Source organism: Barbus barbus, assembly GCF_936440315.1.
Source record: "Barbus barbus genome assembly, chromosome: 2".
NCBI classification, from domain to species: Eukaryota; Metazoa; Chordata; class Actinopteri; order Cypriniformes; family Cyprinidae; genus Barbus; species Barbus barbus.
The window spans coordinates 5552552-5660460 of record NC_136730.1 but is presented as its reverse complement, the minus strand read 5'-3'; the positions used below and the strand labels follow the sequence as shown (position 1 = coordinate 5660460).

General features: G+C 39.4%; 5 protein-coding genes across 10 annotated transcripts; 3 read left to right on the top strand and 2 right to left on the bottom strand.

Moving 5' to 3' along the window:
- Nucleotides 1–14793: 14793 nt before the first annotated feature.
- On the top strand, nt 14794–15474 carry LOC306843029 (histone H1-like; the record flags this gene model as incomplete). Its single annotated transcript, XM_079374269.1, has 1 exon — nt 14794–15474. The coding sequence occupies exon 1, from the start codon at nt 14842–14844 to the stop codon at nt 15472–15474; it is 633 nt and encodes a 210-aa protein (XP_079230395.1). The 5' UTR covers nt 14794–14841.
- A 1476-nt stretch (nt 15475–16950) lies between these two features.
- On the top strand, nt 16951–18241 carry LOC306843040 (histone H2A-like; the record flags this gene model as incomplete). Its single annotated transcript, XM_079374276.1, has 1 exon — nt 16951–18241. One exon carries the CDS (start codon nt 16951–16953, stop codon nt 17335–17337), a length of 387 nt encoding a protein of 128 aa, XP_079230402.1. The 3' UTR covers nt 17338–18241.
- A 1718-nt stretch (nt 18242–19959) lies between these two features.
- LOC306843051 (histone H2B) lies at nt 19960–20334 on the top strand (the record flags this gene model as incomplete). Its single annotated transcript, XM_079374286.1, has 1 exon — nt 19960–20334. The coding sequence occupies one exon, from the start codon at nt 19960–19962 to the stop codon at nt 20332–20334; it is 375 nt and encodes a 124-aa protein (XP_079230412.1).
- A 6376-nt stretch (nt 20335–26710) lies between these two features.
- Nucleotides 26711–78428, bottom strand: LOC306842985 (Fc receptor-like protein 5). 6 transcript variants are annotated; one of them, XM_079374237.1, is made up of 16 exons: nt 78382–78426; nt 71865–71900; nt 71418–71507; nt 71086–71331; nt 39208–39489; nt 38502–38780; nt 37516–37794; nt 36533–36796; nt 35396–35668; nt 35025–35288; nt 34678–34950; nt 30451–30714; nt 28410–28655; nt 27680–27784; nt 26920–26998; nt 26711–26742 (listed from the first exon to the last, which is right to left on the bottom strand). In XM_079374237.1, exons 1-15 carry the CDS (start codon nt 78410–78412, stop codon nt 26943–26945), a joined length of 2988 nt encoding a protein of 995 aa, XP_079230363.1. In that variant the 5' UTR covers nt 78413–78426; the 3' UTR covers nt 26711–26742; nt 26920–26942. The 6 variants fall into 6 exon arrangements, with proteins under 6 accessions (XP_079230363.1, XP_079230362.1, XP_079230364.1 ...); XM_079374236.1 differs by lacking the exon at nt 26711–26742 and having other exon boundaries at nt 26829–26998; XM_079374238.1 differs by lacking the exons at nt 26711–26742; nt 71418–71507 and having other exon boundaries at nt 26829–26998.
- Nucleotides 78429–83669: 5241 nt separating this feature from the next.
- LOC306876957 (histone H2B-like) lies at nt 83670–84182 on the bottom strand (the record flags this gene model as incomplete). The annotated part of the gene is made up of 2 exons (XM_079428428.1): nt 83670–83675; nt 83820–84182. The coding sequence occupies 2 exons, from the start codon at nt 84180–84182 to the stop codon at nt 83670–83672; spliced, it is 369 nt and encodes a 122-aa protein (XP_079284554.1).
- Nucleotides 84183–107909: the final 23727 nt, after the last annotated feature.

Below are 107909 nucleotides of genomic sequence, written 5' to 3'. Positions count from 1 at the left end.
GTTTCCATTGGAAAAAAAATGCAATTGATTGCGCTGGTGCCTCCATGTCCTGCGCTTTAGCTTCCACTCTCCACACAAACTACTGGATGCAGCACACATTTATCTAGGTTTAAAATTTAAACACTGATATATGCTTGAACTGTTTTAGTATATCTATAGATTTTATTTTAGGCTAAATTGATCAAACATAAGCTATGATCGGCCCGCCGGTCTGCCGCTGGCCGCTTGGTCGTTACTTTAAGAAAGAAAAAACGTACCAGGTTACGTATGTAACCCAGGTTCCCTGAAGGGAACGAGAGCTACGTCCGAAGACGCTATGGGAACGCTATCAGCGTAACCGGCGCTCTGAATATTTTATACAACAGTCTAATGGATGGGCGAGGCGTCACGGGCGGGGTGACGTCACGACCAGGAAGTTATATAAGCACGTGCGGCGGAGCCGGCATCAGCTTCAAGTCATGAAGCAAGCGCTGGCAGGGATGCCGGAAGTGTGGCTCGGGACGTAGCTCTCGTTCCCTTCAGGGAACCTGGGTTACATACGTAACCTGGTACGTTCCCTTCCAGGAACTTCGAGCTACGTCCGAAGACGCTATGGGAACGCAATACCAACGCCGCCAGACTGACAAGTCCCTGCCTAGTGTCAGGCTGAAAGGACGGAGGAGCCTGGAGTGGCTCTGATGTCGAGGTTGTAAAACCTGGCGAATGTCAGGGGCGTGGACCACCCAGCAGCGTTGCAGATGTCTTGCATGGAGACACCTGCCCAGAAGGCCTTGGAGGCCGCCACACCTCGGGTCGAGTGCGCTCTGACTCCCAGCGGCGGGGGAAGGTCAGCGGTCTCGTACGCCAGATTGATGGCATCCACTATCCACCTGCTAAGAGTGGGCTTCGAAGCTGGAAGACCCCTCTTAGGCGGACCAAAGCACACGAGCAATTGGTCCGTCTTTCTCCACAGGGCAGCTCTGTGGATGTATGCGTCCAGTGCTCGCACTGGACACACACAGTTGTGCCTTTCCTGGTCGGGCTCCCTGAAGGGAGGAGGACAGAAGGCCTGGAGTACGACCGGCTGTGGTACGACCGTCAGAACCTTCGGTATGTACCCCGCACGGGGGTAGAGGAAGACTTTCGCCGAACCGGGCGCAAAGTCGATATGCGAAGGGGCCACAGATAGGGCCTGGAGGTCACTCACCCTCCTCAGAGAGGTGATAGCCAGCAGGAAGACGGTCTTGATCGTGAGGAGTCTATCAGTTATCTCCCCGAGAGGCTCAAAGGGTGCTCTGCCCATAGCCTCTAGTACCACCGCCAGGTCCCACGTGGGGACACGGGGCCGTACAGGCGGCCTCAGCCTCAGCGCACCGCGGAGGAAACGTGTAACCAGGGGGTGTCTGCCCACTGACTGGCCACTGATAAGGGCGTGGTACGACGAGATAGCTGCCACGTAGACCTTAATAGTGGAGTGGGTTAACCCTGCGGAGAAGCGGGCCTGCAGGAACTCCAGAACTGCGCGGATCGGGCAGTTGACTGGGTCGAGCTGGCGGTCTCCGCACCATGAAGTGAAGAGTTTCCACTTCAAGGCGTACAGTTTCCTCGTAGAGGGAGCTCTGGATTGGAGGATGGTCTCGACAACCTCGGTTGACAGACCGGAAGCTATGAGTTGTGCCCCCTCAGGGGCCACACCCACAGCCTCCAGCACTCCGGGCGGGGGTGCACAAGGGTGCCCCCGGCCTGTGAGAGGAGATCGCTCCTGATCGGTACCGGCCACGGGGTGCCGTCGAGGAGGGAAATCAGATCCGAGAACCATACTCGGCCCGGCCAGAACGGCGCTACTAACAGTAGGCTTACCGCGTCCCGGCGCACTCTCGCCAAAACTCCCGGGAGCAGAGCGATCGGGGGGAAGGCGTACAGACGAAGCCTCGGCCAGGTCTGTACCATAGCATCCAGTCCCAGAGGCGCTGGAGGAGCTAGAGAGAACCAAAGGGGACATTGCGCAGACTCTCGAGTCGCAAAGAGGTCCACCTGTGCTTGGCCAAAGACCTTCCAAATCTGCTTCACCACCTGGGGGTGAAGCATCCATTCCCCGGGCCTCGGCCCCTGTCTCGACAGGACGTCTGCTCCGACGTTGAGATACCCAGGAATGTGCAGAGCTCTCAATGATAGGAGCTTGCCCTGGGACCACACAAGGATCTGGTGTGCCAGCTTGTACAAGGGGCGCGACCGCAGACCTCCTTGGTGGTTGATGTAAGAGACCACTGCCGTGCTGTCGGTGCGGACCAGCACGTGGCGATCTCTCAAGTCTGGGAGGAAGTGCTTGAGAGCACGGAACACAGCTAGGATCTCTAGCCAGTTGATATGCCACGTCAGGTGGCGACCACTCCACAGACCGCGGGCAGGGTGGCCACTCATGACCGCACCCCAACCGGTGAGGGAGGCGTCCGTCGCTAGCGAGACGAGGCGACAAGGAGCTCCCAGCGCCGGGCCCTGGGACAAGAACCAGGGTTTCCTCCACATGTCTAAGGCACGGATACAGCGCCGTGATACCTTGACAGCGCGGAGCGAGTTTCCCCTCAGGGAGACCCCCCTGGTCTTGAGCCACCACTGTAGGGGCCTCATGTACAGCAGGCCAGAAGGAATCACGCTGGACGCAGCTGCCATGAGCCCAAGCAGCCTCTGAAACTGCTTGACAGTGAATGGCTGGCCTTCTCGCACTCTCCTGACTGCCGTGAGGATCGACTCGATCCGAGCAGGGGTCAAACGAGCCTGCATCGTGGTCGAATCCCACACCACGCCTAGATAAGTGGTTCTCTGAGCTGGAGAAAGCACACTCTTCTTGGCGTTTAGTCTTAACCCCAAATCTTTCATGTGGGCAAGAACGACATCTCGATGCCGAACTGCCAACTGCTCTGATTGAGCAAGAATCAACCAATCGTCGATATAATTTAGTATGCGGATGCCTTGCAGTCGCAACGGGACCAGTGCCGCATCCACACACTTGGTGAAAGTGCGGGGTGAGAGTGCTAGGCCGAAGGGAAGAACCCGATACTGGTACGCTTTGCCCCCGAAAGCGAACCTCAGGAACTTCCTGTGAGAGGGAATGATGGACACATGGAAATAGGCGTCTTTGAGGTCTATCGTGACAAACCAGTCCTCGGACCTGATTTGGGACACGATCTGCTTGACCGTCAACATCTTGAACTTCAGCGGTCTGACTGAGAGGTTCAAGAGACGCAAGTCCAGTATGGGCCTGAGCCCTCCATCCCTCTTCGGAACAATGAAGTACCGGCTGTAGAAGCCGGTGTGCACTTCGTGACGTGGAACCAACTCTATGGCTTCCTTTTTCAGCAAAGTGTTGACTTCCTGTTCCAGGACCAGAGCCTGCTCGGGGCGGACCGTAGTCACGCAGACCCCGTTGAACCGCGGGGGCGGCCCATCGAACTGGATGGAATAGCCCGCCTCTACCGTGCGCAGGACCCAGAGAGACACGTTCGGCAGCCGTTGCCAGGCCGCCAAACGATCTACTAAGGGAATCAGTCTCTCGAGACTGACCTCTGGTGTTAGAGAAGCGGCCAGACCGCTGTCTTGCTGGAGCGTACCGGCAGGGGACGCGTAGTCTGGCGGCTGGGGCGAGTCTCTCAGGCCCGCTGAGATCACAGGCGGTAGAACCTGAGGATAGTACTCGCTGGGACCTGCTGTGCCCTGGAACTGCAGGGTTGGCAGACAGATCCCCGGAGGGCACCGAGGGGAGACGGTCACCGTGAGCTGCGGTGTGAGTCGCTCCACCCCAGTAGGGGTCACCCTCCGAAGTCCTGGGGCTTGCCCATCAGGACTTCCTTGCCGCGGACCTCTTGGCCGCCAAGACATCCCTCAGGTCTGTCTTGGGTTTTGAGGCCCCCGGCGCGGAGCGCCGCTGCCCTCGGCTCCGCCTCGGGGGAGCACGAGAGGCGACGCTCTCCTTCTGCGCAGCCCTGTGCGAGGAACTAGTATGCGGAGGAGGCTGCTCCCGCCCAGCAGCCTCCAGAGTTAGAGAGCGGCGGGGGAGGAACCGCCGAAACGCCTCCGCTTGCCTACGGGCCTCCTGAAACCTGTCGACGACGGTACCCACGGCGTCGCCGAACAGGCCAGAAGGCTGAAGCGGGGCGTCCAGGAGGCAGACCCTGTCCTTCTCCTTAATGTCGGACAGGGTCAGCCACAAATGCCTCTCCGTTGCCACCATAGCTGCCATGGAGCGGCCGATAGCACGGGCCGACTCCTTGGTGGCGCGGAGAGCCAAATCGGCGATTCTCCTGAGCTCTGAGATATCCTCAGCTCTGACATCCCCCAGCTCATCTAAATCCTTCAGCAGTTCGGCCTGGTACGCCTGCAACACCGCCATCGTGTGCAGACACGCACCAGCCTGTCCTGCTGCCGCATACCCCTTGCCCACCAGGGATGATGTGGTGCGCAGAGGCCTGGTGGGCAGGGTAGGAGCCTTCAAGGACGATGCTGTGGAAGGAGACAGATAGCCCGCCAGCGTCTGCTCAATCCGGGGCATCGCCCTATATCCACGCCCGTCCAATTCCCGTACATTACCGTAGTAATCTGACGCGGGAATGAAAGGGCGGGATGTATATGGTTTCACCCACGATCTCGACACCTCGGTGTGGAGATCGGGGAAAAACGGAAGGCTCCTGCGAGGAGGTGGCGGCCGCGAGCGCAGGAAACGCTCGTCCAGCAGGCTGGACCGCGGCACAGTTGTTCTCTCGGGGGGCCAACTGATGTCAAGCTTGGCCACTGCCCGAGTTGCCACCTCCAAAAGCTCCTCGTATTGGGGCGAGAGAGGCGGCGTAACCTCTTCAACGCTCGTCACATCAATCTCCTCGGAGGAAGATAGACGAAGCGCTGAGTCCTCATCTTGGGGGGAAGTAACCGCTTCCCCGAGAGACGGGACACCAGATCTGGCGGATACGGGAGGAGATAGAGACATGCCCGTCTCACTCCCGCCAGCCAGATCAGCCTGCGAGCCCAACGAGTGTAGCAGCCGCTCTGCCTCGGCAGCAGCGGGGCCAGCACCGCGTGGGAGGCTCGCGAAGGCTCCCTTCTCGAAGAGAGCCTTCCGGGTGCGGAGTGTGCGCAGCGGGAGCCGCTCACAGTGCAGGCAACCAGCTCCCTCGAGAGCTGATGCCGCGTGCTCCGCACCCAAACAGACCACGCACAGGCTGTGTGTGTCTCCACTCGTGATGTAACGAGGGCAGGGACTGACACACAACCTGAAACGCGATCTGGGATCGCCCCTAGTCTTTGCCTTAGCTTTAGGCATTTTTCCCTGGCTTTCCAAGACAGACAACACCAAATAAGACTCACAAGACAAAGAATCAGACTGACAATACACAGAGCGCTTGCTGAATGACAGAAAGCTGATGCCGGCTCCGCCGCACGTGCTTATATAACTTCCTGGTCGTGACGTCACCCCGCCCGTGACGCCTCGCCCATCCATTAGACTGTTGTATAAAATATTCAGAGCGCCGGTTACGCTGATAGCGTTCCCATAGCGTCTTCGGACGTAGCTCGAAGTTCCTGGAAGGGAACGAATAATAAAAAAACAAAACTAAATATAATCCCTTTGCCATTACATACTGAACTATTTTAATAGCTGAAACATGAGCCGTTTTGGGAGAAGGGAAAAAAAAGATGGGCTGGGGTCGGACTCGGGCCGGTATTTCTGACAAGCTGTCGGACACGGGCCTGAGCGTCTCGGGCCAGGGCCGGGCTAGGGCCTAAATTTGTGGCCCGTGCAGGGCTCTACAAAAGACACCTCAGCAGGGTTGTTGTCATACCTCTATTTTGTTTCCTTTTCTTCATCATTTCCTTCATTGATTTCAGGTCAGTTTTAACATAGGTCACACACGAAGGCCCAATTACAGTGTCTGCATTTAAAAAATAATGAACGAGTAAGATATTTTCTTCTCTTTTTCCGGTTTTAGTCTTTCAGTTGTTTGTAGTTACCGAGTTTATGTTTTGTTCAAAACTGATGATGGCTACTATTTTGTTGTCTATGATAAAATTTAATCAATTAAAGCAAACTACATGATTATCCATCTATGCATGCACGGCACTGTAGCCTATCTAGACACATAATAATATTTTATAATTTAATTTGAAAAAAAGATCATTGCAATTCATGTAAAGATATTGTGAGTGGGACTGCCTGGAGCATGATGGTGTTTGTCCATTCCTCCTCTGATGATCTGATGTCTGACTGATGTTTTGCAGCTGATGGTCAGTAGAGGGAGATGGAGATCCTCCACCTACTCAAACACAGAGAAACTTCAGGAATGATTCACAAAAGGCTTTCCTGCCTCAGTTTATGACAGATATTTATATAAAATCATCTGTAACCATAAAATACTTCCACAAATCATTATAGTTAAGACTGTCTGTATAAATAGTCTATGTTGATTTGAGGAGATGAGATGAACCTTTGTTGCGTTTGCAGCAGAACTGCAGGACTAGTAAGAAGATGAGCAGAAATACGTCCAGAAATCACTCCAATGATCAGAGCATTAAACGCAGCTTTTGGAAATTCTGGAACTGAAGATCCCGATGTTTTAAAATAAAAAGTCAGCAGGTCAAATTAATCAAGTCAGTTAAGGGTATAGCTAATCATCTGCAATTTGATTATTACATGTTTTAACCTAAATTAAACCCATTTATTTATTAAAATATATTTTGTTGAAGTAATTTATCTGCAGAGTTATTACATATTAAATACAGCAAATAAGTAGCAGAGGTTTACAGACATTTTACTCATGCAGTCAGAGTGATAAACAGATATATAAAGACTCTCACCTGATACGGTCAGTGTAACTTCATCACTGGTGTGTGAGTATTATGGTCATCGGGTCTCGCTTCCAGAACAGCTGTAATGACCCGTGTGAGATTCATTAACAGAACTGATTCGGTAATACTGTGATTGACTGACATGAATCACTGAATCTTTATTCCAGCTGTAGATCCAGCTGCTGACGTCTGTCTCCTGAATGTGACATGAGTGACCGTCTGTCCTCTGAACACACGTCCATCAGGCTGAACACGCACTACAGGCTTGGGTCTCTCTGTGGGAAATGAATTTAAGACAGCACATGATACTGTTGATGGATGATGTTCATTTGAATAAGTGTACAGTAAACTCAAAATCAGATTGTCCTGTAAATCAGCTCTTACTTCTTGCTGTCAGCACGACTGTTTGGCTTTGTATGGTCTCTCTTCCTACAGCACATGCATATTTTCCTCCATCAGACTTTCACAGCTCTCAGTGTTTTTGTTTCATCACCTATTTTTATTCTCCTGGAGTCTTTGTACCAGTCTTTGTCTTTGTGCTCTGTCTAGTTAATCGTCCCACATCACAGCTCAGAGTGACTGGTCTTTGTCCAGGAATGGTGCAATACAATGAAAACAGTTAGTAACACTTTACTTGAAGGGTTGTGCATAAGACTGACATGACACCTTCATAATCATGACATGACACAGGTTTTATGCATGTTTATGACAACTGTCATTAAGTGTCATTTGCTCAGTTATGTCATTTTTATTGCAAAGATGACATTATTTTACCTAACCCTAACTTAACCCCACCCTAAGCCTAGCCCATAAGAAAGACATCTCAAACAATTGCATCTTTGCATTAAAAATTACATAACATATAAATGTGCGAAGATTTTAATAAATATAACTCACCTTGAGTTTGTCCAGGGTGGATGTTTGAAATCAGCACTAAAAACCAAAGAAAAAAAGAAAAAAGAAAAGAGAGACAATTACATAGATTTAGTTGCTTCTAAATAGAATTATATGAATATCTTTTAAAACTTTAAAAAGGAATTCCACAAGAGAAGCATTGTTTAAATCACCATTGATTAGTGTGTGAGAGAAATACGCTGTTTTTATAGAAAAATTCAAAATAATAGACTGCATGCGGTTACAATGCTATTTTGTAATTGATTACATTGCAATTGATTTTAGGTCAATTTTATACTGTTATTGAACCGAATTGCTCAACTCATTCTATCATCTATATTCTATAAAATCAACATGTATCTCTATTCTTTCAGATCTATCAACAATGGAGAGAGTCGATAATGAGTGACAGAGGGAGAAAGAGGAAGTGACGTGAAGACAAAATCTATGTGGATTGCTAAGAATATCTTTGTGATGCTGTCATGAAGCAGTGTGAAGGGAAGCTCACGACAATGGATCTTATTTTGTATGCCAACATCACCACATCACACCACAAACAAAGACTATATATGCACTGACCGCTAGTCGAGATTTACTGAAAAAAACAAACTTCTAAAAAGTACAGAACATGATAAATGATAAATATACACTGATCTCACTCAGCTACATGCAGCGCACGTGAGTATAGCTTTCACGCAAAGATATCCAATGGAGTATCTGCAGATGGATTTGATATTAACATTATTAGCAGCATGAATGAAAGCATAAATACATAAGAGCCTGGTTTCACAGACAGGCTTAGACTGAGCCAGGATTAGGCCATAGTTCAATTAGGACATTTAAGTAATTTTTATAAACATGCTTAGAAAAAACATAACTGGTGTGCATCTTGAGATAAAACAAAGGCACTGTGACTGATATATTTTAAGATCAGTCAGTGCAAGTTTATTTAAGTTGAAACAGGTAAGACTTACATTTTAGTCTAGGACTAGGCTTAAGCATTGTCTGTGAAACTGGGGGAAGATGATGAAAGATGAACACTGATTCACTATCATTATAAGAAATGAATGCATAAATGAGAAAATGATATACTCACAAAGCATCCTCCTAGGGCTTAGTGGCCACATACGTGGACAGCACATTTTAGCTCTTATGTCCACAATTGTGTTCACTCTTGAATTGGTGGTGTTATGGACACGTATGGGGGTACTTACACTGCCATCTGGTGGTGTCAGAAGTTTATAACACACTACGGTCAAATTTCAAAATGGCGGCGAACACAAGGGAAGATTCAAGTGGTAGCTCCATACACAAACGTCGACCAGGTAAGAAGTTCTGTCATATTTCATGGCTTATTCTGATTTAGATATTTATAAAAGCCTTGTATATTTGTCATGACATGCAAATTTGAAAAAAAAAGTGTAAAACTAGCATCTTTGTAGGTCGCTAAACATGAAGTACACGTTTATCTAATTGGAATAAATAACAAATAAATAATGCAAACCTACATACATAAATGAAATTAATTTGTATTTGATTTTATCATGTTTTTATTTCCAGAGCGTTTTTCTTTGCAAAGAGCATTGGAGCTACTTGAGTTAATTGATGGAGACAACTCCGATTTGGACGTGTCTGACAACGATGATCCCATCCTGGATGGCAATTACCAACCATCACCACAGGAGGAAAGCAGCAGTGAGGACAGTAGTGATGATGAGGACCCCATTCCTGAGCCTACTGACCACAGCAGAGGACGCAAACATGCAGATAGTGCAGATAATGGTTAGCCAAGACCCAGCAGATATTTGTTTATTTTATGCAGTTAGGGCCTTAGGGCTATGTGAAGGATTGGAAGCAAAATGCTTATTTACAAAACTTGTTGACAGGTTCATGGACAGGGACAGAGACAGGTACAGGTACAGGCACAGGCACAGGTTCAGGTTCATCCTGCACTCTCAGACGTTGCCGTCAAAGTCAAGAGATTGAGGCTGATAGCTCAGAAGATGACTTGGAAGAGTCATCACCAAGACCAAGACAAACAAAAAAAAAGAAAAAGGGAGACTCTGAACAAGGTACTTGTTATTATTTTTGGCCTTCACACCTTGAGGGTAAATCTTCAAATTTCATATAAACTTCCACACAGATTCAAGTATTTTATGCACCAATACACCTCAATTGCTTAAAATGTAACTTCCTACAATAAATACTATTTTTATTCTGATTCTGGTTGTGCAGGACGTGGACTACGCTGGAAGGCTACTCCATTGACGCCAAACCTGGCAGAGTATCAGCATCAGGACGAAACTGATCTAGACAGACATGGCTGGACCCCACTAGACTATTTTGAACAGTACATAGATAGAGATTTGATGATGACGATTGCAGAATGCTCTAATATTATGTCACTGTCTAAGAGTGGGGAGCCACTTAACATGACGACAGATGAGATTTACCACTTTTTTGGTGCCTGTATTTTGATGTCCTGCATCCGATACCCAACCATTAGGATGTACTGGTCCAAAGCTTTGAAAATCACTGCCATCACTAACAAATTCACACGTGCCAGATTCTTCAAACTGAGGGGAGCAATAAAAGTGGTTATTGATCATGATGTGCCAGAAGACCTGAGAATGTCGGACAAATTCTGGAAGGTGAGGCCTTTTCTGGATCGGATTCTGCAAGGCTGCTTGTCTCTGAATCGACCTGATTGCGCATCTATTGATGAGCAGATGATTCCTTTCACGGGAGCCTGTCCGTACAGACAATATCTGCCAATGAAGCCAAACCCAGTTGACATAAAGAACTTTGTTTGTGCTACAGCAGATGGCATTGTGCTTGACTTTGAGCTGTATCAAGGCACAGGTTCACTGATTGGGAAGGTCGAAGAACCAGAGGGCCTGGGTTTGGGAAGCTTAGTCATCGAGCGTCTGTGCCAAACTCTGCATCGTGGCACAAAGGTGTATTGTGACCGGTTCTTCACCACCATCAAAGGTGCGCAACGAATGATGGAGAAAGAGCTGTACATGACTGGTACAATAATGAAGAACCGACTCGCTGAAGCGAAGCATAAGTTACCCAGTGACAAAGCCATGAAAAACGCAGGAAGAGGTACCTCATCAGAAGTTTCCGCTGAAGATGGAAAGTTGTGTGTAGTGAAGTGGTACGACAACAAACCAGTATTGCTGATGTCTGTTGTTCATGGTACACAGCCAGAAGACACCTGCCAGCGCTGGGACAAGAAAATGAAACAATATGTCACTGTCTCGCGACCAAGCATTATCCGTGAGTACAACATCAAGATGGGTGGAGTTGATTTGATGGATAGAATGATAAGTTACTATCGCATGAGCACCCGTACTAAGAAGTGGACAATGCGGATGGTAATGCACTTCACGGATCTGGCTTTAGCCAACAGCTGGCTACTCTACCGGAAAAGACCATGCAATATGTGGACCAAAGACAAGACCCATCCAGTTCCTTCAGTTCCGCATGGAAGTGGCTACGATCCTCTTGGCCCAGCATCACGGTGCAGATGCAGACCTTTCGACACAGTCAGAGGAAGAAGAAGATTCAAACCAGGGAGTGAAACGTCACGTGACAGAGTTGCCCCATGTCTCGGTCCGCAGGAGGGCTAATGCCCACCTCCCAGAGATGATCGGCCTGAAAAATGCAATGCGCTGCAGACAATTAGGCTGCACTGGAAGAACCCGAGTGCGTTGTATGACCTGCAAAGTGTTCTTGTGCTTGCAAACCGAGCGCAACTGTTACTCAGCCTTTCACACATAAGTGGTGGCAGTGATTCTCAAGTTGTGTATATGTTCCTTGGTTCCTCCATGTTCTCCGACTCCGTGAAGGTCAATCAATCAGGTGACCTCTGGGCCTCTGTAAGCAGGCCTGGTCCTTCAGTGCTCAGTTATCGCAGCCTTTAACATGTTCCCTTTTTTACATTACCAATGCAAAATGTCACATGAGCTACTGGTATTTCTTTTTTTCACTATGATGTTCAAAACACATTAGTAGCCTAATGCAAGAGTGGCTATTTAAAATGCTTTGAATGTTTTATATTTTGTTACAGACATACAATGTCATCCTGCAACTGTTTTGCAGCATATCAAATGTTCCAAACACTATTTTTAACTGTCCAAAATGGGCAAAAATGTAGTTTTTAATCTCTGATAGTCAAAACATGTTCAAAAAATATGTGTGTATGTGTTATTAATGCATTAAAAAACAGTCAGGACAAAAACTGCTGTGTTCAATGCAGAAATAAAGAGTTTTTCATTCTATTACACAAAGGTGACTTTATTGGGTTTTATGGAAATTCGGACCATGAATCCACATATGTGGACATCATTTTTCTCTAAAAGTACATCATATCAAAAGATGATACTTAGTTTTTATTCTAATTAGGTTCCAATAAGCCCAAATAGCAAAGAGAAATAAAAAATGCATGTAAAAAAACAGCTTGGGCCTTAAGAGGTTAGAGGAAGTAGACTGGGGTCCATACTGATCTATTAATGACACGCTGTCAAACACACAGGCTGTTTTATAGACTCAACACTTCCTGTACAAACACAAGGAAGAAAATTACTCCCACGTAAATTGTGGCATCCTGTCTTTTGTGATTTTTTTTGATAATATGGAAGATTATTAATTAATTTAGTTTCATTTCTTACAGAATTTAATAATCTTACACACAAAAGTATAATTTACCAAAAGCATGAATGTGGTTATGACTTTTTTATACTTACTGACAGTCTGTATTTTGTTGGTATATTAAATTTTGTACATGATTAATAAGCACATCAATGATCATTGTTTCTGTATAAATTATAAGAGCATACAAATCTCTCTTGTTAATACATGTACTTGATGATTTGTTAGGGAGGGACACGACATTCAGATTGAATGAGAAGGGATTAATTTCAGTGCTGCATCTAAGTTTTAATGAGTGCAAAACGAGAATGTGAGATCTGCAAGTGTGAGTGATTTATAATCTGCTGTTGTCATCTCATGCTCTCAGTGTGTGCATGAGGGCCTTTGTCTATGAACGTTTTATGTATGACAGGGTGCCCAAACTCAGTCCTGGAGGGCCGGTGTCCTGCAGAGTTCAGCTCCAACCCCAGTTAAACACACCTGAACCAGCTAATCAAGCTTGTATAGTGGGTGGTAATGGCGCAGTGGATAAGACACATGCCTTTGGTGTGAGAGACCCGGGTTCGAATCCACTGTGAGACACCAATGTGTCCCTGAGCAAGTAACTTAACCCCTAGTTGCTCCAGAGGCGTGCGACCTCTGACATATATAGCAATTGTAAGTCGCTTTGGATAAAAGCGTCAGCTAAATGAATAAATGTAAATGTATAGGCATACCAGAAACTTACCGGCAGGTGTGTTGAGGTAACACCTGAGCAGGACCCTGGCCCTCCAGATCTGAGTTTGGGCATCTCTGATGTATGATGATATTAGATTAGATCTTCCTGCTATGAAACATTTATATGATATTATTCAGTTTTTAATCAATACTGGGTCAGTCCAAGGGTGGTTTCACTATACAGTGGTTCAGGCTGTAGGATTGCTGAATGACTAAAGCAATGTTATCAGCATGATGGTATAAAACCTGAATATATACCCACCCACTGCTACTAATACCAACAATGGATACAGGTATAAGTGCGATTAGAATAGCAAAATATGTGGGAGAGCATTGCTGACTATATTGTACTGCAACAGGAATTCCAAATGGAAGATGGGTTTGGGACCGGAAAGCAAATGTCTTTCTTGGTATTCAGCTCTAAAACAAGTATTTTGATGGTCAAAACCATGGCATTAATCTTATTTTGCCACTTGATTAAAGTGTGAATTGTCACACCCACAGAGCAGTGGAAAACATGTCAAAGTACAACTGTCAGACATTCTTTCCCTCTCTGACGTGGGTTGACGAGAAATGAGAAATGACATTATGACCTCCATAAATAGAATTAGGATGAAACTAGTTAAGACACGCATTTCTTCTTAATTTGGTCACATCAGTTAATATCAACATGTTTAAAGTACTTGTTAAAAAAGGCAGATAATATACTTCTTAACCATAATTGGATAAATTTCATGTTTGCTGCCTTCTTGTTGTCAGATTTGTGATGCCGTTTGAATTTGTGAAATAATGATGTAATATTTGAAGTCTTGTATGGAAAAAAAAATATTAATCATGCACAAAACCTCCAAAAGTCATTTGTGAATATGTCTGTGAGTTATTATTTCCTAACTGAAAACGTCCTGAAGCAACTTGAATATTTCCAAACTATTTTTGCTGCTGTTGTTTCATATGCCTATTGAATCATGCCATGACAATAAAGCATTAGTATATATGTGAAAAAATAAATAAAAAATAAAACGATTTGCTTCCATTTATGTTATTGTAACAAACGCTTGCAGGCAGTACCCAAAAAATGATTAGCTTTATTCATCTGTTCAAAAAAAAAAAAAAAAAAAAATCTGTGTAAAAAACCCCTATGTAATGACATATGTGATCAGGTGCTGAGTTTGAGCTTTAATCGGGGGTTTTGTATCAATAATGCAGCGAAACGTGGGAAGCAACAGTGACCGGAGATGAAGGACAGACTGGTGTGTCGTGTGCTTCAAGCTGACCGAAACAACGTCTGAATAAAACACTCCACAAATCCCTCCGCGATGTTTCTTTCATTAAAGACATTGTCAAAGTGTTTGTTAAAAACAAGGATGACACATTCAAATATTCACCACCGTTAATACACAAAATAACATGAAAAGTACACGCAACCTTGTCCATTACCGTGCACACGCCGTGGATTTGATCGGACGGTATTAAAATAAATGTTCACTTCAAGCAATCTTTGGTCTCTAAATAAAGTTCAGTACCTCTACTCGATGTATACGTTGGTTTTACTCGACTAAATTACTTAACAACTTCAATTTTATTCAAAATATGAAAGGAGAAAACACAAGCACCGGTCGCTCGTGGAGAAGCACAGACACTGAACAGAGCTGGTTGAGTCTACACGGTTCTCATGCTGTGGTTAAATCCGCAGCGCCGCCCAGCAGCGGCTCATTCGAAGTTGTTTACAGTCAGAGTCTGAGTCCAGATTAGTTCAGAGATATCATGGCAGAAACCGCTCCAGCAGCTACCGCGACCAAAGCGGCCAAGAAGAAATCAGCAGCTAAACGCAAGAGAACGGGTCCGAGCGTCGGCGAGCTCATCGTCAAGGCTGTGTCCGCGTCTAAGGAGAGGAGCGGTGTGTCTCTCGCCGCCCTGAAGAAAGCGCTCGCTGCCGGTGGCTACGATGTGGAGAAGAACAACTCCCGCGTCAAGATCGCCGTCAAGAGTCTGGTGACTAAAGGCACTCTGGTCCAGACCAAAGGAACCGGCGCCTCCGGCTCGTTCAAGCTCAACAAGAAACAAGTCGAGACCAAGACAAAACCCGCCAAGAAAGTCGCTTCCAAAGCCAAGAAGCCCGCAGCCAAGAAACCCGCAGCAAAGAAGCCCGCAGCTAAGAAACCAGCCGCCGCTAAGAAGCCCAAAGCCGCAGCCGCAAAGAAGCCCGCCGCTAAGAAATCTCCGAAGAAGGCCAAGAAACCCGCTGCTAAAAAGGCAACGAAGAGCCCCAAAAAAGCAAAGAAACCAGCAACTCCTAAGAAAGCAGCCAAGAGCCCTAAAAAGGCCAAAGCAGCCAAACCCAAAACGGCGAAACCTAAAGCTGCCAAGCCTAAAAAGACAGCAGCCAAAAAGAAATAAACTGTCTTTTGAATGTTTTAACAAAACGGCTCTTTTAAGAGCCACCCACTAATTCAAAGTAGAGAGCATTATTTCCTCGTTTATCTGCCCAATGATGTGTCCTTGTGTAATTTGGACAAAAATAAGTTACATACAGTTTAAAGTCAAACTATTATTATTCTTGACAATTAAGTAAATAATAGGTAAGGCAGGGTTATTCGTGTAGAAAATTTAATAAGAAAAAATGCTATATCCTCCTGAGACCCAGCTCTGGAGTTGTTGTCTCTGTAGTGGACATTCTATTTTAGTGAATTTCTCTGAGACTCATGTCACGGTTTTAAGTCTGGATGTCCTGAACAGAGCACATTCAGGGCTTTATAGAGATACTAAATGATTGGTAGTTTCACCATCACCACACCCTCTCCTAGCTCTTTAAAGATGGGTACATTTCATTTAGTTAAACATTTTACATCCTTACAGAAATATGATTATATTTTGTAATTGTCATTTAAATCTGAATAATTTTCTAATTGTTTGTCATAAAGCAACATCTCAGGAAAATGTTATGGGTTTCAAATTCAAATATGACTTCCTGTTGATTTCATACATGTCCACTGTAGAGGACACCAGGACTAAAAGCATGCTATTACGCATTTTGGGAGACATAACAATTGAATAGGAAAAATAAATTATATATCTATTTTGTTATGAAATATTAGATATTATTATGAAAATCTGGTCAATTATTACTCCCATTATGACAATTGTTTTTCAACATGCTGTCCCAACAGAAACACATTAATATGCAAATTTGATACAGTATAGATACATTGTGTTTAAATGGAAAACCAGTTTATGGAAATTTGTACACACATATTGCATAAAACAAAATGGTATATCAAATCATTTTGTTATATATTTTATAACATAGTTGAGAATCATCCTTAAACAAAGTTTAGAAGAAAAAAATCCTGAACCTAAAAATGTATTGGTGATTTAAAAAAAATCCCATTGTTTTAGCCTTTTTGATGTCTATTCATGCCATTTTAATTTTAGAAAAACTTAGTCCTAGTGTCCTCAACAGAGAACATAGAAAAAAATATTAATAAAATAAAATTTTTCAAAAATGTTAATTTGAATTTTTTTTCTAATGCTCTAAACAATGTAATGACATGAAAAAAATACTAAATTCACAAAGCTTTTTTTTTGGGGGGGGGGGGGGGGGGGGGGGGTCTCAGGAGGATATACATGTCATAAATATCCTGAAATAAAAAGAAAGCGAAATAAAGGTACACAAAAGATGCTAATACACGTTTAAACTAACTATAGAGAGTTGTAAACAGCTGAAGGAGGTTGGGTTTGGAGGGAGGTTCACTGATTGGCTTAGAATCTGTTCAGACTCCAGCCAATAAGAGAGTAGTACACTTTCTTTTTAAACTCACATCGCAGCCTTGAGCCTTGTGTATTATTCTTCGTTTGAAATAGTCTTAATCTACAATGAGTGGAAGAGGTAAAACCGGTGGAAAGGCCCGCGTTAAGGCCAAGACTCGCTCCTCCAGGGCGGGACTGCAGTTCCCCGTCGGTCGTGTTCACAGGCTCCTCCGCAAAGGCAACTATGCCGAGCGCGTCGGTGCTGGGGCTCCGGTTTATCTGGCCGCTGTGCTCGAGTATCTGACGGCTGAGATCCTGGAGTTGGCTGGAAACGCCGCTCGGGACAACAAGAAGACCCGTATCATCCCCCGTCACTTGCAGCTGGCGGTGCGCAACGACGAGGAGCTGAACAAACTCCTGGGCCGAGTGACCATCGCTCAGGGCGGCGTGCTGCCCAACATCCAGGCCGTGCTGCTGCCCAAGAAGACCGAGAAACCCGCCAAGACCAAATAAACTGAGTAAAGTCTTCAAACCAAAGGCTCTTTTAAGAGCCACCTAATTTTTTCTGTTAAGAGTGGTTTTCTTCTATCCAGTCTATGAGTTTGTAAAAACACAGATTGAAATCTATCTATTTTAAAAGTATTTGAAACCGTTTATTTCTTCTCTAAAGTTAAATGTAACGTTACATGTGTTTCCTAAACGAGTAATATGTCATGTTGCTCTAATCTTCAATACTACAGAGAATTTAGTGTATCCTGAAAATACGCTCTTGACCTGGCCAAAGGGACATAAGCGGGTAAACTGATAAATTATTGAATAGTTTGTATGTAGTTCTACTTGTCCAACTCCACGCATTCAGGAAAGTAAAAAACAATCCGGATATTTTTTAGGCGGGAACCACAAACTGTCGTCTCTTGTTTGAAAGCATGAGACGCACATTCATTGGTCAACTGTCTTTTGGAAACGCCAGACAGTAACCAATCAAATACCTTTAAATGTCACTGTTTGAAGTGTTGCTGTGAAGTAATGGCGAGGACCAATCAAACCGCTCGTTTAAATCCAGCTACAAACCACAAAGGCTCTTTTAAGAGCCGCCTTAATGTATCTTTGAGATGTGATTTCCATTGACTTACGTGAACTACTTTCTTGTGTAAAGTCTATTTAATTTAGGTGTTGAGTTTAGACGACTTAAAACTTAATTTGGCTTTAATTTCATGTCAGCTATATACCAAAACACAATTATGCAATATAATGAGAGCAAACGTCACTTCAACGTTTGAAAAACAGGCAGTGTATTCGATCTACTTTCAAAACCATACCATTCTCTGCTTTATGGAGAAAGATGGCTACTATGTTGGAAACGACCTTCTTAATTCAAATTTTTTTTTATTAGCAAGTTTATGATATTCTCAACTACTAATGCAAAAAAAAAAAAAAAAAAAAACCCGAAGAAACTTGATCATAGACTGTCACTTATGTCTGCTTCATTTCCCCCACGCGGCCGTTTATTCCTGAGGGAGGGGCAACAGAGTATCGGGGCGAGAAGTCTGAACCTTTCTAGCCTATTCGGCAAATCTCAAAATGTTTGTTCGGTGCTGCTAACGGAAGTCAATGTGCTCGAATTCGTGTTGAGAAGATTTTGTATGGTCTTATTTATTTCCGCATTCAAACATGAGAAGGTAGACGTAGATTTGAATAAGGCCTAGAGGATGACGTTTAGTACCGGCCATGATTGTGGTTTCAACTAGGTCCTCTAGTCAAGCATAAAACGTTCACCTCTTGGTCTTTTTCATACGCTTTCTTTGGTTTTGAACGGAACGGTCATATCAGACATGTCTGAAAGAGTAAAAGGCGGTAAAGGGCTCGATAATTGCCCGTTCACACCGTCGCTGGCAAGAGTATCAAAGTGTCCGGAAGTCATTAATTTTCAATGTGAGCCGGCGGCGAGTAATGGTAATGAAAGGGTTTATGGTATTGAGCTATGATGCGGTTGGGCGGCACCCAATCGGAATGTAGGAAGTCCTCCGCTTGAGAGGGTTCCAGAGAACACAGTCCTGTAATCTTTGGTTCCGACCACATTAGTTCCCAAGCATTTTAGCGCTAGAACGCGTTTTTAATCGGAAATGCAATTAATTTGCTCAAAACAACACCGATTTGACCAGTTGCATTTAGGCTACACTTCAACCAGGACAGTTTGGATTGTAGGTTGCTCACAAATTAATGTTAATGTTAAAGACCTAGGCTAGTAAACGTCTGCTATAAACTACATATTGAAATTAGACTAATTTAGCACTTGATCTTGAACACAAAAACACAACACACAAATGGCTTTTATTGGTTTATTTCGTTAGCAAACATGTAACTATAATTAAGTTCTTTCCATCGATCAATATCTTACTTTCACAATAACAATATATCATGAGGTTAACTTATACCCTACTTGTGGTCAGTCTGCAGATCAGTGTGTAACTCTGTCGGCGAGTCTAGCGTGTTCTGGGTCCGTGCAGCAGTTTGCTAGCGAGTTTGTAAATGGTCTGTGTTCGTATTTGTGAAATGTAACTTCTGACGTGCCAAGATGGGTTTTGCCTGATACTTTTAATGGTAACATCCCAACAACACATTATTATTCTAATTGCATTGAATACATTTAAGTGTGGTTAAAAAATGGTATTTGCAAAATTACACAATGTACGTGTAGTGTGTTGTGAAGCCAATGGCCGCTTTTTAGTCCGACTCCCCTGTTAAAATGCTACAGAATCTGCAGCATCTGTAGTTATTGTGCGTTACTTCTTGTGTTTGTCATGCAATTACATCGAACCATGAAACTGTTAGCAATATTTCATTTATTATTACATCTCCGCAAAAAGCGGGAAAATTAAACAAAGACACAGAATCGGATGGTAGATGAGAAACATAAGGCGATGGGCGGGACTAACACTTTAAAGAAACTGATTGGCTTCAAAGAATCAAAGAAATTGTAATGTGGCCAATCAACACATTATGTGGGTTGGTCCAATCGAGTTACCCAATCACAGACCGGCATTTTCCCTTCTGAAATTAGCATACAGCAGTGAATAAAAGTAGGTGTGTTCCAGCAGTCGATTATTCAAGTTTAGTTTTTCTGAACTGAGTACCATGCCTGAACCCGCGAAGTCCGCGCCCAAGAAGGGCTCAAAGAAGGCCGTCACCAAGACCGCCGGCAAAGGAGGAAAGAAGCGCAGAAAGTCCAGGAAGGAGAGCTATGCTATCTACGTGTACAAAGTGCTGAAGCAGGTTCATCCTGACACCGGGATCTCCTCCAAGGCGATGGGCATCATGAACTCTTTCGTCAACGACATCTTCGAGCGCATCGCCGGTGAATCGTCTCGTCTCGCTCACTACAACAAGCGCTCCACCATCACATCGAGAGAGATCCAGACCGCCGTGCGTCTGCTGCTGCCCGGGGAACTGGCCAAACACGCCGTGTCTGAGGGCACCAAGGCTGTGACCAAATACACCAGCTCCAAGTAAAGATCAGCTCATCTGATCAGACACACAAAGGCTCTTTTAAGAGCCACCCATACTGTCTTTAAAAGAGCTTCCTACTTTTTTCTTTTCATGAACGCTTAGAATTCGGGGTTTGACGCCCAATAATAGACTTGGTAGGAACTTGTCTTTTGATTAAAACGTCCTGGTGTTGTAAATATAAAGGATTATTATATTTTATCCACAGTAATTTCACACTTGACTTGTACAAATGTCACTTTGTGTCATTACAGTGTATACGTTTTTCTCTATTCTCCAAAATCGGAGGTGAAATGTGACAACATGCCCCGCTGGTGGGGTACATTGTAACACCTGAGAGGCAAGTTGTAACATGACTGTATGGCAGCTTAAAACGTTATCTGATCTCATGAAAAAAGATATACAAGGCTAACTAAAATATTTTGTCACCATAAATCAAATAAAATAATGGCATTTTTTTTAAGTATTAAAACTGATCTGATTTTGGAGTTTGACCATTTACATGTCTTAAAATTTCTTAACATTAAACATTGACTGTTAGTCTTTATTCACCTGTTTCTCAAAATTTATTAGTGTAAATTACATAACCAATGTCATAGAATAGCATAGTTTAATAAAGGCAGGGCCCCATCTTCAGAACTGGAATTTAAGACTGGTTAGTGTCTTCTGCTAGTTATCAAAGCATTGAAAAATATCTAAATGATAAATAACAGATTGGAGATTAAAATAATAGCAGATTTGTCTAATTTTAATGAATAATAAAAACTGAGATGAGAAATTTACTTAAGCCAGATATTTAATTTTATTATGGTAAAATTAACAGATTAATTAACAGAAATTAACAAAATACAACACAATTGTCTGGCTTTAATGATAATTACAATTTACATATGATTTCTATAATTATAATATTATTTATATGATTATTACTCCATTACACACAAGCACTTTTAGATGAAAAGCATTTATTTTAAATTAATATATACAGATATATGTAATATATAAATAAGTGGTAGAATCAACAGATAACACTTGAAAATGGCTACATGTGACCTTGCATGTTTGAGGCTCTATCAGTATATATTATCAACTGTATAAACTAACTTCATAAGGTTCACTTGTGACTGCACTGATAGAGCAAAGTAATTTCCTTTATTTGTCCTCTTTCATGGACAGGTACTTCAGTGGAAATGCGTTTAAATTCCTCATATTCTTCAATCTCTTAACTTTTAACAAAAGAGTTTCGAATCTCACTGGCTCTCTGGCGAGAAGTGAATCACACTTGCTCTGTGTTGTGATTGGCTGTTCGCCGCTGATGTCACACATTCATGTGCACGCGCTCCATTACCACAGGATCAAGCCTGAGTTGACAGAGAAAGTTGATGATTAGTTTCATGGTACCAACAAAGCCAGATTGGAGTGGATTGGTTTTGTCAACTCAAAACTCATCCTATAACTCTGAATTTGTTCATCTACCATCATGATACAGGCCCCTGGCCATAGGTAAACAAAACTAAACCGAAAAATACAAAACAGGCGTTCACTTTTAAAGAACAGTAAAACATCACAAAGGCATGATAACAGCACTAACTTTTTAGGATAACGAAAATATATAAAAGCAGAACAACAAAAGTAAAATATCAAGTTTAATGACATAAATGATATAAAGTATAAATCAAACATGCTGCCAAAAAAAAAAAACAACAAAAAAAACAATGTACAGTCTTTTTGGTAACACTTTAGAATAGGGAACACTTATTCACTGTTAACTACGATTTTTCCCACAATTAATTCCTAATTTGTTGCTTATTAATAGTAAGATAGTTGTTAATTTAGGTATTGGGTGGGATTAGGGATATAGAATAAAGTCATGTAGATTAAGGCATTAATATGTGCTTAAATACAACTAATAAATAGCTAATATGCTTGTATAATGCTTGCTAATAAGCAACTACTTAAGTGACCCTAAAATAAAGTGTTACAGTCTTTTTAAACGTTAATATCAGATTGAAGTTTCTTCCTCTGTTACAGCATACTGGCTTTGGTCTTCAGCAGATGGAACTGTGAAATACACACACACACACACACACAAATATAACTGAACATATGTTTTGTTTCCACTGCAGTTATTCTTTTCATGAATGACTGTCAACTGTTGAAAACATTGATCCATAACATGTAAAAAAACAGTAAGGTTTGTCTGTCAGTGAATGTGAATGGTTTGGGAAAAGACACTCAGATGGAGAGAGACGGATCAGCTCTGTAGCTTTTGAACAGCAGCACGACTGCCGACAGCAGATACGGACAAGCTGCCAGAAGAAAACTGAGGATCCTGAAGACAGAAATCTGACCTGAGCGTGACCCTGAAAAACACAGAAAACCAAACAAACACAAGCACATCATTGAGCAACATGTCAAACATCGGCATCTCTACATTAAAGGGATAGTTCACCCAAAAATGAAAATTCTGTCATTAATTACTCACCCTCATGTCTTTCCAAACCCGCAAGACCTTCGTTCATATTCAGGACATAAATTAAGATATTTCTGATGCATCTTGTGAGCTCTCTGACCCTCCCATAGACAGCAAGGATCCTAACACGATCAAGGCTCAGAAAAATGACAGCATTGCATGACGGTGGGGGTAAGAGCTACAGGTCTGTAGTCACTGAGGCTACTGACAGGTGATTTTTCAGGAATAGGCACAATGATGGAGAGAGAGAGGTTGAAGATGGAGGTAGGGGACCAGATGCCAGCTGTGGTGCAAAGATGTTCGGCTGTTTTCAACAAGTCTTTTACACTACTAACTTTTGATTCAAAGTCGCAATCAATTCTTCTGCGCAGTGTTCTCATTGACATCACAGATGAGTGTGGGCTAAGTCCCCGAATCAATTCAATAAATTCCTTCTGCTCAACTGTTGAGAGTGGATGTATCCCTTGAACAACATATAGGAAACAATCAGCTCATCTAATCTTCTTTGCCAGGTAAACAATGCAACATAGATGGGAGACTGTTTATTATTATCATGCATGAAATTAAGTGAAACATTCACAGTTTTAAATATAGCAGTTCATAGAAATGTTATGGAACAAGAACAAAACAGTAAGATTGTTATATATAATTGGTTAAGCTAATTATAAATAGGCACAGTGAATGAAGAAACTACATAGACCTACTGACTTTTAATTCCTTGCCTCATCTCTGCTCTCTCTGTCATTCTGTCACCACAATCTCTTTCTTTCTTGAGTGCTTGCTTCCTTGCTGGCAATTACAAATATATTTATGTAGTGCAAAATAGCAGCCTATTTCTGATCAGGTTACAATGCAGTCTATTACGGTGGTGAGCACTATTATATGTAAAACTGTGGTAACCTTTTCTGCTTTCTGGCAAAGAATAGGGATGGGCAATATGACCAAAATCTTATTTTTACTTCACAGTAACAATATATATCGGTTTCACAATTCTTAATACAAGTTTTGATAGCACAACAAAAACTAATTGAATTTCAAATTTATTAATTTTTTTCTTTGCAGGTGGTACAATGCTTTTAAGTATAGTAACTTTTATATTTATTTAAGGTAAAGTTTTCTTCTATATAAAGTTTATTAAAAATATTTTTGTTTTATTCATTTAGGCAAGTTTATTTATATAGCGCATTTCATACACAGTGGTAATTCAAAGTGCTTTACATAAAAGAAAGTGAAATAGTCATTAAAAATAATAATCACAGCAATAAAAACAAGGAATTAAATAAAAAACAAAGCAAGGAATTTAAAACAAACATTAAAACTCTTCCGCAAAAAAACGTCCAAAACACCGAACTATTCCACTACTTCACTTTGACCTTCATAAACCTAACAAATAGAACTCAGAGGTCCTGCTTTCAACTGATTAACCAACACACTTGTCTTTCTTTGCCCACATTCTCTTTACCACCACAGCACTTACTTTAACCTTCTGTTTAAACTTTTAAAATGATAAAAAATTGATTTAAAATGAATTTAAAACAGTTAAGGATAGAGAATGATTATACATAAAATACAGTGCAGTCAGTTCGGACGTAGCACAGAGCTCATTCAACAAATGCACAGCTAAACAGATGAGTTTTGAGTCTAGATTTAAATGTGACTAATGTTTAGCACATCTGATCTCTTCTGGAAGCTGGTTCCAGCGGTATAATAGCTAAAAGCAGACTCCCCTTGTTTTGTGTGAACCCTTGCTATTTCTACTGACTCCTAATGATCTGAGTGGTCTGTTCGGTTTATGTGATCATATCTGCAGTGTATTTGGGTCCTATGCCCTTGAGTGATTTATAAATGAGTAATAGTACTTTAAAATCAATCCTAAATCTAATTGGAAGCCAGTATCTAATGGTCTTCTTGGGAAGGCCGGTGAGGAGACCATTACAGTAATCCACCCAGCTGGTGATAAAGGCATGAACAAGTTTCTCCAAGTCTTGACTGGAAACAAAACATCTAATTCTTGCAATGTTTTTGAGATGATAGTATGCTGATTTAGTTACTGCTTTGATATGACTACTAAAACTAAGGTCTGTCTCCAGAATCACCCCAAGATTTCTGACTTGATTTTTAATTTAGATTAATTTAACACTATTTACCCAACGTTTTTTTTTTTTATAAACTATATTATCTATATTATCTCTATATTATCGCAGACGATAGGGTACAACGGGGCTAAAGGCCCACCTTAAGAAAAAAATGTGATTCACTGCGCGTAAAATGTATAATTGCCGAAAAAATATATAGGCCTACATTGTATTGAACATTAATGGAGCAACAGATTTTGTGTGAAAATAAATCATTCAAGTTATTTTGTTTAAAAATCTTATAAATGTATGAGGTGGCGGGCCTTTTACCCCACACATGGGGTAAAAGGCCCACGGTAGTGATACAAATACCTCAGCTAAAATAATGTTTTGTTTAATAATGTCTATGTTAATACTTGTTCAAAACAATCACTTTAGCAAAGTTTGAACTGTTTTCTGCTTAATTTGAAAAATAATAATAATAATAATAATTTTTTTGTTCAATAAATACTCTGTCATTAAAATATGTTAATATGAAAAATATATTTTAAAATACAGAAACAAAATCATTTTAATAAGTAAAGATTCTGAAAGTATTGAAGTATTGTCTTAAGCCCCGTTGTACCCTATATATGGCACACCCCTAGTGCTCCTATTTACTTATTTACCCACTTAGTGTAAATAGCATCTATCGCTAAAAAATATGCTATTTGCACTTAGTTACAGTTTTTGAAATATAATCAGTTATTTCATTCATACAGAGTGAAAAATTGGTCTCTATTGTTAACTAAATAAGTGATCTAAAACAGGCAACTGGTGACCAAAACCAACAACAAAAACATTTGCCAAGGGTACGTTCAAGCTCAGACTCCAAAGTTTTGCTACGGTTTCCGGGTTGAACGACATGTTTCCTGGAAACGGTGTGTAACGGTGTTTGAGATACGTTCTTGTTTGGTGGGTGTGTCAAAAATGTCAGCCCAATCAGCAGCAACATGTATATAAACCACACGATATTAAAGAGACAGATCGCACAATGGTCCAAGTAAAGTCTGTGTCCGCTGCAGCTCGGTTTACACAACAATTAAAGATATTAGAAGACATGTTTGTCTAACAGTTTTATAGTAACAATATAGCATATCAATATGATGAATTTGTAAGTAAGTGTAATTAACATCAAAATAAATTTCTAAGAGCAAGTATAGCCTATTGTTTGCAATATAACTGACATAATAAGAGCACAAGTATAGATCTAACTTCTTTAAGTCTGTCTAAATATCATGTAGCAATTGCAATGTATTCTGGTCCATATCCTGTCCTTAGCAAGGTGTGCTGATTAATGTAACATAAAAATACTATACATATTTAGTTATTTTGCTATTGTATTGTGGAGTGACACTTTCATAAACATTAATATTACAATATCATAGCACAACAACAGTGATCAGCAATAATGATAAGCCTAATACTCACAATAAAAATATCAAGGTCATATAATCATAACACAGCCTTGGAGGTAAGAAGTGGATTATCCTTCACCTGAAATGTTAGTCTTTTCATCCTGAAATGCGAGGCAAATGTTGATCACAATAATTAGGAACCACAGTTTCCACAAATCCCTTCACTCGATTAGGATGTCCTCTTTTATTCTGGACGGCAAGGGCAGTGACTGTAAAATCGAGTGTATTTTGCATAATTTTCCATCAGGCTCCGAAAATTCTTCAAAAAGAATACAAAGAATGGCCTTCTCAGCTGCTATAGGTGCAACTCTTGCGTCATCAGAGCAGGGTGTTCAACGCATCGCCGTTTCTGTTTAATAAACGTTCTGCATCGTTTTGTCGAGGCTGAACACAGCCCAAGTGTTCACTACTGGAAAAACAGACAAACACCACGTGATTATATCAAGAACTGCCGTGAGACTGGGTTGTAGCATCACTTAATTTTTTTTTTTTTTTGACAAAAGGAGCATAGCATAAAAAAGCAGAATAACACACTAAAATTGTTGTTTAATGAAAGAATAAATGATATGAGGTAAATCAAATATACAATTTTTTAAAAACATGTTAATATCAGGTTGAAGTTTCTTCTGTCACTGCGTACTGGATTTGGTCTTCAGTGGATGGAACTGTGAAATACACACAAAACACACATATATGAATATATATGCAGACCTTAAGCCAAAAACTCATCACCAAACACCAATGACTTGTATAGACACTATATGGACAAAAGTATTGGGACACCCCTTTCTTTAGAACAGAAGAAGGCACTAACAAAATATGTGGCAACAAAGATGGACACATAATTAACATATTTAAAAACTGTATTTCCATCTCTGTTGCAACAGTTTTGAAAGCGTCTAAAATGACTGTACCCATATACAAACCATTGGTGTTTGGGGATGAGGTTTTGGCTCAAGGTCTGCATATAAAGTCACACCAGAGGAGTTCAGCTGGGATCAGGACTTGGCTTTCTGCAGACCAGTCAAGTTCTTCCACACTGACTCAATCAATCATGTCTTTTTGAACCGTGTCTTAAACACAGAGACACTGTCATGTTAGAATAGAAAAGGGTCCTGTCCAAACTGTTGCTATAAAATTAGAAACACACAATTCCCTAGAATATCATTATATGCTTAAACATTAAGATTTGTACTCATAGAAATTACTAAAGTAGTCAAACATGTCCATTAGAAGGGGGCGACCCAATACTTTTGAAAATATAGTGTGTGTATATATATATATATATATATATATATCATTTCTTAATAAACGAAGGAGGGGGAGAGATCAGACAGATGTTTTACCTCTCGCTCTGTAGCATTTGAACAGCAGCACGACTGTCGACAGCAGATACGGACAAGTTGCCAGAAGAAAACCGAGGATGCTGAAGAAAATCTGACCTTCTGGCACTGAAAAACAGATGGAGAAGCAAATGGAAAAAACAGCTGTATACTGAAGGCCTAGTGTACATAAGTATAACTTTTTCACAAACTAAATTAGCTTAACATTGTCTACATATGCAAACTGTTTATTTGCTTTAATCAAAAACTATGTTCCTTAATGATAACAGACAATGCTGAAGAATGAAATGTAGGCCAAATTTAGCCTTGTATGCATTTATGGTAATTTAATTCAATTTTCTTAAGGAGAAATATCAATCTACTCCTCACACCAAAATGCTGTACTTGACACTAACCACATATGAGCGCATTTCGATTAATTCCTAGTTGATTTTAAAAGAAAAAATAATTAATTGTGACGGGAACGCCACTAAAATGCTTGATCTGATTTTAATGCTGTCGAGTGAGTACAGTAATTACAGCACTCGTAATATTACTGAATGATATGATGTTGGTTATGACGTGATGATTTCACTTGTAGTTAGCAACTATAACAGCACAATATGCAGTATTTTCGACGTGATTTGACACTTTTGTTCATGTTATGTGAAATAATAAACACAGCTGTCAGTAACTGATCACACATGAATAAAATCTCCTCAGCTGACAGAGACTGAACTCCACTGACTCTCACCTCTGACTGAGATCCAGCTCTTGGGTGACTGTCCTCTCTCTGTTTTACAGGAGTAGAAACCCTCATGTGACTTTGAGACAGTCGTGATGTTCATCTCTCCTGTCGTCTGATTCTGGACGAGTGATCCGTCTTTATAGAAATCAGCTCTGAGGATCGGGGAGTTTGTAGATCGATGTAAACAGTGTAGAGTCAGAGTATGTCCCTCAATCACAGGATCAACAGAACTCTCCAGAATCACATCACCATCTACACAAAAAATGCAAAAAGTAAGAACATATCAAAAGGATTCATAGGTGAAAATGCAAAAAAAAAAAAAAAGCTTTTTTGAGAAATCAAATTTCCCTTGATGTAAGAGTTCATTGTAAAACATCCTGTGAGTTTCAGTGGTCAGAACGTCCTTGTCTAGTTCAAAAACAGCTTTTATTGAAACCAAGCTCAGAAAATGACTTGCTTCATATTTTGTCACATTATGACGTAATAGTGCAACAAAAGATCGCCTCTGCAGAATCAGATCAACGCCTACTTCTACATCATCACGTCTTTGGCACCAACTTTTGCCGTCTGGTCGACGCTACAGAGGTCTGAGAACCAGAACGACCAGACACAGGAACAGTTTCTTCCCTCAGGCAATCCATCTCATGAACACTTGACAATAAACGTGGAACACACAACTAGATATTATACATTATTTATTCACCACACATTCATATTTGTGCCCACAGCCATATCACCCTGTAGCCCAAGACTGGTTGCCCACTGAAGCTAAGCAGGGTTGAGCTGGTCAGTACCTGGATGGGAGACCTCCTGGGAAAACTAGGTTGCTGTTGGAAGAGGTGTTAGTGAGGCCAGCAGGGGGGCTCACCCTGCGGTCTGTGTGGGTCCTAACGCCCCAGTATAGTTGATGGGGACACTATACTGTCAAAAAGCACCATCTTTCGGATGAGACGTTAAACCGAGGTCCTGACTCTCTGTGGTCATTAAAAATCCCAAAAGAGTAGAGGTGTGACCTCGGCATCCTGGCCAAATTTCCCCATTGGTCTCTGACCATCATGGCCTCCTAATCATCCCCTTACATTGATTGGCTTCATCACTCTGTCTCCTCTCCACCAGTAAGCTGGTGTGTGGTGGGCGTTCTGGCGCACTATGGCTGCCGTCGCATCATCCAGGTGGATGCTGCACACTGGTGGTGGACGAGGAGACACCACCCCTCACAATGTAGAGCGCTTTGAGTGCTTAGAAAAGCAGAAAAGCGCTATTTAAATGTAATGAATTATTATTATTATATATATTTTTTTCATTTCAAATTTGCACATATCAGAAATGTACACACATAATTGTCTATATTATATATAGTGTTTTTGCTATTTTGTACATTGCCTTTTTGGATATTTGTATATTATTATTTTATTACCTGTGTCCTGTCCTGTTGCTGTCTTTCTGTTGCACTGTGGAGCTTCTGTCACTACAACAAATCCCTCGTATGTGTAAACATACCTGGCCAATAAAGCTCATTCTGATTCTGATATTCCCAAGGATCCTAATGCTAGGAAAGTGCTTTTATACCTACAACTAGCTGTCTCAGTAGCACATTATTTGTTTGTTCAGTTCTCTGTGGACTCGTTGGTAAATCAGTTGCAGTTTAGGTGAAGGTTTTGCAAACAGACTTTTACTGTAAGATATGGACCTGACAGTAATACCATAACATGTAAGTAACCATGTTCATTCTAATGCCTGATCTTAAATTATATTCAGAAAGCGATCAAAGAATGCTCCTTTTATAATCAGTGGAGTTCACTATCAATGACGCAGTCTACACTGCAAAATGAATCTCTTATTTACATTGTTTTTACACTGTTAGTTATGATGAAAGCATTTGTGAAAGTTCAAAACTAGTTGCAATGACGAGATCACTGCATTTATGTGCTCAACAGTCTGTCATCAGCTACATTGCTCATCGCTGTAACCTTTCATGCAACAGGAGTATAACAGATAAGAATGGAGAAACTCAATTAGTCATGTAGTGCTCAGAAACAGGACTCACCATGTACAGTGATGTTGAGAGGATGACGTTTCTCTCCAGATTCAGACTGACACCAGTAAACTCCAGAGTCAGATGTGCTGAGAGAGACGATTCGACATGTAGATCCTGTTTGTTTTGAACAATCTTCTGTGTTTCTGTCTGTGTATCTCCTCACTGTCCATCCAGCAGAGTTACTCTGATCCTCACAGCTCAGAGAGAGAGAGTCAGACGAGAAGTGTTGACTTCTGCTGGGACGGACCTCCAGAGACACTGAAGGAGAAACACCTGAGACAGAGATGAAACTCAGTTAAACATGCTGCTTGAATAATTTAAGATGCACTTATAAAGACGTTTCAGATTTTCAGTATTACAACAATTGTAAATTGAATGTGAACGTGTATTATTATACTCTGAGTATGTTAGGTTACAGAAAAAATATTTAGGACAAATTGCATGTAGGGGAAGTCGTGGCCTAATGGTTAGAGAGTTGGACTCGTAATCCAAAGGTTGCGGATTCGAGTCTCTGGCCGGCAGGGATTGTAGGTGGGGGGAGTGAATGTCCAGTGCTCTCTCCACACTCAATACCACGACTGAGGTGCCCTTGAACAAGGCACCGAACCCCCAACTGCTCTGAATGACTAATTTGCTGTTAAATTCCTCATATGAATGTCTGCATGACGTATAATTTAGTTTAGACAGTTTGCATGAATTTTAGCGCCCGTTGTATGAAAATGATCATTGCGAGATATTGACGAAGTAAACGAGTTTCTTAGAGTTGTGAGTTGAGGACGCGAGGGCTCATCCTCCATGTTGCCAGTTCCAGCTATTAATAGCGTTTTTAGATTGGTCTTTTCCACATAATTTGACACTTTAGAAAGTTAATAAAGTAGGAAGTTGTAGTTTAGGGTCAGCGATATCTTTATCTTATTTGCAAACGATTTGAAATAATTTTTGGTTTATTTTCATTTATTTTTAGTTTTTAATAGCAATTTCTGGAAACACTGCGATCGCCGGCACTCAAACTGACAGTAATCAAAAAAGCCTGTGGACAGGTTATGACAGGATACGACATTCGGTATGGGAAACGCAAAAATATCATGATATTATCTGTCAGAAACGTTATCAACGCAGTCAAAAACAGCATTTAACACTAGTACACAGATCTATAGAACAAGTAGGTTACATACTGAGATGAAATACGCAAACACTAGCCACGAAGAAGTCTATGCTACATGTCATTCAGTATAGTAGCTAAATTTTCACAAATCATGTTATAAACATTGATAAGAGCACTAGACAAAGTTATCAGCTATAAAGCAATGGTTATTAATAAAAACTATAACCGTAAAATATTGTTGCATGCATAATAAACAACTGATAAAATTATCCACCCCTAACTACAGTATTAACAAATTTTGATGCAATAAATAGGGTATGATTTAAAAATCATCATCCCTCCAAAACAGAGAAAACATCTTTCACACACATCTACATGTCTGTCTCTTTTAAAGTGTTTACAGTGTAGGCTATATAATGAGTTTTTATTAATAATGAGTTATTTATTATAGCACAATTCTTTAACCCCCAATGTCAGTTTTAATGAACAATAATAGCCATTGTAAAAGTATAAGTACAAAGTATAAGAAAGTATAAGAGGAAATAAAGACAAAAGCACACAATTCAGTCAAACGTATGCTGCAGAGTCAGTGCTGTAAGTTAGGTTACTATGTAAAGTTCAAAATAAATATAAAGTTAAACTTTGTGCTCAGTCAAAATGATATTACCAGGAATAAATAATAGATTCATGTGACCACGAATGCCAGTTAAATATACACAAAACAAACTGTATCTCATGTTTAATCTCTACAGAGACATCAGAGCCAGCGGTAAATGTCGGAAGGACTAGCCGAGCGTAAGGCTGCTCGAGGCGGATACATGAGCACTGAGCGCCCGGTGATCGCCTGCAGCTTCGAAATCGGCATAGCAAATTTTCAAATGGGTGCTATATATTTATAAATAAATGTGACGGTTCCCGTTACTGACTTTTCGGGCACTGATTGGCGGTTCAATCTCTGACTCATGTTAATCGCCAGTTTATTGAGTGCACCTGCCGGTGTGGTTTAGACGCCCTTTAAAAGAGAGTACCATCAGAGATATGGAGGCTCGGTTTTGGACTTGGATTTTGGGTTGTGTTTGGTTTAATTTGATTTATGTTGTTTGAACATCTTGACATCGCTACAACAGCACATTACATTAACATTCAGACACCCTGCTTTTGTAAGAGAACTGTTGTGTGTGTGTCATGTGTTCCTGCCTCTTGTGCCCATATTTGGTTTGTTTCCTGTTCTCGTTTCATGTAATTAGTAGTTTATTCGTGTCCAGCCGTGTTCGTTAAGTTACCTGTGTATTTATAGTCCTGTCTGTGTTGTGCCATTTTGTCTGGTCTACTCGTTACTTCCCGGTGTTTGATGTCTGCCATGCCTTGTCCTGTCCTACCCTGATGTCCTAGTAAAGTATTATTTGAGTTTACATCCTCGTATGCGTGTTCCTTGTTCCTCCCTGCTGTGTGCACCGTGACAGAAGACCAGACCAGTACAGTAAGCGTCGTCCCTTCACCGCGTTTTGTTTTGTCCAGTTTTCTAGTGTTTTTTTTGTTCCTGTGTTTGGTGTTTTTGCCCGCCGTTTGCGGGAGTCAAGCCCGCCGGATCGCCGCTGACTCAATGCCCGCCGGATCGCCGCTGACTCCAGCTCGCCGTGCGCGGGGTATCATGCCGCCGTCCGCGGCTCAAGGACCCCGCCGTTCGCGGGAGATCACGCCGCCGTTCGCGGCTCACCGACCCCGCCGTTCGCGGGAGATCACGCCGCCGTTCGCGGCTCACCTTGGCCACTATTTCGCGGGGAAAGCCAACCCGCCGTCCGAGGTCACTCGGCCCGACACCGGTTGGGGCTGCCTCCAGCCCACCGGTCCCATGCCGTTGGGATGGTCAGCCGGCCGGCTGCCACCGTTGTGGTAGTGGCAGCCGGCTGCCGCCGTATTGACCAGTGACCGAGGTCTTTTTAACTTGTGTCTAGCCCCGGAGGGCTCCTGATACCCCCAACATCCCCAGGGAAATTTTTGGGGGGGGGTAGTAGGGTTCCGGCTGTAGGGGCCGGGCCGAGAGGGGTCCGAGGCCAAGGCTCCGTAGACCATCTGCCTTGGCCTTCTGTGCTCCCTGCACCGCCATGGTCACCTGAGCCCCTGGCTCCACCATGGCCTCCTGGGCTCTCCTGGGTCTCCGCTGGTCTCGTCCAGCTCTCCTGGGTCTCCGCTGGTCTCGTCCAGCTCTCATGTGTCTCTGCTGGTCTCGTCCAGCTCCGCTGTGTCTCCGCTGGTCTCGTCCAGCTCTCCTGTGTCTCCACTGGTCTCGTCCAGCTCTCCGTCTGTCTGTTCCGCTCTGGAGGTCCCTGTCCTGTGTTCCGGTCCGTGTCTGTCCTGAGAGGCCTCCAGAGCGCCCACCCCCCCCTCCCCGATGGAACTGTTAAGGCTCGGGACGAGCCTTTCGGGAGGGGGGGAGTAATGTAAGAGAACTGTTGTGTGTGTGTCATGTGTTCCTGCCTCTTGTGCCCATATTTGGTTTGTTTCCTGTTCTCGTTTCATGTAATTAGTAGTTTATTCGTGTCCAGCCGTGTTCGTTAAGTTACCTGTGTATTTATAGTCCTGTCTGTGTTGTGCCATTTTTGTCTGGTCTACTCGTTACTTCCCGGTGTTTGATGTCTGCCTTGCCTTGTCCTGTCCTACCCTGATGTCCTAGTAAAGTATTATTTGAGTTTACATCCTCGTATGCGTGTTCCTTGTTCCTCCCTGCTGTGTGCACCGTGACAGCTTTACATGCTGATGTTTTCAGAAATATTGTTATTTTTGTTGTTTTGTTTATTATAATGTTTTATTTTGGGTTTAATAAAGCCTTTCTTTATGGAGCTTTATGTTTGCGTGCGTCCCTCCTTTTGTTGCTTCCACTCAGTGGAAACGAGCCATTAGTGAAGATCAAATGCATCATAAATTAGCCAGCTGGTGGAGCTAGAGAATTAGTTTACCAACATTTATTAAGGGCTACACAGACTTACATGGAAGTAATTAGAGGGGCACAGACACTCCAGGAATCTATGCATATTAGGTGTATGGTCACCAAAGAAAACATGTTCTGATGATCGTTTTATTACATATGAAATAAACTTAAAATTGAGGTGTTGAAAGATAATTTGACTCACCAGTGATCCACAGTATCTGTGTGTAGTTTGTGTAATAGGCCGGTCGTCCTCTCTCTGCTCTGCACGTATAAACTCCTGTGTGCTGTAGAGCAGCAGGACTGAGAGTGTAAGAGCCTCCAGCTCCTCTGCTGCTGTCTGACAGACGATCATCATCTCTGAACCAGCTGAACGTCCAGCCTGTAGAGGAGCCTGTAACCTCACAGATCAGAGTCACTGAGTCTCCTTCAGTCAGCCACGGCTGTGGAGACACTCGCACTGCTGCCTGAGCTTCAGCTGAACAAAACATGACCAGTTATAGAGAGAGAAGCTGTTCACACTGATGATAATCAACAAACACACAAACTCACCTGATACAGTCAGAGTAACAGCATCACTGCGCTGAGAGCTTTGTGTTCCCATCTGTCCTGTACAGCTGTAATTACCGCTGTGAACGTGATCAACACTGCTGATGTTCAACTCTTGTGTTTTATATTGGTAGTTTGTTCCCTCTATTTCCCATCTGTACGTCCACTCAGTGCCTCCTCCCCACTTTATATCACATCTGAGAGCGACTGTTTCTCCTCTGAACACTCGTTCATCAGGCCGCACCGTCACCACAGCTTTAGGACTAACTGCACAAACACAGATGATTGCATTTATTTTTGATTCAAAGTTTCATAAGTTCTGCAGATATTGTCTCTGATCTGTGTGTTTCATCCCATACTCTGTTCTCTCTCACCTGTAACATTTACCCACAGTGCATCACTGTATTGTGTGTAGTAGACTGGGTTTCCTCTTCCAGCTCTACACCAGTACTGGCCTCCATCAGACACTGAATCAATCTTCACTCTGGAGGAGTTTGTTTCTGTCTTTGTCTCAGAGTTCAGTGTGTGTTTGTTCCAGTAAAAGTCCCATCCAGTGGCCGGATTCATGCGACAGGTCAAAGTCACTGTGTTTCCTGTCAGTGCAGCTCCTGCAGGATATGATGTGAGTTCAGGCTTTGGCTTCAGATCTGCAGGAGAACAAGAACACATTCAGATCCTGAAGAGTCCAGGGGGCTCATTTATAAAGAGTGCATATGCTCAGATTTGATCTTAGAGTGTGCGCACGCTTAAATCCATGCCAATGCTCATATTTATAAAAACTGTCTTTCACGTGGAAAAGTGCTTAGCGTCACGTCAGGGTCTGAGCAGATGTACGCACTTATTCTTGTTCGAGTACTGCAGGTTTTTGAAAATGTAAGCTGTTCTTGCAGCTCGCTGTCCTAAATTAAAGAATTTGGAAGATGAGTGGTGATCTTTTACATGTTAATGACATGAATTAGGAGTCGTTTACAAGGCAGAGAGCTGAAACCATTAATTTGCACGCAAGTTCAAGATCATTTCATAGATTTCACATATGAAAGAAACGTGCACGTTCGTTTTCTGTATGTATATTCATTTTATGAATCATATTTATGCATATTTGAGAAATGATCGTAAGATCCATTTTAGGATGATTTCTGTGCAACATTTTATAAATGAGGCCCCAGATGTATTAGATAAATCATTGATTATTTGTCTGCATCAGAAAAATAATTCTGACATTATGCATCCTGCACATTTAACAATACGCTTGATTTGTATAAAAACAGGTATGTTTGCTTAGAAAATAAATGAATAAATAAATGAACATAGTAACATTTATTTGTTTGTGTATAAAATACTGAATAGTGAACTTGCTACTGATGCTTCATATGCAGTTTTGCATCATCTAAAAGTGCTTCAGCCCTTTAATAAGAACAGATATGGCTGATACAGAAGAGTATAAGAAAAGTTTCGAGTCACAAATATTGATGTTAAATGAGTATTAATCAGATGTGAATATGATCACTCACCTGATACAGTCAGTGTAACAGCAGCACTGATGTCTGATCTCTGTGAGTCTGATCTCTCTCCTCTACAGCTGTATTCAGCTCTATCAGACACAGATGTGATGCTGTAGACTCTCTCAGTGACGTCTCTGATGACTGAACCATCTTTAAACCAGCTGTATCTCCACTGAGTGTTTCCTGCTCTCTGTATGTAACATGTGAGAGTGACTGTCTCTCCTCTGAACACACGCTGATCTGGAGTCACCTTCACTACAGGCTTTAGATACACTGCATTAAAGCACATATGAGTAGATATTGATGAAACAGCATCCCAGTATCAGGATCACTGTTCTGAACCTCTTAATGAGAAAAACACTGCATTAAATAAATCTAGTTTGTTTTGATCGTATCAAAAATCTTTCCAATTATTGGTTAAAAATCAAATGAATCATTGATATTTTGCATGTCTACACATTCTTTGTGTATTCTTCAAGATGAATATCAGAAAATTCACATATCAAACAACTGAACATTTGTAATATTAACAATATATTACATAGTTACATATTTACAAATGTAAATATTTACATCATTTAAGACTGCAATAAACCTTCAGCATAACTAGCCAAGCAGTCTTATGGTAAGTGTGCAAATTTATCCACAGACTTAAATCAGACTCTTAAATTGGATCTTTTTATTTAATTGATACTTATTTTGAGCTGATCACTGGACATTAATCACTGAATTAACATGCAACAACAATGTCAAATACTACTACTGAATATGAATCATTTATCACTGCATACTGTATTCCAAACACTCAAATAATATACAATATGAAGATAAAGAGTATGTAAAATACTGTTCTGAATTTAAAATACAGAATAAAAAACAAAAAATGCATTTAGTAAGCAGTAAGCATTTAATTCTGAACAAAGGCACAGTGTCTTGACTAGTCATGTGGACATAGTAGAGTGAGTTTAGAAGAACAATGGTATTCAACTCACCCGACACAATGAGAGAAACAGCAGAGCTTGATCGTGATGAGACTGATCTTATCTCTCCTCTACACCAGTACTGACCCTGATCAGACTCAGTAGCTCCTCTGATAGTGAGAGTGTCTCTGTTTACAGTGTAACGATCAGACGACTGTAACATTACACTGTCTTTATACCACCCATATCTCCACTCACTGTGATTAGTCTCAATCACACACTTCAGATTGACTGTCTCTCCAGTGAATACAGGACTGTCTGGAGTCACAGTCAGAGTAGATCTGGGTAAATCTGTGAAGAGAGAGAAAAAAAAAAAACAGTGATTCAAACAGTAAAAATAACTATTTTTGAAATTGTGTTACAGAAGTCTAATATAGTTCATGCATTATTTTGTCATCTTTCACAACATTTGTTCTGTTTTGTTTTTGTCGTGTGATTGTTTCTGATCTGAGTGTTTATTGGAGGCTCTGGCTCCGTCTCGTCCTCAGACAAACACCTCTGACTCGTCACAGAAAGCAGAATGAAGCTCCTGCTGAAGGAGAGCTGAAGACCTCCAACTACAACCTCCTGAGGAGCAACTGAACCTCAATCAACTTCAACAGACTATCTGAAGACTTCATGAACATTTCACATCATTATCTGTCACTTTATTCTCTCTGACTGCAGGTGCAGAGCAAAACTCATCTGTATTGAACTCTGTCACTCGAGTGCTTTTCTATTCTCACGGTAGTTGTGAATTTCATCTGCAGTAACAGTGATGAAAGTTAAATATCAAAGATGTTGATGCCCATAACAATGAAAAAATCTTGTCAAAATGTACATGATATTTTACTAAACTAGAACCTCCACAAAAGGTGTGTGCATCTGAACAGAATAATGGCTAAAGTGCTCCATTGCTCTTATAAGATGTTGCTGCTACAGATGACTATAAGAAAAGTGTTGCACCAGAAATATTGATGTTAAATGAGTATTAATCAGATGTGAATATGATCACTCACCTGATACAGTCAGTGTAACAGCATCACTGATGTCTGATCTCTGTGAGTATGATCTCTCTCCTCTACAGCTGTATTTACCACCACTATGAGACACAGAAGCTGTGAAACTGTACTCTGCTGTTGTTGTTGTGTATACTGGATACTGAGGCTCTCCATCTTTAAACCAGATGTATCTCCACTGAGTGTTTCCTGCTCTCTGTATGTAACATGTGAGAGTGACTGTCTCTCCGCTGAACACACGCTGATCTGGAGTCACCTTCACTACAGGCTTTTGTCTTGCTGTATTAATACACATATGAGTAAATATTGATTGATAGCACCACAGTCTCATGATCACTACAAACTCAATCTGCCTGCATCTAAATATCAAGTTTGATTGAAATTTGTGTTGAGAACATTTTTTCCCCCTCTAAATATTGGTAAATCTAAATTGAATAGCAATTGGATTAAAATTGCATTGCTCTTTCGTATTCACATGCAGCTTTTACAACATTTCCAGCATTTACTTCAAATAAAAATATAATGTGATGAGGTCATGTGACGACTAGTTGAACAGAATTGTTGATAATATGAACACATATTACTGAGCTCTATCCTGTAATCAGCAACACAGTATTTCATTTTCATTTCATTCAAAAAATCACAGATTGTCAAGATGTGTAATCACATAGAATGAGTTTAGGAGAAAAATAATATTTCAACTCACCCGTCACAGAGAGAGAAACAGTAGAGCTTGATTGTGATGATTTTGGTCTTTTATATCTCTGTCCTCTACACCAGTACTGACCCTGATCAGACTCAGTAGCTCCTCTGATAGTGAGAGTGTCTCCATTTACAGTGTAACCATCAGACGACTGTAACATTACTCTGTCTTTATACCACTCATATCTCCAGTTACTGTAAGACTTAATCACACACTTCAGATTGACTCTCTCTCCAGTGAATACAGGTCTGTCTGGTGTCACAGTCAGAGTAGATCTGGGTAAAGCTGTAAACAGTTAATTACAAATTATAATCCATTACTGATTACAAATTGCATGAAGAAAATTATAGTTGGTAACATATTCTATTAGGTTACACATTTTAGGTAATGTATTCTGACTACAACTGACTAAACTTTCAGCAAGACTTCAAGGGTCAAAGGGGTTTGGGTGACAAACCAATTTGGGAATCCGTGCATTACATGAACATGAAAACAACCACGACATTACATGACCAAGGTTTCAATCTCTCTCTCTCAATCTCTCTCTCTCAATCTCTCTCTCTCAATCTCTCAATCTCTCAATTCTCAATTCTCAATTCATTTGCTTTATTGGCATGACATACTTAGATACATATTGCCAAAGCATTGTACATAGCATAATAAAAACAAATATATAATATATATCATATATATCCATAAATAAACAAAACAAAACAAATGTAAAATACATCCATATATATATTTATATAAACATTAATGGTACTACTAATGCAGATGTGTTCACTCTTTACTTCTTAGTTTGTGACATTTATGAATATATTGTGCTACCAAAGAGGAAGCAGGTCCTTCAGCGAGTAATATTCTTAATTTTTCATTTTCATGAAGTGACTGGAACTCAGGAATAATCTGCTGTATTTGACTGTACAGTGCGTCTCTTAAGGACGTGTATTTGTCACAGTGGAGGAGAAAGTGTTCCTCCGTCTCAACTGATCCAGATCTACATTCGTTACAGATTCGCTCTTCTTTAGGTAACCACTTTTTATGTCGTCCTCTTTCTATGGCCAGCTGGTGGTCACTCAGTCTGTACTTCGTCAGTAAATGTCTGTGAGTTATATTTCTGACTGAGATCAGATAATCAGCCAGACTGTACTCTCTGTTGAGTTTCAGATAGCATTGGAGACGACTTTGGTCTTTGGTTTGTTCTTTCCAGTGCTGTATGTATGTCTCCTTCTCTTCATTCATAATTTCTTTGATTCTTCCAGGTTTTTCAGGGTTGGTGATATTGAGTGCTTTGTTAGTCAGATCTGACACCAATACACAAAGATGACTTTTTTTGGGCACTCATTTTTTGTGTTTGTAGTGCTTTAAAATGAAGAGAATCTTCAGAACTAGAGTTTAAGTGGATCCAGAACTTTAAAACTCTTTTTTTAATGATTAGATTTAGGGGGAGACGGCCTAACTCCGCTCTGCAGGCGTTATTTGGTGTGTTTCTGTGCACATGAAGGATGCTTCTGCAGAACTCTACATGCAGAGCTTCTAAAGGGTGTTTGAGCCAATCTTTATGGCTGTAGTTACTCGTTGGGCCCCAGATCTCGCTTCCATACAGGGCAATAGGCAGTATGACACTATCGAAAATCTTTGTCCAGATTCTGATGGGGATGTCTATTTTGAATAATTTTGTTCGTATGGCATGCAGTGCCCTGCGGGCTTTTACAAGTAATGTTTTTATTGCTAAATTGAAATTTCCAGTGGGAGTTAAAACCAGACCAAGATAATTATATTGTGAAGCATGCTGAAGTGTGGTGTTGTTTAAAGTAAATATATGTTTATGTTCTAGATTTCTGGGTTTTTTCTGAAATATCATTATCTTAGTTTTTTGGATGTTGACTTCTAAGTTCCAATCAAGGCAGTATTTAGTTAAAATGTCAAGGTTGTTCTGGAGACCTTCTGGTGTTTTAGATAGAATTAGCAAGTCGTCTGCATACAGTAAATATTTGACTTCTGTGTCGAATAATTGTAGTCCTGGACTGTCTGATTGGTCCAGTAGATCTGCCAGTTCATTGATATATATGTTAAATAAAGTGGGGCTGAGGCAGCAGCCCTGTCTCACTCCTCGCTGTTGAGAAAAATAGTCTGTCCTTTGCTGTCCAATTTTTACTGCACATTTATTTTGGTTATACATGTTTTTAATTAAGTCATAAATTTTACCCCCTATGCCACTTTGAATAATTTTATAAAACAATCCATTATGCCAAATGGAGTCAAAAGCCTTCTTAAAATCTATGAAGCATGCAAATATTTTTCCCTCTTTCTTTAGGTGAACATGTTGATTTATTAATGTGTGTAGTGTGTGAATATGGTCAGTGGTTCGATGTTTAGGGAGGAAGCCAATTTGAGATTTGCTGATGATATTGTGCTGCTTTAAGAAAGATGAAATCCGAGAGTTGATTATAGAGCAAAATACTTTTGCCAAATTACTGGTTACACATATCCCTCTGTAGTTATTAGGATCTGTTTTGTCTCCACTTTTAAAGATAGGAGAGATGAGTCCTGTGTTCCAGACCTCAGGAAAAACGCCTGAACTCAGAGTCAGATTGAAGAGTTTGAGTAATGCAATCTGAAGTTCAGGAGAGCTGTTTTTAAGCATCTCATTTTTTATGTTGTCAGGGCCACAGGATTTCTTACATTTGAGGGATTTCAGTTTTCCACTAAGTTCTTGTTGGGTTATTGGATAATCAAGAGGATTTTGGTTGTTTTTGATACATGATTCAAGAGCGTTCAATTTTTCAAGGACTTTTAACTGGTTGGGATTATTCAGAGTCAGTTTGATGTGTATAGAGCTTCTCAAAATAATCTTTCCAAATTTGACCATCTTGTATGGCTAGTTCTTGTGGCTTTGTATTGTTTAGACTGTTCCAAGTGCTCCAGAACTGACCCTGATCAATTGTGTTTTCCATCTTCTGAAGTGTGTTGTTATAATAATCTAATTTCTTCTGTCTCAGTGTGTTTTTGTATTGTTTCAGAAGTTCTGAGTGCTTCAAGCGTAATTCTGAGTTGACTGGATCTTTGTGTTTTTGATTTGAAATTAATCGTAGCGCTTGTCTTATTGTTTTACAATCACGGTCAAACCACTTTTCAGAAGGTTTTTGTTTAGCTCTGTTTTTGTGTTTATATGTGGTAGTTTTATTTAAATGAGCCTTTTTTGCTATATTTTCAAAAATATCATTCATATGTTTAATTGCTAAATGTATTCCTTTCCAATTATTATCATATGTTGAATTGTTAAACAGTGTTATGGAATTGACTATTTCATTTGACTTCAGTGCTTTAATATATGTTTCAGCAGCATTAAGAGTCCATCTATATGGTGTTTTGAGCTTATGTAGATGAATTGGCTTTTTCTGGATCTCTCTTGATTTGATGTTTTCACCTTTAATGCAAAGATTGATCTGGCTGTGATCAGACAGGGGGGACTGAGCTTTGACGGTAAGTGCACTGAAATGGGAGGGTCTTATATTTGATATGGCATAATCTACAACACTGTTGCCGAGATTTGAGCTATAGGTAAATTGTCCACAGGATTCTCCTTTGATTCTACCATTGAGGATATAAAGTCCTAAAGTTTGACAAAGGTGGGCTAACTCTTTCCCATGCCTATTGACTCCAGTATCCTGGTTATTTCTTCCAGGTAGAGTACTGAAGAGATCTCGGGGTAAATGTGTGAACAGATGTTTATCTCCCGAGTTATCAATATAGTCTAATTCTGAACCGGTTCGAGCATTTAGATCTCCACATAGTAAAATTTTCCCCAGAGATTGATACTGATTAATTTCTTCCTGTAAAGTGTAAAACACTTCATTGTTGTAGTATGGGGAATCTGATGGAGGAATATAAATTCCACAGATAAAAAGGTCTTTATCTAGAATTCCAAAGCTTTTATCCAATTTTAACCAAATATGATTTTTGCCTTGCTGTACTGGTGATGTAAAAGGGGCAATGCAATTTTTTATCCATATGACTAAACCTCCAGAATCTCTACCACGATGTATTGAGTTGAGTTTCCAGGAGAGTTCAATCAATCAATCAATCAATCAATCTCTCAATCTTTTTTTTGTACTTTTGTATGGTTTGGTATTAGTTAGTTATTTTTGTGGAAAAGTGGGAGTCGTGTTAGAGGAGGATGGCGTTCCATGTGGAGACGCCATCCCTCTCTCTGCGCAATGGTTTCAGGTGTATGCCGGAGGACGGAGTGACGGTGGAGGATGTTTTAGTTGCAGCAGGAGAGAAGGTAGGACATGATAATATTTCCTCTGCTTCTAGAATGAACAGAGCTGTAGTCGTTTTTTTGAAACAACAACAACTTGTGAATCAGGTGATCGAAAGTGGGCTTATCATTAAAGATGAATTAGTGCAAGTTACACCGCTGCATAATGCATCGAGTAGAGTAGTGATTTCGAACTTCCCGCCGTTCATCTCTGATGACGTATTAGAGCGTGAATTAGTGCGGTTTGGCAAGATTGCGAGTCCTTTCAGAGCGATCTCTCTGGGGTGTAAGAACCCGTCATTGAAGCATGTCATGTCTTTTAGGAGACAGGTTTACATGTTTTTAGAATCACCAGATCGCACACTTAACGTTTATTTTCGTATAAAACATGAAGGGGGAGCATATATGATTTATGCAACTACCGGAAGTTTGCGCTGTTTTGAATGCGGCCATAAACGGCAGATGTGTCCGCATAAAGATCGTGGACAGGAAAACATCGGGCCAGTGATAGAGACTGATGCTCAGGCTTCATCCGTACAAACAGGTCAGGAGGAGATTTCAGGCCTCACGGAGGTAAGGCAGTCAGAGGTGAACATGGCTTTAAATGTAGCGGCGAATACCTCAGAGATACCAGTGGTAGTGACAACAAGTTCATATACTGATGAAGATGTGGCTAAGAGTAAAGAACACTTAGTTGTTGAACAGGACAATAAATGTGACGAGAATGTGTTGCCAAGTACTAGTTTTGTTCAGCATGTGTGTGATGCAGTGAAGAGTAGAACAGATTCAATGACAGCAGCAGAGGATGATTTGTCAGATGAGTCTTCTGTGTTGGATATGGACTCCTGCTCACAGTATGGGTTTGAAGAGAGCTCTCAAGATACTCAGAAGGAGCTCTCTTTATATACTTTAGAGGAAATCGATCAGTTTCTAGATAATACTTTTGGAAAGCAGGTTAATGTTAAAGAATTCTTTCCTGATGTAGAGAAATTTGTAAAGTCAGTTACTTTTCTTCAGAAGACTGTGGGGGTTGATCTCCTGAGCGAAAAGAAGAGGTTTCGTTTAAAAAAGCACTTAACTACTGTTAGAAAGGCTAGAAAAACAGAGAAAAAGAGAACGTCAAGAGTACTGTTGTAATTGTTTTTTTTTTTTTAAGCTTCACATGGTGTCTTTTTCTATATTTCTGCTTTTTTCTGCCTGTCTGCTCTTTCTTCCAGCATTTTTAATGGAATTATTGAGGGTTGGCTCACTTAATATTAATGGTGGAAGGGATGAATGTAAGCGTGCGCTTGTTTCTGAAACAATAGAGGGAAAAAAATTAAATGTTATTTTCCTTCAAGAAACGCATAGCGATATTGCTAATGAATTTGAGTGGGGATTATGGTGGAAAGGGCAATATATACTTAGCCACAAAACAAATGTGAGTGCTGGGTTGGCAATCTTATTCTCTCCAGATCTAAGAGTTAATGTTTTAAAAAAAGAGGAACCTGTAAATGGAAGATTAGTAATAGTAAAGGCTGATATTGATGGAGCTCTTTTTTACTTTGTAAATGCATATGCACCCAATGTGGGACATGAACGACAAAAATTTTTCAGGATGTTAAGAAATGCTTTAATGTTATGTGCTGATGGAAATATAATCATGGGAGGTGATTGGAATTGTACTGAAAATTTTACTATTGATCGCACAAGTGAAGAACCTCATCTTCAGTCTGCATCTCAATTATCAAAAATAATTAGAGAAATAGATCTCTTAGATATGTGGCGGATTAAACATCCACAAGTGAGACAATATACTTGGATTAAAATGACCGATAACAGAGTCAGTGCTGCTCGATTGGATAGGATCTATATGTCCAATCATCTTAGTAGTCGGAGTATTGATTGTTGTATCATTCCAGTAGGGTATACAGATCATCATTTGGTTTCTCTTACTATAAATATGTCCAAGTGTACAAAGAAGTCTTCTTATTGGCATTTTAACACTAAATTGCTTCAGGATCTTAATTTTTGTAAACATTTTGAGACTTTTTGGCAACAGTGGAGATTGTGTAAAGACACTTTTGAAAATTTAAAACAGTGGTGGGACATAGGGAAAACAAACATTAAATTGTTTTGTTTGCAACATACTGCTAATTCCACTATTAAATTAAGAGAAATTATTCAGTCAATTGAAAAGGACATATCAAATATGGAGGTGGATTTAATTAATAGATATGATCCTAATCTGTTTAATAACCTGCAAGAAAAAAAAGAGAACTGGGGTTGTATTTGAATGAAAGGGTGAAGGGAGCTCTTGTAAGGGCTCGTTTTGTCTCTGTAAATGACATGGATGCTCCTAGTGCTTATTTTTTTAATTTGGAGCACAAAGTGGCACAACAGAAACAGATGTCATGTCTTCGCCTTCCTGATGGGAGGGTAACCAGTAACATCACGGAGATGAGGCCTCATGCAGTGACTTTTTATTCCAGTCTTTATGCTGCTGAAAAATGTGATACTGACTGTGCCGAGCAGCTAATTCAAGATTTGCCTCAAATAGACTCAGACTCTAAGATTGCCTTGGACACTGAATTATCTCTTCAAGAACTCACTACTGCAGTTGGTCAGCTTGGCATTGGACGATCTCCTGGTATAGATGGGTTGCCGTCTGAATTTTACAAGCGTTTCTGGAACTGTATTGGAGAAGACTTATATGAGGTTTTCTGTGAATGTAGCAAAGATGGTTGTTTGCCTATATCTTGTCAACGTGCTGTGCTATCTTTATTACCAAAAAAGGGAGATTTCTCTCTTTTAAAAAATTGGAGACCTGTTGCATTACTGACTACTGATTACAAAATTATGTCTAAGTGTCTTGCTAACAGACTTAAAAAATATCTCAATTTGATTGTACAAAAAGATCAAACTTATTGTATCCCAGAAAGAACAATAATGGATAATTTGTTTCTAATTCGGGATATTTTAGATATTTGTAAAGTTTTGAAATGAAAGTTGGTTTAATTTCTTTAGATCAAGAGAAAGCCTTTGATCGGGTTGATCATGGTTATCTTTTTGATGTTTTAAAAGCTTTTGGTATTGGTGATTCTTTCTTAAACATGGTCAAATTGTTGTATTTTGGTGCGGCTTGCATTGTTAAAGTGGGAGGTGGGTTAAGCCGGCCAATCCCAGTTTCAAGGGGTATCAGACAAGGTTGTCCTTTATCAGGGCAACTGTATAGCTTTGCTATTGAGCCTCTTCTTTTTAATTTACGTAAAACTTTGTCTGGTTTTATTGTTCCTGGTCTATCTCAGAGTTCAAGTATTACTTTAAGTGCTTATGCCGATGACGTGACTGTGTTTGTTAATCATGAAAAAGACATTAAGGCTCTGGTTAATGCACTCAGTGTGTATGAAAAGGCTTCATCGGCGAAAGTGAACTGGGACAAAAGTGAGGCTTTTTGGTCAGGGCAGTTTTCTGTTGAAAATCTTCCACAGTTGCCAGGAGATCTTACATGGAAAAGAGAGGGGTTAAAGATTTTAGGTGTTTATTTTGGGAAAAGTGAGTCTCAAAAGTTAAATTGGGAGGGTTTAGAGGAAAGAGTGTGTACCCGATTGTCTCGCTGGAAATGGTTGCTACCCCAGTTGTCCTACAGGGGAAGAGTTTTGGTTGCTAATAATTTAGTGGCTTCTACTCTTTGGCATAAACTGTGCGTACTGCAGCCACCTACAGGATTAATTCAGAGCATTCAAAGGAGTTTGGTGACTTTTTTCTGGTCAGGACAACACTGGATTCGAGCAGCGGCTTTGTATCTCCCAGTACAAGAAGGCGGACAGGGCTTGGTGGATATTAAGTCCAGGATAATGACTTTTCGGCTGCAGACAGCCCAAAGACTCTTGTTTAATAAAAACTCTGCCTGGATGGACACTGCAACAGCTCTTTTGAGGAGGGCAGGTGGAATGGGCTTTGACAAACATTTGTTTTTAATGCAATTACAAGAGAAAGAAATGGTGGATCGCACCCCCTTTTATAGATCTGTGCTGGAGGCCTGGAAGGTTTTTATCGTATTAAGACCACCTAATATACCTGTTGGTCATTGGTTGTTTGAGGAACCATTGTTTTTTAACACCTTCTTATCTTCAAGACTGTTGTCATCGGAAAATGTGCGAGCACGACTGTTAGCGGCTGGGTGCAACAAGCTGGGACATATCCTGAGAAGTGAGTTGCAAGACTTGAGCCAAAGAAGTGGTGTGAAATCAATCCGGTTTTTACAACAGTGCATTGCAGAGATTTTCAAGGACTTGAGCACAGATTATCAAGTTTTTTTGAAAGACCCAGACGCCCTAAATGAGTGGGTTGAGGGGTATGGTCATCTTTTTCCATTAATCAATGTAAGCCCGGCTGTGGAAGACTGGGTAGAAGATGAAAGCCGTTTACTGACTCTGAAAACACCAGTTTTGGAAAGTTTTGATTCTGCTGGAAAGAAATCTCTTTATTTGATATGTGTTAAAGTTTCCAACATGCAATTTTTGAATGGAGTTTCTTCATCAAGATGGACACAGTTCTTTGGATCTGACTCTTCCCCTAAAGGCTGCTGGCGTACCCTGTACAAATGTCCGATTGACAAGCGGACAGGTGACCTCCAGTGGAGGATTGTACATGGGGCAATAGCCACAAACAGACATGTGGTACACCTCAATCCTAGTGTTGGGGTGGGTTGCCCGTTTTGTTCTGAGACGGAGTCAATTTTTCATCTCTTTGTGCAGTGTTCACGATTGGTTAATCTTTTTGATTTTTTAAGTAATTGTTTTTTGTCCTTGGGTGAAGTTTTTTCTTTTCAATGTTTCATTTTTGGGCCAAAGTATTCATTTCAAAAGAAAAATGTGATGGTTTTAATGAATTTTTTATCTGGCACTGCAAAATTGGCTATTTGGAAGACAAGGAAAAACAGACTGTTGGGGCAAAGGTCAATAAGCGTTGTGCCTATGTTTTTAGGTTTGGTAGCTTCTCGAATTAGGGTAGAGTATGCATACTACAAGTTGGTGGAATCTCTACCAAAGTTTAGAGAATTATGGGGAATAAATGAAGTATTATGTACACTGTATGATAATGAATTGGTTTTGAGGTTTAAAAAAAAAAAAAAAAAGGGGGGGGGTGAAATTATTCATTTAATTAAAAAAATGTGTGTGGTGTTGTAAATCTTTTGTAATAATAGCTTGTCAATTGTAATAATAAAGGTGACTTAATCCTCTCTCTCTCTCAATCTCTCTCTCTCTCTCTCTCTCTCTGCGCATGCGTGGGCGTCTGCTGAGTGAGTGCGAGGAGCGTGTGGGTGAGAGTTCTTCGGTGTGTGTGTGTGAGTGAGTTTCTTTTCCTTTTTTCAAGCTACTTTTTTTGCTTCTGTCTGTCAAAGTTTAACTTAGTCTTGCGTGAGGTGTTTAGGAAGCGCAGTCTTCCAGCGCGTGCTGGTTGACAATGGCGTCTTCAGAGCGCATGAGCTATGAGCGGCTTTCTCGCCGGCATGGTATCAAGATCGCGCCTGTAATGAATTGCTCAGTTGAAGACTGCAGTTTAGCGGTCGGACAGATTGTTGGACACGACAGTATAATGTCAGCCTCTCGAATGAATAGCGCTGTGGTGATCTTTTTAGATAACGTTGAGAAAGTAAACAGGGTGGTGGAGAATGGAGTTATTATTCAGGAGACGTTTACTCCAGTAATTCCCTTAGTCCAACCGGCAAAAAAGATAATTTTGTCCAATGTTCCCCCGTTTATAAAAGATGAATTGTTGACAACGGAATTGTCTAGACATGGAAAAATTGTTTCACAAATGAGGAAAGTTCCGCTAGGCTGTAAATCCCCTTTACTTAAACACGTAGTCTCCTTTAGACGACAAGTCTTTATGGTTCTTAAAAGTGAAGTAGAGGATCTAAGTGTGGCACTTAAATTCAAAATTGATGGCTTTGACTGTGTTGTGTATGCAAGTTCTGAGACTATGAAATGTTTTAAATGTGGAGCAGAGGGGCACATTCGAAGCTCGTGTCGGGTACAGACCGCGGATAACAGCGCTCATGTAGCGGCTGATGAAGAGGTTGTAGATGCTGTTGTCACTGCTTCGGCTGAATGTGATCAGGTTGAAGGTGCGTCTATTGCGCCAGAGGCAGGAACGAGTTATGCTGGGGGGGGAGAACCCGAGGTGACAAAGGGGGAAACGGTAATAGATTCTGTCAAAGCAGCTAAACGGTTGACTGAAGAAGAAATTAATACAGATTATGTGAGTGATGACGCACTGTTTAAAACACCTCCTGTTAAGAGAAAAAGGAATAAAGCGAAGATGAGGACTGAAAAGTCAAAACAATGGTCTGAAACACAAGTTGATGAATCTGATAATGTTGAAAGTAGTCCTGTTGAAGATTCTGATAGTGAAGCTCTGGACAATAAGAGCAGAAGGAATGCATGTGGTGACTATTCTTTTGATAAAGTCAAATCTTTTTTACAAAGATCAAAAAATATGAAAAATGTGCAGGTTACAGATTCTTTTCCTGATCGTAAAATGTTTGTTGATTCTGTTGGGATGTTAATGAGGAGTGAGGGTGAAGAAAAGTTCACCGTTCAAGAAATATATAGATTAAGGAAAATTATTGCTAAATTAAGATCAGAAATTCAGGCAGAGGATGGGTTTGAAACAATGTAGTTTTCTCTGCCTTTTCATGCTGAAATTTGCCTTGTGTGTAATCCTCCTCTCATTCTTCTTTATGAGTGTGGTGAGAATAGGCTCTCTTAATATGAATGGTGCACGAGATGCTTATAAAAGGGCATTGTTATTTGAATTATTAAGACAAAAGAAAATCGATGTGATGTTTATTCAGGAGACACACAGTGATGTTTTAAATGAAATTAATTGGAGGAGAGAATGGGAAGGGGTGGTGGTGTGCTCTCACATGAGCTCTTCTAGAGGAGGGGTAGCTGTGCTTTTTGCTAAACATTTCACTCCTGTCTCTTTTGAGGTGAAGCAAGAAATTGCTGGTAGACTAATTTTTGTGCGTGCACAGTTTGAAAAATTTAATGTGGTGTTTATTAATGTATATGCTCCTAATAATGGTAATGAGAGAGTTTGTTTTCTTAATGAGCTTAATGGAATATTGCAGAGTTGTAATTCAGATGAATATGTGTTTTTAGGTGGTGATTTTAATTGTACTGAGAATTGTGTATTAGATCGGAATCACGCTGAGCCCCATGTGGCTTCCAGCCGTGCCATACGCACCTTGATTGAAACTCATAAACTGTGTGATATATGGAGACATTTAAACAGAAATGATAAACAATATACATGGCTGCATACTCGAGAGAATTTTATTTCTTTGGCCAGATTAGATAGACTCTATTGTTTTAAACATCATTTCAATATTGTGAAAAGCTGTGTAATTAGTCCTTCTGGGTTTTCTGATCATGCTATTGTTATTTGTAAAGTGTTTATATCAAATATAAGGTCAAAGAGTGCCTATTGGCATTTTAATGTCTCTTTGTTGAGTGATGCAAAGTTTAAAGAGGTTTTTCACTTTTTTTGGAAGGAATTTAAATTAAAGAAAAGGTGTTTTATGAATTTAAAACAATGGTGGGATGTTGGAAAAGTTGAAACTAAGTTATTATGTCAACAGTATACTTTCAATGTCTCTAAAAATATTACACAAAAAATGAAAGAACTTGAAGAGGAAATTGCAGAGGTGCAAACAAGATTGGAGTCTACTGGAGAACAAAATAGTGTTGATGTTCTTAAGTCCAAAAGGATGTTTCTTGCAGACCTGCTAGGCGTGAAGGCAAAAGGTGCATTGGTCAGGTCACGCTACCAAAATGTAACACAAATGGATGCCCCATCCAAATTCTTTTTTAATTTGGAAAGAAAGAATGGCCAGAGTAGATACATTCACTCGTTGCGATCAGAGAACGGGCGAGAGCTTACAGTGCTGTCTGAAATAAAACAAAGGGCTGTAAGGTTCTATAATGATCTGTATGGGAGTGAATATAAAGATGATGAGGAAATGTCTGCCAGTTTTTATCAAGGTTTACCGAAGCTTCCAAAAAAGTCAAAGGAAGCATTAGAGAAACCTTTGTGTGCACAAGAGCTATGGAAAGCATTGCAGATTATGGAGAGTGGAAAAGCTCCAGGAATCGATGGGCTCCCAGTTGAATTTTATAAAGCCTTTTGGGAGGCGTTGGGTGAGGATCTGTTAGATGTTCTCAATGAGAGCATAGCTGAAGGTTTTTTACCAGTGAGCTGTAGGAGAGCTGTGATTACTCTCCTACCCAAGAAAGGTGACCTTCAGGAAATTAAGAACTGGAGACCAGTGAGCCTGTTGTGCTCCGATCTGAAAATCTTTTCTAAAACTCTGGCGAATAGATTAAGAGAAGTGATGGGGAACATTATACATCCTGACCAGACGTATTGTGTGCCTGGTAGGTCTATTTCTGATAACATCTTTCTTGTTCGAGATGTAATAGAGGTTGCTGGTCTTTTGGGCATCAATTTAGGGCTCATCTCCATTGATCAGGAAAAAGCTTTCGATAGGGTTGAGCACCAATATCTTTGGAATAACCTTGATGTTTTTGGTTTTGGCCCAGGCTTTACTGGAGCAATTAAAGTGTTGTACAAAGACATTGAAAGTATGCTAAAAATCAATGGTGGTTTGTCCGCCCCTTTTAGTGTTCACAGGGGCATTAGACAAGGTTGTGCACTCTCTGGAATGCTTTATTCCTTAGCAATTGAACCACTATTAAACAAATTACGGTCTAAAATAGAAGGCTTACTGCTACCTCATGTTAATCTGCAACATCAGATATCAGCTTATGCTGATGATGTAATGATAATGGTCAAAGGGCAGAATGATATAAATACTCTGGTAAAAATCATTCAAGAGTTTGCGAATGTATCTGCTGCTAAAATAAATTGGAGTAAGAGTGATGCCTTAATTGTTGGAAAATGGGAGAAGGGGCCACCGTTATTACCTGGTGGGTTAACCTGGAAAAAGGGAGGTCTTAAATATCTAGGAGTGTTTATTGGAGATGCTGTCACACAAGAAAAGAATTGGTTTGGGGTGGTTGAAAAAATAGAGGGTAGGTTAAAAAAATGGAAGTGGATCCGTCCACAACTCTCTTTTAGAGGACGTGTTTTAATAATTAACAACTTGGCTGCTTCAACATTGTGGCACAGATTGGTATGTGTAGATCCTCCTTCCGGTCTGCTTTCCAGATTACAAACATTGCTGGTAAACTTTTTTTGGGATCGGCTTCACTGGGTCCCTCAAAGCGTACTTTTCTTGCCTGTGGAAGAAGGAGGTCAAGGTCTGGTGCATCTGTTCAGTAGACTTGGAACTTTTCGCCTGCAGTTTTTCCAGAGACTGCTAACTGGGCCTGAAGATCTGGTTTGGAGGAAAGTGGCTCAGAGCATATTACAGAGGATCGATGGACTTGGACTTGACAGTACTCTGGTTTTTACGGATCACAAACAATTGAATTTCAAAGGACTTCCTTCTTTTTATCATGGACTATTTAAAATGTGGGGACTTTTCAGTCTTAGCAGGGTTTGTAAAACAGAGCCATTGTTTTGGTTGCTTGAGGAACCTTTGGTTAAAGGATCTCGCTTTGACTTATCAAATGAGTGTTTGCCAGGTCTTTCATTAAGACTTTGTGGCTCTGGTATGGTAAAGTTAAGGAACTTAATTGATGTGGCTGGACCTCATTTAACCGATGCTCTTGCACTGGCCGCCATTTTAGGTCAGAGGTCTTCACGCCAAACTGAATTTATTTTAAAACTCTGGAAAAAAAGATTAACAGAGGAAGAATTAATTATGTTACAAAACTTTGCTGATGGACGTTTGATTCCAGATATAAAAGATCCTTTTCCCAAAATTGCCATTTCTCCTGATTTGAGAGGTATGACTAGCATACTGCTGGATATAGAAGGTCTAAAAGATATGGATCTGAGTCTAGTGGAAGGAAAAGAGCTGTATAAGTGTTTTGTTAAGATCTTAAACAAAGGGGCATTAAACCAGAAGAAAGATACTGTTTGGCGAGAAAAATTTGGTTTACAAGAGGAAGACAAGCCAGTTTGGAGGGTGCTATACAAACCACCTTTGAATAAGCAGACTGGTGACCTGCAGTGGCGGATTTTACATGGGGCTATAGCTGTGAATGCCTTTGTCTCTGTTATTAATTCAGATGTTGTTGATAAATGTGTGTTTTGTGGGACAAGAGAGACTGTTTTTCATTGCTTTACAGAATGTTTCAGATTGGGACCAATTTTTGCCTTGTTGAAGGGCTTATTTTTAAGATTTCAGGAAAACTTCTCTCCTAATGCTTTTATTTTAGGATTGAGATATTGCCAAAAGCAGAGAATAAAGTGGCAGCTGATTAACTTTATTGTTGGACAAGCAAAATTAGCAATATATGTCACAAGGAGAAATAGAATTGAAAATAGACCAAATCAAGATGTTGTAATTCTTTTTAAAGCTTTTTTAAAAGCTAGAGTGAGTGTTGAATTTAAGTATTATCAACTAATGAATGATTTGGAGTCGTTTGAATTACAGTGGTGTTTTAATAACATTATTTGTGTTGTAATTGATGGAGATTTAATTTTTGACATGTTGTTAATCTGAGTTTTTGGGTAAATGTTTTGATTTTCTTTGTTTGATTTGTTTTGATTTAAGCTGGTTACTTTGTACTGGTTTTTATGTTTATGTATAATAAAGGTGTATGAAATCTCTCTCTCTCTCTCTCTCTCTCTCTGGTTTGCATGCTGGGAGTGGAAGTGTGGGGTGTGAGAGCAGTACACTTGTTTTGTTTCAAGGTTAAACCTTTTTTTTTTTTTCTTCTGTTTTTTTTTCATTTCTTTTTTTCTTAGTTTTGTTTATTTATTTATTTTTTTATCACGTTATATTTTATATTTTGGTATATTACTTTTCAAGAAAAAACACTGGTGTGTTTCCTTCATTGATAAGAAAGCCATGGCGTCTCTCTCTGGTGAGGGAACGCCAGGCCTCTCTATCAAGAATGGATGTAAAGATTTTTCGGATCAATCGCTTACGGTAGAAAACGTGCTTCTAGCGATGGGCGAGATTGTAGGGCACGAAAATATAGTATCTGCCTCCAGAATGAACAAGGCTGTGGTGGTGTTTTTTAAAGATGATAAGTTTGTAAACAGCCTTGTTGAAAAAGGAATTGTAGTTTGCGACACCTTGCTGCAAGTAATGCCTTTGCGTGCACCTGCTACTAAGGTCACCATTTCAAACGCGCCTCCATTCATTCCTAATGAGCACATTCTAAAAGAACTGAGTCGCTTTGGAAAGTTTGCTGGATCCATTAAAATGGTTCCGCTCGGGTGTAAAAATGCTTCTTTAAAACATGTGCTGTCTTTTCGAAGACAAGTTTTCATGTTTTTAAATGCGCAATCTGAATCTTTGGATATCTCGTTTCGTGTTCAACACGGTGATAGTTCCTATATGATTTTTGCAACAACAGATAGTTTGCGTTGTTTTGAATGCGGTGATTTGGGACATAAGAAGCTCACGTGTCCACATAAGAAACCATCAGAAAATGGAAAGAACGCTAGAAATAATGATGAGCGAACCAATCAAAGCGAAAATAATGACAGTCTAGATAAAGGAAAACGGCCTTCAGTTGTAAAGGATGTGATTCCAGAAAAGAAACAAAAGACAAATGGGGTTAATGATGAGGGTTCGGCAGGTGATCCCAGAGTTATTCCCCAGGCCAGTTCTTCAGTCGAGGAAAGTGTTATGGATCCAAGCTCAGAGTCAGAGGTGAGTGAGTTTATTTCATCTGTGCGAGCTGGTGATCATGCTGTTGGCCCGAATGTTTTGAAGGATGATGTTGTTGCTGTTAAGGATAACGAGCATGTTTATGGTGATGTGGCTCCGAGTGTGAGTGGGTCACAGTCAAAGGCGTTTGTGGAAAATGAAATCAGCGATGAGGATTTGGAGGATTGTGATAATTGTTCGGAGTTTTCAGAGATTGATTGCAGTCAGACTTTGGATGACGTTTATTCGGTCGAAGAATTAAATGAGTTTCTGGATTTAACTAAAGGGAAGAAGGTTGATGTTGTAAATTTCTTCCCAGATGTTAATAAGTTTATTAAATCAGTGGTGATCGCTCAAAAGACGGTTGGCTATGATGTTATTTCAAAACAAAAAAGATTTCGGCTGAGAAAGTTTCTAACAACTGTACGTAAAGCTCAAAAAGGTCACGTAAAATTGTTAAAATTGAAAAGATGAAGCACATGGGTGTGGGGTTTCTTTTTATTTTTTTGTTTTGCTTGTGTCTTTTTTGTTTCTTTTCTCTCTCCCCTGTAATGTAGATTCTTAGATTAGGATCTTTAAATGTAAATGGATTGAGGGATGGGGGGAAAAGAGCTGTACTATCTGAATTTCTTAGGCTTAAAGATACTCAAGTAACTTTTTTACAAGAAACTCATAGCGATATTAAAAATGAACCTGAGATAAATTTGTGGTGGGAAGGAAAAATGGTTTTAAGCCATGGCACAAATGTCAGTGCAGGTGTAGGGATTTTATTTTCAGCTCACCTTAATGTCAATATTTTATCAGAAATGGAAATAGAGAAAGGACGTCTTTTATTAGTGAAAGCGAAGATTGATAATCATGTTTTTGTTTTCATAAATATTTATGCTCCAAATATAGGATCAGATAGAATTTTAATGTTTAGAAAGTTAGGAGATTTTTTAAAAAAGTTATATTTTGGATGGTGTTTTAATTGTTGGTGGGGATTGGAATTGCACTCTTAATTTTCTTTTAGATAGAAATAATGAGGAACCACATTCTGTATCGGCTTCTTTCTTAAAAAGTATTATATTTCAGAATAATCTGGTAGATGTATGGAGAGATAGGAATAAAAAGATGAAACAATATACATGGACAAAAGCTTCACAGGGAATGATAAGTGTAGCAAGACTTGATAGGTTTTATGTCAAGCAGGCTGAAAATAATAGAATAATGGGGTGTAATATTTTTCCATGTTGTCTATCAGATCATCATTTTATTACGGTCAATATTGTTTTGACACAATCTAAATTTAAAAGTTTTTATTGGAAATTTAATGTTACTTTGTTGAAAGAGAAAGATTTTCATGAGAAATTTGAATTGTTTTGGAATGAATGGGGTTCTAAAAAAAATGAATTTGATAATTTGATACAGTGGTGGGAAGTAGGAAAGACCCAAATAAAAATTTTTTGTCAGCAGTATTTATGTTTTTCACCAAACAATTTCTGAGATAGAACATGAGATCTTTCATATCACATCTGGTATGATTCAACATTCTAATTCATCTTCAGCTGACATTTTATATGAAAAGAAACAGGATCTGGAATCTTTGTTACAGGTGCGGGCTAAAGGTGCCCTGATAAGATCCCGTTTTATGTCTGTACATGAGATGGATGCACCCACAGCTTATTTTTTTAATTTAGAAAAAGTGTCAAAACAGCAAAATGAAATGTATTGTTTGACTACACCTGATGGACAAAAGACGTCTGATTCAAGACAAATGAGAAGGATTGCAGTGGATTTTTATTCAGACTTGTACAGAAAAGAAGAAACCGATGGTGAATGTGTTTCACAGCTATTGCATCAACTGCCTACTCTTACAAAAACGCAGAGTGAGAATCTGGACAGTTTTGTTTTGTTTGAGGAGTTGACTGATGCCGTTAAACAGATGAAGCTGGGGAGAGCACCTGGAATTGATGGACTATCAGCGGACTTTTATAAAGCTGTATGGAAGTACATTGGAAAAGACTTTTATGAGGTGGTCCAAGAGTGTTTTAAAGAAAAACGCCTTCCCATAAGTTGCCAAAGGGCAGTTTTAACACTTTTACCAAAAAAGGGTGATTTGAGTGATCTTAAAAATTGGAGGCCTGTGTCACTTTTAACAACTGATTATAAGTTAATAGCCAAAGTTTTGGCAAATAGGTTGAAAACTGTACTGGGAGACTTGATACATCAAGATCAATCCTACTGCATTCCAGAAAGAACCATATATGATAATATTTTCATGATCAGAGATATTTTGGATTATTCTAAATTATATGAAGTGAATGTCGGTTTTCTGTTTTTGGATCAGGAAAAAGCTTTTGACAGAGTTGACCATGGCTTTCTGTTTAAAACAATGAGTGCTTTTGGGTTTGGAGATGTTTTTATTTCTTGGATCAAACTCTTATACATGAATGCCTGTTGTATTTTAAAAATAGGTGATGGGTTAAGTAAGCCAATAAGATTGCTCAAAGGTATAAGACAAGGATGCCCGTTGTCTGGTCAGTTATATGCTTTGGCAGTGGAGCCACTCCTGTCTCTGTTAAGAAAAAATCTGACTGGCTTGAAGGTTGATGGTAACTGCAATGCTTTTAAGTTAACAGCATATGCAGATGATATTACTATAATTGTGAAAGATCAAAGAGATATTGATATTGTTAATGACAGTATCTCTTTATATGAGAAAGCATCATCTGCAAAATTGAACTGGAGTGAAACAGAAGCATTTTGGTGCAATTATAAAAGAACAAAGCCTTTACCTCTTATTCCTGGAAATGTAAAGTGGCAAAAAGATGGTTTTAAGTTTTTAGGCATCTTTTTGGGTTCAGAAGTGTATCAAAGGAACAATTGGGAAGGTGTAAAAGATAAAATGTGTAATAGATTATCAAAATGGAACTGGATTTTACCTCAACTGTCTTACAGAGGAAGAGTGTTGGTTATAAACAACCTTGCCGCCTCTGTCCTATGGCATAAAGTAATTGTGTTGAACCCACCGGATGAATTCCTTAGGGAAATTCAAAAAGTGCTTGTTGAATTTTTTTGGAATGGACAACATTGGTTAAGAGAGTCAGTATTGTTTTTGCAGTTAAGTGAAGGAGGCCAAGGCCTTATAGACATTAAGTCTAAAGTAGCTGCTTTTAGACTACAGACAGCACAAAGATTTCTCTACTACCAGTCTCAGAATTGGGCAGAAATAGCTTGTGCTTTATTAAAGAGAGTGGGGCGGATGAATTTGGATAGACACCTCTTTTTAATAAATTTGAAGGAAGTGGATTTTAATGGACTTCCCTCTTTTTACACATCAGTATTAAATGCATGGCAAATGAGTGGGTTCTTGAAGAACCTATCATTTTTAATCCTCTCTTATCTAGTGTGATCTTAAAATCTAAGGGTGTCTGCACAAGCTTGGTTAGAGCAGGAATATGTAAAATCTGTCATCTTAGGTCAATGGACCAATGGATTTCTGCAGAAAATCTGGCCATGAAGATTGGTATCCATCCTGTTCGGACTGTTGAGAAATTATTATCTGAGATTCAGGAGTCATTTCCTGTTATATCATTGCAGGAAGAGATAGTTAAGAATGTTTTCCCTAATATCAAGGTGGATGTAAATGTAGGAGATTGGCAGGAGGTTGACGGAAGATCACTTTCCTTTAAAACACCTGAACTTGGCCTCTTCTCCACTATATCTAAGAAGGCATTTTATCTTGTTTGTGTCAAATATTTAAATTTAAGAACATTGAAAGACCTTTCAGAGACCAAATGGACTAATTTAGTTGAATTGGGTACTTCTCCAAAAGGATGTTGGAGGTCATTGTATAAGAAACCAATTGAAAAGAGAAGTGGGGATTTGCAATGGCGGATCTCACATTGGATTTTGGCAACAAACCGTTATAAAGTTCATTTAAACCCTTTGCAAGGGGAAGAGTGTTTGTTTTGTGGTCTTTCAGAAACAGTTTTTCATATTTTCATCGGATGTTCAAGGGTATTAGGAATTCTTGGTGTGTTAAGAGATTTGAGCAATAATTTTGGTTTTATCTTTACGAATAGTTTTTTTATTTTTGGACCAAAATATAGCGTTTCAAATAAGAGTAAAATTGTTTTTTAAGGCAAAAATGGCAATTTGGTTGACAAAGAGAAAAATGCTGTTCAATAATGACACCGATCCTTTGAATATGTTTAGAGCGATGGTAAAAAGTAGACTGGAGTATAAGTATTATGAATTGGTGAATGATACTGAATCCTTTTTTTTGTTGTGGGGAGTTGGAAATCTTTTATGTCAACCCAACGAAGAAGGAGGTTGTGATATATTGATGTAAGAGAAGCTGTGTTTTTTTGTTCTTCTTATTAATAATGTCTTTTTTTTGAAGGAATGGTTTGTGTTTAATGTATATATTTTTGTGTTGATGGACTGTAATTAAAGAGATGTTGAAAGGTCTTTCTTTCTTTCTTTCTTTCTTTCTTTCTTTCTTTCTTTCTTTCTTTCTTTCTTTCTTTCTTTCTTTCTTTCTTTCTCTCTTTCTTTCTTTCTCTCTCTCTTTCTCTCTTTCTCTCTCTCTCTCTCTCTCTCTCTCTCTGTGCGCATGTGCGGAGTGAGTGTGGAAGGAGCCGTTTGTTGGGAGTGAAAGTGTCTCCTTGGTTGAGTGAGATTTTTTTATTTATTTTCTTTTCACTTATTTATAGTTATTAGGTTTAGGTTAGTTTTTTGTTTTGGTTGTTTTTTCCCCTGACTTCGGTCAGGAAGGGAGATTTTGGGGTCAGAGATGGCGGATCTCTCACAGTTAGCCATTAAACATGGTTGTAAGTGTATGCCTGAGGCCGCGGTGTCAGTGGAGGATTGTCTGATAGCTGTGAGTGCGGTGATCGGTGGCGCAAATATTAAATCTGCCTCCCGTATGAACAAAGCCATTGTGTTTTTTCTCAGTGAAAGCCGCATGGTGAACGAATTAATTGAAACAGGGTTGATAATCAAAGATATGTTTGTGCCTGTTCTGCCTTTGTCAAGCCCAGCCAAGAAAGTCATTTTATCAAACATACCGCCGTTTGTAAAAAATGAACAACTAGAGCAAATACTCCAGAGGTATGGAAAAATAGTTAGTCCAATTAAAATGATTCCTCTTGGATGTAAAAGTCCGGAGATTAGACACGTAATGTCGTTTTGGCGTCAGGCTTTAATGATTCTGAATTCTCAGAGTGATCCATTAAATTTGTCAGCGAAGTTGAGTATTGAGGGAAAGGATTACACTGTTTTTATAAGTTCAGAGTCAATGAAGTGCTTTGTGTGCGGTGAGTTTGGACATGTCAGACAAACTTGCCCGAGGCGAGATAAACCAGCTCCGGCTCTGGTACCGGCTGTCGGTGCGGAGAACAGTGAGAGGGCGGCCGGCGCGGATGATGCTGCGACCGCTGTGGCGGCAGAACCGCAGCGGGACGGAGCGATCTCTGCGCCCGGTGTTCTGCCCGAGGGGGCTGGGGTGCTGGAGGCCTCTGGAGACGGCCTGGCGGAGGCCGCTGAGGAGGAAGCCGGCCCGAGTCATGCTCCCACCGAAACGCAGCCGGAGACGAGCTCGGGACAGATGGGTTTGCAGCCAATGCCCGAAACTGATTTGATATGCGATGGAGGACAGGCGCAGCCTGATAAAATGGAGAGTGATACTACTACTGAAGAATTGTTTAAACAGGGTAAAGATGACATTTCATCTCAAGCCTCGTTGGATTTAATGGATGACTCTGAGAATGAGCATGATGATACGGATTTAATGAGTAATTACGGGGAGGATTCGGAGCTCATCTCTGGAGGTAAGATCAAACTTTATTCACTTCAGCAGATTAATCACTTTTTAGATACTACAAAAGGACTACGTAAACCGAGAATTGATTCGTATTTCCCTGATGTAAAATTGTTTTTATTGTCCGGCGCCGTGGCTATGAAGAAGGCTTCTTTTGATGAGCTTGATAAACCAAAACGGTACCGTCTCAAGAAACTTCTTAGCAACGTTAGAAGTTCTTTGAAATTGCAAAGTAAAAAATGAGTATGTTTTGGTTGTCAAATAACCCTTGTGGAGTTTGTTATTTGTGTGGTTATCTTTTACTCTTTTTCATGGCACCTTTGAAATTTAGCTCTTTAAATATAAATGGGTGTCGTGAGGCTTTGAAAAGGACTAGTCTTTTTGATTATATTTTTATGAAAAAGAGTAGTGTTGTTTTTCTACAAGAAACTCACACGGATGTTAATAATCAAATCCAGTGGCAGAGTGGATGGAATGGACAGGTTGTTCTGAGTCATGGTTCAAGTAACAGTGCAGGAGTGGCTATTCTTCTTGGAGCTGAGTTTAAGGAACAAAATGTGAGCGTTTTTGATGTTCTACCAGGTAGAATGCAGAGAGTAGATGTTGCGTTACATGGGCTCGATTTTTCACTTTTCAATGTATATGCTCCCAATATTGGGACTGAACGTATACTTTTTTTTGGGAAACTTCATACAGCATTTAGCAGTGTCCCACAGGGGAGAATTATTGTTTTGGCTGGAGATTTTAACTGCACTTTAGATCACACAGTGGACAGAAATCATGAAGAACCTCATAGGCCGTCAGCAGAAGTTTTTAGAAAATTGATAATTTATCATGATCTTGTGGATGTTTGGAGAGAAGCTTTTCCTGATGTAAAACAATATACGTGGACAAAAGTAAATAGGGTGTCTGCAGCAAGTATTGACAGAATTTATGTTCAAAGAAGTTTTTGTGAAAAGTTTCTTGATAGTTCTATTATTCCTACTCCTTTCTCAGACCATCATTATGTGTCTGTCAATATCACTTCTGCACAGAGTACATTTAAATGCCCCTACTGGCGCTTTAGCAATAAGCTTTTGCAGGATTATAACTTTGTGCACTCTTTTACACTTTTCTGGGAGATGTGGAGAGAGAGTAAGTCTCAGTATAAATCCCTGAGTCAGTGGTGGGATATTAGTAAAGTTCAAGTTAAGATGTTTTGCCAGAAGTATACTGAACATAATAAGAATACTCTTGGAAGCGAAATGAGACAACTTGAACAGGACATTTTGCAGCTGAACATTGAACAATATGATGGAAGTACTGTTGAAGTGTTGGAAACTAGGAAAATTCTTCTCCACAATCTTCTGGAAGAGAAAGCAAAAGAGACTCTGGTTCGGGCAAGGTTTACATCCTTTAATTGCATGGATGCCCCAACATCTTTTTTTTTTTCAATTTGGAGAAGAAAGTTGTTGATAGAAAGACTTTAAGTCGTTTGAAACTTCCTGAAGGAGGTGAAACAACTGAGGAACATGAAATAATTGCTCAAGCACTGCTTTTTTATGAAAACCTGTACAAAGCAGAGCCATGTGATGGAGACATAGCAGAAACACTTCTACAGGATTTACCTCATCTGATGGAGAGTGATAAGGCCAAGCTGGATCAGACTTTGCACTTAAGTGAATTGACTGCTGCTATTACAGACATGTCTGCTGGAAAGGCTCCGGGATTGGATGGCTTAACGGCAGAATTTTATAAACAGTTTTGGTCAGTGATTGGAGAAGACTTGTTCTCAGTTTTCTTAGAGTGCTTTGAAAGAGGTACCTTACCGCTGAGTCTACGAAGAGCACTTATCACGTTGTTACCCAAGAAGGGTGATCTTGCGGATATAAGAAACTGGCGACCAGTGTCTTTGCTTGGAGTGGATTATAAGATTCTGTCAAAAGCATTAACTAATAGATTAAAACTCCATATATCGACAATAATTCATCCAGACCAGTCATTTTGTATTCCAAAACGCACAATATTTGATAATTTGTTTCTGCTTCGTGATTTGATCTCATTTGCCAGAGACAATAATGTTAATGTGGGTTTTTTATCTTTAGATCAGGAGAAAGCTTTTGATCGTGTGGATCATGAGTTTCTTTTTAAATGTTTTGAAGCTTTTGGTTTTGGTTCTGTTTTTAGTTCTTATGTTAAATTATTGTATACTGATATTTATAGTTTCTTAAAAATAAGTGGTTCACTTACAAGACCTTTTTCAGTTAGCAGAGGCATACGGCAGGGATGCAGCATGTCAGGTATTTTATATGCCATAGCCATTGAACCGTTGCTAACTCTTCTGAGGCGTCAACTTTGTGGAGTTTCAACGGCGGGCGTTTTTATATCAGAGATGGTATCCGTTAAACTCAGTGCTTATGCTGACGATGTCACTGTCATAATAAGATCCAATGAAGATGTGCGCAAGCTGGAAGTGGCTCTTGACATGTATCAAAAAGCCTCCTCAGCTCGAGTCAACTGGGAAAAAAGTGCATCGTTGTTATTAGGCCAATGGAAGGAAGAAGGTAGGCCTGTTCCTAAACTTCCTCAGCGCTGCCCCTGGAGTTCAGAGGGGTTTAAAGTGCTGGGGGTCTTTCTTGGAACAGAGCAATACATGCAGAAAAACTGGGAAGGCGTTCATGAAAGGGTGGCTGGTCGTTTACAGAAATGGAGATGGATTCTCCCACAATTGTCATACAGAGGAAGGGTTCTTGTTGTTAACAATCTAGCAGCATCTATGCTGTGGCATCGCTTGACTGTTATCGACCCCCCGAAAGAACTACTACAAAAACTACAGAAGGACTTTGTGGATTTTTTTTGGGATGGTTTCCACTGGCTTCCTTCAGGAATCCTATATTTGCCAGTAAATGAAGGAGGTCAAGGACTGATTGAACTATCAGCTAAAATCAGAGCCATGAGACTAAAATCTGCCCAAAGGCTGCTTTTTTCTAGAGATTTTATCCCTTGGGTGTCGTTTGGACTAACTTTACTAAGATCCTTCTGTGGTAGTGATCTTGATGAGCAACTGTTTTTGATGTCACCGTTTATTGAAAATGTTACATTTGGTGCAAATTTTTATGCATCGGTTTCGAAATCTTGGGAAGTGTTTAGGTTGGATAGGTCTGAAAATGATCATTATGGCTTGAATGAACCACTGTTTTTTAATCCTTTTTTAGGAAATGTTTGCTTGTCTAATAGTATAGTTAAGTTATGCATGAAGAAAGGCTTTACTAAAGTGGGGCACTTGATTAATGTAGACTCAAAAGAGTGGAGATCAGCAGAAGATATTGCCAGTCAGGTGGATTTGAGGTCTGTGAGGGTGGTAGAGCGGCTGATTTCAGGGTTGAAAGCTGCTCTTCCGTTTCCTCTTTTGCAGTTTGTAGAGCTTTCTCTAGAGGGTGGGCCTACACATCTTGATTTTCCTGATTTAGGTGTGTGCCCTGGAGTTTGTCCTGAAACCAGGCAGGTTGGAAAACCTCTAAATTTTGAGAGATTAAAAGGGCTACTGTTCCATTCTGTGGGGAAAAAAGACATGTATCAGGCCTGTGTAAAAACTGCGTATTTTAAGGATCTTCATGACAGAATTGATACAAAATGGAGAGAAAAACTCACAGTTGCAGACGATATTTCTCCTTCTTGGAGGCTCTTTTATAAAAGTCCTCTTCCAAAACGTTCAGGTGATTTGCAATGGAGAATATTACATTGTGTGATAGCCACTAATGCTTTTGTATCCAAACTCAACTTGAATGTTTTGCCCTTGTGTCATGCCTGTAATAGTCATGAAACTGTCTTTCATGTTTTTATTGAATGTCCAAGGTTAGTGCCACTTTTGGCATTGCTGGAAAGAATTATTGATGGGCTGGGTTTTGAGTTTAACAAAGTACTTTTTATTTATGGCTGTAGGTATTCTAAAGTGAACAAGGATCGCTGTACTGTTGCTAATTTTATACTTGGGCAAGCAAAATTAGCTATGTGGAAGACTTGCAGACTTGCTCTGGAAGGAAGAATTGTTAAAGTTTTGACTCTGTTTACAGCACTTGTTGAATCAAGAATAAGGGCAGAATATATATTTTTTAAAACTACTGGAAATATGGGTGAATTTATGAACAAATGGTGTGTAAATAGCGGTTTGTTTGTGTTTTTTGAAGAAAACTCTTTATCATTTGTTTGGTGAATATTTTTGAACATTTATTGTATTAATGCTGAGTGTGTAATGTAATTTTTGATTGAGTAAAGAATTTTAAACGTCTCTCTCTCTCTCTCTCTCTCTTCGGAGTGCATGCTGGGAGTGTTGGGGTGCGTGTGAGTTCACGCGGAGAGGACGATTGAACGTGACTTTATTTATCTGTTATTCTTTTTCTTTCTTTTTTCTAACTTTCGGAAAAATATAAAGGTCAGATTTTAGAAAGTAAAGTGTGTTTGGAGTGCCGTAGGGAGGACTGTTGACGGGGTTGAGATGGCGTCTCGGCCGGAGGGTGGGGAAGAGCCATTGTCACTCCGTCATGGCGTCAGGTGTGAGGTTGAAGCAAGTGTAGCGGTGGAGGAAGTTTTATTATCGATTGGAGAACAAATTGGATATGACAACATCTCTTCGGCCTCAAGAATGAATAAAGCTGTGGTGGTTTTCTTAAAGGAGGAGAATCTGGTTAACCGTCTAGTAAGCAGTGGAGTTTCGGTAAGTGGACTTTTTGTTGCTGTTTCACCGCTAGCAAATCCGACAAGAAAGGTGATCATTTCAAATGTACCGCCATTCATCCCTGATGATGAAATCGAACGTGCACTTTCATGTTTTGGAAAGTTTGCTAGTTCGTTAAGAACGATTCCATTGGGATGTAAAAATACCGCTTTAAAACATGTAATGTCATTTAGGAGACAGGTGGCAATGTTTCTGAAACAACCTGATTTGGATGTGTCTTTCAGAGTTTCGTATGAAGGGAAGACGTATATGGTTTATGCTAGTACAGGAAGTTTAAAGTGCTATGAATGTGGGGATGTGGGGCATAAGAAGTCTACATGTCCACATAAGGCTGGAAGTAGCGGTGTTAGTGCTACACCGAGTTCCGTTGTTGACGTGGTAGCTAATGAATCCAATGAAGAGCAAGCGACTCCTGATGTAAGTACGCTTGTTGATTCAGAGATCAGAAGTGGATCTAATGAAGAACAAATGATTCATAAGGACATAAAAGAAAGGGATGGGAATGATGTTGCATCGTGTAGTAGTGTAGGACAAAGAAAAATTGTTCCTGATGAGACTGCAGAAACAGGGGAAAGCCTTGGATTGGAAACATGCAAGGACAGTGAGGTTGTTCAGATGAATGAAGTAGTTAATATAAACAAGGTGTTGACTTGTATTGAGGAGGTGAGAGAGGAAGAAACAAGGGATGATGACATGCTTTCTGATATTTCTGAGATCGGGTCTCAAAATATGGAGGAGATGTATTCTTTGGATGAGATTAATGATTTTTTGGATACAAGTTTTGGTAAAGCGGTAGAGGTGAAAGATTTCTTCCCAGATATGGAAAAGTTTATTGTATCAGTGAAAGTACTGCAGCGCACAGTGAGTTATGATGCATTGAGTAAGCAGAAGAGGTTTAGATTGAAGAAATTTGTTACGAAGCTGAGGAAAAGTAAAGGATCGTTGCCCTTTAAAAAGTAATGATTAAAAAGCACTGGGTGATTCTCATGATGTGGTTTTCTTTCTTCCTTCTGTCTCTGTCCCTTTTGTATTTTAACCTCTTTATGGAGAATTTAAAAGTGGGTTCCTTAAATATAAATGGAGGAAGAGATAGGGGTAAATTAGCAGTAGTATCAGAGTTTTTACATATAAATCGGGTTAATGTTGTGTTTTTACAGGAAACTCATAGTAATGATGAAAATGAAATTGAGTGGAACAGATGGTGGGAAGGAAATCTGGTATTAAGCCATGGGAAAAATAATAGTGCTGGAGTAGCCATATTATTTAAAAAAGGTTTGAATGTTAATATTTTATATACTGAGGAGGTTGAAAAAGGGAGGGTATTATTATTACAAATAGAGTATGGAGGACATGCCTTTGTGTTGGTGAATGTATATGCTCCAAATAATGGGTTAGAAAGAATAAGAGTCTTTGATCAACTACATAAAGCACTTCAAAAATTTGATGATAATATTTGGTTTGTGCTAGGAGGGGACTGGAATTGCACTATTAATTTTTTAATTGATAGGAATGGTGAAGAACCACATAGTCACTCTAGTGAATCACTGTCCAGTATAATGGGGAAATACGATTTAATAAATGTGTGGAGGAGGAATATAGGAGTAAGGCAATATACATGGATTAAAGTAGCGGAAAATATGGTCAGTGGGGCCAGACTAGATAGATTTTATTTAAGTAAAATGGTGGAAAATAGGGTAATCAGTGCATCGATATTGCCAAATGGTTTTTCTGATCATCATTTGATCATGTTTGATTTTAATATAAAGCAAACTTCAAGACCTAAGTATTATTGGCATTTTAATGAAAAAATGTTAAAAGATAATTGTTTTTGTGATAGTTTTAAGTTGTTTTGGGAAAAATGGAAGGAAAGAAAAAGTGATTTTGAAAATCTTAGTCAATGGTGGGATGTGGGTAAGGTACAAATTAAAGAGTTTTGTCAAAATGTTTCTGCTTATAACTTTATGAATGTGAAAAGAACCATACAAACTTTGCAAAAAGAAATAGCATTTTGGAGGAGGATTTGATTAATAAAAAAGGAGTACAGAACAATGGGACAATTTTAAATGAGAAGAGACAAGAACTTGGAACTTTGTTGCAAGAACAAGTGAAAGGGGCACTTGTAAGGTCAAGATTTTGTTCCGTTAAGGACATGGATGCCCCAACTGCATATTTCTTTAACTTGGAAAAAAAGACTGTGCAATATAAACAGATGCATCATCTTCGTTGTCCAAATGGAAATTTGACAACAAATCCATCTGAGATGAGAAAGTTGGCAGTTGATTTTTTTTCGGTGTTGTACAGTGCTGAGAAATGTGACCTTGATAGTGCGAAGGACTTATTCAAGGATTTATCACAGTTGGAGCAAGGAAAAAGGAATGCTTTGGATGATATAATCACTTATGGAGAATTAACAGAAGCAGTGCAACAACTGTCTATGGGTCGTTCACCAGGAATAGATGGTTTAACAGCGGGATTTTATAAACATTTTTGGGGAATATTAGGGGATTTTTATGAAGTGGTATTAGAAAGTATTAAAAACGAAGTACTTCCTATTAGTTGTAGGAGGGCTGTACTTTCGTTATTACCAAAAAAGGGGGATTTAGGATTTTTAAAAAATTGGAGGCCCGTGTCTTTATTATGTTTAGATTATAAAATATTATCAAAATCTATTGCAAATAGGCTCAAAACTTGCTTGAATATGCTGATTTATAAAGATCAAACATATTGTATACCAAAGCGTTCAATAATAGATAATTTGTGTTTTTTAAGGGACGTGATTGATTATGGTTGTATAAATGATTCTGATTTGGGTATCCTGTCAATAGACCAAGAAAAAGCATTTGATAGGGTGGATCATGACTATCTTTTCAAGGTTTTAAAGAGTTATGGATTCGGTGATCAATTTATTGCATATGTCAAGTTGTTATACTTTGATGTATCAGTATTGATTAAGGTTGGTGGCGGAATAAGCGCTCCAGTAAAAGTTACAAGAGGTATTAGACAGGGTTGTCCTCTTTCTGGACAATTATATAGTCTTGCAATTGAACCCTTGTTATGTAAGTTAAGGAGGAATCTTGGGGGTTTTTTAGTTGCAGGTGTAAAGGAAACATTTAAAGTGTATATGTCTGCATATGCCGATGATATAACTCTTTGTATTTCTGGACAAAATGATGTTATGGCTTTGAAGGCAAGCATTGGGCAATATGAGATGGCTTCCTCAGCTAAAGTTAATTGGGATAAAAGCGAGGGATTTCTTATTGGCCAGTGGAGAGACACTGGACCTCCAATACTTCCAGGAGGTTTGATATGGGGGAGGGAGGGTATAAAAGTATTAGGTGTTTTTTTAGGAAAAGACAGTTTTAAAAAGAAGAATTGGGAGGGAGTGCTGGAGAAGGTGGCAGCTAAATTGTCTAAATGGAAATGGCTATTGCCACAATTATCCTATAGAGGGAGAGTTTTAGTGGCAAATAATCTAGCAGCTTCTACATTGTGGCATAAAGTTGTTGTTTTGGAACCACCAAACGAACTGGTTTGCAATATACAGAGGACAATTGTAGACTTTTTCTGGAGTGGTGAACATTGGACTCGAGCTGCAGTACTCCATTTACCAGTACATGAAGGAGGTCAAGGTCTGGTGGATGTGAAGAGTCGAATCGCTTCTTTCAGACTGCAAATGGTACAGAAATTGCTCTATCAAGAAGAATTATCGTGGATACAGATGGCATGTGCATTTCTGCAGAAGGTTGAAAGTTTTGGACTGGATAAACATTTGTTTTTACTAGAATTGGATGGGCTGAGACTAAACAATCTTACTTCCTTCTATAAGTCAATGTTACAAACTTGGAGTAAGGTCTTGAAAGTGGAGAGAAAGTTGGATGAATCTGGGGACTGGATTAACGAGGAACCCTTATTTAATAATCCACTGATTCAGACCAGATTTTTGTCATCAGTAAGCATTCGGAGAACTTGTATAAAGAATGGAGTTACTAAACTGGGACATCTCCTGGATAATGGTGGATGGAGTTCGGTGGAAACTTTTAAAGAATTGTCTGGTTTATGCTCAACAAGAATTGCTTCGAAACTGAGGGATGACATTTTTGCTGTCCTGCCAAGCAGCTACAGGAATCTTGTTGCTGGAGGGAAGGTACAACAACTGAAAGGAGTTTTTCCAAGGTTCAAAATAAGTCCTGCTATCAGTAGAGAACAAGAAGAAGGACTTGATGGATCTATACTGTTTTTTAAAACCCCGCCACTGGAAGAGTTTGACATTGTTTCGAAAAAAGCATTGTACTACGTTACAGTGAAAGTTATTCACATGAACTCACTCAACAGGTACAGTTTTTCCAAGTGGATGGAGACAATGGAGCCAGACTTTTTAGTGAGGGATAGGTGGCGAGCCCTGTATAAGCCTCCAATTGAGAAGCGGACAGCGGATCTACAGTGGAGGATTATTCACAGGGCCATAGCTACAAACAGACATGTAGCACATCTGAATCCAGCAGTTGGGGGGAGTGTAGGTTTTGTGGGCTTGAAGAAACTGTAGAACACTTGTTTTTAAGATGTTCGAGACTTGGAAATCTTTTTAGGTTGCTTAATGCTTGGTTTCAGGGTTTTGGTGAAGAGTTTTCCAATGAGGTTTTTATTGGGGGACTCAAATATAAAGTGGTGGATAGAGGAAAAGTGTGTTTGTTAAATTATTTAATTGGTACAGCAAAACTTGCAATGTGGAAAACAAGGAAAAATAAAGAATTAGAACTTGGTTCATTAGATGCAGAAATGATGTTGAAGTGCATGGTAAAAGGAAGGATAAAAATTGAATTTTCACATTATAAATTAATTAATAATGTTGAGAGTTTTTTAGGAATTTGGGGTATTAATGATGCCATATGTGTTATTGATGATGGAGTTTTGTTTTTTAATTTTTAAATTGATTTTATTGTTGTTGAGAAAATAATAACAGTAATGAGTTTGTTGTAAATTTTGGATTGAATGTTATAATAAAGCTTTGTTCAACCTCTTTCTCTCTCTCTTTCTCTCTTTCTCTCTCTCTTTCTTTCTTTCTTTCTTTCTTTCTTTCTTTCTTTCTTTCTTTCTTTCTTTCTTTCTTTCTTTCTTTCTTTCTTTCTTTCTTTCTTTCTTTTAATAATTAGTAAAGTTCAGTTGATATGATGAATACATAGTATTCCAAAGCTATACATTAGCAGTGTGTAGTAACTTGCATAATCATTCATCTTATAGACAGTCTATTGATTGAGTGGTGCTTTTTTTATTTTGATTTAATTGAGCATTAAACAGATCTGACTATGAAAACTCACCGGATACAGTCAGTGTAACAGCATCACTGATGCTCTTTACTTCACAGCTGTATTTACCACTGTTAGACTCATCTGATGTGATGCTGTAGACTCTCTCAGTGACGTCTCTGATGACTGAACCATCTTTAAACCAGCTGTATCTCCACTGACTGTTTCCTGCTCTCTGTATGTCACATGTGAGAGTGACTGTCTCTCCTCTGAACACACGCTGATCTGGAGTCACCTTCACTACAGGTTGTGCTTCAACTAACACAAGTAAATATTAATAGATTACAATTCAAGCAATGTAATTGTCTTTTTTGTCTGTGTTTATTTTCAGTTTGCATACATACAACATAGACTGATGTCAGCAGGGGCGCTGTAATGGGGGAAGGTTAGGACGATTCCCTTATAGTCAGAGAGAGGGCCCCAGAATGTGATTTCTACCGAGGGAGACCTAAGTTAATATGCTATTCAGGGGTCCAGAAACCATTGCACCCATAGCAGCCCTGCATGTCAATAATCATCTCTGGTCATTAAGGATTGTTGATTTTTACACCAGGCTGCACCCTGCTCCACTTCATTTCTACACACTGATGTATATGCATCACTACAATATTAAACATATCACTGCAATAATAAATTGTATCATGAGCTTATTAGATCATATTTGAAGGTCCATAGTCATATTTATATGTCCATATTCTGCATTCATATTTATGTTTACCTGTTATGCTGAAAACTGAGGGATGTGATATGATAATATATGTACATAATGTATATATAAATGAATTGTTTACCTTGAGTGAGTCCAGAGTGGCTGTATAGCATCAGCACTAAAAACAACAAACAAACAAAACTGAAGCATTTATTATAAAAAATACAATGAAAAAAAAAACATGACATGAATGGGTTTTAAATGAAAAAATATGAAAATTTGCATTGGTTCAGTTCCCTTTTTTTTATTTTTTTTTATTAAACTGTAGTTGACCATATCATCATTATATAAGATTACTGGAATGCACAATAGAGATTTATTACAAACTTGGCCTATGGAGTCTGCTGTGCTTCTGCAGTGCTCCACCATTCTTTACTATAGTGATATATAGGCAATAGTGACATTGCAAATTTTGTCAACATTTGCAAATAATTTTGATATAGCAAGATATTTTTCAGTTGGGTGCATTATATAAAATAACCACTTCAGCAAACGATGAACCAAAAAACATTAGTATGTCTCCATTACCACTGTACCTTTGGAGTTACACACTCTCTGTCTTCATTTCAATGAGATCATAGCACTCCAAAATCAATTTGTCTTCCCAGCTATTCCAACTGTCCAGCACAATTTCAACATATAGCTACACTGTAGGCTTGACAACAATAATTTCAAACTGATCAGTCAGAAACCAGGGATAGTCTTTAATGTTTTACTGAGCTGCACAGCTTCTCACCAAGGCCCTTGAAATATTTAAACTATATTGTAAAACTCTTCTGGCTGGACTTCCAGAATATGTTATTGTGGTGGACAGCACATTCCAGGGTGGGGTTTATGGCAGGACCCCTCTCTGACCACAATAGTGGACAAAGGTTTGCTACATTTTGACTGGATCTTGGTGGACTAAGCAAACTGTCCAACACCATCAAATTAACTAGCCAGGACAACAGCCAGACACCTCTTAGAGTGAAAGAAGGAAAGGACTTCCTATTGGTCAAAATGCTGTTTTGGCCGTTCACCCACCAACAGACTGATTCCTAAGGTTTTGGCCTGTGAGTGCCCTACAAATTCCTTAGGACCTCTGGACGCAGCAGCAGTGGATGAAACAAAGAGAGAGATCACAGAGTTCCATCCAAATCCATTTATGTTATGTTATCAAACCTTAAACTGATGCAAACTACAACACACACATCTTATACTTATTCAGAGAAATAAGTATTCTCATTGACAGCAACGTGTAGTACAACATCTTGCACAAACTCAGCTGTTGATGGATAAATGAATGCATGCATGACAGTTCAATCTTCTGTCATAATGTTTGGACTTTATGGGCCCTATTTTAACGATCTAAGCTCATGGTCTAAAGCGGTGCACTTAGGGGATGTCTGAATGCACTTTTGCTAGTTTAATGATGGCAAAATGGTCAGCATGCCTGGCACATGGTCTAAAAGGGTTGTTCCTATTCTCTTAATGAATAATGGGGGTGTTTTGGGCATGACATGCAATCAACCAATCAGAGAGTCTCATCTCCCATTCACTTTAAGAGCCAGTTGCGATGATATTCCGGACATTATTCAAACGGAATTGCAAATTGTATTTGCAATTGCGTTTTCAATTTGTGGATGCATAAAATGTGACAATCCAAACGCAAATGCAAATCGCGCATTACCGTTTGCATTTTCGTTTAAGCGAACGCACAGTGACTGCCAAATTTAAAATGGAAATGCAAAGTCCGTTTGCATCTGTGTTTCCCATATCTTACGAGTATTGACCCAGTCATATTTAAATAGTAATTTCAATTACCACTTCTGCTTTTTCACTTTCTCAGCGTCGCGTATGTAGCCAGCCAAAACTCAAATGGAATCGCAATTCCCTTTGTATTTCCATTTCCGATGCCTTACACGGAAACCTGTCAATTAGTGTCAAGGGTGGGATTATGATATGGGGCGTGTTCGTGTTGGGACAGCCTAATTCTGATACTTGCAATGACTATCCATTATGACATGTAGGCATTTTTATATTTATGTAGCCTACACAATAATAATCTTTTACATTGTAATCCTTTCATTTTTAATATTTGGCATGTTTGTGTGCTGCCTGTGTGTGTAATAAAAATAGTATACGTGCGTTGTGGACCTGCCTATAGGTGCATATTAGTATTACTAATGCGGTCTTTAAATAACAAAAAATACAGTCTATTTCAGATGCCTCAAAATAGCAACGTGCCAACAATGCGCCTGAACACACGTGTTTTCAGACCAGCACGCCCATGAGCGCACAAATGGATGTAAATGCATTTGCTATTTAAACAACATGGTGCAGGAAAATGAAATGAAAATGATAACTGCGTTGGGCTGAAACTAGCAAAAAACACTTGCGCTGTGCCTGGCGCCGCATTGCGTCAGGTGTATGATAATGCCCAATGTGTTTGTAACATTGCCAGTATTCTGGTTTTGGATAATGCAAAAAAGTGAATAATGCATTGGTAATACTTTAGTGACACTTCTAAATGTGTGTTTGGACTATGCAAATAAGCTCCTCAGGAGGAAAGAAGGGTGGGCCACACCATGATCCCCCACTCTGATGGAAACAGTCTGGAAATGGAGAAGCACCAGATTGCAATCTCCTCCTCGTTGGAAAGAGATAAAGGTACCTCCCCCAAAGACACTCCTTGTTTTGAGTCTCCAGCACATCCAGAGAAACACTAACAAAAACACCAAAGTTTTGAGTCTCCAGCCTGTTACAAGGAAGACAGCAACAGACATAACCGTTCAGAGCCTGCAGCCCACTACAAGGGAGATGGCAACCGATACACTAGTCTCCCATCCAAAGAGACAACAGCAGGTACACTTGTTCTGAATCTCCCATTCATAGAGACAGAAACATCAATGTTCTGAGCCTCTGGCCCATGTGGGAAGAGGCAATAACAGATACCAAGTCCTAAGTCTCCAGTTTGTGAGGCAAAAACAGATACGACCGTGTTCTGAGCCTCCAGCCTGTGAGGAAAGAGATACTTTACTTTCAAAGTCTTCGTCCAGTGAGACAACAACAGATGCAGCACGCCCCGAGTCTCCATCATAGAGAGCCAAAGCGGCTTGACCAAGTTTTTGGTCTCTAGACCAGAGAGGCAGAAGACATACAGACATTTGAAATCAGAAAGGGTGCTTGTCTTGTGCTTTGGAAATATTAATAATGGATATAAAGGGTACTCAAAACCACCCTTGGGTGATTCAGACCACAATTTGATACATCTGGTTCCTCTTTATAAACAGCGGCTTAACACCAGCAAGCCTGAGCTGAGAACCATCCAGATATGGAATGAGGAATCTGTGGACTGTCTTAGAGGATGTTTTGATTGCATGGCATGTCTTTATGGATAGCAGTGAGGATTTAAATGAGCTAAATAATGTGGTGACAGATTATATACATTTTTGTGTGGCTAATGTCATTAAAACTAAGGCCTGGTTTCACAGACAGGGTTTAGATTAAGCCAGGATTAGGCCATAGTTCAATTAGGACATTTAAGTACTTTTTATAAACATGCTTAGAAAAAAACATTACTGGTGAGCATCTTGAGACAAAACAAAGGCATTGACATATTTTAAGATCAGTCAGTGCACATTTATTTCAGTTGAAACAGCTCAGGCTTACATTTTAGTCTAGGACTAGCCTTAAGCCTTGTCTGTGAAACTGGGGGTAAATGTATTAAAAGGTATCCATATGATAAGCCATGGATAAACGAGCAATTAAAAGCAGTATTGAAGAAGAAAAAGCAAGCTTTTCAGATGGGTGATAGAGCACAGGTTAAAGTAATGCAAAAAGAAATTAAGCAAATTATTATGAGGTGTAAACATAATTATAAGCAAAAAATTGAGAGAAAGATGAGGGATAATAATTAAAGGCAGGCATGGCAGGGAGTGTATACAATGATAGGACAGGAGAGGAGTAAATCATTTATGGGTAATTGTGGGGACGATTTGAGACATCAGACTTTAAAACTGAGCGGGATTTGATTAGACAGCAATTGAATGTAGGGCAAAGGGTCATTATAACATCGGAAGAAGTTTGTATGGCCTTTAAAAGGGTTAATACAAGGACGGCAGCGGGTCCTGATAGAATAATTGGAAGGGTACTAAGGGAGGGAGGAGTTTAATGTTATTTACAGTCATCTGTTTCAAGTGTCTGTGGATACTTGCTCTGTACCCACTGTCTGGAAACTTTCATTTGTAGTGCCTGTGCCAAAAATATCAAAACCAGCTGTTTTAAATGATAATTGTCCGGTAGCTTTGACATCTATTGTCATGAAGAGTTTTGAAAAATTATTATTGGAACGTGTTCTTTCTGATGTGCGAGACAAACTTGATCCTTTACAATTTGCATTTAGGAGGGGAGGAGCACAGAAGATGCCCTCTTGAATACGCTGCATAGACTTTATAGTCATCTTGATCAACCAAAACGATATGCTCGTGTTATGTTTATAGATTTCTCTTCTGCATTTATTACTAAACGACCACATATTCTAATGGAAAGATTGTTTAAGCTGGGTGTGAATAGTAGACTCATTAGATGGGTTGAGTCTTTTTGACTTGTAGAGTACAGTGTGTTAGGGTAAACTCTGTTTTGTCTTGCCCTATTGTTACCAACACAGGGGCCCCACAGGGAAGTACTATCTCTCCAGTGTTATAGACCCTTTACACAAATGAATGTAGTGGTTCCTCATCTGATGTTTTTAATATCAAATACGCAGATGATATGGCAATTGTTGGTTTGATCACTGAGGATGAAGTGGACTATTGTAGCGGTGTGGATGAGTTTGTTGATTGGTGTCAATCTAGTTTCCTTCAGTTCAACATCAGGAAAACTAAAGAAATAATATTTGACTTTAGAACAAAAAGAGACACACACCAAACAAATAACTGTCAGTGGTGAGGGCACTGAAGTTGTAAATGAATATAAATATCTAGGGTTAATCATTGACGAAAAACTGACATGAGATATAAATACAGCAGCTGTTTATAAGAAAGGGTTGCAACGACTGTATTTCATGCGTAAGCTGCGACAGTTTGGTGTTTATTGACTCTATCGTTCTCTATTCTATCGTTCATTTGTGGAGAGTATTTTGACTTTCTGCTTTGTTTCTTGGTATTTCTCAGTGTCTGTAGTAAATAAGAACAAACCTAATAAAATTGTTAATATGGCCATTAAGATTGCAGGTAAACAACAGCATAGTATGATAAAACAATGTGAATTTCGAGTTGTGAGGAAAAGCCATGCAATTCTTCAGGATGCATCACATCCTCTTTATGGTGAATATGAGTTACTACCATGTGGTCGAAGGTACAGGGTACCATTATTACGGACTGCCCATGCTCAAAGATCCTTTCTTCCAGTATAGCTCTGTTAAATAAATCTTTGTGATATCACAGTTGACATTTTTACATCTAAGGCAGTGACTCTGTTGTTGTGAAAGGGATGTGGTTTGATGCTGGCTCCAATTAATTGGCATTTGTTAATTATTGTTGTTGATCACTGAGGAGTTGCCACAGATATAAAAATAATTTCCGAAAGGATAATAAGCTTAAACTCAATTTTATGAAATTTATATGCATTATCTGAAAGCTGAATAAATAAGCTTTCCATTAATGTATGGTTTGTTAGGATGGGGCAATATTTGGAATTTGAGGGTGCAAAAAAAATCTAAATATTGAGAAAAATAACTTTAAATTGTCCAAATGAAGTTCTTAGCAGTACATATTACTAATCAAAAATTAAGTTAAGTTTGTATATATTTACAGTAGGAAACTTACAAAAATGTATCATACAATGTATTGTTGGCTATTGCTACAAATATACCCGTGCTACTTATGACTGGTTTTGTGTTCCAGGGTCACAAATGATACAGAATGCAGCAGCAACAAGAAAAGTCCTTACACCTCTCTTTATCTCTCCTCATTGGTTAACAGTTACTACTCGCATCAAGTTCAACAGAGTGATGCTTGTCTACTGAAGCAAACCCTCCAGAAGACACTGAAAATATGGTGCACATCTCACTGAATCATTCTGTGATACTTTTGTAACTTTTTAAAATATTTTTTATAGTTTGAGGTTGGTCGCTATACACTGCCATTATATGGACGAGCACAAACAGGATGTTTTTTTTTTAACTTCTCTTTTGTGGTCCAAAGAAGAAAGAAAGGTAAAAGGCATTAGAACAACACCAGAGTGACTGAATTTAAAGTTTGGGCGAACTATTCCTTTAACTGTTCCTCTCTGGTGAAATGCCCTTCCTAACCATACCAGCCAAATTTCTTACTGTATTTAACAATATTCAGTTCAATATTTAAACATTCCAGCAATGGGTTATAACTCATATTTTTCTCTGTAAACTTGTGAAATTATTCCGTAAAACAGTTCCAGTCTGTATTCAGATGTTCGAAGCTGTGTGATGTAAAGCAATATTTGAAACGTTGTATTATCACTTCTCATGTTATTGCCTCCTTAGGATTAATCGCTTTGTGTTATTTCGCATTTGCAAGTTGCTTTAAAAAACTGCTATATGTATAAATGTAAATGTTTATAAAATACAATCAAATACTCACAGAGGGTGAGGGACGGTGCGCTGGACCCCATGCTGCCACAATATTGTGTGTTCAAAACCAGATACTTCTTGTGTTTTTATGATCATTTCTTACGTCAGGGCAGAGGGAGGGTCTTGAGAGAGACAGAAAAAAATATCTATTTTGAAAGAGATATTTAACTTTTCTTTTAGTACATTCAAACACTAAATGCAGCAGCCCCGTACACAGCAGATATCAACAGTATTTTGATCAGACTGGCACACCTACTGATTAAACTAGAAGAAGAGCACCATGTTCCATCTTCATCACCCTCATCTACAGTTAGTTCAGGTCTTCTCCTACAGATTCCTGTAATAGCTAAAGATCATTCTTGTTTAATGGATTTGCCAGGCTTACTATTAGCCTGAGTATGAAATAGCAATAAAAAATATACATTTATAATACATTTCAAAATACAATTTGTTGTTTTCATCCCCCCCCAAAAAAAGGATGAGCACACATGGGTGACTCATGAATGAAGTTGATCTGGTTTTGGCTACAAGAAGATATAAAACATGTTCATTTGTTTCCCACGTGTGTATTAATAATTAAGTGAGAAGTGCACTGAGTCTTCCTGAACAAAAATAGAATGACCAGAAACAGAGCAGAAGTCAAACCACAAAACCACAGCTCAACTTTTTCCCATGTCCTCTAGGAATTCAACTAAGCATGACTGGTAGATAGATAGATGACGCTGACGGCAAAAAACTGCTTAAACATGCAAATCAAACTGACATTAAAAAACTTAACATGGCGTTGATTTGATGTAAACTGAATGTCAAATATTGGTCTACATATAAATTAAACTACATATAAAATTAAATTTCAGGGTGGGATTAACTTTCTATTTTCACCCAATTACCACTGGAACAATTGAATTGAAAATAATGTTACAGTCTCTTGATCAAGTCTTGAGTAATATTTGACGTCAAATTGATGTCAAGGCTGGGAAACTTGACATCCAGTAAATAATAGAATTGCTCACACTGTGGGTAAGTATGACACAATATTGATTGAGACACACAGAAACAACTGGTTAAACCCACCATGTTATTGTTGGCCCTTTGGCAAATACATTTTGTTCCTCTTTTGTAAGTTTCTTTAAATGTAAGTCTCTGCTAATATATATTAAAACTGAGAGAGCATGTGTGCATTAAATGTTAATATGAAGATTTCCAAAGATAAAAGATGATGCAGTGACTAAATAAATTCCTAAATATTCTCATTTTCCAAGTTTATACCCCACAGTTCAAGCCCACGCAGAAATGCTGGGCCAACTAACAACCAGATCTGTTTTCACATCATTCTTTGAACCTGTGAACAAAACTGATAAAAACACACACATGCTGTGACAACAGGTGAAAATGTGATCTGCTCTGCGGTTAAAAACTTAGTTTAAACGGTTTGGGTGGTCTTAGCTGGTCTCCCCGTGTGGCTTACAGTTACAGGAAGTGAAGATCCGTCACGCATATATTGTGCACTTCAAGCTGCCCAAGTTTGCATCCTTGTCATCAAGGGCAAGGCCAAAGGTCAAAGTGTTTGTCCAATGCTTTGAGAAAGAAACCAGCCATTTATGACTATCATTACATCAAATCATGAAGTGTATGCGGTGAACTTGATCAGACAATGTTAAAATAAAAGCTCACTAGTTGCCTATTTTAGTCTCTAAATGCAGTATCTCTATTACATGTGAAGGTTAAGTTTACTCTGAAAAACTGTTTCAACAATTAGTTTTTGTTGTTTTTTTTACTGTAGTTGCGACTGGAGAAAACACCAGCACAAGCAGACAGCAGCTGAGTCTATGGCTGTATCCGAAATCGCCCCCTATACCCTCATTCACTATTCCCTACATTAGTCCACTCATATAGTTCACTTGAAGGAGTGAATGAAAACGAGTGAGTGAATTCGGACACTGAATGCACCGGAAGAACTGCCGCTTTTGCATAGTTTGCTTCCTGTTAAATAATCATTTGATACGGGCAGCTCCAATAGTAAGATTGAAGGTTTTATCTTGAACTCTGTCACAGAAATTATGTATAAACCCTAATAGTCAATTTACAATTAATTTTGTACCTTTGTTGTATTCCACTGTATTACGCCGTGGACGAGTGCTTCTAAAATCAATGAATGGATGATTCAGCTGCGGGCGCCATCTTCTGGTTAGACGTGGGAATTGACTCGGCGCGCGACTCTCACAGTGCATTCTGGGGATTCTCTAGCCGTTGAGTGTACATCGGTTGTACACTCGTTTTTGCGGTGCATTGTGGGATTGAATGAGTGCACTCGAGAACATCCACTATGGTTTCGAACACCACTTAAAATGGCCGTCCCCTCAAATAGTGCACTATTTGAGGGTATAGGGAGCGATTTCGGATACAGCCTATATCTTGCGATGAGATGCACAGCGCCTCCTGGTGCTCATGATGAAAATAAAGGGCTTTTTTCTATTTTTGCTCATTCTGCCTGACAGTGCTACTGTCCTCATGGATCTCCCCTTTTGTGCCTGGAAATCCCCATATATTAAGGCCTACTTGTTATTTTCTTCTCATATTTTGGATAGTCCTTACACAACACCTCTTGCAATAGATCTATATAAGCTATAGTTCAAAAAAAATTATTTAGAGGAGAAAGGTATCTGTGTCCCTTCCTGGCCATACTAAAGGCATTGAGAGTATTCTGGTGGTACAGAGAGATATAAATGAATCGTTTCTAAGAATGATTAAAGCAACAGTACGTCGATCAATGTGCTGTAAAATTATCAATAACAACACTGTATGACACATATACAATCAAAAACAGACAAGTTCAATTACATAAAATGAAGAGTTCCTTTGCAAAAGCAGATAACTCCATTTTTAACAATTTTCAAAAGTCATGTTTTCTCATTGTGCATTCCAGTTAATATAAAAATACAGCTAACACAATCAAAAACAATAGCATAAAAAACATGACTTTTGAAAATAAAAAAAACAAACAAACAAAAAAACGTATCTGTTCTTGCAAATAAACTCTTCAAATATACAAGAACGCCCCATCTTTATATTAGTCCAAATGTTAATATGAGTAGATGTGACTTCAAATTCTGTCTCTGTTCTTGGTTGGGACTCATGTTGGATCCCTGTGAAGACGCCCAAGCAAAAAAAAAAAAAGAGGTACTTTTAACAGAGGAAGGTTAACATACAACAGGTACTTGGAAGTCAGCTGTCATTGAATCGGTCCTGCACCTCAGTAACTGTCTGGTATGCTTCGGCTACCAAACTTGACAAAAATGTTATAGCTGACCATTAGGATGGCTGAGAAAATCATTGGGCCACCCCTGCCCTCCATCCAGACGCGTGTTTACTAGAATGAGGGAACAGGCAGGACGGATCATCAATGACTGTTCTCTTTAAACTTCTCCCCTCTGGTAGACGCCAGACCAAGAACAGTTTAATCCCACAGGCCAACTCAATCATATATAAAATACATGTGGTTTACAGGCTTGTGCATGAGAAATGGTTTCTTTTCAGAGAGAAGATATCAGCACAGAGATGGTTCTACTCACGAGCATGTTTATGATGACCACTACGGAAGCGTATTGCATTCACTTGAGGAAAAAAAATCTACTCTGTTTTTCTGAATTAACGACTTAATTATCTCAGAATTACGAGATAATTTTTCATGAAAAAAAGTTTTTGCTCTGTTTTTCTGAATTAACGACTTAATTATCTCAGAATTACGAGATAATAATAAAAAAAAAAGTTTTTGCTCTGTTTTTCTGAATTAACGACTTAATTATCTGAGAATTACGAGATAATAATAATAAAAAAAAGGTTTTTGCTCTGTTTTTCTGAATTAACGACTTAATTATCTCAGAATTACGAGATAATAATAAAAAAAAAAGTTTTTGCTCTGTTTTTCTGAATTAACGACTTAATTATCTGAGAATTACGAGATAATAATAAAAAAAAAAGTTTTTGCTCTGTTTTTCTGAATTAACGACAATTATCTGAGAATTACGAGATAATAATAAAAAAAAAAGTTTTTGCTCTGTTTTTCTGAATTAACGACTTAATTATCTCAGAATTACGAGATAATAATAAAAAAAAAAGTTTTTGCTCTGTTTTTCTGAATTAACGACAATTATCTGAGAATTACGAGATAATTTTTCATGAAAAAAAGTTTTTGCTCTGTTTTTCTGAATTAACGACTTAATTATCTCAGAATTACGAGATAATAATAAAAAAAAAAGTTTTTGCTCTGTTTTTCTGAATTAACGACTTAATTATCTGAGAATTACGAGATAATAATAATAAAAAAAAGGTTTTTGCTCTGTTTTTCTGAATTAACGACTTAATTATCTCAGAATTACGAGATAATAATAAAAAAAAAAGTTTTTGCTCTGTTTTTCTGAATTAACGACTTAATTATCTGAGAATTACGAGATAATAATAAAAAAAAAAGTTTTTGCTCTGTTTTTCTGAATTAACGACAATTATCTGAGAATTACGAGATAATAATAAAAAAAAAAGTTTTTGCTCTGTTTTTCTGAATTAACGACTTAATTATCTCAGAATTACGAGATAATAATAAAAAAAAAAGTTTTTGCTCTGTTTTTCTGAATTAACGACAATTATCTGAGAATTACGAGATAATAATAAAAAAAAAAGTTTTTGCTCTGTTATTCTGAATTAACGACTTAATTATCTCAGAATTACGAGATAATAATAAAAAAAAAAGTTTTTGCTCTGTTTTTCTGAATTAATGACTTAATTATCTCAGAATTACGAGATAATTAAGTCATTAATTCAGAAAAACAGAGCAAAAACTTTTTTTTCATTAAAAATTATCTCGTAATTCTGAGATAATTAAGTCGTTAATTCAGAAAAACAGAGCAAAAACTTTTTTTTAATGAAAAATTATCTCGTAATTCTGAGATAATTAAATCGTTAATTCAGAAAAACAGAGTAGATTTTTTTTCCTCAAGTGAATGCAATACGCTTCCGTAGACCACTGACAAGATTGACAATTACAAAATTGATAACAGCACTAATAATAAATACATCAAACTCCACATTTTGATGCAGAGGTATTTTACAAACTTCTCTCAGCAGCGACCATCCGGTGTCACACGTGTAACTCATCTGAAACCGCTCAATACAATCCACAAAAACACTTTAAGAGTCATTGCATTAAACACACTCCACTAAGTTGCAGAACACTTTTTTTTTCTTTTTAAGTAAACAATACAAATAATTCACTATTTCCAGACTGTTGGTTAATTCCCTGTATTATGGCTATTTAAAAAAAAAAAAAAAAGTGCAGTGAAGCACTTTTGAAAGACAACATGGGTGGCTCTTAAAAGAGCCTTTGTGTCTCTGATCTGTCTCTGTTCTTGGTTGGGACTCATGTTGGATCCCTGTAAAGACACTCAAGCAAACTGTGTATTTGGTCACAGCCTTGGTGCCCTCAGACACGGCGTGTTTGGCCAGCTCTCCGGGCAGCAGCAGACGCACGGCGGTCTGGATCTCTCTCGATGTGATGGTGGAGCGCTTGTTGTAGTGAGCGAGACGAGACGATTCACCGGCGATGCGCTCGAAGATGTCGTTGACGAAAGAGTTCATGATGCCCATCGCCTTGGAGGAGATCCCGGTGTCAGGATGAACCTGCTTCAGCACTTTGTACACGTAGATAGCATAGCTCTCCTTCCTGGACTTTCTGCGCTTCTTTCCTCCTTTGCCGGCGGTCTTGGTGACGGCCTTCTTTGAGCCCTTCTTGGGCGCGGACTTCGCGGGTTCAGGCATGATGCTCAGTTCAGAATAATTCGAGCTGAATAATTTTCTTCTTCTTCCGTTTTTTTGGCGCGTTGCATTCATTGTGCATATCGCCACCTACCGTTGCTGTTATGCAGTCATGATTTCTTATGATCAGTTTTTTTTTTTTTCTCTCTCTCTCTCGCCTCTTTCTCACATATCCATCCATATATAGACTTTTTTGATACTCCATCCCATTCCATCTCCCAAAGCCCCACCTGGCGCTGCGTGTTCAGCTCCTCCAGACTGGACCCTAAAATCTGGAATAGACCAAAGCATCCTTACTCTATATTAAATCCTTTCACTTAATCCAGTAGTACATATATATTCTATTAGTATTCTATAACCTACTCTATCTCTATTAAAATCATAACCTAACAAATATTCCAAATCCTTATTTACCTTAATTTACCTTTCATTTAAATATATAAATTCCTTTCTTTCCCCACCTTTTACAATCATATATCACATGCTCCACTGTTTCTTTCTCCCCACAATTCTCACATAAACCAGTCTCATGAACTCCAATTATAAAGAGCGATGCGTTCAATCCTGAGTGTCCAAGTCTCATCCTAGTCATTATGACCTCTTCTTTCCTATTTCTACCGTTTATACTTTTCTTAGGATCTACCATTTTTTTAATATTATATAAATGCCGCCCCTTATTATCTGTATTCCATTTTTCCTGCCACTCTTTAATAATATTTTACTTAATAATAGATTTAACTTCACTTTTACTTAATGGAACATTAAAATCTATTTCTTCCCATTTTAAATAATTTTTTGCTAATTCGTCAGCAGATTCATTACCAGCTACTCCTACATGCGCTGGCACCCAGCAGAATCCAACTACTACTCCTTTCTTTTGTATTCGCCATAATAATGAAAATATTTTGCACATCAAATCTTCTCTGGAAGTGCAATGAGTATGTTGATGTTAAAACAGAAGCAGAGTCAGAGCATATCACTACTCTGTCTGGCTTTACCTCCTCTACCCATGTTAATCCTATTATAATAGCGACCATTTCCACAGTATATATTGACAATTTAGATGTTAATCGTTTAGATATTGATATTTTAAACTCCGGAATATACACTCCTATTCCTGTTCTTGGGTCTTTAGATCCATCAGTATAGATGTGCATACTTGCATAGAATCTTTCCTGTATGTACTTATTAACATGGTATTTAATCATACCCATTTCCTCCCATTCCTGTTTCTTATCTAATATCTCTAAGTCAATTTTGACCTCAGGGATAATCCACATTCAATATTTGCAATCTGATATTTCTCTGCTAACTGGTTTATCTTCCATCCATATCCTCTCCCGTTACTACTTAAATATTCCCAACAATTATTTAAAACATCTTTAGCTATACTTTCTCCAGCGTAACTCTTTAAAGATGTCCAAAATACCAAAGACAATTTAACTCTCCATAATCTCAATGGCATTTCATTCGCCTCTACTAATAATGCATTGACTGGAGTTGTTTTAGTTGCTCCTAAGCATATTCTAAGAGCTCTATATTGGATCCTATCTAGACTTCTTAATAATGATTCTGTTGCTGACCCATAAATCATGCATCCATAATCAACTGTAGAGCTGATCAAGGCTTGATAAATAGTTAGCATTGAGTTTCTTTCTGCTCCCCATTCTTTCCCAGCTATTGCCCTCATCACATTTAAGATCCTCCGGCATTTTTTATCTATTTCCTCAACATGCTTTTTTCCAGGTATATCCAACCACATTCCTAAATATTTAAAAATGTTTAACTTGTTCTAAAGGTTTTCCATACAACAATAATTCAATATCCTTATAATCTTCTTTTTTCCTACTGGGACTTCAAATGTTCTCCTTCTCCCCACTTATTTACTTTCTTCAAACTAACTGCTAAACACCGCTCCTCCTAAAACCACGTTGTGCTTCGTCGACTTCCAGACCAACTGTTTCCACGCAGTCTCTTCAAAATCTCTCCTGCGCGGATTCAGCTGAATAATTTTTATTACAACACGAGTTGTTATACACTGTCCTATGCAAATTCTAAAAAGTAAAACGGCGATCTGTGATTGGGTATCTCCATGGACCAACCCACAGAATGATCTCATTGGTCACAGTAAAGCCAATCAGAGATTATAAAATGTAAATCCCTCCCATCGCCTCATACTTCACATCTACCCCCATTCACTTCTGTTTGATTTTCCCGCATTTTTTCGGATTTGATAAACTTTGTCACTGTCTGATGATACAATAAGAACTAATAATTATATTTTATTTGAACTTCTAATTATAAGGAAAAATATAGTACTATTTAATCCTAAAACGTTAGTTAATTATATAACTATATTTGAACAATAACCATTAACAAGTTTAAAAAATCAAATAAAATAAAAAATACACCATTTGGAAACTTCTTTGAGTGAAAAGGTGTGTGTCTCTTAAAAGAGTCGTCGGGGTTTAGTTTAGTGCAGGAATCCGTCCCGAGTGCGTCCCTGTGGTTTCAGAGCAGACACAACATCCATGTTTCTAAAAGTATAGCCATAGTGGGCCTCACTTTACGGGGACTATGGGTGGAATATGAAAAGTCAGAGCAATACACATTACTTATATTTTCACATATTTCACCAGCTTCTTCCAGCTCATTACACATTGTCATTTGTGAATTTCTATCTTCAGAAGCTGCTTGTAGCGGGAAAATGACAGAAAATGTCTTTAGTTTAAAAGGTCTGAATAAAGAGTTGAGTTGATGGTTGTGGTTGGACTTTCTGCTCTGTGGTTTTAACCAGAGTGGGGATGATATTTGTGCTTTTTCTGCATCTTTAGTTTCATAAACCTCAACATACTATCAGAAGAGCAAAAGATTCACAGAAACATGTGCATTTCATTTTCATTGACTTCCCCTTATTATATTTCCATCTGTCTGTGTTCAGGAAGGCCTGAATGAAGCACCACTTCAACTAACAATTTCTGACATGAAATTGTGCTTATTTTAAAGGGGGAAGAAATAAACATTTTAAATCTTGTTGTGGTAAATCAAAATCACTGTATAAACCTCATGTCTCACTTGTTTTTGAGTATATGTGTCCACTTTAAGTCATGTATAAGCAAATGTAATTGTTGGCGAGAGAATACCTCGGGAAGAGCCTGCTTTACATGAACAGGCCTATATTAGATGTCACACCATGATTTCACTTTATCTGTGTGTGGCTGTGGCATTGTGAACAGAGAAAATAGCGCAGTTTTAGAGCAATTACTGGAAGAACACGAAACAGTCTTTTTCAAGAGAAACTGAGATCTAACAACTTTTATGCACTAAAAGAGTAACTATCTTAGCATGGATCTCTTTTTCCTTTCTATTTCTTATATTTCGCTGTAAAGTTTTGTCTCCTCCCTCAGCTCTTCTTGAAGTGTGAAATTGTTTAAACACAGGAAGTTTCTGTTTCAGCGCACGCATCTCTGTTAAAACAGTCTATTAATGTGTCAGTATGGGGTCCGGTGCACTTCCTCTCATACTATGTGAGTATTTCATTATATTTTACACTATCTTCTGTTGTCGTTGTTGTTTCTGCTTTTGATACAATGTATTTGAATGGTTGTGCTAGGAGGGTCTATGAATCTACAGTCTTGCTGTTCATTTTATCATTCATTGTTTAGATTCAATGTGATGATATGTTGAGTTTCAGAGAACATGAATTTATCTGTGCTGCATGATGGAGGCCCTGTGGACATGTGCTTTTGCTTGGTCTTATTGGAATACTCGCTCTTCTTATTTTCAGCAGTTCAGTTAAATCAGATGTATTTGTTAATATAGGTGTGGTGTTGCATGGTATTGTGTCTTTAAATAGACCCTCCTTTAGAGTCTCAGAGAGTTTGAGAACAGAGGCCAAACACGCAGTCAGCTTCTCTATCACTTCTCATTCTTTATCCCCCCCCCCCCCCCCTCCCCCCCCCCCAAAAAGGCTCTGGACACACTTAAATGTCACATTTAAAATGTCTGAATGTCATTGCATTAAACTCAATATATCAAACCAAGTGGCATCTGCCAATAAATTATGCTCATTATGTTCTTAAAAAATAACTTCGGTTTTCTGATATCCTCTCCCAATTATTTTTAACCAGTTTGTCTCAACGTCCTTTTTAGTGGATGTATGAAGTCAGTTCTTCTCAAGATCACACAGGTGTCCTAACCGAATTACCAAAAATGTTGCTCATTGCATATGAATATGTTCCACTAATCACACATCCACAATCAGAAAGTGTCTTCAATCAGAGAGACTTTGATCTTTATTTTGAAAAACATATGTATACACTTTATTGTAAAATGTATTGAGTAAAACTGTGATTGCTAAGTTTCTTAAATGCCACTTGTTTCTTTCTGGTTCACTTTACTATGTGTGAAAACACTGAGTGTCCAAATTGTTCTTGAGTGTCATTTAACTCAATTTGAGTCAAATTTAACACTCCTGAAATGTATATATGACTCCCTCCATTGTGGAGTTAAAATAACACTTTCTAAAGTGTGAAATATATACATTAATTACAGAGTACATGTAAACTCTTATGGTGTTCAAATGTACTCTGTGAGTAATGGACATATTTCACACGTTAGAAAGTGTTATTTTAACTCCACAATGGAGGGAGTCATATATACATTTCAGGAGTGTTAAATTTGAGTCGAACTGAGTTCATTGTTCATTGTGTGGTCCATGTTCAGGTAAAAAAAAAAAAAAAAAAAAAAATCCACAAAACAATGCATGTCTATATTTGTTTATTTTAATTGAAACATTGCAAATCTTTTTCCCTGCACCAAGATGTCTTCACATTCAGTGTTTTCAATACATGTAAAGAACATGTTCTTACAACAATTAAAACATAATGTCAGCAAATCAATGCAAAGGCACAAAATACATATATTTTTTTTATCCATATATAGTGTTTATAGTGCTTACGTTTATCTGCTTAAACAACAGCATCTCATTCATTACCATCAACGCTGAATGTATGTTAATGCTCACTGAACAAAGTCTGTGCCAATGGTGTTCGGACCTCCTTGGAGTAGTCTCTTTTTTTCAGCACGACAACATGTGGATCTCTGCAGTTTTCAGCCAAGCAAGAAATCCACTCCCACTTATAGCATCACAAAAGTGCTTCTGTAAAATAGGGGGAGGGTGGGGGGCAGAATCATATCAAAACTATTAACAGGTGAAATATCAGAGACAAGTATCAATTACAATAATAGTTTACTCAAAACATTTACCCAAGAATTCTGTCATCATTTTTTTTTTTATCCTAATGTGATTCCAAACCTGTATGGCATACATGTCATGCATAGTGTCTGTGGAACAGCATGAGTATAAGTAAAGAACAACTCAGGTGAACAATTTGTTTTAAGGGATAGTTCACCCAAAAAAATAAAAATGATTTAATCATTTATTTACCTTTTTTCTTGTTCTAATGCTGTGACCTTCTTCCTTTTTCAGAACATGAAAACCATTTTTTTTTTTTTTTTTTAAATGTCCCACACTGCTTTTTCATATAATGGCAGTATGGCGATTAACATCAAGCTTTTTAAAAAAACATGCAAAAGTATCACAGAGTGGTCCCACATGACACGATATATACGATAGGGTCTGGTGAGAAACAAACTGAACATATTATTTGCAGAATATCCTGACCTGACTGGTGGTCTCTGTGCATGAATGCGCATTCATGAGACTCTATTAGCAAAGTAGATCAGTCTAACTCAACCAGGAAAAGTACACAAGTTGTGAAAAATTAAGATGATACAATTTATGTGCTTTTTTTCTCTGAGGTAAATATATTTGCTGTGCTCATTGCAACAGGAATTATCACGTTCATCTTTCAGCTGTCATTTTGACTGACATGACAACCGAAGCACTGGTCTGGAGTCAGAGAAAAAGATTCAACTCATTGAAGAAAGTACACAAATATCCTTTGGGGGATTTCTATGTGTTGTTTTTTTGTCACATTTTTATTAATCTTGAACTTGTGAGCAATTCAGAGCGAACTGAACTAATAGTGTCTCATGAACACACAGTCATGCACAGAGACCAACAATCAAGTTAGGATATTTGTTAAATAATATGTAAAATTTCAGTTTGTTCACACCACCTTATTGTATACCCGCAGGACACTTGAAATATACAGCTCATGATGCATAAGACCACTCTACTATACTTTTGCTTCTATTTTAAAAGCTTAATGTTAATCGCCACAGATTGACATAGATGGACAAGCACAATCGGGACATTTTATTTTTATCTCTTTTGTGGTCTGAAAAAGAAAGAGGTACATACGACATTAGACAAACTCAAGGGTGAGTATAATGATTATTTTCATTTTTGAGTGAACTATCCCTTTAAGGAAAAACATTTAACTCACTGTACGTGTATATTTTTTTTGTAAAAGGAACTGGAAAATGAGTCACAATTCCTGAATTTCATCCTGATCTCACTGCACTGAGGCAGGGCTCCGTCTATCAAAATGAATGCACACAAATGGGACAGCACATAAATAAATGACAGTACAAGTATACCAAAAAATCATATCTGATCTGTAGTTCATGCTACTCATGTGACATATTCCAAGTCTAGTGATGGCACAAATTCACTTTGAATGATGAACAATTTAACTCACTCAGTATAGAGAGTTTGAGTATGTTGAAAGTTATTTTCAAACATATACATATGAATATATGAAACATACACACACAAATATGAAATATATATGGAAAAATCACTCAAATCCAATATAGTGACGCATCAACATTATGAAAACTCATTCAATTAATGCTTAACATAATCACACAATTTGGTAAGTAGATACAATAAACAATTACTGATATTGTATCTTTTAGATTTGGGCAGTTTACTGTGGTTTGATTTGACATCAATTCAAATTTCATCAGTGAGAAACATTTCAGATCGTTTAGGCACGCACAGCATACAAATACCATTATTAAATAATATTATTTTCTAAAATACATATAGTAAATGAAGTAAAACAGGTAAAACGCTTACTTCTTGTCTTTCTCTTTTCTAAGCGACCTTCGCATCTGCACTAACTTACATAGCATTTCAAATCTGTGAGAAAAGTTTAGGCTCGTTTAGGCACGCGTAGCATTTACATATCGTCATAAAGTAATATAATTTTATAAAATACAATATGTAAATAAGGTAAAACAATTACTTTTGGTGTTTCCCTTGATAAAACCAACTTCCCAAACTGCTCCCCATCGCGAATGAAAGAAAATAGCTCTCTGAGAAAAAGTTTAGCAGAGCACAGCACATAAATACAGCTATAAATCAAATATGATGTTATAAAATACATATATTCAATTAGATAAAAACACTTATTTTCGGATTTCCCTTGTAGAAAAGAAACAACGTCCTCATCTGTTCCGCCTCGCGAGTGAAAGGAAATGTCGTTTATGCACACAGCAAATACATTAAATATCGTTATAAAACGATATGATATTACAAAACACATTTTGTGAGTAAGATTAAACACTTCATTTCGCAGTTTTCCAAATAAAATGGCGCCTGTGAAAAATATTTCAGATGGATCAGGCGCTCACACGAGCAAATGTCCCGGATGTGACTGCGCAGTGTTAATAAGGGTGACTCTCTGTTTTTACTCCGGCCAGAGGATGCTGTTTACACTAGCTGCTGTTAATCCTATAAAATTCAATACCACAACTTTAACACTTTACGCTAAAAGTCCTCAACACTAGGATTTTAACACTGGAGATTTTGCTGTGCACCTTTATTTATAAAGTGCTTTTAACAATACAGATTGTGTCAAAGCACTTAACAGTATCAAATTGGAGGACAGAGTGTAATAATAATAAGATTAAACACTCAATTTTCAGTTAAAGGCATTTCATTATTGAATTCAGTGATGTCATTGTCTAGCTCAGTTTAGTTTAAATAGTATCTATGAAGTGTCCTCAACTGAGCAAGCCAGAGGCGACAGCGGCAAGGAACCAAAACTCCCTCTGTGACAGAATAGAGAAAAAAAAGCCTTGGGAGAAACCAGGCTCAGTCGGGGGGCCAATTCTCCTCTGGCCATGATATTATTGTATATTTATTGTTTAATTATTGATTTAATTAAAATTTTAAATGTATAAATGTATTATATTTCTATTTTTATATTGTTGCAATTTCTAACAATAATAGTATTATGTAGTTAGGTATTTTATAATATTTTTAATTATTTTGTTTTATTTTTAGTTTTATTGTATTTTTAGTCAAGGTCTTCACTGGGGATATGTCCCCGGGGCTAACCCAGGTGTCCGGCCTCCACCGACAATCAGGGCCGCAGACATCATCTCCCGACGCCAATCCACCATCTGATCCAGACACGGACTGAGAAACTGAATAAGAAAGAAACAGACAAATATTAGCGTAGATGCCATTCTTCTTACGATGTATCGAGTACATCGTGTGTTATGAGGAGTGTTCCCGGTTCTGGTTGATCTAATTAATGCAGCCTAACAATCCTTTAACGGATTTGAATAATAGAAGTGTAGTGTGTTATGTGTAAACCAGGTTAAAGAAATATGTCTTTAATCTAGATATAAACTGACAGAGTGTGTCTGCCTCCCGAACAGTGTTAGGTAGATTGTTCCAGAGTTTGGGTGCTAAATAGGAAAATGATCTGCCGCCCGCAGTCGATTTTTATATTCTAGGTATTATCAAACGGCCAGAGTTTTGAGAACGCAGCGGACCTAACTGAGGAAGAAGAATTGACAGAGCAGCTGTCAAGTGTTAGATGTTCTAGATTATTACATGTGGGGTTTTTAGGTCTGATAATTAACACCTCTGTTTTTTCTGAATTTAGCAGTAAGAAGTTACTCGTCATCCAGTGTTTTATATCGACTATGCATTCCATTAGTTTCTCAATTTGGTGTGTTTCACCGGGCCGTGAAGAAATATAGAGCTGAGTATCATCAGCATAACAGTGAAAGTTAACACCATGTCTCCTGATAATATCTCCCAAGGGTAACATGTAAAGCGTGAAAAGTAATGGCCCTAGTACTGAGCCTTGAGGTACTCCATATTGCCCTTGTGATCGATATGATACCTCTTCATTCACTACTACGAACTGATGGCGGTCTGATAAGTACGATTTGAACCATGCTAAGGCACTTGCACTAATGCCGACAAAGTGTTCTAGTCTATTTAAAAGAAAGTTGTGGTCGATAGTGTCGAACGCAGCGCTAAGATCCAGTAGAACTAATAAAGAGATACAGCCACGATCAGATGAAAGTTGTCCTGGAAACAAAACAAAGAGCATAACTGTGACAATGTCTTGAATGTGTAAAACCATGTCATGAGGCAGCAACAGCTTCACAGTATACTTCACAATACACAGAGACTGTCAAACAAGCACATGTCGAACATCTCTGTCAAAAAAAAAAAAAAAAGAAATAAAAAAATATGTGTGAAATTCATGTTGCAACCATAAAGCAGGGAAACGCATGAGAAGCAGCAGTGATCGTAGATGAAGAGCAGTGACACCAAAAGATGTGTCTCATGCTTCAAGCTGCCCAAAATAACGTAAATTTTTTGCTGTCTAAATAAAACTGAGTACCTCTACTCAGTGTGTATGTATGTGTTTTTATTCAGCCAAACAATTTTCCCACATTGATTTAGTTCCAAATATGAGAGTAAAAAACACAAGCTCTTGCAGGAGCACAGACTGACCACAAGATGGCATGCAAAGCAGAATCCTACAGATGTAAGATTCTTTATAATGTATTATATTCTGTTCTCACCAATGCGTTACTTAAGCAAAGGGTTAACAGATAGCGAACAAAGAAAACTCTAGAAAGCAGTCTTGTGACCTTGGTGACTTTACTGGTTATTTTTAACTGTAAAACTACAAACAAAGAATAAAATTATGTGTAAGCATTTTATTTATATCTATGACATATACAGTTAAAGACTTCTTTCTTGTACTCCTGCGTTGGGCGCTTACTTCTACAACCACGTACCGAGACAGAATCCAGGACCTAATACAGAAGGCAGAATATGGAGATCGCTGCATGCTTTGCCATCCTGGCCCGCCTAGATCTCCCGCTGGAGGAGTTTGCGCAAGTGTTCATCGGGCTCGTTATGTGGACGGGGCTAGACGATGCAACGCTCAACTCTCTGTTCTGGATCGGGGCCAACTACCATCGCCTCGTGGACCTCCCAAACACCACCGGACTCAGCTGGAGGGAAGGGATCCTCCGGTGTCTGGAGAGCTATCCGTGGCGAAGTCGATACCGCTGCCATTCGCAGGGAAATCAACGCCGCCATCCGTGGCTCACTCAAGCCTGCCGTTTGCAGGGAAACAGCAGAAGACCACCAGGCCGGAGTAGACAGAGAGCGGAAGACCACCAGAACAGGGAAGAAGACCACCATAGTGAAGCAAAAGACCACCATGGCAGAGCAGAAGACCGCCACGGCGGAGCAGAGACCCATAGCAGAGACTGGGACCTAGGGGAAACTGAGACACAAGAGACAGGCAGAGCATATATGGCCTCAAGGACTGAGGTAGGGAACACAAGAAGTTCATTGATAGTTTCCCTGGTGACAACTGAACGGACAGACAATTCATAATCAGATTTGACTGCAGAATATATACCAACAGACCAACAGTTCAAAATTGGATGTATTGACTGGTACTGGATTGGCAGAAAGATCAGTGATTGAAGCTGGATGGACAAACTGTTCATGATCGGGTCCTTTGACTGTAACTGGACAAACAGACAGTTCATAATTAAATGCATTGGTTGGAATGTGACTGGCAGATAGCTCACAATCAAAGGGATTGACAGAGGCTGAAGTAGACAGTTTAGTGACAGAAACTGGCAACACAGGCAGTTCAAAATCAGACTCATTGAGGGAAACTGGACTGGCAGGTAGTTCACATTCAGACCAGTGTTAATTTTGACAGGCATTTTTGATTTAGTCTTAGTCTTTATTTGAGATGAAAATGCTTAGTAGTCTTAGTCCCATTTTAGTCATTTGAGTCTTTCATAGTTTTAGTCTAGTTTCAGTCAACGAAAACTCATTGCATTTTTGTCAATGTGATGAGTCGGCTGCCTCCCCCTTTACTATCATCACCACCCCGTCCCGTATTCGCCGCCCTTCACCAGGCTCCCGACGGGAGTGGGTGTGCGAGAGAGGACGGGCGCTGAATAGCCACAGCTGGCGGCGTGTGATGAGGCGCACCTGATGTGAATGGAGCCTCATTACCGCCACTGCTTAAATGCCGAGCGCGCCTCTCCTCGGGAGACCGGTCTCTTCCCCGTGCATGCACGCTGGTGTCCTCGTGGGTCCAGGAAGGGAGCGTCAAGGGATTCCCCGCACCTCCAGAGACGTGAGCTGCCGGACCCGCAGTCCGGAGGAAAGCCAGCACCCGTTAGACGGCTGACGGGCCAGGATGCCGGGCCGTCGAGTCCCCCGGAGGAGCCGCGGCCAGCAGATGGATTACGCCGCTCAGAAGAAGCCGCCGCCACTCGTGCCCCGGCCCCCGAGATGGGAGCGCGTGCGGCCACCGGACTCCGCCCCTTGCCTGGCCCCTTCCCTCCTGAACACTGCCCTCCTTCACAAGCCCCGCAGCACGACGAGGACACCAGGTCCCCCTTTTTATTTTCGATACTTTCCCCCCTTTGGACACTTTATTTTGATATTTTTGTTTAATAAAAGCCTCTCCGAGGCCAGTGACGCCACACCCATTGTGTCTGTCGTTTGCTCCTCCCGCCACATCAACTTTTAGTCATTACTTTTAGTGAAACTGCAGTCACCAACATTTATTTTGGTAGCTATTTTATATGTAGTATTCTAACAAAAATAGTCATCAATACTTCTCTGTTTAGACCAAATCAGTTAAGCTTATGAGAAATTTGAATCAAGGATTGAATTGGAAAAACTGGAATAAATTTTCATTATTTGGTAGAGATACAAATTAAACTTATTTTTCAGATACAGTAGGTTTATTTAACAAGTATACATTTATTTAACATCTTTTGTTGGTTAAAATTGATGACACAGATAATTAGGAATGCTGTCCGTTTAAGATGGAAGGTATGCATGACACACATTCCGTTTTCACCCACCTGTTTACGCTCACTTAAACCATAACCGACTGTATTTACGTGAGATACTCTGACTCTACACGATAGACATGTGGACTGCTGTGTGTGTATTTGAGCGCTGAGAACTGATCGCGCGCTGTATGAGAACTGAAGAAGTGGAGCATGCGCGAGACAGAGCACTTCTATCTGCGCGATTCTGCCTATCCCGCCTTCACTAACTTTAAGTTAATCGACAACTAATTGTAACTCCCGGGAAAAAGGGGACGTCTGGTCATCCTGTCCCTAACCCTTCGGGTGCTGAACTCATTGTTTCAGATCGCTAATTCGTATTTTGGTAGCCTATCCGTCCGCTGTGGCTGCCATACTGAGACTAGACATGCAAACGCATCTTATCCAATGACAGAGATGCACATTTTGAAAGACAAGGCAGTTAACTTAGTCTATAGGATGTATTTTGAATGTCCGGTAGGCCTCAAATAAAATTTTAGTCCCGTCTCGTCTTGTTACCAAAAACGCGGCATAAAATTCATCATAGTTATCATCATCAGATATTAGTTTTAGCTCGTTAACGTCTTGTCTTAGTCACAGAAAAAAGGTTCGTTGACGAATATTTTTCGTTGTCGTCTTCGTCGACGAAATTAACACTGATTCAGACTCAACAGAAGCCTTTAGACAGACAGACAGCTCCTTGACAAAAACTGGACAGACAGTTTGAAATCAGTCACATTTGTTGAGACGAGACGGACAGACAATTCCCAATCAGCCATCCTGGCTGGTTCAGAACAGGATAAAAGTTCAGAGATAGTCTCCTCGGCCAGTTCAGAGCAGGGCAAAAGTTCAAAAGCGGCCTCCGTGTCCATGACAGAACAAACAGGGAGTTCATAGACGGCCTCCCTAGCCGTGACAGGACAGGCAGAGAGTTCACAGACGGCCTCCATAGCCATGACAGGACAGGCAAAGGGTTCACAGACGGCCTCCATAAGCAGAAAGTGCATAGGTGGATACCATTGACGCCTCTGGAGGTTCTGCAGTGGATGCCGCCACCTCTGGAGGTTCTACAGCAGTAACCTCAGGGATCAGGGAGAGTTCATAAACATTCTCCTTGACAGGACAGGTACAAAGTTCAGCAACAGTTCCTTCGACCGTGACATGACAGGCTGCATTGCTTACATTGCTGGGCGCCACCACCGCATAATGAGCTGAAGCGAGCGCAGCCACCTCGGAAGGTTCTGCAGCATGTGCCGCCACCTCTGGAGAAACTGCAGTTGGACGCCATCGCCTCTGGGTACACAGCAGCGGGCACCACTACCTCGGAAGAAGCGCTACAGACAGGGGAATCAGTTCAGGAACAGAAAGGTTTGAGAGCGCTGATTTAGGGATACCAGCTGCCCGTACTGACACCAGCGGTGGGTCCTCCATGTTGGATGCCAGTCTGGGAGACTGAAGAACTGACCTCGAGGATCTGGGTGCCACAGACAGGAAATGAGAGGACTTTGGATGAACAGACGAAAAGTGAAGAGACTCAGGACAATCAGCTGTGACGTGACTCTGGATGATCAGCTGAGACATGACGTGACTCTAGATGATCAGTTGATACGTGACGTGATTCATGAAGAGCAGCTGTCACTTGACTTGATTCATGAAAATCAACTGCAACTTGCCTGGACTCATGACAATCAACTGTGACTTGACTTCACTGATGACGATCGACTGTGACTTGACTTGATTCATGAAGATCAACTGTGACTTGACTTGACTCGTGAAGATCAAAGGTGACTTTACTGGACTCATGAAGACTTGACTTGACTGATGAATGGCAGCTGTGACATGACGGGGCGTGGTTGTGGCTGCCATTTTGTGAGTGCGTTCTGGTGCGTCCGCCATTTCACGAGCGGGTTGAATCACTGGAGTATCGATCAGTACACTTGAATATCCCAGAGCTTGCGACTTAGTGAGTTCAGCAGCCACCATTACAAGCACAGACACAGTGTTATTTTCCTCCTTCGCGACACCCACAGTAAATGAAGAGCCAACACACAACAGAGCATAGTCCAAAAACTGACTGAGGGAGGAACGTGGACCCTCACAAATAAGCTTAGACTTTAGTGGCTGATTAATGCTGTCACAAAAAAAAATCGATCAAGACACCATCCAGAAAATCAGAATAATTAGCAACGTCTAGATATTCTTGAATAAAGTCCTCAAGTGATCGCATACCCTGCTTGAGGGCTAATAATAGTCTTGCAATGTACATACCTGGCCAGTATTGTTCATGAAAGCCGATGGATCCTTGGGTGGCCGAGTATTCTGTTACAAAGCCGACGAGACGTGAGGCGTATTGGATTGGATTGGATTCAATTTATTGTCATTGCACATGTAGGTACAAGGCAACGAAATGCAATAGAGAAGAAGAGATACAGCAAAACATGAGGAAAGAGAGGAGAAAAAAAAAGTGTCCTCACACTACGTCCTTGGAAGAGGGTGCAGTGTGAGAACAGACAAAAAACCTCAGCATAAAGCACAGTCAACACAGAAACATAACTTGCATAGTAATCCTAGTTCAGACGAAACAGCCATCCGGCCAGCAGCCATTGCAGCGCCAACCCACGGACCCGTTAACACCTGACAGGATGAAGCGACGAAGGCGTGGGATGGGGGTAGGGAGGTGTATGAGTGTGTGTATGTGTAAGTTCGTGTGAGTTCGTATGCCTTGAAATCCGTCTCGCCAGCACTCCAAACCAGTCGACACAGTTCGCAGGTTGCGATGCGACATAGCAATTGCCATGGAAACGACCTTGGACAGAGCACAAGCGCCCGACAATAACAAGGTGTTTTTGGGAGGAGGGAATGGAAGAAAGAGCGTCTCCCTGCAGTATTCACCGGAGAGTTGATACCAGAGCGGCCTTGCCAAGCCGTTCTGTTGTGGGAAGCCAGAAAGAGATAAGATTGTTTTGTCTTAGTGCGAACAGCTGTCTTCCAGTTTCACAGCTATTCTCATTGTCCATTCTGATCTCCATGTCCGTCGATTTTTCTTGCCAAAGCCGAGAGCTTAGCCGTGATTGAATCCATATTGCGGTTAATCGCCTCAGTCTCCGAGGCGACCGCTCTGCCCACAGACTCCATCATGACGGGCAGCCGTGAGAGGTTTTGGATAGCCAGTCCCGTCTCCTTAATTTTCTGATAATTTAGGGCAACGCCTAATCGAAATAGCAGAAACCCAGTTATCATTGTTCCGAATAAGAAGATGTCTTCAATGTCCTCCACTGAGAGAGCCGCCAGACACACGACCCGCCATCTCTCCCATGCGTCCATCGTGTAGCCAGCAGCAAACGTCCCAGCGGGACATTCCGGTTCTCCAGATCCCGCTTTCCTAGTCGAGAAGATGGTGTCAATTGCATTTAGAGACCAGTTGATCAGATCCATAATTTCGGTTTTGCAAATAGTGCAGCGAGAGTCTCTTAAGAGGACAGGACAATACAAGAGAGCAAGCAGGGAAGTTCAGGAGGGAGGGAGGGAAGAAAAATGCGACCGCCTTCGAACAGAGCCAAACGAGAATTTGTATGGATCCATGTGCAGGCTTTTATTAAGAAACAAAGTCAAACACAGGCAGGGTTAAACATCAATAAACAGCTATGCTGAGGGCAAGACACAAGAGGATTCCGAGAACATGCGTGGGTCATCAATCAGTGAACAATATCCAAAGGGCTTGACAAGAGGGGTAATCCGATTACACAAGCAATAGTCCAAGCAGGAGCAAACACAACCCGAAACAACAAGCAAAGGATTAATCCAAGGTACGTGGGCGAGACAGCAGTTTGATTTCACCATGAGCTCCGAGGATACTCATGATGGTAACAATGTGAGGCCACACTGAGCTAAAAGTGTAACCTCACAGCGTAACTTAGCCTACTCACTGTCAGTGTTGGGGAAAGTTACTTTTAAAAGTAATGCATTACAATATTGCGTTACTCCCTAAAAAAGTAACTAATTACGTTACTTAGCTACTTTTTATGGAAAGTAATGCGTTACGTTACTTTTGCGTTACTTTTTAAATATGAGCAGGGCTTGATTGTTTTTAATACAAAAAGTTCTAATCATAGCAAATGTAAAAGCCCTTTCACAGCAAAAAGTGTAACGAATAAACCTCAGGCTGAAGGAAAAGTAAATTCATGTCTGTACAGTAGAACGCAGGAGAAGAGGGTTCAATACTCTTCAGCAATAAAAAACAATGAAGCACAATTGTTAGTTTATCTAAAGTCATTTTTGCTTATTAGTATGGTTGAACTGGATCATCAAAGGTCAACAGCAAAGACATTGGTTAATAAAATGGGATTAGATACATATGTGTTGTTTAACATATTTAATTATTGCAGGTTTGCGTCATATTCTGAGTCATTTCACTGTTTTAATTCATTTGATGAATACTAAATCTGTTTTTTTGCGAGTGGGATGAATTAATGCACATTCACATTTAGTCTAGAACTACAGTAACAGCATGTTCACACAGTGCTGTGTCAGTCAATAAATGGGAAAAAGTAACTTGCGTTACTTTTTTTGAAAAACTCAGATATTTTCTTGTAAATTAAAAAGTAATGCGTTACTTTACTAGTTACTTGAAAAAAGTGATATTATTACGTAACTCGCGTTGCTTGTAATGCGTTACCCCCAACACTGCTCACTGTATGTTCGTACTATGGTCACTATGTGAGACAGTGCTCACCACGTGAGACCACATCATTGATAACATCTCATTCTGTTAGTTTAGCGTGAGTTCACTGTGATCTATTATTGGTCAGCTATATCACAAACATCATGTAAAATTTAATATTTTATTTTCATCAACATATGTATTTCAAAAAATAAGTTTCCTTGTTTAAGTATCTTGGGGTTTTGTTCACGAGTGAGGGAAGGATGGAACGGGAGATTGACAGACGGATCGGTGCAGCTTCTGCAGTAATGCAGTCGATGTACCGGTCTGTCGTGGTGAAGAAAGAGCTGAGCCGCAAGGCGAAGCTCTCGATTTACCGGTCAATCTACGTTCCTACTCTCACCTATGGTCATGAGCTTTGGGTCATGACCGAAAGGACAAGATCCCGGATACAGGCGGCTGAAATTATCTTTCTCCGCAGGGTGGCTGGGCGATCCCTTAGAGATAGGGTGAGAAGCTCGGTCACTCGGGAGGACCTCAGAGTAGAGCCGCTGCTCCTTCACATCGAAAGGGGACAGCTGAGGTGGCTCGGGCATCTGTTCCGGATGCCTCCTGGAAGCCTTCCCGGGAAGGTGTTCCGGGCGCGTCCCACTGGGAGGAGACCCCGGGGAAGACCTAGGACACGCTGGAGAGACTATGTCTCCCGGCTGGTCTGGGAACGCCTCGGTGTCCCCCTGGAAGAGCTGGAGGAAGTGTCTAGGGAGAGGGAAGTCTGGGCATCTCTGCTTAGACTGCTGCCCCCGCGACCCGGTCCCGGATAAGTGGAAGAAGATGGATGGATGGATGGAAGTTTCCTTGTTTATTTTGTGTTCTTTTCAGCCTCGTGTTAGCATTTGACATGAATATTTCTATTTGATGATGCATTCAGAATCTGGAGTTGTTTTGGTGAACCAACACTGAATTGGGGTATGGTTAGGTTTAGGACCTCTATTTTATGTATTTATTTTTCCCCAGTGTTCAATGTCAAAGCGAGTTTTGCAGGCACTTCTCTCAGTTTGTGTGGTTTGGTAGCAGATGTAGGTTGAAGTGGAAGTCACAGCATTTTGTGGGTTGTTTCTAAAAGAAGCCATAGTGGGCCTAATGAAAGCTCATAGTAACAGCAAACACATCACATATATTCACTTGTTGCACCGGCTTCTTCCAGCTCATCACTGAAGACACATTGTTGTTTGTGAATTTCTATCTTCAGAAGCTGCTTCTAGCGAGACAATGACAGAAAATGTCTTTAGTTCAAAAGGTCCGAATAAAGAGTTGAGTTGAGCCGATGGTTGTGGTTTGACTTTCTGCTCTCTTTCTGCTCTGTGGTTTTAACCAGAGTGGGGAAGATATTTGTGCTTTTTCTGCATCTTTAGTTTCATAAACCTCAACATACTATCAGAAGAGCAAAAGATTCGCAGTAACATGTGCATTTCATTTTCATTGACTTCCCCTTATTATATTTCCATCTGTCTGTGTTCAGGAAGGCCTGAATGAAGCACTAATTCTCACTTCTAAAAGTCACTGCTGTCATGAAACTGCATTTATTTTAAAGAGGAAGAAATAAACATTTTACATTTTGTTGTGGTGGATCATTAGTTCATCTGAATCAAAATCACTTTATAAACCTTATGTCTCAGTTTTGTTTGTGTGTATACAGGTCCTTCTCAAAAAAGTAGCATATTGTGATAAAGTTAATTATTTTCTGTAATGTACTGATAAACATTAGACTTTCATATATTTCAGATTCATTACAACACAACTGAAGTAGTTCAAGCCTTTTATTGTTTTAATATTGATGATTTTGGCATACAGCTCATGAAAACCCAAAATTCCTATCTCAAAAAATTAGCATATTTCATCCGACCAATAAAAGAATGGCCATTATGTTCATTTATGCACTCAAAATTTGGTCGGGAATCCTTTTGCAGAAATGACTGCTTCAATGTGGCGTGGCATGGAGGCAATCAGCCTGTGGCACTGCTGAGGTGTTATGGAGGCCCAGGATGCTTCGATAGCGGCCTTAAGCTCATCCAGAGTGTTGGGTCTTGCATCTCTCAACTTTCTCTTCACAATATCCCACAGATTCTCTATGGGGTTCAGGTCAGGAGAGTTGGCAGGCCAATTGAGCACAGTAATACCATGGTCAGTAAACCATTTACCAGTGGTTTTGGCAGGTGCCAGGTCGTGCTGAAAAATGAAATCTTCATCTCCATAAAGCTTTTCAGCAGATGGAAGCATGAAGTGCTCCAAAATCTCTTGATAGCTAGCTGCATTGACCCTGCCCTTGATAAAACACAGTGGACCAACTCCAGCAGTTGACATGGCACCCCAGACCATCACTGACTGTGGGTACTTAACACTGGACTTCAGGCATTTTGGCATTTCCCTCTCCCCAGTCTTCCTCCAGACTCTGGCACCTTGATTTCCGAATGACATGCAAAATTTGCTTTCATCCGAAAAACGTACTTTGGACCACTGAGCAACAGTCCAGTGCTGCTTCTCTGTAGCCCAGGTCAGGCGCTTCTGCCGCTGTTTCTGGTTCAAAAGTGGCTTGACCTGGGGAATGCGGCACCTGTAGCCCATTTCCTGCACACGCCTGTACACGGTGGCTCTGGATGTTTCTACTCCAGACTCAGTCCACTGCTTCCGCAGGTCCCCCAAGGTCTGGAATCGGTCCTTCTCCACAATCTTCCTCAGCGTCCGGTCACCTCTTCTCGTTGTGCTGCGTTTTCTGCCACACTTTTTCCTTCCCACAGACTTCCCACTGAGGTGCCTTGATACAGCACTCTGGGAACAGCCTATTCGTTCAGAAATGTCTTTCTGTGTCTTACCCTCTTGCTTGAGGGTGTCAATGATGGCCTTCTGGACAGCAGTCAGGTCGGCAGTCTTACCCATGATTGCGGTTTTGAGTAATGAACCAGGCTGGGAGTTTTTAAAAGCCTCAGGAATCTTTTGCAGGTGTTTAGAGTTAATTAGTTGATTCAGATGATTAGGTTAATAGCTCGTTTAGAGAACCTTTTCATGATATGCAAATTTTTTGAGATAGAAATTTTGGGATTTCATGAGCTGTATGCCAAAATCATCAATATTAAAACAATAAAAGGCTTGAACTACTTCAGTTGTGTTGTAATGAATCTAAAATATATGACAGTCTAATTTTTATCAGTACATTACAGAAAATAATGAACTTTATCACAATATGCTAATTTAAGAAGGACCTGTATATGTGTCCAATTTCAGTCATGTGCTCTATATACAGTTGCAATTATTGATAAGAGAGTAACTCAAAAAGAGCTTGCTTTGCTTGAACAGGCCTACATTCGATGTCACATTGTGATTCCACTGTATTATGATCTGTCCATTATGCATGTGGCTGTGGCATTGTGAACGACAAAAATAACACAGTTCAAGAACAATTACCAGAAGAATTTTGAAAGTGTATTTTTTCAAGGAGAGAAACTGAGCTCTAACAACTTGTATGCACTAAAAGAGTTAATAACTTACAATGGATGTCTTTTTTCTCTCCATTTCTTCATGCATTTCTGTGTAGAGTTTTGTCTTCTCCTCCCTCATCTCTTCTTGAAGTGTGAAATTGTTTAAACACAGGAAGTTTCTGTTTCAGCGCACACAGCACTGTAAAAACAGTCTATTAATGTGTCAGTATGGGGTCCGGTGCGCTGCCTCTCATACTATGTGAGTATTTTTACACTCTTTTCTTTTCTGCTGTTTATACAATTTATTCAGCTTAAGATAAAATAATGGTTGTCCTGTGCGTAGGAGGGTCTCAGTGCTTATTGTTTTATTTATTGTTCAAATGTAATGTGATGATATGCTCTGTATGGATCAGAGAACATATATTTATCTGTGCTGCATGTGAAAGGTGGACACGTGCTGTTGTGATACTCATTCTTCTTATTTCATGCAGTTAAATTAAATCAGACATATTTTTGTGTTATTATGAGTGTGGTGTTATATGATATTGTATTTTTAAATAGACTCTCCATCAGAGGCTCAGAGAGTTTGAGAACGGTGACAAAACATGCAAGTTTGTCTATCATGCTTCATTCTTTCTACTCCAGTTATTGAAAATGAATTGTCCATATAATGGCCCAATAATATTTTTGGACACTTAAATCATACTTTAGAATGGCTGAATTTCATTGCATTAAACACAATGTGTCAAAACAAGTGAAATCTGCCAGGAAATGATGCTCAAGCTTTTCTCAGAACTCAGACATTTTTTCAATATTTTTTTTTTTCAACCAGTTTGTCTCAATGTCCTTTTTAGTGGATGCAAGGGCAGACCTAGTAATTTGGAGGCCCTAAGCAAATTCCAGGTATTGGGTCCTAACACACCAAGTACGTGCTTTTGTAGCCCTTATTTTGATTTTCCTCTCTCATAGTTTATTTACCTCTTCCCAAATTGTCTAAGGGATTGTTAGCTAACTTCAGTAGCTTCATATCTCGACTGCTCGTAATGCAGACAAAATTACAATTTAAAATCAATCAGAGCTACAGAGATGTATAGCAATCTTTACATAAAGCTTCATTTTATGAGAAGGCTACTTTCTACAACCTTTATTAGGTTCCTCCAATCTAAAAAACAGGAATCAAAAACAAAAGTGAGGAATCAGTTCTTGGAATCGAATCCCACCGATTCCAGAACCAGGAATCAGAATTGAACAGCCCTACATACTCCCTTTCCATAGCATGACACAATCGTCACGAGACACACAAGAGCCAATAGCATTTCACTACCAAGGCTGATGTAAGGCATTTTTTGAATTTGTGCACAGACTGCACACAGGATGAGCTGATGGTGGACGGAGATGGCGATCGCGTCTATTCCTCTCACAAATCAATCAATTTGCCTCGGAAGACTTGTAATATTAATACTTTTTGAGTGAATTATGACGGTATTGTATCTGGCTGTTATATGTTGTGTTTTATTGACAAATGGTAGGTTTAGGGGCAGGGGTTGGGTTACATGCTCTTAAATGTGTAAATAATGTAATATAAATAAAACTGTTGTGACTGTTTACATAGAAAAATCACACCCCAACATATATGCAATAATGGAAATATTATTACCCAATATATAATTTAATCATAACGATAAAATTCCCAGTACTTTTCGCATTGGCATACTGACACCTAGGGTTTCTTATTTAAAGCATCAGAAGTTGCAAAATGATGCTAAAGGGCAGAGGCGGACAAAGTACACTACATTACTTGAGTGAAAGTACAGATACTGCTGGTCAAATATTACTCCATTACAAGTTAAAGTTGTAAAGACAGATTTCTACTTAAGTAAACGTACAGAAGTACTCGCTTTTAAACGTACTTAAGTACATTTCCTTTTTTATGTCAATGCACTGTTTTATTATTGCTGTATGTAATACTTGCAGTACCTCTGAAGCAACTTGCAATTTACATAAAGCCAGGAAATACCTTACACCTCCTGAATACATTGACTAGCTTGTAGTATCTTTGGAATAAAGCGCTTTTAGAATGTTAAAAACCTATGGAAAATAAATAAATAAATAAATAATACCCCTACCCACCCCCACAAAAGCAGGATGGTAGTTATCTCACACAGCTCTGGCAGTGTGTGCACACATCTATGTGTTTCATCCATTCATCCACATTTAAACAGAGTGGACAGTGAAATTGATGTAAATAGAGTGTGATAAGAAAAAAAAACAAAAAAAAAAACAGTTAACCTGCTTTAAAACCCAGCAACACAACTGTAGCTGTATAACTTTACAACAGCAACACTGCTTTAACAAAAAAAGCAAAACAGCAAGACTTATTTGACATCAAAACATACATTTTAAAAACGTTGTCTAATCGCTCTCACAGTATTTTGATGTCACACACAGAATGGTCTGTGCAGTGCTGTATCAAGTCCAACACCTATTGTGTTTTATTAGGAGATTCACAACAGTTCTTCTGTGGCTTTATAGGTAATATTTTCACATACACAATTTAGCAAAATCAGACAATACTGTGACTAATATATACCAAAATATTAACTTCTTATTGAATAGTTGTAAATAAATATCACATTTGCAACTGGTCAGTGTTCAAAAAATTCTGGGAAATCACTTCATGTATCCCTACAAGAGTGATTACTGATAAACTGTCTGAAAACAAGAAAGTCACGTTTTAGAGAAGAAAAAAATACCCACTGACTTACAAACCTGCTACATAGACTCTAATTCGAGGACCTTGATAAAAATGTAGTGGAGTGAAAAGTACATTATTTCTCTTAGTTAAAGTTAAAGTCATAAATTTCCAGAAAAAAAATAATACTCAAGGAAGTACAGATACTTAACAGATACTTTGCTAAATCCACAATACCTCTTTTGTTTCATGTTTTATTTTTTTCTGATGACAAAGGAAGAAATTACAAACAAATAAGTACATCAATCAATCAATCAATCAACCAGACTTCATCTTGGCCATTTAATGGTAGTGAATTGTAACCCTTTTTAAAAGGATTCATACATGTCATAAAATAATCCTTGCAACTCATCCCATATTCTGAAGTGTTCTGAAGGCATACTGGAACAACACTGTAAATGCCTACTCTATAATCTTAATAATTAAGTTACTTTACTTACTTTTACTTTTGTCATTTAGCAGACGCTTTTGTCCAAAGTGACTTACAAATAAGAAAAAGTAGCTAAAATTAAAAGTTACAACTCTATAAATACTATATACCCACATATTTAAGAAAATAAAGAAATTAAATAAAATGGACACATGCATATACAGTAACAACATTTCAGTAATAAACATTGGATAACATACAAGTTGTGTACATTCATGTAAGTACGCGTAAAGCTACAAAAGATGTCTCTGGGGCGGTACTTTTTTAAAAGGTAGCCTACATCATTGTACCTAATTACAACAAAGTT

Bases quoted from the DNA above. Each gene is read 5' to 3' on its own strand.
- LOC306842985 (XM_079374237.1), bottom strand. From the start codon at position 78,412: ATGGGGTCCAGCGCACCGTCCCTCACCCTCT. The intron at 39,490-71,085 runs GTGAGTTTTCAT...AACTGTTTACAG, and splicing joins TGTTACACTGACTGTATCCG to CTTTACCCAGATCTACTCTG. The intron at 35,289-35,395 runs GTGAGAGAGAAC...GTGTTTGTGCAG, and splicing joins ACTGTGGGTAAATGTTACAG to TTAGTCCTAAAGCTGTGGTG.